Source organism: Oncorhynchus clarkii, chromosome 4 (genome assembly GCF_045791955.1).
Source record: "Oncorhynchus clarkii lewisi isolate Uvic-CL-2024 chromosome 4, UVic_Ocla_1.0, whole genome shotgun sequence".
NCBI classification, from domain to species: Eukaryota; Metazoa; Chordata; class Actinopteri; order Salmoniformes; family Salmonidae; genus Oncorhynchus; species Oncorhynchus clarkii.
This window is the reverse complement of record NC_092150.1, coordinates 64,196,987-64,341,165: the sequence shown is the minus strand read 5'-3', so window position 1 is coordinate 64,341,165 and position 144,179 is coordinate 64,196,987. Positions and strand designations below refer to the sequence as shown.

General features: G+C 42.0%; 6 protein-coding genes and 2 pseudogenes across 9 annotated transcripts; 6 read left to right on the top strand and 2 right to left on the bottom strand.

Annotated features, from left to right (window-relative positions):
• Window positions 1-36,527: 36,527 nt before the first annotated feature.
• LOC139407097 (TBC1 domain family, member 32) lies at window positions 36,528-76,868 on the bottom strand. Of its 4 annotated transcripts, XR_011634060.1 has the most exons (35): window positions 76,827-76,864; window positions 76,215-76,394; window positions 75,951-76,112; window positions 75,559-75,736; window positions 75,035-75,106; window positions 74,785-74,910; window positions 74,253-74,331; window positions 74,047-74,150; window positions 73,893-73,954; window positions 73,657-73,807; window positions 73,495-73,554; window positions 73,043-73,145; window positions 68,583-68,720; window positions 68,333-68,422; window positions 66,472-66,614; window positions 65,771-65,898; window positions 65,337-65,538; window positions 59,755-59,834; window positions 59,453-59,591; window positions 57,317-57,404; window positions 57,117-57,235; window positions 56,158-56,277; window positions 55,430-55,518; window positions 52,471-52,593; window positions 52,054-52,162; window positions 51,470-51,563; window positions 51,005-51,130; window positions 49,900-49,983; window positions 44,126-44,195; window positions 43,615-43,730; window positions 42,941-43,095; window positions 41,758-41,898; window positions 39,210-39,398; window positions 37,365-37,545; window positions 36,528-36,778 (listed from the first exon to the last, which is right to left on the bottom strand). XR_011634060.1 is itself a non-coding variant. In XM_071150493.1 (34 exons), the coding sequence occupies exons 2-34, from the start codon at window positions 76,367-76,369 to the stop codon at window positions 37,426-37,428; spliced, it is 3,915 nt and encodes a 1,304-aa protein (XP_071006594.1). In that variant the 5' UTR covers window positions 76,370-76,394; window positions 76,827-76,863; the 3' UTR covers window positions 36,528-37,425. The 4 variants fall into 4 exon arrangements, 1 of the variants encoding a protein (XP_071006594.1); XR_011634059.1 differs by having other exon boundaries at window positions 76,215-76,868; XM_071150493.1 differs by having other exon boundaries at window positions 36,528-37,545; window positions 76,827-76,863.
• Window positions 76,869-77,101: 233 nt separating this feature from the next.
• On the top strand, window positions 77,102-79,260 carry LOC139407780 (hydroxysteroid dehydrogenase like 1). The gene is made up of 4 exons (XM_071151640.1): window positions 77,102-77,598; window positions 77,702-78,147; window positions 78,313-78,522; window positions 78,630-79,260. The coding sequence occupies exons 1-4, from the start codon at window positions 77,379-77,381 to the stop codon at window positions 78,699-78,701; spliced, it is 948 nt and encodes a 315-aa protein (XP_071007741.1). The 5' UTR covers window positions 77,102-77,378; the 3' UTR covers window positions 78,702-79,260.
• Window positions 79,261-79,889: 629 nt separating this feature from the next.
• Window positions 79,890-81,667, top strand: LOC139407779 (gap junction protein, alpha 11). The gene is made up of 2 exons (XM_071151639.1): window positions 79,890-79,916; window positions 80,750-81,667. The coding sequence occupies exon 2, from the start codon at window positions 80,771-80,773 to the stop codon at window positions 81,665-81,667; it is 897 nt and encodes a 298-aa protein (XP_071007740.1). The 5' UTR covers window positions 79,890-79,916; window positions 80,750-80,770.
• A 1,350-nt stretch (window positions 81,668-83,017) lies between these two features.
• On the top strand, window positions 83,018-84,313 carry LOC139407778 (gap junction protein alpha 13.1). Its single transcript, XM_071151638.1, has one exon. It carries the CDS (start codon window positions 83,018-83,020, stop codon window positions 83,891-83,893), a length of 876 nt encoding a protein of 291 aa, XP_071007739.1. The 3' UTR covers window positions 83,894-84,313.
• Window positions 84,314-87,186: 2,873 nt separating this feature from the next.
• LOC139407777 (gap junction Cx32.2 protein-like) lies at window positions 87,187-88,388 on the top strand. Its single transcript, XM_071151637.1, has one exon. It carries the CDS (start codon window positions 87,187-87,189, stop codon window positions 87,928-87,930), a length of 744 nt encoding a protein of 247 aa, XP_071007738.1. The 3' UTR covers window positions 87,931-88,388.
• A 4,903-nt stretch (window positions 88,389-93,291) lies between these two features.
• On the bottom strand, window positions 93,292-93,984 carry LOC139408026 (gap junction Cx32.2 protein-like; annotated as a pseudogene).
• A 2,337-nt stretch (window positions 93,985-96,321) lies between these two features.
• LOC139408025 (gap junction Cx32.2 protein-like) lies at window positions 96,322-97,133 on the top strand (annotated as a pseudogene).
• A 1,009-nt stretch (window positions 97,134-98,142) lies between these two features.
• LOC139407096 (gap junction alpha-1 protein-like) lies at window positions 98,143-103,470 on the top strand. Its single transcript, XM_071150492.1, has 2 exons — window positions 98,143-98,295; window positions 100,652-103,470. The coding sequence occupies exon 2, from the start codon at window positions 100,665-100,667 to the stop codon at window positions 101,814-101,816; it is 1,152 nt and encodes a 383-aa protein (XP_071006593.1). The 5' UTR covers window positions 98,143-98,295; window positions 100,652-100,664; the 3' UTR covers window positions 101,817-103,470.
• The last annotated feature ends 40,709 nt before the right edge of the window (window positions 103,471-144,179 follow it).

Sequence of the window (144,179 nt, the reverse complement as noted above, 5' to 3'; positions counted from 1 at the left end):
ATCGATGTCCTCTACACCTTTGTGGTGAGCGGAGTGTATGAAATAGGCACCTGGCGTGTGCTATTTTTAATCTCACTTAAAAGTGTCCGTATCGGATATTTTATATGTAGCCCTATGTATGGTCAACTCGTTTATGATCAATTGCAATGCATGAAGGTATGAAACATCTCATGGTAGATGAATTTACTGCATGGCAAACGTGTGTATCTGTGTCTTCTGATTAAGGCATCCCATGTTGTACATGGGATGCCTTCGTTTTCCTCCCACATCCATGCTGCAGTATTCAGCCCTTCAGTACATAAAGCCACTTCAGTGTGATCATGTGTATTGTTTTGATTGGATCAAACTTTCAAAAGGTACCAATCAAGTGTTATAAACCGGGTGGTTCAATACCACCTGGTATATCATGGGTATGACAAAACATGTATTTTTATTCGCCTAATTACGTTGGAAAACCAGTTTATAACAGCAATAAGGCACCCCAGGGGGTTGTGGATATATGGCCAATTTTCCACAACCCCTCCCCCCGGGCCTTATTGCTTCAGTCATCCTTCATTCATCCCTGAAGTGCAACCTTTTCACATGATCTCTGTCAAGCCCCTACTTCAGCCCTGAGCACGGGCTGGAAATAAAATGTTTATTATGTCTTAATAGGGACATGCACCGGTGGCAGGAGAATGAGACTGGTGGAGTGTTCACATGCATATCATCAGCCTCATATTGATCGAAGCATTGCTAAGGATCTGAGCAGATTAAGTCAATTAATCACGGTGAGATACACGTTTATGTGATTTTAGCGCTCCGAAAACAGCTTACGGTGCCCATAACTTCAATAAAGGTAGAGTCCATCAAAGCAGTGCTGCAAAAATGATTTGCTCAATACGGTACAGTACTTCCTCAATATTCTACAGGGGAAAGCAGAAAAGAGTTGTCAGACAATTCTCTGACTTATTCATGTTAATGTTGATTCATTTGCTGACCACCGGGTCTACTTGACAAGATCTCTTAATCAAGGCTCGAGTATGAGACCAGTGAAAATACCAGTGGTGTAAAGTACTTAAGTAAAAAGACTTGAAAGTACTACTTAAATTGTTTTGTTTTTTGTATCTGTACTTCACTTTACTATTTATATTTTGGACCATTTTTACTTCACTACATTCCCCGAGAAAAGGATGTACTTTTTACTCCATACATTTTTCCTGACACCCAAAAGTACTCGTTAGATTTTGAATGCTTAGCAGGACAGGAAATGGTTAAATTCACACACTTATCAAGAGAGCATCTCTGGTCATCCCTACTGTCTCTGATCTGGCGGACTCACTAAACACACGTTTCATTAGTAAATTATGTCTGAGTGTTGAAGCATGCCCCTTGCTATCCGTAAATTTAAAAAACAGGAAAAATGGTGCTGTGTGGTTTGCTTAATATGAGGAATTTTAAATGATGTATACTTGAACTTCTACTTCGATACTTAAGTATATTTTAGCAATTACATTTACATTTGATACTTAAGCATATTCCAATCAATTTTTTTTTTTACAATTTACTCAAGTAGAATTGTACTGGGCTACTTCCACTTTTACTTGAGTCATTTTCTATTAAGGTATATTTACTTTTACTCAAGTATGACAATTGGGTACTTTTTCCACCACAGGAAAATACCTAATACTCAAAATGAATCAGGGGAGATAACAACACCTTTACAAACACCCCAGACCAATTATTCCTCTCTCTAATGAACATCAGACTTTCTGTGGCCAGTAGCTGTATTAGCCGTGAATTAATGGACTATGGATTGGACTGGAGAGGTTCTGGTGTGAGAGTGGGTTGAATTGTTCAGGAACGAATGGCACTTAGTTTGTGGTAGTGAGTGTGGTAGTGTTTTGTGAGATTGGGTTGGGAGGTGTCGTGCTAATGAGGAAGTGAGTGGGGTGTTGGGGACCTGTGGACCCTGTAGCGTTTCTCCTCAGTGTTGTGGCTGCCTGCAGTAATTACTTCTGACTGATCCATGTAGCGACTCCCATGACACCGCATCCCCCGCCCTACGCCCGGCGTTGGCTCATACGGTTGACAATTATTTCACCGCTCTGAGCACTGCCTGCCTTCCCTCGTCAGTCATCACCCAATGAAAGAAAATAAGTTATGAAGTAGAGAGAGTGAAAACAACTCTGATTTAACACGAGGCTCAATACATTTGGCTTATCTAAAAAACTAAAGGAGTCTATTTCAAGTTTGTAAAACTTGTGGCTCAAGGTCTAGCTAGAGTTGTGCCAAGCACCTGTTGAGAGTAACGCACATCACTGTGAAGGAGTCTGACTGTTTCACAGTGTCTGTACGATATAAAACGCTTGTTACACAGCCCTTGCCAGTAACAAAACAATAATCCTAGCCTGGTTCGAATTTCGATGTTGTAGCACGGAATTGCCCGTAAATGCCCCAAAGAAGCAGGCAAACATTCAATAAATATGCCTCCTTATCGCAGGCTGTAGGCTGTAAAGCTGGCAAGCAGCAGTAGCCAGAAGCACAGTCTGATTTACAGCACACAAAATCAGGAACCTTGAGGATAAATCACCAGGAGATGCATTCCTATTGTGATGATTACAAGCACGTGAAACACTTTTCCCGCCTAATTTTGCACACGGGCACATTGGGATTTTGCATTAAGTATGTTCACTGAGTGATTCGCAGGAGGTTGACCTCAATTTATGAGGACGACAGTGTCTGTTCTCACTTGGCTGGCTGCACTGAAGTTCTGCTTCTACTTCTTCTTCTCTCCTTGCTGAGTGTCTTTTCCCACGTTGCCTCAGCGTTGGTACTGAGCTGAAGTCTGACTCCCCGCGCCTTTTGAGCTTTTAGCTTTTTTGTAGCTGCAAGGAAAACCAGTGTTTCAGAGATTAGTGAGCATACTAATGACTTCTGCCTGGTGCATCAAACCGTTCCCTGTTTTGGTTTACTGCATGGAAAATATGCTCCTCCATCCCATTTATAATGAATCACTTTATGCAAGCTGGTTGGCTAGCGCCTCATACATCATATTAGATGTGCTAGGACTTGCTGTGGTCATGTGTGACTATGGAAACTCAGCGTTCTGATGTTGATTACCCTAGCTATTGAAGGGGATTAAGTAAAGTTTGTTTTGAGCTATACTCATGAATAAGTCAAACTTGTTCGGTACTTACTGTACATTTATCCTTCACAAACAGACGTAACACAGGGGTATGTACGGTTGAATGCTAGGAGGAGAGAGTAGAAATACAATGGTCAATGACAATGAATACAACTTAATGACAAGATTATGTAACGGCAATGGCTTGAATAAAGCCACTAAAGGTATCTCAGGAAAGCCTTTAAATATTTGTATCGACAGGCTTGCCAATCATTCTCTCTCCAACATCAACGATACTGTCATTAAATATGTAATCACTTCTCCTCAGGAGACAGCTTGTTTTCCCTCATTTTCATCACCTCTCACTTCTAATTAACAACAAATCGTAATGGCAAGTAAAGTCTGTGACTTCAGCATTCAGAGCTGGTACAAACAAACAAGTACAACCAACAGCAAAACTGCTACAATTTATCAGCAGTCTCCAATATAATTTTTGGAACATACTTATTATTTGTGGAGAATGAAAATAAATGTTGGCCTGTAATACTGAATGCAAGACATGATGACAGGACAACCTTTATACATTTTGTCTAAACTATGGATTTTAATTTGTCTATAATTTTGGACTATACAAAACTATGGATTTCAGATGTAAACATCGGTACATAATCAAACGTCTAGCCACGAGTGATGATTGCCAGTCTGTCGTTATTCTATCTCCAACATGTATACCGGGATGGGTTGCTGTGCAGGTTAACTTTCATGATGGGTTGCAGAGTGGCTAGCTAGCTAGCTGAACAACACATCCTGATTGACAAACCGGTCTTCTCTCTCTCTCTCTCTTTCATTGAGGGGTACTGTAACTAATCCACCCCCCACGACTGTGATTTCACGCAGCAGCTCCACGCAGATTTAGAGTATTAACGGCAATGGGATTTTATGGAGATGCACACTGCGACTCCTCCTTGAGTTCTCCCCAACTAATGAGAAAGGAAAATACAACTTGATGAAGTAGGAGAGGGTGTACGGGCTGATTTCTCCTTTGAATGTAGACGCATTAATACAATTAGTCACTACTTTCATCTTGAGAGCAAGAGATGCTGTCCCGTAGAGTACTAGACTAACTACTAGGGATACTAGACTAACTACTAGGGATACTAGACTAACTACTAGGGATACTAGACTAACTACTAGGGATACTAGACTGAATACTAGGTATACTGGACTGACTACTAGGGATACTAGACTAACTACTAGGGATACTAGACTGACTACTAGGGATACTAGACTAACTACTAGGGATACTAGACTAACTACTAGGGATATTAGACTGACTACTAGGGATACTAGACTAACTACTAGGGATACTAGACAGACTACTAGGGATACTAGACTGACTACTAGGGATACTAGACTACTAGGGATACTAGACTGACTACTGGGGATACTAGACTAACTACTATGGATACCAGACTAACTACTAGGGATATTAGACTAACTACTAGGGATACTAGACTAACTACAGTTGTCCTGGAAGTACCCTTTCAATAAATCAGAATTAAAATTGGCCTTTGATTGCATTACATATTCATTTTGTACATACACTGAGTGTTATGAACCACTACTCTTTCCATGACACAGACTGACCAGGTGAATCCAGGTGAAAGATATGATCCCTTATTGATGTCACCTGTTATATCCACTTCAATCAGTGTAGATGAAGGAGAGGAGACAGGTTGACGAAGGATTTGTAAACCTTGAGACAATTGAGACATGGATATGGTGTGTGTGTGCCATTCAGAGGGTGAATTGGCAAGACAACATATTTAAGTACCTTTTAACGGGGAATGGTAGTAGGTGCAAGGTGCAAGAACTGCAACGCTGCTCGGCTTTTCACGCTCAACAGTTTCCCGTGTGTATCAAGAATGGTCCACCAAAGGAGACACAGCCAACTTGACACAACTGTGGGAAGCATTGGAGTCAACATGGGCCAGCATCCCTGTGGGATACTTTCGAAACATGTAGAGTCCATGGCCTGATGAATTAAGGCTGTTCCGTGGGCAAAGGGGGGTGCATCTCAATATTAGGCAGGTGTTCTTAATGTTTTGTACATTCAGTGTATATTAGTATCTGAATATACTGCATATCAGGACACATTTGAAAAGTGTCACCAGTTTCAGTCACTGGCTGTTTTGGGGAATAGGCTAGCTACTTAAATACTTACTGAACAAAGGGAAAGGGCGAGTCAACCACTATAGCACATGGATTTGTCGGAGACATACAGTGTACAGCAACAGAAGTGAGCACACCCTGTTTGAAATTCTGAGTGCGGCACATACAGCTAGATTCTCCGTGACCTGTATTGTCAGTGTCAATGTTTATCCTGGTTAACTATGTAACCAGGGCAGACAGATCCACGCTGCTCCCACATAAGTAACCTCTTATGAGTCATGAACCTGAAAAATATTTATCTATGTGATGAGAGCGGAGGGGGGGGGGGGGGGGGGGGGGGCTGAGACATATATCAGCATGTGCTCTCCTTTCCCCAGGAGAATAAAAATGGATCCCCCCTCTCTACCGTTCAGCCCTTCTGGCAGCCATGTACTGATGAATAGCTACATGATGGGAATTCTCAGATCTGAAAGGGGCTTGCAAATGGAACAGTCGGAGTGTGACTTCCTCTACTGTCTCTGGACACCAGTGGTACCCTGAGGGATGCTGTAACACAGCCACCTTATAATCACTGGCACATGAGAGCTGTATAGAACTGGGGCTCTGATACCGGTCTTTCACCTGCTGATTTCAGAACTTAAAATGTCCTGATCATCATATCTGTAATGCACATGTCCTCACTCTGTCGTTTTACATTACTTCTACTATAACAGGCTACTCCACTGGGCACACACTGTATGAATCGACCTTGTTTTCACGTCATTTCAATTAAATTAAATTGAACCAACGTGGAATAGACATGGAATTGATGTCTGTGCCCGGTGGGACATATTTCACCACAGTCACATTTCAGAAGAGAGCAGAGAATTATGTTAGAAATTATGAAGCCTTTCAGCAGTTACCTTGGAGATGATGTTGCCTTACAGTTGCCTGGCTACCCAAACACCGGCCAAACTCTGGATCTGAGTACCTCTTAGACGATTTCTAGAACAGGAAAATATTCTAGCCTTTCTGATTGGTCCCAGAAATTGATGGGTTGAGCTAGATCCAGAACACACGTGGATAAAGCGCCGGTTAGAAAATGTGTCGTTGGCTTTGATACTCTGATTGGTTAGAGATGATCCAATCGCTGATGACTTTGTTTTGTACAACACCCCTCATTTTGACATTTACTCAAACGACTTCAATGATGGCAATCTCAGACTGAAGTATGTAGCGAACAATAAAGCAGCGGAAGAATTCCGTTTGAGTCGTCAGGCAAGCCTACGGTGGATATTCCTTTATTTGTCAACAGTAAACGGATGCAACAATGAAAATAACACAGTGGGCATATGACTGACAGCTTTTGGCCCTCAGATTCTTTCAGACACTGCACAGTGTGTATATCAAGCATGTCTGGGAACGCTAAGCAGATCCCGAATCCCTTGCAAATCTACCTGTGGCCATGCTGCTTTGCTGAGCCTTTCTCAAATGATGCAGCCTGGTGGGGAGAGAGATCTTAGACAGGCCCACCCGGATGAGAGGCTGCTCGGATATGGCCCATGGCTTACATCCGGCTCAGAGGAAGCGTGACAGATTCCCTGGACTTACTGATAGAAGGTAGGAGACACCAGTGCACACAGCGACATGGAGCCTAAATGAAAACCATTCAATCATAAAATTATTTCAGATAACTGCACATCCCCAGTGCATGGCTGATTATTGCAATGACTCCATCAGTGGGTTGAACTCATCAGTCTCACCACGTCAAACGCTGAATTATTAATTGATGATATAATGAGGAAAATGGAATACATAAACTCAAGAACTGAAAGATTTGCTTTCCCTCTCTGATTTATTTCTGTAGAATCGCTATAAATAATGTGCCTGAATGACAGAATCAGTGATTTTTTTCACACAGATCACTGAATATGCATTTCAATCCCAGAAGCTTTGGTATATGTTACATGTATCCAGAGATACACACATTTAATAAGATACATTTTGTGTCATTCAGATGCAGTACTACAAGGTCTGCCACATTTGAAATGTATCTCAGGGCTAATAGAGTAGGTTATACTTGTAACAATTATGTCACGACTTCTATCGAAGTCGAGGCCTCTCCTTGTTTGGGCGGTGCTCGGCAGTCAACGTCACCGGTCTTCTAGCCATCATTGATCCATTTTTCATTTTCCATTGGTTTTGTCTTGTCTTCCTACACACCTGGTTCCAATTCCATTCATTACCTGTTGTGCATTTAACCCTCTGTTTCCCCTCATGTCCTTGTCAGAGATTGTTCGTTCATGATCGTGTAGTTTGTATTGGTGCGCGACGGGTCCTCGTACCTACTTTGTTTTTGATTATGTATCATGGTTTTGGAGCTGTGTTTTTAAGTTATTAAACTACTCCATTATACCAAGTTCGATTCTCCTGCGCCGGACTTCCCTGCCACCTATACACACGTCGATGACAAATTACCATGTTTTTCTTACTATATTTTCAAATGTACAAGTCTTCAAATCCCTGCAGTAAACAATGTCTTTCACTCTGTTGCCTTTGAAATAAAATGTGACTCTTACAGTGATGTTAAATTTGTGCATTTACTTTTTACACAACTGTTGATTCAAATGTACTTTAATCAAGTAACGTGGAATGTCGTTCTTTAATCATCAGCACTATCCTGTTTGTACACGGCCATTACTATAGCTCTCCAGGAGTGTGTAGTGGTATTCTATAGTTCTGGTCAGCTTTTGTGATAAATATTATTTGAAAAAAAAACACACACCTCATTTGCTTTGAAAGGATACAGACTTGTAAAACCGTAATGCAGTGTCAAAAATGACCACCTCCCCCATGTATGCCAGTGTATTGACCCCCTCTCCCCCATGTATGCCAGGGTATTGACCCCCTCTCCCCCATGTATGCCAGGGTATTGACCCCCTCTCCCCCATGTATGCCAGGGTATTGACCCCCTATCCCCCATGTATGCCAGGGTATTGACCCCCTCTCCCCCATGTGTGCCAGGGTATTGACCCCCTCTCCCCCATATATGCCAGGGTATTGACCCCCTCTCCCCCATGTATGCCAGGGTATTGACCCCCTCTCCCCCATGTATGCCAGGGTATTGACCCCCTCTCCCCCATGCATGCCAGGATTGAGGCCCATGTTTACTGTAAGTAATTAGTGACCGGGGATGCAGGTTCAATGCACAAGAAGTGGGTCTGAGTTAAGTGGGAGCAGCAGACTGGACACGAATACCCAATGAGCTGGGTTATCTCTCTGGGGGCTAGCACCAGTAATGAAGGAGAACTATCTGGCTGACATGGACCTGTTCTTTCTCCTGACGACAGCAATGTGTATGCTCCTCACATAATTCTGCTGCAGGCAACAGACAGGTTTTGAAAGCATGCTGTGCCGTATGATTTGCTGAAGTTGATTTTAGCAAATTGAAGTATGAACACGTTTCATAGAGATTGCATCATTTATATGGATATTATGTTCAAAGTTTAAAAAAAATCATGATTGACCACTGCTGTGGAAGAGTTTTTCCCGGAGGTGCATGTAATTACCTTGAAAAATTGGTAATTAAATGAAGTGGAGCCCATTTAACAAGCAGCAGCTCAGAGCATTCAGATGCAGCCTGACACCACAATGACTCTGTGATCATGATGCACAACAGGGCTGTATGGCTACCTGTCAATCTCTTCAGCCACGTTAAAACACACATACTGGCTGTCCAATTAGCAGTAGACTCAGACAGAAAGAAATCAATCCCCATTTATAACAACTAAGACAAACCTAAAGTATCTTTCACATCAAAACAATATTGGGAAAATGTTAGTATTTAGTTGGGGATTTAATGTTTCTGAAGATGTGTTATTTGCTCCGTTTAGGAGGGGAGTGAGGGATCTCAAATACTGCATATAAACAAGGGACTTAACAAATAAGGGTTTATGTTTAAATATCACTATGTGGGGAGGTTGTTAAAAAAAATCTAAGACTAATTTAACACACCTGAATCAGAAATAAATGTATTCTACCCTAGTAGAGCTATTATAGGGGGAAATAAACAGAATAAATAATTTTAAAAAAAACACTACTGCCCCATCTCCTCCTTCTCCTATGCAAATAATGAGTTGCATCACTCACTTTTTGCTACCACCGCTTCCAATAGGCTAAACTACGCTTCCCCTAAAGTAAATTGAAATACATACATTTGCCAAAATTATATAATTACCCCAGTCTATACAGAAATAAATAAAATAGTATTCTAAATACTACACCAGAGAGCATGACTTAGCCACAGAGGATCATTTGCTTCTTTTAAAAATAGCTGTGGACTGTTTCAAATCTCAAGCACATGTAGTCTCCAGCTGGGAAGGCCACAACTTGGGCAGGGAGCACGCCAATAGGCCTAGCTGATTATTGAGTTGCGGCTGTCAGTGAAAAGCATCTGAAAAATGCCTGAAGATAATGTGTCTTGAGTATAATAAAACATGTTGAGACGAGAAGGAGAGAGGTGTGTGGCAAACATGTACAGTAGGTGTGTCTCTCCAGAACGCTCTCAGCTGTCTCCCACCAATTCTTGCACATTCCCTTACATATACAGCTGTGTCTGTCCCTAGTTCACTGGCATGGAAAACTCTGAGGGCCCAGAATAGAATTGATACAATGTTGCAAGTTCGCTAGCGACAGCTTCGGGACTGACTCACTTTATATTAAGTTGCAAGTTCACTAGCAACAGCTTCGGGCAGGACCTTGTTGATTGATTTGATACAATGTTGCGCATTCACCGGCGATAGCTCAAGTCAACACAGACAGAAAGGGAGGCAGACAGGCGGAATAGAGAGTTGAATGCGATTGGAAGAATCTGAACCAACTGCCTGCCATGCGTAGTCAATGTGATTTATAGAGGATGTTTTTTCATCAGGATATTTTCGAATGTTTTTATTTTTGTCGGCTTTATGTATTTTGACTTAGTTGACAATGGCATGCCTATTTCATAGGCATGCTGCATTGGACTATAGGCAATCTCTGAGTTCCATAAATTAATTTATTTCGCCGACAATGGCTCACGTTGTATCAATGTGTCCATATGGCACAGGCTGTTGCTCTCGCATGAGTTAATTTGAACTTTTAGATTTTTATCATTTTTACCATTTCAATTCTGATTTATATAATTAACCACCTGATAATGATTTTGAGAAACAAATGATTAAAATGAAACCGTTCCACAAAAATGTGCATATGAAAATCACTGATCGGTAAGCTTCCCAAAACGCACGCACCACACCACCTATGCCACCAGGTGAGAAGATATATGGTTGATAGTACTGCTTAGTGGGAGCTGTGAGTTGTTTCCTTCCCAACAAGGTTATTCAGTGGAGGCATGTTAAAGATGTACTTCAGCCTGCAGATAAAAGTGAATTCATGTGTTTTATTCCTACATGCATGTGAACTGCTTTTCCAAGTTGTGTGCCACAGCCTGGAGTTATAAATCCATCTACTACACCTTCATGTCCCATCAGCCCCCTGTTGTGTGATTCAGATGGAGATGCTATATAAACCCACTACAAGATCACTCCCATAGGGAGACACACAGAACTAATAATGAAGCTGGCTAGCACTTACTTACTGGAATGAGTAGATATCAAAGACAGTAGCTTCTCTGATATTTACATGATATCCCCACTTGTAAGACACACCAGAGAAGGTGTTTTCTACTTCACACAACCAGGGTGTTAAAAGAGACTCTCAGCACCAGTTCATGTTTCCCTGCCCACCTGCAGATACTGTCACTCAGCTCTCTCCTGCTCTCATTAAATTTGAAAAGGCTGATGCATCATATGGATGTTCAAGGATATTCTTCCAACCACTGCCTTAGGCTTAAATGGCTGGGGGTTATTGACACTGTAAAATTGGATGGGAAAGATGAAATCAGAAAGAAAAATACAGTGTTCCGCATTGAAAATGTAAAGCAGCTCGTCCAAATGAGTATGTCTGTAGTTAAAATAGAAAGGGTGACTAGAGGGGACGGCAGCATCTTAAACAGTAAAAAGTAAAGCTGTGAAAAGGAATAGTCCTCACCAAATTAGATTGGTGCATCTGTTGTGCGGATGCTCTTTACAGCAGCACATACAGAACTATCCCCACGTCAGGTACTGGAATGGGTGGGAACAAAGTGTACAGACTGCTTTGTGGATGTTTTTTAACCTAAATGTTTCAGAAATGAAATACAGTGAGTTCCACAAGTATTGGGACAGTGACACGTTTGGTGTTGTTCTGGCTCTGCACTCCAGCACTTTGTATTTGAAATGATACAATGACTATGAAGTTAAAGTGCAGACGGTCAGCTTTGAGGGTATTTTCATCCATATCGGGTGAACCGTTTAAAAATTATAGCACTTTTTGTACATAGTCTCCCTATTTTAGTGGAGTTAATTTATACGTGTATTAACGTAGTAAAAAGTTACATGAGTATTGTGACTTTACAAACTTATTGGATGCATTTGCTGTTTGTTTAGGTTGTGTTTCAGATTATTTTGTGTCCATTAGAAATGAATGGTAAATAATGGTGTCATTTTGGAGTCACTTTTATCTTAAATTAGAATAGAATATGTTTCTAAACACTTCTACATTCACGTGGATGCTACCATGATTACGGATAATCCTGAATGAATAATGAATAATGACTACTGAGAAAGTTAGATGCACAAATATCATACCCCCGAGACATGCTAACCTCTCACCATTAAAATAACAGGGGAGGTTAGGATTTTTGGGGTGGTATGATATTTATGCCTTTAAATTTCTCACTCATCATTATTCACGCTTCATTCAGTTTTATCCGTAATCATGGTAGCCTCCACATTAATGTAGAAGTGTTTAGAACCATACACTATATATACAAAAGTATGTGGACACCATTTCAAATTAGTGGATTCTGCTATTTCAGCCACACCCGTTGCTGACAGGTGTATAAAATTGAGCACAAAGCCATGCAATCTCCATAGACAACCATTGGCAGTGGAATGGCCCGTACTGAAGAGCTCAGTGACTTTCAACGTGGCACTGTCATGGAATACCACCTTTCTAACAAGTCAGTTCGTCAAATTTCTGCCCTGCTAGAGCTGCCCCGGTCAACTGTAAGTGTTGTTATTGTGAAGTGGAATCGTCTAAGAGCAACAACATCATAAATACCGTCTGTCCTTGGTTGCACCACTCACTATCGAGGCCCAAACTGCCTCTGGAAGCAACGTCAGCACAATAACTTTTCGTTGGGAGCTTCATGAAATAGATTTCCACAAGCCTAAGATCACCATGCACAATGCCAAGCATCAGCTGGAGCGGTGTAAAGCTCGCCACCATTGGACTCTGGAGCAGTGGAAAAACGGTCTCTGGAGTGATGAATCACGCTTCAATCAATCAATCAAATGTATTTTTAAAGCCCTTTTTACATCAGCCGATGTCACAAAGTGCTGGACAGAAACCCAGCCTAAATCCCCAAACAGCAAGCAATGCAGTTGTAGAAGCACGGTGGCTAGGAAAAATTCCCTAGAAAGGCCGGAACCTAGGAAGAAATCTAGACAGGTACCAGGCTCTGATGGGTGGCCAGTCCTCTTCTGGCTGTTCCGAGTGGAGATTATAACAGTACATGGCCAAGCTGTTCAAACATTCATAGATGACCAGCAGGGTCAGATAATAATAATCACAGTGGTTGTAGAGGGTGCAACAGGTCAGGAGTAAATGTCGGTTAGCTTTTCATAGCCGATCATTCAGAGTTAGAGACAGCAAGTGCGGTACAGAGAGAGTCCAAAACAACAGGTCCGGGACAAGGTAGCACGTCCAGTGAAATGGTCAGGGTTCCATAGGCAGAACAGTTGAAACTGGAGCAGCAGCATGACCAGGTGGACTGGGGACAGCAAGGAGTCATCAGGCCAGGTAGTCCTGAGGCATGGTCCTAGGGCTCAGGCCCTCCGAGAAAAGAGAGAGAGAGAGAAAGAGAGAGAGGAGAAAGAGAGATAAAGAGAGCGAGAGAATTAGAGGAAGCATACTTAAAATCACACAGGACTCCGGATAAGACAGGATAAACACTCCAGATATAACAGACTGTCCCTAGCCCCCCGACACATAAACGATTGCAGCAAAAATACTGGAGGCTGAGACAGGAGGAGTTGGGAGACACTGTGGCCCTGTCCGACAATACCCCTGGACAGGGACAAACAGGCAGGATATAACCCCACCCACTTTGCCAAAGCACAGCCCCCACACCACTAGAGGGATATCTTCAACCACCAACCTACTACCCTGAGACAAGGCCGAGTATACGTAGCCCATGAAGATCTCCCCCACAGCACGAACCCAAGGGGGGTGCCAACCCGGACAGGTAGATCACGTTAGTGACTCAACCCACTCAAGTGACGCACCCCTCCTAGGGACGGCATTGAAGAGCACCAGTAAGCCAGTGACTCAGCCCCCGTAATAGGGTTAGAGGCAGAGAATCCCAGTGGAGAGAGGGGAACCGGAGAGGCAGAGACAGCAAGGGCGGTTCGTCGCTCCAGTGCCTTTCCGTTCACCTTCACACCCCTGGGCCAGACTAGACTCAACCATAGGACCTACTGAAGAGATGAGTCTTCAATAAAGACTTAAAGGTCGAGATCGAGTCTGCGTCTCTGACATGGATAGGCAGGCCATTCCATAAAAATGTACCTCTATAGGAGACCTTAACAGAAAGCCAGTGTAGGGAGGCTAGCACTGGAGTAATATGATAAAATTTTTGGGTTATAGTCAAGATTCTAGCAGCCGTATTTAGCACTAACTGAAGTTTATTTAGTGCTTTATCTGGGTAACCGGAAAGTAGGGCATTGCATTAGTCTAACCTAGAAGTGACAAAAGCATGGATACATTTTTCTGCGTCATTTTTGGACAGAACGTTTTTGAATTTTGCAATGTTACGAAGATGGGAAAAAAGCTGTCCTTGAAGTATTCTTGATATGTTCGTCAAAAGAGAGGACCTATGGTTCAGAGTAACACAAGGACCTTCACAGTTTTATGATGACTGTACAACCATCAAGATTAATTGTCGTATCCAACAGCAGATCTCTTTGTTTCTTGTGACCTAGAACAAGCATCTCTGTTTGTCTGAGTTTAAATGTAAAACATTTGCCGCCATCCACTTCCTTATGTCTGAAACACAGGCTTCCAGGGAGGGCAATTTTGGGCGTCACCATGTTTCATCGAAATGTACAGCTGTGTATTGTCTGTATAGAAGTGAAAGTTAACATTATGTTTCCGAATGACATCACTTAGAGGTAAAATATATAGTGAAAACAATAGTGGTCCTAAAAGGGAACCTTGAGGAACACCAAAATTTACAGTTGATTTGTCAGAAGACAAAACATCCACAGAGACAAACTGATATCTTTCCGACAGATAAGACCTATACCAGGCCAGAACTTGTCCGTTTAGACCAATTTGGGTTTCCAATCTCTCCAAAAGAATGTGGCGATCGATGGTATCAAAAGCAGCACTAAGGTCTAGGAGCACAATGACAGATGCATCACCATCTAGCAGTCCGATGGACGAATCTGGGTTTGGCAGATGCCAGGAGTAAGCTACCTGCCCAAATGGATGGTGCCAACTGTAAATTTTAGTGGAGGAGGAATAATGGTCTGGTTGTTTTTTCATGGTTCGGGCAAGGCCCCTTAGTTCCAGTGAAGGGAAATCTTAACGCTACAGCATACAATGACTTTCTAGACAATTCTGTGCTTCCAACTTTGTGGCAACAGTTTGGGGAAAGCCCTTTCCAGTTTCAGCATGGCAATGCCCCTGTGCAATAAGCGAGGTCCATACAGAAATGGTTTGTCAAGATCGGTGTGGAAGAATTTGACTGGCCTGCACAGAGCCCTGACCTCAACCCCAACAAATAAATACCTTTGGTATTGGGATCGAATACTACACTTTTAATTACTTTACATATACAGTACCGGTCAAAAGCTTTGACACAACAACTCATTCAACGGTTTTTCTTTATTTTTCCAATTTTCTACATTGTAGAATAATAGTGAAGACATCAAAACTATGAAATAACACATATGGAATCATGTAGTAACCAAAAAAGTGTTTAAAAACATCTAAGTAGCCACCCATTGCCTTGATGACAGCTTTGCACACTCTTGGCATTCTCTCAACTAGCTTCACCTGGAATGCTTTTCCAACAGGCTTGAAGGACTTCCCACATGAGCACCTGTTGGCTGCTTTTCCTTCATTCTGTGGTCCAACTCATCCCAAACCATCTGAATTGGGTTGAGGTAGGGTGATTGTGGAGGCCAGGTTATCTGAAGCAGCACTCCATCACTCTCCTTCTTGGTCAAATAGCCCTTACACAGCCTGGAGGTGTGTTGGGTCATTGTCCTGTTGAAAAACAAATAATAGTCCCACTAAGCGCAAACCAGTTTGGATGGCGTATCGCTGCAGAATGCTGTGGTAGCCATGCTGGTTAAGTGTGCCTTAAATTCTAAATAAATCACAGATAGTGTCACCAGCAAATTACCCCCACACCATCACACCACTTCCTCCATAATTTACGGTGGGAACCACACATGCGGAGATCATCAGTTCACCTACTCTGCGCCTTACAAAGACACGGCGGTTGGAACCAAAAATCAAATTTGGACTCATCAGACCAAAGGACAGATTTCCACCGGTCTAACGTCCATTGCTCGTATTTCTTGGCCCAATTATTTTCTTCTTATTGGTGTCATTTAGTAGTGGTTTCTTTGCAGCAATTCAACCATGAAGTTCTGATTTACTCAGTCTCCTCTGAACAGTTGATGTTGAGATGTGTCTGTTACTTGAACTCTGTGAAGCATTTATTTGGGCTGCAATTTCTGAGGCTGGGAACTCGAACAAACTTATCCTCTGTAGCAGAGATAACTCTGCGTCTTCCTCTCTTGTGGCGGTCCTCATAAGAGCCAGTTTCATCAAAGCGCTTGATGGTCTTTGCGACTGCACTTGAAGAAACCTTCAAAGTTCTTGAAATTTTCCGCATTGACTGACTTTCATGTCTTAAAGTAATGATGGACTGGTATTTCTCTGCTTATTTGAGCTGTTCTTGCCCTAATGTAGACTTGGTATTTTACCAAATAGGGCTATCGTCTGTATACCACCACTACCTTGTCACAACACAACTGATTGGCTCAAACGCATTAAGAAGGAAATAAATTCCACAAATAAACTTTTAACAAGGCACACCTGTTAATTGAAATGCATTCCAGGTGACTACATCATGAAGCTAGTTGAGAGACTGTCAAGATTGTGTAAAGCTGTCATCAAGGCAAAGGGTGGCTACTTTGAAGAATGTAAAATATATTTTGATTTGTTTAACAGTTTTTTTGATTACTACATGATTCTAAATGTTTTATTTAATTGTTTTGATGTCTTCACTATTATTCTACAATGTAGAAAATAGTAAAAATTAAGAAAAACCCTTGAATGAGTAGGTGTGTCCAAACTTTTGACTGGTACTATAAGTGAATTTTCCCAATACTTTTGGTCCCCTAAAATGGGGGTACTATTTACAAAAAGTGTTGTAATTTCAAAACGGTTCCCCAGATACAGATTAAAATACCTTCAGGTTATAGCTAATAGTCTGCACTTTCACTTCATAGTCATTGTAACATTTCAAATCCAAAGTGCTGGAGTACAGAGCCAAAACAACAAAAAATGTGTCACTGTCCCAATACTTTTGGAGCTCACTGTAGATAGAGGGTTCCAATTTTTTCCTTGAGTGCATATATTTGAGAAACCTTTCAAACTCTGACCATTATTCTGTCTTTCGTAACTGTTTTGTCCCCTACTGACTATATAACACAGTTTCATTGTGGCATATATTTTCCAGAATGATTGACTGAAGTTGAGAGCCGCTCACTGTGCTGAGATGGAAATATAATAGAAATCATCACCATTTTCCATCTCAATAAAGATGAATAATCAAGAAGTTGACAGCTTATTTTGTATGCGTTTCCCTCGACAATCAGTTCATGTTTACAAGAAATATAAATACGCTGTTGCTCTTGGCAACAGATCACATCCGGTGTTGCACTTGAGAATATATTGAAATTACTTCAACCATCTTGGATTAATATTTCATTTGTGAGTAGATGCTTCAAAGGGTAAAAACAGATTAGACTGCGTACCCCTGGGAGGACTTTCAAAGGGATCACATAATGTATCTGCTCCAACAGGGCGCCCTTCTCCACTGATCTGGGATCAGAACCTCCCACTCTTAGGGTGCTGGTATAATCTCTGGGGATCACAGCAGGGTTACTCTGGATCAGTGTGGTAGAGATCATAGGTAGAAAGAACCCTGTTGCTGGGTGAAACTCCCTATCCATGTTTTATGCTATGTTCTTCATCTCTTTCGTATTTTCTCCAATGACCAAAGAAAAATTCCTATAGTCTGTACAGTATTTGTGTTCACTGCTTCCAAAAGTCCATAATCTACAAAGATCTTGGATCTGACGCTTGTAGGAGTGAGCAAACTGGGCAGACTGCAGTGGGTCTTGGGCCTTTTCATTCTTAGCTGTAGTCCATTTCGCTGTCACTGACAGTAAGGTCTCCATTGTCTCAGAGAGTTTTGAAACTGAGTAAGTGACTGGATGAGGGTGAGTAAGTGCACTCAGGAGTGTAGTGTTGGAGTGGATGAGGCTCTTCTTCTATGGCTGTGGTTTTGCCTTAATCTGGCCTGACGTTTGTCTCTTCCTACTCTTCCTGGGAGAGCTCTCCTTAAATCAGACACACCGTTGTGAAAATGATCCAAGGGAACGCAGGGAAGGGGAACAGACGGCCACATCTTCACTAATAGATACTGTGCCCTGCATCCTCTGACTGCAGAACAATACAGGACTGGATCTACGAGATGCACTATTTGACATTCCTTGCATGTTTTGTTGCAGGTGATGAGTGTCATGGTTATTTCACTTACTTGCTACCGGAATATGAATTCAAATGAGTTGGGAATCTTTTGATATATCATTTTTATTGACAAGCACAGTAACCCATTTTTTTACATTTTCAGATGAATTGATGGAGCTTGGAAAACATAAACTTGTCAATGAACCACAGCACAGAACATAAATATATTTTTTAAATCCACTGAGATGTGGGGGAATACACAGGGGATGCAAAAAAAATCAAATAGGCTGTAGAGCAATTAATACTGCGTTACATGAATTTACTGGACGTGAGGATTAATGACTCAAGGTCACACAAGGTACCTAGAATGAATACGCTTTGGCACTACCAGTGCATGACTATAAAATCAAAATCATTGCAGGACATCACAAACCCATTGTTATAAAGGCATTGGGATATTACATTCATTGACAATATAATATTGACAACAATCTTACCCATACACATCTGTATCATAAGGCATTCATAATCTATATTTTATTTCAACAATTCCCACAACTGCATATATAAATCTTGACATTAAAGCCTGTTGGGCTGCAATGATTATTATTATTATATATATATTTTTATCTATTTATTTATATACTTTTGTATACTTTTTAGCCAGTAGGTCTGAAAGTAGTGGCTCACGAGCCAAAAGTGATCCCTGAAAATTGTGTACTACGTCACATATATGCAGATATGGGCACCACTTCATTGCTCTCTCTCTCTCGCTCTGCTGTGTGTGCATCTTGCTAGCTGTCACTCAAATGGCGAGGGGCTCAAGCTCATTGCTTGAAATTGCTAGGGGGCTAGCAATGTGGGGAAAATGTAGGGAAAATGGCGCTGCACACCTTCCAGAAAACAGTCACTTTTAAACTAGGGGATTTCGTGGCTAATTCGTGGCTAATTGAGGTAAAAGCTCATAGATTATGCATGTATGAACTACACATTGACACATCCAGCCCAAAGCGGGAGGTTTAAAAACTACTTAGTCGTCGTTAAAGTTCCGGCGCATGTCTTTAATACAGTCCCTTTGATGCCTACATAAGCAGCTATTGGGAAAAATCCTCCTTTGAAGTTGTTTCCCAAGTATTGGTCGTCTTAGAGATCCCGGGAGAATTCTCTTACTTTCTAGAGAGTCTGTTACAAGAAATCCATTTCTGTATGCAGATAAAAAAAAATGTGGGTCGATGTCTTTGAGCAAGTTGGTTAGATTGGGGTCAGCATGAAGTATAGATAAAGATTGACATACCGTATGTAGCTAGCTATATGTATTTTACAGGATTTTTTATTGCATACCTGTTTTATACTATGCAGGGGTACTTTTACTATTACAGGGTCTGAGTCACTGGCTTACTGGTGCTCTTTCATGCCGTCCCTAGGAGGGGTGCGTCACTTGAGTGGGTTGAGTCACTGATGTGATCTCCCTGTCTGGGTTGGCGCCCCCCCCCCCCCCCCCCCCCCCCCCCCCTTGGGTTGTGCCATGGCGGAGATCTTTGTGGGCTGTACTCGGCCTTGTCTCAGGATGGTAAGTTGGTGGTTGAAGATATCCCTCTAGTGGTGTGGGGGCTGTGCTTTGGCAAAGTGGGTGGGGTTATATCCTTCCTGTTTGCCCTGTCTGGGGGTATCATCGGATGGGGCCACAGTGTCTCCTGACCCCTCCTGTCTCACCCTCCAGTATTTATGCTGCAGTAGTTTATGTGTCGGGGGTCTAGGGTCAGTTTGTTATATCTGGAGTACTTCTCCTGTCTTATCCGGTGTCCTGTGTGAATTTAAGTATGCTCTCTCTAATTCTCTCTTTCTCTCTTTCTTTCTCTCTCTCGGAGGACCTGAGCCCTAGGACCATGCCTCAGGACTACCTGGCATGATGACTCTTTGCTGTCCCCAGTCCACCTGGCCGTGCTGCTGCTCCAGTTTCAACTGTTCTGCCTGCGGCTATGGAATCCTGACCTGTTCACTGGAAGTGCTACCTTTCCCAGACCTGCTGTTTTCAACTCTCTAGAGACAGCAGGAGTGGTAGAGATACTGTTAATGTTTGGCTATGAAAAGCCAACTGACATTTACTCCTGACTTGCTGCACCCTCGACAACTACTGTGATTATTATTATTTGACCATGCTGGTCATTTATGAACATTTGAACATCTTGGCCATGTTTTGTTATAATCTCCACCCGGCACAGCCAGAAAAGGACTGGCCACCCCTCATAGCCTGGTTCCTCTCTAGGTTTCTTCCTAGGTTATGGCCTTTCTGGGGAGTTTTTCCTAGCCACCGTATTGCTACACCTGCATTGCTTGCTGTTTGGTGTTTTAGGCTGGGTTTCTGTACAGCACTTTCAGATATCAGCTGATGTACGAAGGGCTATATAAATACATTTGATTTGATTTGATGGGCTTTCCCCATGGAGAGCAAAGAGTCAGAGAGGCTGACTTCCGTGAAACTCTCTCCCTCTTTGCTCCCCCCTCTCTCCCTCTCTCTCTCCGTCCCTGGAGGATGTAGCTCACTGAGATTTACATGTTTGAGATGGAGGTCTCAGAGTGTGTATGCTTTGTGATGCGTTCAGGCCAAGAAGCTCCTCTGTCTCATCTCAATTCTGCTCTCAAACACTCCCTAGGCTTTGTGCTCACTGAGGTTTCTTTATGATAAGCATGTTGCTATGGCCTCACCACAAACTACTGCATTCCTTAGTAGTTACCCTCCAGTGTTTACTACTTTTGGATTGTGACGTCACACCAGACATGAGTATTGCAAAATATTGCAGTATTAGTGGTAATTCCCTGATTTATCTAGCATAGTCTTTTTAAAATACATTTTCATACTAGTTCAGTATAGACATACTGTAAAAGCTGTATGCTTCAAGAGGCAATTCAAGAGCCTACAAAAACTGTTGTAAGGACTTTCAGTAATGCTTGGATAAACTTGTCACACCACTCCACTGATAATCTAGAACTTTATTGTGAAAGTATTGACTAAGACGGTTCTCTACTGTGTGAGTAGAAAGATCTCTTTATTACAAAATAATGTTCTCCAAAAACTTAGCTTCTCAAAGTTTCTGAAGGTAGGATTTCTAAAAATGTCCTCCCCTCCTCCTTTATGAGCAGCATTATTTGACAGACTCTAGCACTTAATTGCAAGTCACAATCCTGCTGTTTAACCGCCGGTTATTAAACACGTCGTTATCACTTCAGTGATGCTGTCTGCTTCCTCTCCTCTAGTCCTAATCTTTGTCTTTTGAGTGAAAATGCTTTAAAAAAACAAACAATCACAGCGGTTCTAGCAAGCAGTGAAGGCAGCAACCCCTCTGGTGTCTGTTGTTGATATTTTCTATGGCATGGCGTTCGGAGGTGCCACAATTTCATCCTGTTGAGTGAGCAGTGGATATATGTTGCACGCGTTCCTGAGCTGAACGAGCAGCGGGCACCGGCCGATCGGACTGTTTGAAGGAATCCATTAAAACAGGACAGATATCCCCTCCTGGGAGTGTATTGTTTCAACAACCTTCCACCATCATTCTCCCCCTCTGACAGAGAAATGAAAGAGACAACAGCAAAAACAAAACTGAAATACGTTTTTCAAATGGCCTCTTGTCGCTGGAAAGTTCTGATTCATTTAGAACCGTTATCATTTATCAGTCAAATATGACCATTGTATAATAAATGGAGTGTCAGTTTTCATGCTGAATATGGTTGGCGGGAACACTGGCTATGTGTGAGTGACATGGGAATAGGAACACGAGGGGAGAGGAGAACTGAACAACAGTAACCGACAGCTAGTTTACTGTCACACTTCTCTGTTAATTCTTGATAGAGTGAATGAAATGTTAACCTTTTACATCGCTGATCAGTGAATTAAACCTATCACTCCCGAGACCACAGCAAAAAAAATCCGCTTTTCATTTATCTGACTTTCATTTATCTGCATGACCTGCCCTTATATTTAGCCTCACAATGAAGTGTTTTTACCATTTTATTTTCAAGACAACCAGGGCTACAAGAAGAACACAAATTAATTTGACATAAACAGTTGCATTCATGAGTTTTATTGACAAATGTCCAGAAATAAAGGTCAGCCAAAGCTGTAAAAATGTAGAGAAAAGTACAGAAATAGGTTGCTCAGTGAGAAATGAATATTCAACTAGTCAGTGACAACTGTGTGGAGTTTGGAGTTTGTGACAGCAACTATGTGAGGTTATTACAGTACTATAGACACGATGTCCTTGGATTTCCTATGATCTATGTAGAAGAGCCCCTTACCTTCTAACGACTCGTGTGGCTTGTGAGCATCATAGAGCAAAACATGTCTCAGTTTTTTTTTATGGTTTGTAGCTCAAACTATTCAGACTCCACAGGCGTTTTTGTAAAAAGACCCAGCCCCGGGGTCCTTTTGAAATCCTTCCTTGTTTCACAAGCACGCTCGAGCTCAGCCCCTGTTAATTCTGATTATTATTAGTCATTTTTTAAAATCATTTAGCAGACGTTCTTATCCAGAGCGATTTACAGGAGCAATTAAGGTTAAGTGCCTTGCTCAAGTGCACATCGACAGAGTTTTCATCTAGTCGGCTCAGGGATTCGAACCAGAAACCTTTTGGTTACTGGCCCAACGCTCTTAACCCCTAGGCAATATTTTTAAAGGGGTTAGAAGTCCACCACGGTGGGACTCATTAGGCAAATCCACTCACAGACTGAAGTATTTTGTGAAGGTGTTAGTCAGAAAATAATATTTATCTGAAAATAACGAGGCAGTGATTGCTTCCATCTGATAATTTGACATGACATTTCTATGAATGATGAATCCAATTGAGCCCACAAATCCCCTCCTTATGTTTTCTGCTTTACCTGGCGCGCAACAAGAGAACAGAAGAATACTTAACTGCTCAAGACAGGAAGGTTGAATAGCAAACACCCGGCCTCTCATTATTACATTTTTTTGTCTCCAATTCTGTTTAACAGCTAAAAAACAAAGCATAAGCCATGTCTAGACATGATGACTAATTGTTCTACTGGTACATTTTCAAAAATCCCCTTATTATCTATAATTTATGCCTTGCAATTTCAATCTGTGAGAATAGGCACCTTTTCATGCCACACCATACACAGTGCCTAATATGAAGGCCCTTTTGTGTTTGAGCAAAGCGGCATTTTGATGTCTACACTGCCATCCTTAGCTGACAAATCCACAACCTATTCATTTGAATACACAGATCACTGCTCTGAGCTTCCATTTTTGCATTTCAGAGAAGACTGAGCAAAATGTCTCGCACCGATGGAAATAATGGCATGTGTTATGCTTCCTGTGGATACTGAAATAGCTCTTGTGTTTGTGATTATTGCTCTGTATTTTAGAACGGTGAAGTGACAAGTTCAAGCGGGGCCGTCTGCATCGCAGAAAAGCTGTCGGAATTACGCCAGTGCAAGTGCCTCAAACGCACACACACACCTCCCCTCTCAAAGTACCAGACTCAAATCGTATTAGGCTACGTCAGAGGAGACAGAGTGGGGCTGCTAGGGGCCCGAGGTCCTCCACTGACTATTTTAGCCTGGGCTGGCTGGGACCTTGTCTTTTGCCTGTCACTGGACTCTGGTCTCAGGCACTTGTATTGGTCCATTACTGTCAACCAGAAATATGGCAGTAATGGAGGTATTCTACTCTGCTACAATAACCAGGAAATAGGGGACACTGTGCCCCCATAACTGTCACTAGGAATATACAGTATATTCTATTCCGCCCAGATACACCATCACTTGGAAAGGGCAAAACGTTCCAAACAGTGTCACTCGCAACAGCTATGTCGGAAACAAAATGTACTTGACTCCTGCTCTAACCCTATCAAATGACACCCTTTCAAATGAAAACCATTGTTCAGATATAAAAACAGGTGTTAAAGAACCCTTCCACCCAAGTCCAATACTGGGCCTGCTCATCAGATATGACTGTTTTACTGCTGAGCAGGAAGACCCTGGGCACAGTAGGCTAAATCAGAGCCTCCAAGGTGATATAAATGCGCCCGTCAGCCCCGTACAAACCACCCATTTAAACCGAATGGACAGGCATGACTACCCAAGCCCCCTCTTCATCTCTGAAGACAAGGACCACTGTCAGAGCAGGTGATGAGGTGATCTCTCTCCTACAGAACATCCAAAGGAGAAAGATAGAGAGACAGGAGAGAGAGAGAGAGAGAGAATATCATCTGAGGTGTTGATAATGACACCACGTGATGGAGCCAAGGCAGATCAATTTGTGGGTGTGTAAGAAAAACAATCACCTCCTTAACTGTCCCCATCAACCACAGACATAAACCACGGTCCCTTTCTCAGGACGATGATCATGTCATCATGAGCATTGCACTGTGTGCCCAGCCACCATGGAGACCATCTGTGCCTGTCCGCTTTTTATACATTTCAATTCACGGCTTTCTGAAGTGCCATTAGGAAGATTTCCATCCAACCTTTTCATGCGGATGAATTACCTGACACATAAAAAGAAAGTCACCACAGTGGTGATGGGAACCGGAAATGTCGGTTCATATTCATAGATGTCGACACGGTGTTTGTTCGACACGGCAAAATGTACTATGAGAGAAATTGCCGTGGAAACGCCTTTATTGGCAGATATTGCTAAAATGACCATAACATCAACAACAACAACAAATGTGGAGTCACGCAATGATGTGTTAAGTTGTAGGCCTACCTCCACGAGGAGGAAAGGCTAAATAGCGAGGGTAGGCAAATTTTCTTTGTAAATGCTGGTGACATGATGATCGGTGCTTGGCTGCCAGTTATCAAATCAAACATTCTTGCTCTTATCCATATCTCATCATATAAACGGTCCACTTTATCAACAAACAGTTGTCTAGCGAGCAGAGTGAGCACATTTATATCAAGCACAACAGCTTTTGTGACAACCGTCGGTAAAGTTGAACATGTTTTTATGCCGATTTGATGAGTATTTGCATTCAAATCTGTCCCCAAATGGATGGGAACCTAGCTAATGACAGTTCAAGAAGACGATTGGGTTAATGAAAAGGTCAATGAGATAAATAGACACGGTATCCTTGGCTACTGCTAACAACATGATTCATGTTTAACCATAAACAGACATCTACCACGACTCAGGGTAATTCACTAGCTAGGTGTGCTTGGGCATAACCTCTGCTCTTGTATATTCTAAAGAGCAACACTGTAGGTCTATGAATGTGCTGAAAGGAGCCTGGGATGGAAATGATAATTCCTCCCTCTCCGACTGTGAGTCTCATTCAGTGTGAGAAAGGCCGAAATGATTACCGACTTGCCTCGCTAGCTCTCTCTTTAATTACTGATATTGTGCAGATGCAAATTTTGGATGATGGAATGTGTAATTTAAATCAGATGAACTGCAAAGTTCTCGACAGGATGCTTGTTAAGGCACTCCCTTTGTCTGGGAGGCAAATGTGTTGCAATCAATCCATAGTTTGGTGACAAGCCCTCTTGAAAGCCTAGGCAACTTTTTATTATATCCGTCTCCAGTATCTATTTACTGTGATATAGTATGTCTGGAAAGTGGGAATCATATTCTAATTGTAGTGGCTATGGTTATGAAAATTCGTAATCTACAAAAAGCTCAGGTGGTAGGATCTGTAAAATAGTTGATACGTTTGTTTGATTTGCCCTCAGTAATGAGCACTCATCCAAATGTATATGAGGGTAATGAGGGCATACTGTGTGTGTGCATAGAGGGTGTGTGTGTGTGTGTGCGTGCTCTGTCGATTGATATGTGAGCTCATTGCCACTCTGATCACTGGTTGCCGAGGCTCCAGGGCCACATCATTAATTAGAGCTGGTATAATCTGTGCCCCATGCTGAACTTTGCAGGGATTTCAGGGCTAGTGCAGCTGCCATCAAATTAATGTCAATGTATTTGTATGTAAATGAGCGTCTCCTATTTTTGTACTGCCCTCACAGACATCAGTGGCTCTAATGCTCATTTCTCTGCCATTCAAGAAGTGAAGCTACACTGATTGCATAATCCCTGACACAACTATTTTTGGTAAATACATAAGTAGAAACTGTATACAAAACATTGATTTAGCATGATACGAATATGGTTAAGGTTATTAATTGGCACAAGGACAGACTTTGACCATGACAACAGATGGTTCACAAGTCTACCTACTGCTAATGAATCCATCCAGATAATGTAGCTTGACGGTAGCTCTCGATGTGAGGGCCACCCCTCCCCTTCTCCTCTCCTCTCCTCTGCTGGTCATGCCAGTGGGATCAATAGCAGCATGACGAATGTGAACTTTCCAGGGTTAATGAAACTGGAGGAATATTTCAAATGGTAATAGGAGGAAAGGGACAGGCTGCATTTACCATGCATGTCAGCGTCCCCACTGAATAATCAATCTCTCCATCTCCTCTTCTCTATTTCTTCCCTCACCTCACTCCATCCTGACTGGGACACCTCTGCACACAACAGCATTGGACTTTTTTCGTTATGTCATATTATTGTATTTAAATATTAGTTCAAATGCATTGCCTGCAGTATGGTGCTAGGGGGTGATTCCAGGACTTGCTTTTACAGGTGCAGTGTGATCTGATTTTGTTATCTCTTTTTTTGTAATCAGCAGATGAGATGCTGTTGGCCGTCCGTCGCTGGTGAAAAAAATATAGATGACAGAGGTCATGTTTATTGCATGGCTGAGCTCACCGGCCCATCCGATCTGATTACTCAGCCCATCTCGCTTACTGACCTTTCATCTCCTCTGTACAGGGAGAACTCCTGCACCTCACCAGGCCAAACTCATTTACTGTTGCACTTTTATCCCACTCTCTCTCAAACTGCCAAACTGATCCGCTGCTGATATCCAAAGGGGAATATCAAGACAGCCGACAAGACGCCATGGGAAAACGCCCTCGGTTAGTCATCGTAGCTATTCATATTAATACATTATTATTCGCTTTTGTTTAGCTTTATAGATTGCCTGGCTAAGAGCTAGATTCAGACTTTTAGTGAGTCTGCAAAGCCTTGTCATTATCAATCTAATCTCTTTGCATGACTTGCAGAGTGGACCACTTTTCCATGACTGGGAGCTTGCAGAGTGCACTCATACTCTGTGACATTATGATTCATATTTGACTGGAACTGTCCCTGGACTCTTGTCTCTCCTTCCCCTGGAGGGGCCTGTATTGATGCATGAAGAGCACTAAGTTCAGCTTGTTTGATCTGCCCAGTCAAGGCTATACAATAGAGAACAGTTGCATCCCAATTCACCGGTCTCATCTATCTTTCACCCAATGTTGTTTGTCACATCCCCAGCAAAGCAGGCCAGTGATTATTTTTATTGCCTTATGTCACTGTAATAAATCATGGTGAGCAGTAAGAAAAAGTGTCTCTGTAATCACATTGCTTTTGTATGGACACCTTTATAAGGGTATCACTATGCACAGTATACACAAACTGTATTCATGTCAATAAATAAAGCACCTTATCACTGGCATCGCCAACCCTGGATAAAATAGGTTTTAAGCACGTTAGAGTGGTACACTCAACAAATAATGCCACTTTCAGACCAACAGGTTTCTTTCTCTACGTACACTACTAAACCCCTGTAAAAAATGAGTGACATTCAGCTCTGACCTTTAAAGGGAGCCATTGTTACCGTAAAGTTTAGCATCAGCTGTTGACCGGGCGTGCTCCGCTCCAAACAATGTCTCTGGAGTTGTGACATTCAACAGTACAGAGCAGCTAACGCAGCTATGAACACTCTGACACTAGCATGACATTTCCTCACACCAATACAAGCAGTCAGAAATAGCCCTCGTCTGCACACTGATGCCCATGGACAGCATTTGAACTCAAAACGCTTGAGCCGCAGGTGCGTAATACTACGACAGAGAGTTAAACGCATGCATTGTGAAGAGTTAAAGATATTAACTACCTGTAAGGCCTACACTAATCCATCACGACTGGACTACCAATGTAATCTGCTCGAGGGTTCTTTTTCCAACAGGACCCTCCGTCGCAACGTCCCCTGAATCTGCTAGCCTGCTAGCCACGGCCCACTAGCTGTCTAGAGCATTTCGGACTGTTAGCTGAATAGGTCCATCGGCCAATTTCTTGGGCCACTATACCTATTTTGCCAATTGGACTGGGCAGCTTTACTACACGGAACCTTACTAATCCATTACGGCTGGTCTGCCGACGGAACCACACGAGGATGCTACAACAAACTTCTTCCGTCACGACGTCCTTCAAAGGTCCTACCGCTAGCTTGCTAGCCCCGGCCCGCTAGCTGTCTGAATTGCCGTTCTCCAGCCAGCTTAACTACTCACTGGACCCCTATGATCAGTCAGCTACGCATGCCTCTCCCTAATGTCAATATGCCTTGTCCATTGCTGTTCTGGTTTATTATTGTCTTATTTCACTGTAGAGCCTCTAGCCCTGCTCAATATGCCTTAGCTAACCCTTCAGTTCCACCTCCCACACATGCGGTTACATCACCTGGTTTAAATGATGTTTCTAGAGTCAATATCTCTCTCATCGTCACTATTTGCCTATGTTTACCTCCACTGTATTCACATCCTACCATAGCTTTGTCTGTACATTATGCCTTGAATCTATTCTATCGCGCCCAGAAACCTGCTCCTTTTACTCTCTGTTCTGAACGTACTAGACGACCAGTTCTTATAGCCTTTAGCCATACCCTTATCCTACTCCTCCTCTGTTCCTCTGGTGATGTAGAGGTTAATCCAGGTCCAGCAGTGACTAGCTCCACTCCCATTCCCCAGGCGCTCTCATTTGTTGACTTCTGTAATCGTAAAAGCCTTGGTTTCATGCATATTAACATTAGAAGCCTCCTCCCCAAGTTTGTTTTATTCACTGCCTTAGCACACTCTGCCAACCCGGATGTCCTAGCCAAGTCTGAATCCTAGCTTAGGAAGACCACCAAAAACCCTGAAATTTCCATCCCTAACTATAGCATTTTACGACAAGATATAACTGCCAAAGGGGGCTGAGTGGCAATCTACTGCAGAGATAGCCTGCAGAGTTCTGTCATACTATCCAGGTCTGTGCCCAAACATTTTGAGCTTCTACTTCTAAAAATCCACCCTTCCAGAAACAAGTCTCTCACCGTTGCCGCTTGCTATAGACCACCCTCTGCCCCCACCTGCGTCCTGGACACCATATGTTAATTGATTGCCCCCCATCTATCTTCAGAGCTCATGCTGCTAGGTGACCTAAACTGGAACATGATTAACACCCCGGCCATCCTACAATCTAAACTCGATGCCCTCAAACTCACACATATTATCAATGAACCTACCAGGTACAACCCCAAATCCGTAAACACGGTCACCCTCATAGATATCATCCTAACCAACTTGCCCTCAAAATACACCTCTGCTGTCTTCAACCAAGATCTCAGCGATCACTGCCTCATTGCCTGCATCCGTAATGGGTCTGCGGTCAAATGACTACCCCTCATCACTGTCAAACTGTCAAACGCTCCCTAAAACACTTCCTGGAAGGATATTGACCTCATTCCGTCAGTAGAGGATGCCTGGTTATTCTTTAAAAGTGCCTCCCTCACCATCTTAAATAAGCATGCCCCATTCAAAAAATGTAGAACCAGGAACAGATATAGCCCTTGGTTCACTCCAGACCTGTCTGCCCTTGACCAGCACAAAAATATCCTGTGGGGTACTGAATTAGCATCAAATAGCCCCAGTGTTATGCAAATTTTCAGGGAAGTTAAAAACCAATATGCACAAGCAGTTAGGAAAGCTAAGGCTAGCTTTTTCAAACAGAAATTTGCATCCTGTAGCACAAACTCCAAAACGTTCTGGGACACTGTAAAGTCCATGGAGAATAAGAGCACCTCCTCCCAGCTGCCCACTGCACTGAGGCTAGGAAACACTGTCACCACCAATAAATCCACGATAATTGAGAATTTCAATAAGTATTTTTCTACGGCTGGCCATGCTTTCCACCTGGCTAGCCCTACCCCGGTCAACTGCCCTGCACCCCCCACAGCAACTCGCCCAAGCCTCCCCATTTCTCCTTCACCCATATCCAGATAGCTGATGTTCTGAAAGAGCTGCAAAGTCTGGACCCCTACAAATCAGCCTGACCCTCTCTACAAATCAGCCGGACCCCCCAATCTGGACCCTCTCTTTCTAGAATGATCTGCTGAAATTGCTGCAACACCTATTACTAGCCTGTTCAACCTCTCTTTCATATCATCTAAGATCCCCAAAGATTGGAAAGCTGCCGCGGTCCCCTCTTCAAAGGGGGTGACACTCTAGACCCAAACTGCTACAGACCTATATCTATCCTACCCTGCCTTTCTAAGGTCTTCGAAAGCCAAGTTAACAAACAGATCACCGACCATTTCGAATCCCACCGTACCTTTTCCGCTAAGCAATCTGGCTTCCGAGCTGGTCATGGGTGCACCTCAGCCACGCTCAAGGTCCTAAATGATATCATAACTGCCATCGATAAGAGACAATACTTTGCAGCCGTATTCATTGACCTGGCCAAGGCTTTCGACTCTGTCAATCACCACATTCTTATCGGCAGACTCAGCAGCCTTGGCTTCTCAAATGACTAACTCGCCTGGTTCACCAACTACTTCTCTGATAGAGTTCAGTGTGTCAAATCGGAGGGCCTGTTGTCCGGACCTCTGGCAGTCTCTATGGGGGTGCCACAGGGTTCAATTCTCGGGCCGACTCTCTTATTTGTATACATCAATGATGTTGCTCTTGCTGCTGGTGATTCTCTGATCCACCTCTACGCAGACGACACCATTCTGTTTTCCCTGGCCTTTCTTTGGACACTGTGCTAACTAACCTCCAGACGAGCTTCAATGCCTACAACTCTCCTTCTGTGGCCTCCAACTGCTCTTAAATGCAAGCAAAACTAAATGCATGCTCTTCAACCGATCGCTGCCCGCACCTGCCCGCCCGTCCAGCATCACTACTCTGGACAGTTCTGACCTAGAATATGTGGACAATTACAAATACCTAGGCATCTGGTTAGACTGTAAACTCTCCTTCCAGACCCACATTAAGCATCTCCAATCCAAAATTAAATCTAGAATTGGCTTCCTATTTCGCAACAAAGCATCCTTCACTCATGCTACCAAACATACCCTCGTAAAACTGACTATTCTACCAATCCTCGACTTCGGTGATGTCATTTACAAAATAACACGCTACTCAACAAATTGGATGCAGTCTATCACAGTGCCATCCATTTTGTCACCAAAGCCCAATATACTACCCACCACTGCGACCTGTACGCTCTCGTTGGCTGGCCCTCGCTTCATACTCATCGCCAAACCCACTGGCTCCAGGTCATCTACAAGTCTTTGCTAGGTAAAGCCCCGCCTTATCTCAGTTCACTGGTCACCATAGCAGCACCCACCCGCAGCACGAGCTCCAGCAGGTATATTTCACTGGTCACCCCCAAAGCCAATTCCTCCTTTGGCCGCCTTTCCTTCCAGTTCTCTGCTGCCAATGACTGGAACGAACTGCAAAAATCGCTGAAACTGGAGACTCTTATCTCCCTCACTAACTTCAAGCACCAGCTGTCAGAGCAGCTCACAGATCATTGCACCTGTACATAGCCCATCTGTAAATAGCTCATCCAACTACCTCATCCCCATACTGTATTTATTTTGCTCCTTTGCACCCCAGTATCTCTACTTGCACATTAATCTCCGCACATCTTTCACTCCAGTGTTTAATTGCTATATCGTAATTACCTCGCCACTATGGCCTATTTGATTGCCTTATCTCCCTTATCTTACCTCATTTGCACACACTGTATAACCTTTTGTCTACTGTATTATTGACTGTACAGTGCCTTGCGAAAGTATTTGGCCCCCTTGAACTTTGCGACCTTTTGCCACATTTCAGGCTTCAAACATAAAGATATAAAACTGTATTTTTTTGTGAAGAATCAACAACAAGTGGGACACAATCATGAAGTGGAACAACATTTATTGGATATTTCAAACTTTTTTTAACAAATCAAAAACTGAAAAATTGGGCGTGCAAAATTATTCAGCCCCTTTACTTTCAGTGCAGCAAACTCTCTCCAGAAGTTCAGTGAGGATCTCTGAATGATCCAATGTTGACCTAAATGACTAATGATGATAAATACAATCCACCTGTGTGTAATCAAGTCTCCGTATAAATGCACCTGCACTGTGATAGTCTCAGAGGTCCGTTAAAAGCGCACAGAGCATCATGAAGAACAAGGAACACATCAGGCAGGTCCGAGATACTGTTGTGAAGAAGTTTAAAGCCGGATTTGGATACAAAAAGATTTCCCAAGCTTTAAACATCCCAAGGAGCACTGTGCAAGCGATAATATTGAAATGGAAGGAGTATCAGACCACTGCAAATCTACCAAGACCTGGCCGTCCCTCTAAACTTTCAGCTCATACAAGGAGAAGACTGATCAGAGATGCAGCCAAGAGGCCCATGATCACTCTGGATGAACTGCAGAGATCTACAGCTGAGGTGGGAGACTCTGTCCATAGGACAACAATCAGTCGTATATTACACAAATCTGGCCTTTATGGAAGAGTGGCAAGAAGAAAGCCATTTCTTAAAGATATCCATAAAAAGTGTTGTTTAAAGTTTGCCACAAGCCACCTGGGAGACACACCAAACATGTGGAAGAAGGTGCTCTGGTCAGATGAAACCAAAATTGAACTTTTTGGCAACAATGCAAAACGTTATGTTTGGCGTAAAAGCAACACAGCTGAACACACCATCCCCACTGTCAAACATGGTGCTGGCAGCAACATGGTTTGGGCCTGCTTTTCTTCAGCAGGGACAGGGAAGATGGTTAAAATTGATGGGAAGATGGATGGAGCCAAATACAGGACCATTCTGGAAGAAAACCTGATGGAGTCTGCAGAAGACCTGAGACTGGGACGGAGATTTGTCTTCCAACAAGACAATGATCCAAAACATAAAGCAAAATCTACAATGGAATGGTTCAAAAATAAACATTTCCAGGTGTTAGAATGGCCAAGTCAAAGTCCAGACCTGAATCCAATCGAGAATCTGTGGAAAGAACTGAAAACTGCTGTTCACAAATGCTCTCCATCCAACCTCACTGAGCTCGAGCTGTTTTGCAAGGAGGAATGGGAAAAAATGTCAGTCTCTCGATGTGCAAAACTGATAGAGACATACCCCAAGCGATTTACAGCTGTAATCGCAGCAAAAGGTGGCGCTACAAAGTATTAACTTAAGGGGGCTGAATAATTTTGCACGCCCAATTTTTCAGTTTTTGATTTGTTAAAAAAGTTTGAAATATCCAATAAATGTCGTTCCACTTCATGATTGTGTCCCACTTGTTGTTGATTCTTCACAAAATATACAGTTTTATATCTTTATGTTTGAAGCCTGAAATGTGGCAAAAGGTCGCAAAGTTCAAGGGGGCCGGATACTTTCGCAAGGCACTGTATGTTTGTTTATTCCATGTGTAACTCTGTGTTGTTGTATGTGTCGAACTGCTGTGCTTTATCTTGGCCAGGTCGCAGTTGTAAATGAGAACTTGTTCTCAACTAGCCTACCTGTTTAAATTAAGGTGAAATAAAAAAAATTAAAAACACTATGCTCGGTACTAGCTTTGTTGCTAGTACGGAGCATGGTCTAAAAACATGACTGTTATTGGTTAGCCATAATCATCTGTCATTCATTACAGCCTGCGCAACATGTGAATCCCAATGAAGCACAGCTGAGACGAACGCAACACAACACGACTAAATGATGTTTCAATGCTGACCATTACGAGGGCTGAGGTGATGAGAGCACTTGAGTCAGAATGAGAGGATCTATCCATTATTTGCGCAGCGGTCAGGCCCTTCTAATGATGTCTCCAGCTAGTGACCTTTCTCGGCGGGTGTCTGAGACGTGAGGAAGTGTCCCTGCTATCATGTTGCTGTGATGTATGGTGAGGAGCTGCTCTGACTTATTGCCCTTCACGCGCGTTACACAGTGCCTGTTAGTCAGGTACTGCTCCTTCATTTAACGGATGTATCCGAGTGACACTGGTACAATCCGGGCTCTCTAGCATCTCTTATTCTGCAAGTGCCAGGCTATTAATTATGACTGGTTTGCAGCTTGATTTCCTGTTTCATTGTTTTGGATGGATACTTGAGTGTTGGTTGGAAACCTAATGTTTGCGGGTGAGTGTGTGCGTGTTTATGTGTGCGTGCATGAGAGTGTGCGCGCTGTTATCAGTGTGTGTTCCTCTCTGTATTGCAGTTCAGGTCTGGGTTTCTTTGCCATTTCTCATTTATTTTTACTTTCAGGGCTCTTGTTCAGTATTCTAACAGGACACATGGACCAGTGCATGTTGTGTGTTCTTTGGAAAGATGTCCTTCAACTGCAAAAGCTAAAAAAAAGTTAAAAACCATATATTTTGTATAAATAGAAAGCAAAAGAGACCAGAGTTTTGACTAATTAAATGAGTGTTAAATGAGTGTTAACCTTTATCACTCACCTCAGTTGTACACCACCAAACATGTCTTGTTGGAAGCTCTTCATTACTACACTTCTGCCTGTGTCACCAAACCCTGACAGATGCAACAGACAGCCGAACAAGGAGGTGTGGAATCTGGAATCTTTTGTAAAGAGGTAAAGAATATGAGGGTGCTGTGGCAGAGTGTTATTTGTGTGAAAGGGGAGTAATAAGAGCAAGTTAACCAGGATGATTAATGCGCTATCGATCCACTCACCTCTCCTCTCTAAAGCGAGGAGTCTCCAAGCAATCTACAGGTCAATTTACAGTTCTCCTTCACAAGGTCTCCCAAAGGGTCAGAGTGCAACGGCTTGGATGACACAGAATGAAAACATGCAAAGCTGATTCCTTTGCCAGCCAGGTGCCACAGTTGTGCCTCTGCACCTTTGTAGTTCAGTCCTCCTCCACTGACCTGGGACCAGTGAGTGGAATAAACACTTTGGGAGTGTGGCCAATGCAGCGATTACAACTGATAGACACTTAGAGGGAGTTTGTTCGGCCGGGTTATCATTTACAGTTCACTCATTGCCTTTGGTTCTCATTCTACCATTCTACTCTCTCATGGGCTCTATACAAATCTCTGTTCAAACGCCTACAACTGCTTTTCAAACAGAAACAAACAATAATGCGGATCAACAGTGATGAAGTCAAAGTGTGACTGTGGACTAATACAATTATGAAATGTTAGATCATGGAGGCATTAGATTAGATGTGGAGAAATGGATAGGGCATATATAGCCAACCACTTAGCCACTATGTTGGGGACAGCAATGCCATTACAAGCTGTCATTACAATCTTAAAAGACCAAGCAAAATGTTGCCTCGTGAATATCTACCAATTCAGAACTTGTGCCCATGACAAAGAATCTTTCTTCAAGAGTTGTTTCAAGTTTCCTGATTGGTCTCCCTATTATCTTGTCCTCTTCATCCAATTCCTTCTTCCACCTCTATCCAACGAAGAGAACGGAATGTATTATTTTCTCTCCGTCGTTCTGTTCTCTCTCAGACGGGACAAACTGTCAATCTAGGGGTTGACGTAAGCAGGGTTTAGGCAGAGGGACTACGAGAGTCTACCTCTTGCATTTTAATAAACACCAGCCCATTTCAAATTAAAGGGGAGGCAGCAATGGAATGGAGACTCAAGTTATGGAGTTTCTACCGCTGTTTAATGCACTTTTGGATCAATAAACAATTGTAAATTGTTATAGTCAGCAAAGACGTGGTTGTAAAATACTAAGTTAAGATGGCATCCAATGACCTATACTATTCTGTGAGTTGGTTGCCCATCAATATGTCTGATGTAATGGTGTGCGGTATTGAGTTGTTATTCCCAAACCAACCGGCTCCACACGCATGCAAGGTGAACAGTATACCGCACCAACATAGGCATTAGCAACCATTGAAATAAAAGTACAAAATAAATAAATAAATAATTAAATCGTGAATCTGCTAAGAAAAGGCTTGGCATGGTAGTGTCGCACAGCAGCTGAGGGTGTGCCTTAATTACCACAATCAGTGTAATGATAACTAATTAGCCAATTCAAATGAGTTCCTGTAATTTAAAGTCTATCATTGAGATGAACTATTAAGAGTCATCATTACCGTAAAGGTTGCTGTTGTCATTTCTAAAAGGTAATCTAAGCGCCATCTCCAGCAGATGCAGCAGTGTTGGCCGATGAGATTTTTCACATCATTTAAATAAACAGCTCATTACACTGAAACTAATTGATTTAGCACAACGGAATTATGGGACGTACCAACAGGGGACAAAGGACACTGACAGACAATCAAACCTAGACTGAATGTTCAATTTTATTTAACACATGGAGATCAAAGATAAAGAAATAAAAGTCAAACTCATTTTAAAACCTCACTTCAAGTGCTTATCGGGTAAACATTTTGTGGCACTGATTTCTATCTCTTCTATCGACCTCTGCCCTACGTAGATGGTAAACAGTATATAATATTTAACAGTCGTGTTGGAGCAACCAAAGGCTTTAACGATCTCATTCATTATTCAGAGGCGTTCGTATCAGATGGTTCAGCTGAAAGAGAGAGAGATGGGCTGTTTACTAAGACTTGTGACAACAACACGCTGCCTCTCCACGGTCCCTATCAAGCCTCTCAATGAGGAGATTGGACCCACAACATAGATACACTTGGTAAGCGACACTTGTAGCACGTACACAGACCATACACCTCCCATTACGGTTAGGAGCTTATGATCTGTAATGCATTGACGAGTAGAAGTGGAATTAAAAGGTGTGAACAAACAGTCATCATATTGTCTAGTGGAGGTATTAGTAGGGGCTGTATCGGATAGGAGAGGTCAGTAGGTTTACAGGTAAATATCATTATGCCCTTAAGGTTGGATTAATATAGAGAATGATCAGAACATTTCAAGAAGATCCATGAAGATGTAAATAGACAAAGTACGTCAAGCAAGAAGTTAATTACCATGTATTTCATAACATTCTCAATCCGTTAAATAATATGGCATATATACATTATATGCCACTGTACATCTTTAAATACGGCGAGAAATATCAGATCTTAGAGGTTAAAAAAGAAAAACATTTACAGAGAGCATACACAATATCAAATGTTAAACCCGTCTTGAGAATCCTTTACCTTGTTATAACCAGTCCCAGTGCAGCCTGGTGAGTGGAGACTATTGTGTGTCTTAGCACTGCTAGCTGACTCTCTGGGAGATATTGTTCATGTCTGTCAGTACCATTGTTCTGTAACTGCGCTCCAGACCCTCCATGTACTCAAGGTAATTACTCACTCTGAAGCCTTGGATGGGTTCCTCCTGATGGGAATCAAGGGGAGAGAAGAGAACACAACAACTCTGGTTAGGCTCCTAGTCCAGAGCTTAATGGGCTGTGTGTGAGTATGTGTGTGTGGTAAGGAGGGTGGCATAGCAATATACAACCAACAACAACGTGGACTTAACAACCTGTAATAGTGCAGCCAGTATGTGGTATGACCTAACTTAACAACCCCAATTGGATCAAGGCCAAAATGCTAGGGACAAGAAGATAACATTTAATTTGGTCATTTGTACTGTTGGCAATTTACTTTAAGGTATTATAATTACTCTGAGTGACACATCCTTTATGGTGATTCTCAAGTTCACAGACAATGAAAATGAAAAACACTCGGTGTGCAGTGCAAGTGTATTCTGTTTGCTACCTACAGAACACAGCACCCAAAGGGCAAGTTGGCATTTATTGTCATGAATCTTGACCTGGAGGCAACTATGCAGAGTGGTCACTAGCTAGCACAGTCACAAAATCTTAAAATCTGATTTAAACCGAACCTTAACCATACTGCTAAGCCTAATCTGAACGCCTAACCCTAACCTTCAATCAAGATCAAAAAGCACATTTTATTTTCATTACTTTTTCATGAACAACCCTGATCAAACAAGTGCAAAGCTAATTTCACATTCTTAAATTCATGCTTTAAATGATGTAGAGAGGTACAGGTACGAACGAGGTCTTTGTGTCTGAGTACATTGCCAGACATAAGATAGACCTGTTATTTGCAGTATGTTCAGGAGTACATTTACTTAATCACCCTGTCAAAACATGAGAGTGCCGTCATGATAAATGTGAGATTAGCCTGAAGAACATCCTACATCCTGTTTCTTTCTCTGTAGACGCCAATCTTTGTATGAAAATCCATCAAAATGACCAATGCAATTTCCCTTTATCACTTGTCACCCAGAAAAGAGCTGTAAACACCGTCAAACATGTGGAAATAGTGAACAGATAAGAATTCATACAGCAAGAAGGTATACCAACTGTACCGCAGCCTTGATCTTATTGTTACCGTGAGAGAGAAGTAAGTAGGGGAAGAAGTGGACATGTTGGAAGGCACTTTAGAAAATGTTTCGGAGCAGTTCTTTGGGTGATAAAACCTATGGCAGCATTGTGTAATGACAGGCATCTTCTTTAGAATTTTCACAAAGAAAGGCTTTATTTTCAGTTTTTCCATGTAACATCTGAGTCACTGACGATGCTTTTTCACTTTGTGTCTTCCACCGCATCAAGCTGCAGACTGACATCAAGAACAATTGTAACAAGTCATTTCCATTTCAATGTTTTATTGACATGAAATATAGACTCAGAAGGTGTAGATACGTGAAAACCCAACAAACCCATCCGAAGTCCGGCTTAAACCCTTCTCCTATTACTCAAAGTGTGAACCTCAATGAGCATATACAAGATGGCATGTTTCAAACTTTCCAAGTTGAACCGAGGACAGTGAAGCGACTGCGTAAGTGTGTTTCTGTCAAGCTGTATTTGCTACAAAAATGCATGCTACAATTCACCTCAAGCATATCTCCAGATACAGCCATAACATTATCTTTTATTCAAACTACTGTCAGAGGCTGTTGATGGAGCGTGGACTCTGCTGTTATCTGCTGAAGACCCGATTCACTAACCCCAGGTAGACAAACAGACTCACCTTGAGGAAGACCTGCAGGTCCTGGGTCTGTGTGTGCTGCAGGATGTCCTGCTGCAGGTGTTTCAGCACAGCCACACACATGTACACCTGGTAGTCCGGCCCCATCACCACACAGGTGGACACGTAGTGGCAGATCTCAGACCAGTCCAGGTAGTTCCAGAAACACTGGCCTAGCCACTGCACACACATCTGGAAAAACATCCGCCCACACATTAAATCAATTATATAAATAATGTAAACCATGAAATTAGATGGTTGAAGTGATGAAAATAAAGGGCTATGCTTTTTAAAAAATCTAATGAAAAGAGTATTAAGGCTTTGAGGCAATAGCTTTGTGGAGCATGCAGAGTGGTTGTAAGTCTACCATGTGCTTTAATAACTGGGGTTACATGAAAAATAACTGGACAGTCTGACTGACCATAATAAACTGACTTAACACTCTACCTAGGATACTGCAGCACACAGAGGACAAGAGGTAAAAAAAAGTTTTTTAAAAGAAACCTCCCTTTTTCAGGACCCTGTCTTTCAAAGATAACTTGTAAAAATCCAAATAATATCACAGGTCTTCATTGTAAAGGGTTTAAACACTGTTTCCCATGCTTGTTCAATGAACCATAAACCATTAATGAACATGTACCTGTGGAACAGTCGTTAAGACACTAACAGCTTACAGACGGTAGGCAATTAAGGTCACAGTTATGAAAACTTGGGACACTAAAGAGGCTTTTCTACTGACTCTGAAAAACACCAAAAGAAAGATGCCCAGGGTCCCTGCTCATCTGTGTGAACGTGCCTTAGGCATGCTGAAAGGAGGCATGAGGAGTGCAGATGTGGCAAGGGCAATAAATTGCAATGTCCGTACTGGGAGACGCCTAAGACAGCGATGGAGGTTCCGTCATGGTCTGGGGCGGTGTGTCACAGCATCATCGGACTGAGCTTGTTGTCATTGCAGGCAATCTCAACACTGTGGGTTACAGGGAAGACATCCTCCTCCATCATGTGGTACTCTTCCTGCTGGCTCATCCTGACATGACCCTCCAGCATGACAATGCCACCAGCCATACTGCTCGTTCTGTGCGGGATTTCCTGCAAGACAGGAATGTCAGTGTTCTGCCATGGCCAGCGAAGAGCCCGGATCTCAATCCCATTGAGCACGTCTGGGACCTGTTGGATCGGAGGGTGAGGGATAGGGCCAATCCCCCCAGAAATGTCCAGGAACTTGCAGGTGCCTTGGTGGAAGACTGGGGTAACATCTCACAGCAAGAACTGGCAAATCTGGTGCAGCTGGTGGTCACACCAGATACTGGCTGTTACTTTGATTTTGACCCCCCCTTTGTTCAAGGACACATTATTCCATTTCTGTTAGTCACATGTCTGTGGAACTTGTTCAGTTTATGTCTTAGTTGTTGAATCGTGTTATGTTCATACAAATATTTACACATGTTAAGTTTGCTGAAAATAAACGCAATTGACAGTGAGAGGACGTTTTGTTTTTTGCTGAGTTTATTTTCAATGCATAATAATACTATCAAGCTCATATAATGCACCAATAAAAACAATGACAAATCCTAATTGGTTTTCCTGTCAGAATTACCAGTACACTGGACACCCTTTACAGTTCTTTCTAACTGGGCCTCTAAGAGCATGTTGAGAATGCATTGTCTTCTCAAGTTATTTTCAATGACAGTATTTTGAAGGGAAAGAAGTGAATTCAACTTGAACTATTCCGTCAGACAGAGCTAACTCAAGTCCCAGCCTGTTCTGCTAGGCCCTCCACCTCTGCCCACCAACTCCACACTGCAATTTACTCTGTATGTTTACATTCTCTGAATATCTTTCCGAGCAACTTCAAAGGATGTGGCGTAGCTGCAGCTGGAATTTTAACGAGGCACCCAGGAGCACAATAATATCTTGCCATTCCTGATGGAGGAATGAATCTGACCTTCATCCGATGGTCAGATTCATGACGTGATTCCTGATTTGTCATGTTTTCAAAACTCAACTTATTAGGGTATATTTTCATTTATGGCAAAGAATATACTGGATTTATATATAGAGCTGTGATTGGGAAACTGGGAGGAAGTGCATTCAATAGTTTGCACCCAATGACTTTGACTTAAAAGCTATATTATAAACTTTTTTTTTATTGTGAGAGACTCTTTGGCTTATAGTCCCTGTTGACACACATTACGTCTGAGATGACAGTCCGCCTGAAACACTGAGCCAAAAGGAGATGAGATCAAAAGGAAGATTTTTCAAGGTGAACTCTTTGTTTGAGGATGAAAGTTGACGTCAAGGGAATCAACTGTGGCAAGCCGAACAACAGAGGGATTCCGCAGCCTCAGTTCTGAACTTTTATATGGAGAATAAGTACTACTGTCACCTTGAGGAAAACGTATTATGCCGGTTCAAGAAAACTCATTTTCTATCCCATTTTAATGGTCATAAACATGGTCAAAATAGTCCCTTAGGGTGTCCATTTCATTATAATAGCACCCTGACGAGTGAAACATTTGGACGAGTGAAAGGACGGAGGGTGATATTATACCTGGGAGGGGGTAAAACCGGACATCCTGAAGGCAGAGAAAACTAGAGGCACTTCAGTCTTCAGCAGCATCTCGACATAGTGTGCTGTGCATGAGTAGACCGGATGGATGCTAGACTGAGCAATCTCCATGGGCAGGTGAACCTAAAAGGTTTAGAGAAGTTCAGATTTACAATGCATAGTAACTACCGTAACTACAAAAGCCAAGCTCTGTAGGTTAATAGCTAAACTTGCCAAATGTGAACGCCAAACGCCACACAAACAGCAGACAGCGGATTGGTCTGATTTTCACTCCTTAATTTCCTCCAAACAGAATTGTCAGAGCCCAATGCTTTCGGAGAACGCAGTGTGCGTGCGTGCGTGTATGTGTTTCACTGGGTACACTGTGTGAATTTGCTACTATCACTTAATCACTTGTCCCTCTGTTCTTCTAGGTATTGACAGCATCGGCCGCATAAAATTTACAGAGGATTGTGCCGCCACTGTTTAGTAATTCTCCCTCATCTGCGACATGGTGTGCTTACTCCCATCTGTCTGCATACATCCTGATTTGCATGCACTGCTGTTCGGATGGCAGAGCCATGAAGATTTGTAATCAGTTGTACAAACGCTTCCACCATTTCCGAGACATATTCTTACTGCTGAAGCACTATTAACAGCTGAGTATTCAACGTCATCAGCAGCCAGAGATGGCTGTTTCCAAATGTAAGTGGGGACATTGATAATGACTATTCCAGCATAATCTTATCATATCCACCATTTCCATCAAGAAAACACGCAGTATTAAGAATCCCTAGTCTACACAGATACAAACGATAACATAACTCAAACGCGTATGATTTGGCTTGTGGTGCATAAATTGGGTGAGAATATTTAGCATTAAAATGCAACTCTAAAATGCATCTTTCCAATGTATGGCCATACAAATGACAGTATTTCATAAGAATCCAATTTTGCAGCAGGATTCATTACACGCTCCCACCAAATGAAAGACGTGTTTATCTCCTTACATACTTTTAACCGTCCTCTTCCTTGACTACTTCCAGAGCTGCCTGAAAATAGAAGGCAGGGAGAAACAGAGGGAGAGAGCTGGGGGAGAAAAGAGCTACGCTCTATCTGTCAGACTGGAGGCAACTTAGTATTCAGTCCCTTCCTGGAAGAACGAGGGGTGGGCTGCTGGACTCACCGATCCGTGGAGCCTGGCGGGCCAGAGGAAGGCTGATGTGAGCAGGGTGGAGAGGTGGAGGAGGAGGCGGAGTGCTCTCTCCATGTCTCCAGCCATGATGAGGAACACGGTGGAGGCGAACCAGTCATGACCGGGGTAGGCTCCCTGCAGAGTGTCTGGTGGCAGGGAGTTATGGAGAGGCTCTGACAGAGTGCAACATCTGGGCCTGTCAGACTGGACATCACCAGGGCCACTATAAAAACCATACCTAGAGCACCACAGGTCAGTCTCAGCAGGCAGGAGAGGGGTTAAAGATTGAGGGGCCCGAGGCTGGAAGCAGTGGGCCTCCTCAATGTGATTGACAGACACATACTGTAGGGGACTGGACGATGATGATAAACATAGACGTATGAATCTGAATTTAAAATAGAGCATAGTCATATGAGAGGCTCTTATCAGGGAATAAAGAGAGGAATCTCAGCAGAACTTCAAGTATCATTCAATTGACAAAAATGTAAGTTTCTGAAAGCCTCGAGGGTTCATGTTGCGTCCTTGAAAAAAGCAGGTGTGAAATATATTTTCTTCCTTCTGAGAGAAAACAATAGATATCACTTTACTGACTCTGGAATAGTCAGCGGATGCTTAGTCAGTCCCATTGAGATTCGTATGGTTGTCAACATAGCTGATAAGGATACAAAGCTCCGACGTGAATTTGGCTCTCTGTTGAGATAGGAGCTCTTGGCAATGCTTCATCAAAAGACAGAGGTCCTGCTCAGAGTTATCCCTCAGTAAGTTCAGATGTCTCCCATACCTACAAACAAACAGACACAAATTCAAACATTCAGGATCCTACTGTAGATCACACTTTGACTCATCTATTTAACAAATTATGTGGTGTTCAATCAGAACAATTAGGGTTAATAGAAGGATATAATTAGCCTAAATTAGCCTTGTCTTAACGCTCATCTCTCATTAGCATATTGCCCAAAGAGTATGCAATATCTCATTTGAGTTCATAGAACGTTGACCTATTGTTCTAGAATGTCTGCAATAGTGCTGATCACCACATCATTCGGTAATAATCGTTTTTTTGTTATCTTTATTGGCCGTTGAGTACCTGCCCTCTCTGAGAAAATGGCTGGTGCTTACTGGGGAGATTGGAACAAAGCTGGGAGGTTCAGACTTTGAGGATGCAGATGGCGTTACCTGAGAGAGGCCCGAATCCCCAGCTGGTCCACAGACGACAGGCTGCCAGTCTTTATGCCGCTCCCCGACGCTATAAAACAGGCAATAAAGGAACTGGAAATTACCAGGGGTTTACTCACTTGCGCTCCCCAGCCATCAATAAAAATGTCAATTCAATGACTGTGGCAAAGCAAAGCGACTGTGCCTTTGACAATGCTCGCTCATTTGGCGAAATGACTCAAACACTAATCTCGCATCAAGTGATACATTGCAGAGATGATCAGACGAGCGTTCTGTATTCATCATAGAAACCAACGCATGCTTTAATTGAGAAAATGGCCTTGATGAGAGTGAAGTAAATCTGCAGCTCTGTGGAAACTACTCTTCCCTCTTTATTAATATCAGTGCCACTCCATGATTGAAATGACTATCTAATGGAGATGAATGGCTTCTCTCTCCCGTCTGCCATTGTTTCTTCTTGATAGATGAGCCCCTGAGAAAGGCCTGGGAGTGAGGTGAAGGAACTCCAGTAAATTATTCTCCACCAGATAATGGCAGCCCCTCGACATGAGCAAATCGAGCAAAGCATAGCCTGTTGTTAATGTCAATCACAAGCCATGACAGGAGAGGGGAAGAGAGCTAAACCGCACAGGCTATGACAACTGCTCCCCTGATGGACCATTTGGTGAAAGGAATAACTTCACGGAGGAAAGGACAAAAGGGGAAAACAGGGCATTGGAGTGTGTGTGTGTGCATGTGTGTCTGAGGGGGAGATGTAGAGTGTGAGAGAGAAATGGTTTTCTTGACTTTTCAAGTTTCTTTAGACTTTTTCTACGATTCACCCTCCTTTGTGAGCTACAGTACAGCCCAAGAGTTACAGCTCAGCTCTAATGAGCATGTCTCGCAGAAAGAGACTCCAGTGTGTGTTTGAGTTAAGCAAGCGAAGCGGAGAAAGAACACTTCAAATCAAAATCAAATGTAATTTGTCACATGCGCCAAATACAACAGGAGTAGACTTTACAGTGAAATGCTTACTTTACAGTGTAGAGTTAAAAAGTAAGACACATATTTGCTAAATAAAAAAGGAAATAGTAACGCAATAAAAACAATAACGAGGCTGTATACAAGGAGTACCAGTACCGAGTCAATGTGCAGGGGTACGGGGTAGTTAAGGTAATACAGTATGTACATGTGGGTAGGGGTAAAAGAGACAGGGCAATCAGGATATATCATAAACAGAGTAGCAGCAGAGTGTGTGAAAGTGTCTATCTGTGAGTGTGTGTGTATGGCATCAATATGCATGTGTGTATGTGTGTTTTGTGTGTGTGAGCGTATGTAGTGTGAGTGTGTGGGTAGAGTTTAGTGAGTGTGCATACAGCCAGTGCAATGGAGTCAGTGCAAAATAACTAAGATAAATAAATGATAATAAAGGGTCAATGTAAATAGTCCTGGTAGCCATTTGATTAACTGTTCATCAGTCTTATGGCTAGGAGCTGTTCAGGTGCCTTTTGGTCACAGACTTGGAGCTCTGGTACCGCTTGCCATGTGGTAGCAGAGAGAAGAGTCTATGACTTGGGTGGCTTGAGTATTTTTAGGGCCTTCCTATGACACTGCCTGGTATAAATTTCCTGAATAGCAGGGAGTTTGGCCCCAGTGATGTACTGGGCCGTACTCACTACCCTCTGTAGCCCCTTGCGGTCAGATGCCGAGCAGTTGCCATACCAAGCGGTAATGCAGCCAGTCAAGATGCTCTCAGTGGTGCAGCTGTAGAACTTTCTGAGGATCTGTGGGCCCATGCCAAATCTTTTCAGGGGGAGGGGTGATGTTGTGCCCTCTTCACGATTGTGTTGGTGAGTTTGGACCATAATAGGTCCTTAGTGAAGTGGACACTGAGGAACTTCTCGACCCACTCTACTACAGCCCCGTCGACGTGAATGGGGGCGTATCGGCACTCCGTTTCCTGTAGTCCACGATAAGCTCCTTTATCTTGCTGACGTTGAGGGAGAGGTTGTTGTCCTGGCACTACACTGTCAAGTCTCTGACCTCCTCCCTATAGGCTGTCTCATTGTCATCGGTGATCAAGCCTACCACCGTCGCGTTGTCGGCAAACTTAATGATGGTGTTGGAGTCGTGTGCGGCCATGCAGTCCTGGGTGAACAGGGATTACAGGAGGGAACTGAGCATGCACCCATTGGGGACCCCTGTGTTGAGGGTCAGCGTGGCAGATATGTTGTTGCCTACCCTAACCATCTGGTGGCGGCCCGTCAGGAAGTCCAGGATCCAGTTGCAGAGGGAGGTGTTCAGTCCTAGGTTCCTGAGCTTAGTGATGAGCTTGGAGGGCACTATGTTGTTGAACACTGAGCTGTAGTCAATGAACAGCATTCTCACATAGGTGTTCCTTTAAAACAGGTGGGAAAGGGCAGTGTGGAGTGCAATAGAGATTGTGTCATCTGTGGATCTGTTGGAGTGGTATGCAAATTGGAGCGGGTCTGCAATGATGGTGTTGATGTGAGCCATGACCAGCCTTTAAAAGCGTTTCATGGCTACAGATGTGAGTGCTATGAGGTGGTAGTCATTTAGACAGGTTACCTTGGCATTCTTAGGCACAGGGACTATGGTGGTTTGCTTGAAACATGTAGGTCAGGGCTGCCCAACCCTCTTCCTGGAGATCTACTGTCCTGTAGGTTTTCAGTCCAACCCTCTTCCTGGAGATCTACTGTCCTGTAGGTTTTCAGTCCAACCCTCTTCCTGGAGATCTACTGTCCTGTAGGTTTTCAGTCCAAACCTCTTCCTGGAGATCAACTGTCCTGTAGGTTTTCAGTCCAACCCTCTTCCTGGAGATCTACTGTCCTGTAGGTTTTCAGTCCAACCCTCTTCCTGGAGATCTACTGTCCTGTAGGTTTTCAGTCCAACCCTAATTTAGCATATCTGATTCAGCTAGTTAAGGTCATGTTGAGCAGCTAATTAGAATCCGGTGTGTTAATTTAGGGTTGGACTGAAAACCCACAGGATGGTAGATCTCCAGGAAGGGGGTTGGGCAGTCCTGATGTAGATATTACAGACGGGGTCAGAGAGATGTTGAAAATGTCAGTGAAGACAGAGGTGCGCATGCTTTGAGTACTCGCCCTGGTAATCCCTCTGGGCCTGCGGTCTTGTGAATGTTAACCTGTTGAAAGCACTTAAAATTCTCTCACATCGGCTACAGAGAGTGTGATCATACAGTCGTCAGGGGACAGCATGGTTCAGTGTTTCTTGCCTTGAAGCGAGCATAGAAGGAATTTAGCTTATCTGGTAGGCTCACATCACTGGGTAACTCTCAGCTGGGTTTCCCTTTGTAATCTGTGATAGTTTGCAAGCCCTGCCACATTCATGGTATTGATCAGGACTAAAACCCAGAGGGCTCAATGAGAAACACTGACGCACTTCTGCATGTTACCAAGTCAACCATATACTATTAGACATTTATTAACAGAATTCTACAGGAACACATAACGGAACATATATAAGGGAAGGGGTCTCAAACAGTGATAAAGGCATGTTAGCCTAGGTTTGAGGAAACACTAAAACTAAGCTCCAAGAAAACATGAAAATAAAGATTTCAAATCAGCACCAAAGCTTTAGAAATGACAGACCATCATTGGCTGGTCTAAAGTTATTAGCTAGCTCCCATTAATAGATAATGGGCAGTGAGGTCTCATTGGACCCTGAAAATGTTGATGTGTGTTGATAGCATAATGAGGCTAAAAGAACACCAAAGCACTGAGGATCCTTTGAGCTTCAAGGGAAAGTTAGTTAAATAACTAGTAATGAGATGGAGAGAATGTGCTCACTGAACAGTAAATAACCTGCCTTTGGATTTCTGGACAAAGAGCCAGATGTCATGATGGAGCACATTGCATGAGATAAATAATACATGGGAAATGATTATATCACTAGGGAAAAAAACTATATTTGAGTTGGATTGTAAATGTTCCATTCTATATGAGTGGCGGATGGATACTGATTTGTCCTGACATTAGATATCCACATACATTTGAAGTCGGAAGTTTACAAACACCTTAGCCAACTACATTTAAATTCAGTTTTTCACAATTCCTGACATTTAATCCTAGTAAGAATTCCCTGTTTTAGGTCAGTTAGGATCACCACTTTATTTTAAGAATGTGAAATGTCAGAATAATAGTAGAGAGTGATTAATTTCAGCTTTTATTTCTTTCATCACATTCCCAGTGGGTCAGAAGTGTACATACACTCAATTGATTAACTTTTTTTTTTTTTTACATACACTTTAAATTGATTAACTTGGGTCAAACATATCGGATAGTCTTCCAAAAGCTTCCCACAATAAGTTTGGTGAATTTTGGCCCATTCCTCCTGAAAGAGCTGGTGTAACTGAGTCAGGTTTGTAGGCCTCCTTGCTCGCACACACCTTTCCAGTTCTTCCCACAAATGTTCTATGGGATTGAGGTCAGGACTTTGTGATGGCCACTCCAATACCTTGACTTTGTTGTCCTTAAGCCATATTTGCCAGAACTTTGGAAGTATGCTTGGGGTCATTGTCCCTTTGGAAGACCCATTGGCGATCAAGCTTTAACTTCCTGACTAATGTCTTGAGATGTTGCTTCAATATATCCACATAATTTTCCTACCTCATTATGCCATCTATTTTGTGAAGTGCACCAGTCCCTCCTGCAGCAAAGCACCCCCACAACATGATGCTGCCACCCCCGTGCTTCACGGTTGGGATGGTGTTCTTCGGCTTGCAAGCCTCCCCCTTTTTCCTCCAAACATATTATGGCCAAACAGTTCTATTTTTGTTTCATCAGACCAGAGGACATTTCTCCAAAAAGTACGATCTTTGTCCCCATGTGCAGTTGCAAACCGTAGTCTGGCTTTTTTTATGGCAGTTTTGGAGCAGTGACCTCTTCCTTGCTGAGAGGCCTTTCAGGTTATGTCGATATAGGACTCGTTTTACTGTGGATATAGATACATTTGTACCTGTTTCTTCCCACATCTTCACAAGGTCCTTTGCTGTTGTTCTGGGATTGATTTGCACTTTTTGCATCAAAGTACATTCATCTCTAGGAGACAGAACGCGTCTCCTTCCTGAGCGGTATGACGGCTGCGTGGTCCCATGGTGTTTATACTTGCGTACTATTGTTTGTACAGATGAACGTGGCACCTTCAGGCATTTGGAAATTGCTCCCAAGGATGAACCAGAATTGTGGAGGTCTACATTTGTTTTTCTGAGGTCTTGGCTGATTTCTTTTGATTTTCCCATGATGTCAAGCAAAGAAGCACTGAGTTTGAAGGTAGGCCTTGAAATACATCCACAGGTACACCTCCAATTGACTCAAATTATGTCAATTAGCCTATCAATTAGCCTATCATCCTTCTAACCCACTGGAATACAGTGAATTAGTGAAAAGTGAAATAATCTGTCTGTAAACAATTGTTGTAAAAATGATGTCCTAGATGTAGATGTCCTAACCGACTTGGCAAAACCATAGTTTGTTAACATGACATTTGTGGAGTGGTTGAAAAACAAGTTTTAATGACTCCAACCTAAGTGTATGTAAACTTCCGACTACAACTGTAGATGAGGGACTCATCACTAATCATCACTAATTAAAACAGTTAATTATAGATAACAAAACTGCGAATGTGACACCGATAGCAGCATTTTATCATTTGCTCTTTACTTTTGATTGATAAATGTGTCACCACTGGGAAAGCTTCAAGGCAAATTCCACAAAAATGCAAGATGAATCACTCCCTCACAATGCCACACTGACCTATGTAGTCCGCAGGTGGGAAGAAACATTCTGATGGCAAAGCAGAAAGGTACGACACAGCCTTCTCCAGTAGATCAGCCAGGACTGGGGGCGGATACAGGAAACACATCGTGGGATTTAGGAACATCACAGATGCCTTTGAAAAAGCCATCTCTCTTCAATGATAATTCATGCAAGTACAAATTGAGCTGCTTTTACTGTACACACAGCCGGGAAAATAGGAAGGTAATCAAGCATCTTGTTTATCTAATATATGAAGAGAGGAAGCTCTATGTAGACAATTTTTATAATTTAAGCTACATCAAAGGCCCTCGTCCTGGGCGCTTCTTTGTCTCTGAATTAAATAAGAAATCATGAAGTCTCTTACTCTGCACTCCGTGATCCCTTCACAAGAAATAATTCAAAATGTAACTACTTTAGATTGACATTCAGAGGAAGCAATTGAACACACAATGAATCATGACGGTTTCGATGATTAGCAACCAATGAATGACACGAACACCCTCAGAGACCGCAACAGTTGACACATGACAAGTATGGTCAATTACAAGTACAGTAAATGAAAATCTTATATGGGAAAGATAGTAATCTTAACAAATTGGTCATTGATACACAAATTGGTCATTGATACACTTTACGCAGTTATATGCAGAGAGCTATTGGTTCTTCATTATCTAGTTGTCAGGACACTCAATATGGGTCTATCATTTCATCCACTGACAAATTGATCATCCACTGACAAACTGATCGTCCATTTATTCATGGGAACTTAACGGACTATCAAATGTTAACATACTGTGTCCTCCATCTGTGGTTTGAATATAAAACAGATGAGTTATAACCCAACTGAACTATCGTTCTCAAATACAGTGTGTAACGTATTGATTGTAGCATTTCATGTAATGGCAAGAAATATTGATTCAGGGTTTTTATTGATAAACTATTCAGGGTCAGAAGTCTAGGTCTGGGTTTTTTCCCTTCTGACCATGTGACCTGACCAGGAATATCTCTGTATCGTATCTCGGGCCCAGAGGTGTTCCTGGTTAGACCATGTTGTCTAGAAAAACGTATTGCCCTACACATAACATCATTGTATATCACCCACCGTTCCCTGAGACAATGTTGGACTTGGTGGTCATGACTTTGCAGTACTGTCTCCTACAGGTATCCATCCAGCTCCCATCCCTCTCCGTGTTCTTGGTGGAGGCCAGGAAGGCACTTATCTCACAGTCTACAGACAAAACAAAAAGACATTGCTCACTCCGACTACCAAATGCATTTATTCACATTCTTATTAACTTCCAGGAGAGACTTTTGCCTCCATTATGCAATCAGAGATATCTTTTCTTTCTTGACCCTGACCTTTTAAACAACACTGACATACAGTTGAAGTCGGAAGTTTACATACACCTTAGCCAAATACATTTAAACTCAGTTTTTCACAATCCCTGACAATGTATAATGTAATATTTACCCTGTTTACCCCAGGTTATCTTTGGAAGATTCAGTATGTAATGCTTATCCTGTTTACCCCGGGTTGTCTTTGGAAGATGCAGTATGTAATTCTTACCCTGTTTACACCGGGTTGTCTTTGGAAGATTCAGTATATAATACTTGGGCAGAGGGTATGATGAAAACATCGGCCATGGATAAGGGTCAGTGCCCTAAAAAAAGATAAATAATCATTATGTTAAAATGTATGTGATCTCTCTGTTTACAAACTCCTACAAGCTTACGTATCTCATATTATTGACACGCCTAATACAAATATGGTGTATTACTGATTGTCTGTAGATGCTATGTAATAAGTGAAATCTGAGCTATTCCACATGTAAAGATTTTGAATATAAATCACATATGAACCATGGTTTACTTTTCAGATTCAGTGTACTGTGTTAATGGAGTTTTGTTTGCTAATCCTTATTATCTTGTCTGTGCTATTTACATTCATTGAAGACATGGTGCTATTGAAAGCATGTCTTTCCAGGTCACGGAAGATCACAGCATCCCTGGAACAGGTTACCATGATGAACCTTTTGTATGCAGATGATAGCACTTAAGTGTAACACACAGTTCTGGAAAACCATTCCTTCAGTCATCAGGACTTCCTCGACTTGATGTAAGGCCAAGGGGTGTGAGTAGAAGGGCACTGACCTTCTGGAGGACCCTAAGGGGAAGTCTCCTCTCCGATGGTCCTCCAATCACACTCATACGCACCAGGATGTGGTTCCTCTCCACAGATAGACCATCAATGATGAAATCTCTGAGAGAGGAGAGGGGAGAAGGAAAGATGGGAGGAGAAATCTCCACTTCACAAATATAACTAGCGTGCATGCAGATATATTTATTTTGTGACAGGACAATATGGAGTATTTCAATTCATGAACAGTTGCAATATCCATTAAGGAGGTATTCAAAACACCCTTTTGGAAATTGCCTTTTGTTTACGCTTTATTTCCATGACAAGGCAAATGATCCATTTCTTATTTTGTTGTGATTAACCTCTAACGGTGGAACCAAAGCCTGCCATACCACTATGAGGCACAGGAAAACAAAACCCTTTTCAAATACCCTTCACCGGACGATGGATCGGTGATGTTGTCCTTCTGACATTGCAGCAACATGTCGGAAATGTTGTACTGTGACTCCAGAAGAAGGAGGGAGTCTAGGTTGCAGCACATCACACTAAGTAATCTGAAAGTACACCAAAATAAATAGATAAACACATTTTTACTTATCAAGGACATAGAATTACAGATCGTACAGACGTAATAGTTTTAAAATGACTCAGCCACAACCAAATGTTGCTCTGACAACCCATTGGGTGCTTGCTCTGACAACTCATTGGGTCTAGCTGCCTACTGCTTACACACCTACAATGGACAGCATGTTGTCTTTTTCCCAGGTCTTATGAAATCTATCATTTGTTTCTGCTAGCCTGCATTATTGCCTTGTATATTAACAGACTCCGCAGAGGACCAAGCCAGAGGGCTTTGCATAATAGGGAGAAAGAATCCCTAACTGAGTTGTGGAAATAGATTTCAACATTAATGCAGCAGTTGTGAGAGTAATAAATCATGAAAGCGGATGCAGGAGCGATGTGACGGAGACATTGTGTATTTTTGGAGAACATAGCTGGGAAATAAAACAGGCAGGTGGAAGTGAGCAGTAAAATATGACAACCTTGGGTTATATTGTTAAGTGACAGAGATGTCCCTCTCTAATGGCTATAATGAAGGGATTTCCTACCTAGCAGTCAGTTCATATCAGCCTGGTCCTTTTACAGTGACAGTGACACAATCCTACTGAACAGAATTTGGGCAGCAAACACAACATACTGTACTGAAGCTGTACTCAACCAAAATGGTTCTTCCACTGCAGCCTGCTCTTTAACTCAAGACCAAAACCATATTGGGACCCTCAGAGCAATTCTAGATATAATTCTTTCAACACAGACACCAAACTGCAGGAATGCAAGTTCTTGTAAACAGGAAAAAATATCCAGTCCTTGAGCAGAAATAATCCCACCAGTCAAATCATTAGCTACAAGTGAAAGATTGTGTAGAAGCCAGCCAGGAGGCAGTAAACATTATAAATGCTTGTTCTGCATTCAGGGAGTAAGGAGCTCCATCTTTGTTCATATCATTACAGGCTCTGATAAGGAGTGCAGCGTGAGGGCAATTCATGATCATTATTTTAAGCATGAAAAATGGGAGCCAACGTGTTACTGAGACACTTGTGAAATGAACACTGAATAAAACCGTTCAAGCAAATTACACAGCCACAGCGTTTTGTCAACAGGAAGCCATCCTCTTCAAAAACAAGAGTCTCCTAATTGATCCATTTTGCATATTTGGTGGAGCTGAGTGGGGCCCTCCTAAGAGAATGTAGCTCAGGCTCTTTCATCTGCAGTTTCCGCCACGCTCCCTGAAACACCAACACTGACTTGCCCTCCTTCTGACTGGGGCGGCCATCGCTAAGGATTCACTTTGACTTCAAAACCAGTGTGTGTCCCTCCGGCAGAAAAATACAGAACATTCAAAACAGCAGAGAGAAAATAAGTCTAAAGTAGTGAAAAATTCAGGGGCAATGTGTTAAAAAACAATAAGGTGTTTGTAAGAGAACAATCTAGAGACAGCCCTTTGAGATGAGGTACACAGGGATGTGATCTGGTTAAGCAAGGAGAGGTGTGAGTTGTGGCTGTGATAGAGCATTCTGTCAAAGCAAGATGATTCGTTTCTGTGCTGCTGTCAACTGTCATCATGCCCTCAGTGTGATGGGCACCTTCAGTCATTCAGTTGGACGTCCATTGGAAGACAGAATGGCTTTGGTGAGTTCTGAAGGCTGTCCGTTTCCAAGTCATCCTTCATTGTTTAGCATGCAGGTCAACATCTAACCTATATCTACAGTTCTTTTCAAGGTGAGGATGTTGTGTTCAGTTCCAAGGACAATTAGCGTGGAGAAACCCTAAAAAACAGTGGGTGAGCTAACACCCAGTCAAGCCTGAGTAAGGCAGCTTGGAAGTGGAACAAAAAATACTTTCCTCATTTCCAAGAGCTACTTCCATGCCAGAGAATAAATACAGCCCCTCAGCATTGAGAAATGGTTATCAGGTGCTCTGTACTCACAGTGCTGTGCATTATTTATCCACTCTTCCTCCACTAGAAAACTGGTTTACTCACCCATAAACACATAGCAGCTGCTACATCTACACTGTGCTGTGCTGTCAGAGACTAGACATGTCTAGACTGTCCTATGGACACCGTACACGTCGCTCTGACAGGTCCTCCCTGTGATATCCCGCCAGCCAGTCCAGTGACACACAGGCGGCTGTGACAGTTGTTGGGTGAAATGAGGACGTGAGGAGGGACAGTGGCTCAGTAATGATGACCTCTCCTCAGAGAGACAGAGAGTGAGGCAGAGGTCATCCAGTGACAAGTCTATAACCACTAGAAGTGTGTAAAAGTGAAAGAACCAGCCAGCCGTGTTAACACTGAGGCAGCCTGGTGTTTGTTTGAAGTCAACGTGGAATACATTGCCCTTTCCAATCCATATACATCACTAGGTTGATGGAAGATTATTTTCCCAAGAGTTCACAAAAGATGTGAGCGATATAAACAAAACAAAACACTCACATCAAATCATGTTTAGAATGAAAAAAATGACTTATCAAAAATAGGAATATCCTTTGTGGTAGCTTTAACAGTCGTGGGGTCTAATCTGTAGCAAATGATTTAGTGTTATATTAATTTGCTTTCTCTGTGTCTAAAATAGTGACTCAGTAACACAGCCTTAATTCAACTAAGAAAACATACGAGTCAATTCTGAGAAAAGCTCTTTTTATACAGTGGAATTATTCAGACAGTCGATGTCGCATGAAAATAGCATAAAGAAAAGAGTCAATCTCATATTGATCAGGCTAATCAGGCCAATCAGATGATAAACCACACAATGCATGCACTGCTGTGCCTTTGTGCTCCCACCACCCATTCATTCTGAAAGAAAGATCGGAGAACAGTATTGATCTTACCTCAGGCCAAACGTGTGAGATTGCTCGTAGTTGAACAGTGAATGAATTTTCACATCTGAGTTCACAGCAATCAGCCTATCAATCAAATCCTGTGGCAAAGAGGTACAACACAGAGTGAAAATGCTGAAAAGATTGTGATGATGTGAAAGGTTGATAATTACATTTCTACCTACATCCTGGTCGTGTGCAGTAGTTATTGATTGGGCTATGTCTGTAGAAGTACACATGTAGGACTATGTTACAATATCTGCGTTTGCACACAACCTATGTAAGTGTGGCCTCCTATGGCAAAACCTGGAACTGCAACCACATTAAAAAATTATACCAGAGACAGAAGAGGAAGCGACACACCCCACTCCCTCATTTTTTTCTGGTTACATTACATTCAATAAACTAAGCAAACCAGACCCAGCTGCTACTGCATTGGTGTCTATGAGAGAACCACCCCGTTAAGCAGACCGGAACTGACCATTGTTTTCCAATGGTAAATGGCCCGAGTGAACAATCTTCATTTATTCACCTTTTGGTACTACCTTATCTTTGACATTGTCTGCATAATCTTATATTTCACATTTTCAAATATCTGAAGCAATACATTTTATTTATGGCATAATAGCATAGCATAATCCGAACAAACTGATGTTAAAACCATATCCAACATAGGAAACAGATACAAGTGTATGTCAAGTCCAGCATTCTCCTGGTAGGGTGTGAGGGTCGGGACTGACTGTAATGGATGTGGGCATCTCCCTTAGGTTGTACTCAGCCTTGTTGGGCAGAGGCTGCTGTCCCAGGAGCTCCCACATGGCATGGGGGGAGGACAGCAGGTTGACCAAGGACAGGAACGACTGGGGAGAAGGGAAGGGGTGGGGTCAAAACAGTCATACATCATACATCAAACAGTCATACAGTCATGTGGTTGTTCTGAAAAGCTAAGGTCAAGATGAAATGAGTTTGGGTTTATGACAAGGTTGGGGTGCAGCAATTTTTGTTGTTTCTTTCCTACATTCTATTTATTCAAAGAGCTTTTTTTTTGCTGAAAATGGAACTTGGAACGTTATAAGTCTAAAGATCTATACTGCATTTCAATAAAAAAGGATCAAAGGGATGACAATTACATTCACATGTGCTCCAGACAGTGTGTATTGCGGAGGTGTATCAGAGGACTGACATATTGCTAGATCATCTCAAACTGATGAACACCAACTGTGAATACCTGAGAAGATTACTTCCTGTAGATTGGTGAATATAAAAGACCGTATTGAAATGAAACATCCCAAAACAAGAGCTAGGCTATTATCTGTTGGATCCCGTTATTTCATTTAGGGGATAAATGGCAGCAAAACAAAAACATAATTGTATTTCTTGTCATTCTGGTTCCTATCCTGTCTGAATATGGTATAGACCTACCACTCAACCTTTGACCCACCCACCATGAATAGCTAACAGAACAGGGCCCACAGTCATAACACCAATGTCAATCAGAGCACTGCTCACTAAAATAAACCATCCATCCTGTTCATGAGCACTCTCTGTAGTAAGTCCTCTCTCTGACCTGATGGCCAAGAAAGGCTGACTGTGAATACCAAGGCTGAGTTGTCCTGCTGATTATCCTCAGGAGGCTGCATGAGGAAACCATGGACGTTGAAGCACACGGCACTGTAAAGATCTGAGCAAAATAATTTACCTTCAGACAGCTCCTGTCAATGGGGTCCATGGGGGTGGACTTGGGGTGAACGACCCTCACATCCTCTCTCCCACACTCCAGGACCGACCATATCTCCACCACTAAGGCCTGCACAAAACCTGCCAGGACATACTGAGGGGTAACTCATGTGCTAACACTGTATAACAATATGCTCTGTTTTACTAGTAGTATTACTGTACCAGAACTGTGTAAAGCCACCACACCGGGGGCTGTTGCTGCTACCTGTGTTACCATCACACCATAGCCAAACTTCTCACATCGGCTGACCTGGAGGAAAGCGTTTTCACAGATTTGAGAATAGACCATGATTGCTATTAGCCAAAAGCTATTTACTATCTTGCATAATCAAAAAAGTGTTTGTGTGTGCATGTCTTTGTGTGAAGAATATTACTTTATTCTGAAAATGGGAACACATTAGTTAGGCCAGAGGCATGGTTCTATCCTCTGGGTTATCGAAATGGCACTCAGATGTATAAATACACCGTATTTCTGTTAATTGATTTGATGTAAATCATTAGCTCAAACAATTGATCGAAAAAAAAAGATGAAAGTAAAACAACAAGTGGAAAACGCAAGAAAGACCTACAGAATTTAAGCCTCAGATACCAAGCACATTTTCACCAATATTGTGGAAGAATCAAAGTAATGAGCATTAACTACAGATAGGACTAAAATCTGAAATGCAAGATTTAAAACATGTATAAATGTAAATACAAAGTGATTTCATGTGTAAAGATTCTTAACTAATTACAAAACAATGGCGCAAATTAAAAATAGATTAGCTTAATTACAATCTGGAGCAAAATGTACGCAAAACAAGGAAGGTAATTAAGAAGTGCATGTTAACAATTCTAGTCAATTAAATCAGCAGGGAATTGTGCCCACGTTTGCAGTACATGATGTATACATTGGGCAGTAAGGCTACATAAAAAGACATTAATACTTCAAATTCAGTGTAGCGGTACCAGCATTATGTACAGTTGAAATCAGAAGTTTACATACACTTAGGTTGGAGTCATTAAAACTAGTTTTTTTTTTTCTTGTTAACAAACCAGTTTTGGCAAGTCGGTTAGGACATCTACTTTGTGCATGACACAAGTCATTTTTCCAACAACTGTTTATAATTCACTGTATCATAATTCCAGTGGGTCAGAACACACTAAGTTGACTGTGCCTTTAAACAGCTTGGAAAATTCCAGAAAATTATGTCATGGCTCTAGAAGCTTATGATAGGCTAATTGACATCATTTGAGTCAATTGGAGGAGTACCAGTGGATGTATTTCAAGGCCTACCTTCAAACTTAGAGCCTCTTTGCTTGACATGGAAAAATCTAAAGAAATCATCCTTGGGAGTAATTTCCAAACGCCTGAAGGTACCACGTTCATCTGTACAAACAATAGTACGCAAGTATAAACTCCATGGGACCACGCAGCCGTCATACCGCTCAGGAAGGAGACGCGTTCTGTCTCCTAGAGATGAACGTAATTTGGTGCGAAAAGTGCAAATCAATCCCAGAACAACAGCAAAGGACCTTGTGAAGATGTGGGAGGAAACAGGTACAAAAGTATCTATATCCACAGTAAAACGAGTCCTATATCGACATAACCTGAAAGGTCACTCAGCAAGGAAGAAGCCACTGCTCCAAAACTGCCATAAAAAAAGCCAAACTACGGTTTGCAACTGCACATGAGGACAAAGATCGTACTTTTTGGAGAAATGTCCTCTGGTTTGATGAAACAAAATAGAACTGTTTGGCCATAATGACCATCGTTATGTTTGGAGGAAAAAGGGGGAGGCTTGCAAGCCGAAGAACACCATCCCAACCGTGAAGCACGGGGGTGGCAGCATCATGTTGTGGGGGTGCATTGCTGCAGGAGGGACTGGTTCACTTCACAAAATATAGCATCATGAGGCAGGAGAATTACCCAACTTATTGTGGGAAGTTTGTGGAAGGCTACCTGAAATGTTTGACCCAAGTTAAACAATTTAAAGGCAATACTACCAAATACTAATTGAGTGTATTTATACTTCTGACCCACTGTGAATGTGGAAATAAAAGCTGAAATAAATAATTCTCCCTACTCTTATTCTGACATTTCACAATCTTAAAATAAAGTGGTGATCATAACTGACCTAACACAGGGATTTTTTACTAGGATTAAATGTCAGGAATTGTGTAAAACTGAGTTTAAATATATTTGGCTAAGGTGTATGTAAACTTCCGACTTCAACTGTATACTGTATATAAATACTAAGTAGGGTAGTGGACTCGATTTAGCCTATTCATCCCTACCATGGTGTTTTCTCTCCATACCTGTAGTTTCTTGGTAAACCTGGAGAACATGTAGGTGACACACTCATTGATGGCTCCAGTCTGCTGGAGGAGCAGCAGGCCTTTCGGTGTGGCAGCGAAGTTCAGCAGGTTGTCCAGCAAAGTCTCCTCCCAAACCACTCTGTGTGGACAGACAGCAGAAGGAATGATTGATGGGAAGACTCATTATTTTCCATCTTATTTATCCTTCCTAACAACATGCTAGAGGGGTGACTGAAAATAAAATCACAACATAATTATAATAGATGCTGTTTGCCTGCAGGGGGAGACACAAAGAAACTTACACATTCTGCAGCTCCTGAGAGGACGTGCCAGGGATGGCTCCGGGAACCGGGGTGGGAACTCTTTCTGACAGGGAGCTTGTCTGTGAGAGAGAAAAGAAACCTTCAGCTTGAGCCTTTGTTTTTCTCCCCTGAACCCGTACACTGAACTTCAACAATGAGGAGTTCAGCAGTCATGTTAGAGGCTCTGCATCTCATTCCTCCAGTCTTTATACCTTCCTCCATAGAGGCACAGGGCTCACAGGGATCCATTATTAGCAGTGTAGAAAGTTCTCTGTCTCCTGTAGCTGCCTGCCTGATACGCAACACCCATCACAAAACAATGGCCTTAGACAATATGGTTTTGTTTAAACTTTCATGAAATTTGGTTTGTGGAGGTGCTATTGTGAAGGCAAAGTTTTGTTCTGGGGTTTGTGAGGGTAGTTGACAAGCTCTAATTGAGAATTGTTTAACACTCGCAAGGCCGCCAGACGGAACACCAGGACGCGTTCTCAAAGCATGCACAGACCAGCTGGCAAGTGTGTAATCCCAACATGTTTCAAGCTGACCACCATTGTCTCTGTTCCCAATAATTCCAAGGAAACCTGCCAGCTGTCATTATGAAGTGCTTTGAAAGGCTGGTCATGAGACACATCACACCATCATCCCAGACACCCTGGACCCACTCCAATTAGCATACCGCCCAGCAGATCCACAGATGACACAATCTCAGTTGCACTTCACACTGCCCTCTCCCAACCTGGACAAAAGGGGAAATAACTATTTGAAAATGCTGTTCATAAACTACAGCTCAGCGTTCAACATCATTGTCCATCACCAAGCTGTGGACCCTGGGACTGAACACCACCCTCTGTAACTGTTCGGTGGTGAGGGTAGGCAACAACACCTCCGCCACACTGACCCTCAACACGGGGGACCCTCAAGGGTGTTTGCTTAGTCCCCTCCTGTACTCCATGTTCACCCTCGACTGTGTAGCCACCCACGACTCCAACACCATCATCAAGTATGCTGACGACACTCCGGTGGTAGGCCTGATCACCGACGACGATGAGACAGCCTACAGGGAGGGGTCAGATATGTCATGGGCCCAAAGATCCTCAACAAGTCGCACCATGGAGAGCATCTTGACTGGTTGCATCACCGCTTGGTGTGGCAAATGCACCACCCTCGACTGCAAAGCGCTACAGAGGGTGGTGCGGACAGCTGCCATTCAGGACGTGTCAGAGGAAGGCCATAAAAATTGCTGAAGTCTCCAGCCACAGACTGTTCACTCAGCTAACGTCCGGCAAACGGTACTGGAGTATCAGCTCTCGGACCAACAGGCTCCGAGACCATTTCTACCCCCAAGCCATAAGACAACTAAATAGTTACCTAATGGTTACCTGGACTATATGCACTGACCCTCTCTTGCACTGACTCTATGCGCACTCACAAGACCACACACACACACAACACACACACAACACACACACACACACACACACACACACACACACACACACACACACACACACACACACACACACACACACACACACACACACACACACACACACACACTCACTGACACACACACAGATACACAGAAAACCCACACACATACACTACATACGCACACACACACGCTTACCTTCGACACACATACACACACGCATATGAACACAACATATACACACATTCACACACACTTTTACTCTCATCATATACTGACGCTACTCTGTTCTTTAGTTTACTCTTATTATTATCTATCCTGATGCCTAGTCTCTTTACCCTGCCTTCATGTAGATAAAGTACAGTATCTACCTCATACATCTCTCTGCACATTGATCTGGTAATTGCACTCCCTGTATATTGCTCCATTCTTGTGTATTTTATTCCTCTTGTATTACTATTTTTCTTTTTATTATAAATTTCTGCATCATTGGAAGGGCTCGTAAGAAAGCATTTCATGGTCAAGCCTACACCTGTTGTATTCGGGGCATGTGACAAATACAATTTTGTTAGATTTTTAAGACACCACGGATGCTGGAGGTTTACAGATCAACAAAATACAGCTTGTCCATCGTAAAGTATGGTCTTCGGTAACCTCCAGCATCCTTGGTCATTTAATGACTCCAAACATTTTATAGGGCTGCAGGAACTTTAACTTTCTGACATTTGACTAAACAGGTAAAATAGTATTTTTCTAATGTCTTCCCCCCCCACCAAGTACAATAGTTACAGTTTTTTTCGATTGCTAAACGACAGTGGACACAACTGGAGTCACATGTGCAAAACTCTAACTACAGTCTGCACAGCAGCAGTTCATGTGGACCAAACTCTAGTTCGTTTTTCATTGCTTGAACACAGTTTTCAAAACTCTACACACTTATCCCATGACTTTAACCACAACCTGCACAACACTGTGGATTTACAGCACTTTGTTCAAATGCTAACACACTGCTGTCAAAACTGTGAACCACACATTCAAAACGGAATAGATTTCAGCCTTGTGCCTTTCAAACACTGCTGATTGCAATTTCAGCTGAAAGGCTAAGCAGGTGTCTTGTTTTAGACTTGTTTGTGAACACACACGCATATTACAGTATATATAGGTAGAGCTCAGAAAGACTCATTTTGGAAATGGAACAAGGAAGATGTGTTCGTGGAGGGAGAAGGGTGGCAGGGAGAGGGCGGATGCGTGGAGGAAGACAAAGAAATAAGGGCTACACTTATAGACCATGTCGTGAACCATGGTCTCTCATTGAGAGAGGCAGGGTTGAGGGTGCAACCCAATCTGCAAAGATCCCCAGTGGCATCTGTAATGCGAATTCTCCATCATGCAAACAGGTGAGAGTTACATCCTTACAGTAAATGAAAACATTACAGGAATCTATTTTGTATTGCAATTATAGAATATTTACACAGATATATATTACAGTAAAATATATTTTTACAACAGGACCCAAAGGCTGCCCCCAACAGGGGGAAGAGGAAAAATATTTTCAGATGCGTAGGCAAATGCTATTGTTGACATGCTTGTTGTCAGCAATGCAATAAAACTGCGGGAGATTCAAGATAGAGTGCTGGCTGATAATGATATATTTGAAAATGTTAATTCTGTCAGCACAACAACTATTGCTTGAGTCCTAAAGAAACACCAAGTTACAATGAAACAGTTATACACTGTACCGTTCGAGAGAAACAGTGAACGGGTAAAATAGCAAAGATACCAATATGTCCAGGTAAGACGTCTGAGGTTACGTACACAGCTATACAAAATATTTAGTTTTTGTCATAGTTTGCGATAACGTTGCTTTTCACCACTCTGCAGCTGTCACAGATTGGTTTGCAGCACATCACAGATTTATGGTTTTGTACCTGCCTGCATATTCACCCTTCCTCAACCCAATAGAGGAGTTTTTCTCTGCCTGGAGGTGGAAAGTGTTTGGTCACCACCCACATGACCAAATGTCTCTTTTGGAAGCCATGCGTGCCGGATGTGAGGACACGAGTCCAGAGGACTGCCAGGGATGGATAAGGCACTCCAGAAGGTTCTTCCCCAGGTGCATGGCAAGAGAAAACATTAGATGTGATGTTGAAGAAAACCTGTGGCCTGATGCTAGAGAGAGACAGGATTAGCCCCTCAATTATTTGTTCGAATTACAGTATGTACTTTTAGTTTCTACCTTTTTTTTCTCATTACTGTAATTCCGTAAATTACTACAGACTGTTGAAGCAAACTGCTAATTTTCATTTACCTTAAAGAATTGTTATGTTCTAAAAATTTTAATAAATCATGTGAAAGAATGTCACTCTTTTCTTTGAAGAAAATATTACTTTGTATGAAGTCACTGAAATTGTTCAAACTGTAAAGATGAAAAGTTTGTATTTTCTGTATTGGTGTTTGATGCTAGTGTTTTTACTCTCAGTGTGTTCTGAGTGACAGTGTGTGTTATCTCAGTGAGGGTTGTGCATAGTGTTTGGCTGCACTGAGCATGTTTTGAGCCATGTGTTAAGAGTTGTGTTGCTTGGAATGAGTTTTGCAGGTGATGTGAACTGTTTAGCTCAGGTGACTGTTGGTAGTGCAGACTGTAGTTAGAGTTTTGCACATGTGACTCCAGTTGTGCCCACTGTCGTTTAGCAATCGAAAAAAACTGTAATACTGTATTTCACATGTTATGTTTATGAGAACATTTTAGGAGGGTGGAGTTTGTTGGTATCTGAATGTGGGATAAGGATTACTTAGAATTCCTATTGATAAAGGCGTAGACAATGGCTCATAAAAGCAAACAGCATATCAAACCTGCTTGCTGGCAAATGAGTAATCAAACTAGTAAAACTGCTGATACACTGGGAGTGTCTTAGGATAAGTTAAAGATCTTGCTTATAAAATCTTATATATATATATATATATAGTATACACTGAGTGTACAAAACATTAGGAACAACTTCCTAATATTGAGTTGCACTCAAAACAGCCTCAATTCGTCGGGGTCATGGACTCTACAAGCTGTCGAAAGCGTTCCACAGGGATGCTGGCCCATGTTGACTACAATGCTTCCCACTGTTGTGTCAAGTTGGCTGGATGTCTTTCGGGTGGTGGACCATTCGTGAAACACACGGGACACTTTTGAGTGTGAAAAACCCAGCAGCGTGGCAGTTCTTGACTAACTCAAATGTGTGCGCCAGGCACCTAGGCACCTACTACCATAACCCATTCTAAGGCACTTAAATATTTAGTCTTGACAATTCACCCTCTGAATGACACATATACACAATCCATGTCTCAATTGTCTCAAGGCTTAAAAATCCTTCTTTAACCTGCCTTCTCCCCTTCATCTACACTGATTTAACAGGTGACATCAATAAGTGATCATATCTTTCACCTGAATTCACCTGGTCAGTCTATGGCATGGAAAGAGCAGGTGTCCTTAATGTTTTGTACACTCAGTGTTTAATGGCTCAACACAAGTTGAGTCTCAGTGATGTTACATCTCAGTGGAAGTACTTTTGTCCCAATACTTTTGGTCCCCTAAAACGGTGGGACTACTACAGTGGTTCTCCCTTTAAAAGTTTTGAGCTTATGCCGTGACCATTTGTGGTAGATGGTGGCAGATTGTGGTAAATTGCATCATTCTGGCAACAACGGCTGACATTTAAATAATGTGCCATAGAATTCTGCGACACCCCGCAAGCTGTGCTGCAGTACGCAGCAACTTTTAAAAGAAGAACCACTGTATGTACAAAAAGTGCAGTAACTAAAGCTGACAGTCTGCACTTTAACCTCATAGTCATTGTATCATTTCAAATCCAAAGTGCTGGAGTACAGATAGATACGTATAGATTGCATCAGGATTACTGTTAAAGTGCTATTTGGGTTGTTAATTGGATTTGTTCCATTATTTCTTGATTTCTTGTTCTTTCTATTTTTAATTGATTATTTGTGTACCTGTTTTACATTTTACTGCGTTGTTAGGAGCTAGTAACATAAGCATTTCGCTGCACCAACTATAACATCTGCTAAACTGTGTACGCGACCAATACATTTAGAATTGATTAGTATGATGGAAAATTGCTTCCTTTTCGGTAGAGTAAAAACATACCTTTTTCCAAGCTGCAGCGATGCACTCATGCAGGCCATAGGGCCTGAGCACCTGCAGTCCTTCACATGTGTTGTACATCTGCCGACACACAAAGATAAAGGCCCCGCTCACGCCATAGGATGTCTCTGCATTGCGTAACAATGGCAGCTCTTTAGCCAGGAGCCTCTGGGTGAACTGAACGATTACATGGGCAGCTGAAATACTAGACCACAAATAAAACACCCTGATCGATTACATGAGCCGTCACTCATACTGGTATACCATTCAAATGTTTGATGTATAAGGATTAACAATCCAACATAAATTGTTGTGCTCTGTAAGTACACAAGAAAAAACGTCATACTTTTTTAGTACACTTAAGATGCTGAAAGTGCAATATTCATAATAATAAACAATGAATAAGTACCCTGTGTATAAAATAAGTTTTTACTTACCCTTCCCCCTCACCAGAAACTAGATTTCTTTCATATAAGAAAAGTGATAATCCTCGCTCAGTGGTGGCAATTCTTGCGAGAGTGTCTGCTATATGAATCAATGAAGTTTCTGGGGAGTTTAATTTAGCCTGTGACACAAAACACTTAATTGAAATGGCTTTGGGCACATTGCAGAATTAATGCAAAATAACACAGACAACTCATACAGTGCAAATGTAACTAACTTACCACATACCATCAACACATTTCTACAATACTAATAAACATCATGCTGGGGTTGTTGGTTCATTCATTTGTATATAGAACTGAAATATTGTATAAATAAACACTTGGATTTACCCCAGCTTACACTGCATTACATATATTGAATAAATACAGGTTTATAACCATTAGAGCTGAGAGATTGTATTATTTTAGTGTAGTTATTTAGTGATACTGTACCAAGTAACCTAAAATGTAACAGATGCTTTATGGTGACCTGCTTTATGCTGACCTGCTTTACGCTGACCTGTTTTATACTGACCTGTTTATACTGACCTGCTTTATGCTTATCTGTTTTATACTGACCTTCTTTATGCTGATCTGTTTTATACTGACCTGCTTTATGCTGATCTGCTTTTGCTGACCTGTTTTATACTGACCTGCTTTATGCTGACCTGCTTTATACTGACCTGTTTTATGCTGACCTGCTTTATACTGACCTGTTCTCCTTTGAGCAGGGTGATGATGGGTGCCAGAAGTGTCTCTATGACAGGGGTTTGGTAAAGGCACTCCACTGCACACTCTGTGCGGTCACCCAGGGTCCTCAGCAACTCCATTACAAGAGTGGTGGGAGAGAGAGTGTCTAGAAACACAATTGCAACGACACACATGCAGACATGCACATACACCCACCCACACAAACACACGGGACAGCTCAGTTTAAGATTTTACGACACAGCAACGAAAATTCCTAAGTATCAGTAATCATTATTTGAACAAAGACCATGAAAGATATGTTCATTTTAAGCTATAGTTTGTGGCTTTAGCTGTGGAGCACTGGCAAAGGACATGCTGTTAGACAGGGAAGGTACATTACTATTGAACATTTAACTGGGGTAAAGGTATTGTAGTGTTGCTCATGAAAGTGAAGGGGAAATAAAATGGGTGTTGGTGTCACCAACAGATAATATACAATGAGTATACAAAACATTAAGGACACCTTCCTAATATTGAGTTGTGCCTGTCACCTACTACCCTGTTCAAAGGCACTTAAATATTTTGTCTTGCCCATTCACCCTCTGAATGGCACTCATACACAATCCATGTCTCAATTGTCTCAATGCTTAAAAATGATTCTATATCCCGTCTCCTCCACTTCATCTACACTGATTGTAGTGGGTTTAACAGGTGACATCAATAAGGGATCGTAGTTTTCACCTGGATTCACCCGGTCAGTCTGTATCATAGAAAAAGATGTAGTACACTCAGCGTATAACGGCTCAACACAAGTTGAGTCTCAGTGATGTAATGTCTTGTCTCAGTGAGTATCACAGTGTCCTCTTGACAAAGGTCTGACAGACACAAAGTGGGTGTACTCTAGAATACATATATCAAGATAAAGGGCTGTCATAAAAACTAAGCCACATACTGGAGTATCTGAGTTGTTCCACCAAATTGGATGCCTTTGAGTAGTGTAACTTGGGCAAAAACAAACTTAGATTTCACGTCATCTTTACATTCTGTCACAAATAACTAAATCTTAAAAAACACCGTTTCCCATCTCTCGAGGTGAGAACAGCCATAAATCCCCTTATGACAGGGGAATTGGAAGTTTGCTGTGGGCAACAGGGAGGGGCAATTGAAAGAAAGCTTCACAAAAATGGCTTCATTGTTAAAACATTCCTAGCTTGTCTATCTATGGTTAGCAAGGGTTGACAAGTTATGTTTGACCCTCTCACTTTTCAACCACAAAATACCAGAATACAGACACACAAAAAAACATAGAACCAGCTCAGCTGCTTTTACACTGTGGTGTCAGGATTATATGTTCAATGTTATTTTAAAATATATATTTAACAATAAATACTTTCACCACATTAAAACAAGAGTTCAGTTCACGTAACAGGGTTGCCCTTAAAATGAGGGACAGACAGACGTGAACGACAAAATAAATAATACTACTGGGAAATGACTTTGTCAAAGCAGCAAAAGAACTAGGGCCGATGAAGGTGGGGGAAAAAAAGTATTCCTAGAAGTCACAAAGGGTGCATCGGGGGACATATCAAAATGCTGCATTTTGGGACTTTAGCCAGACTTCAGTCATTATAAAAATCTGATGTATTGAATTCTCCATGTGGTCTATATTAAAGGGCACGTCCATTAATATAACTTGCTTTTAAATGCAATATTTCTACTTAAAATATCAAAGGGATGCAAAAGGCACTCATTTCATGGAACAACTCATCTGTTGTTACACCTTCTTGCATAGTTGAGTCATCATCTTAATGAGAGGGTGGGAAGCATGTGTAAAAGAAGGCTGGATAGTGAGCCAAGGGATGGGAGAGGCAACGTGAACCACACCTGCATGTGATGAGTCACTGTGAGGAGGCTTGGGGTGTTGGTACATGATGCTAATCAGAATGACAAGCAAGTCTGTCAGACTGACTGGATCTGTAAGAAAATGACACATGTATCAGACAGTTAGGGTGGCAACCGAGAGTAATGCAACAGCTCTTCCTCCAGGATGGGGGTCAAAGCAACTTCTGTTAAAAAACTGTCAAACTACGCTTTTTTTTCCAGTTTAAAAAAAAGTATTCACTTATGTTCATACCTTTGCGTTTCCACACTGTGACGGGAAAGAGCTTTCTCCCATTAGTGTACATGAGAAGCCTTCCAAGCACACATAATGAGTGAACGAAATACATATATTCCAGCTCCTTGGTAGTGTAGAGAGTCCTTTGAGCAGTGCCTGGACAGAAACAAGATTATGCTTCAACAGTGGGAACAAAAGAGATAACATGCTGTCTAAACTCCTTTAACATTTATTCAGGTGAAACTCCATTCACGACATGTAACAAATAGCATGCTGATGTAATTTGATATGAAACATAATACAATTTCTTCACCAACCTATCTTTTAGCATATGCTGAAACAAAAAAACGGTACTGATAATACAGGTTCAAACAAGGGACAAAAAAAGCCTTTTGCACAATCACTGACAACGGGGTCAGTTTATCTGTGTTCATCCAATGCAAGGTCAAGAACGCAGCCTCACTCTACGGCAGAGCTGCCCCACAGAAGACAACACGAGGCACGCTCTGTTTTAAGGAGAACTATAAGGGAGAGAGACATTAGGCATCTTTTTTATTAGGCCTTCCATTCTATATATGAGGCTGTAGGAAATATCAACGGCACTGTATTCAGGAGAAACAGCGTATGGGAGAGAAATAGTGGGCCATTCTTAGGTCTCAGTGGATATAGCATTGGGAGAGGAGAGAGAAGCTAGTCTGAAATAGAGTACAGGCTTAGGAAATGTTTTTTTCAAAAAGCCTAAGAGATGCTTAAATCGTTTCTGCACTTCTATAACCCCAGTCTCCCTTACCCAATTACCTCCTACATAGCTTACAATTAGTTGTTTAGCACAATCATGGTGTTGTCCCGCCTACACCCGCTCCCCATGTCCAGGGCTTGACGTCGCCAGTCTACTAATCACCGGTCCTGGCAACCATATTACCCACACCCGCTCCCCATCATTACCCACACCCGCTCTCCATCATTACCCACACCCGCTCTCCATCATTACCCACATCCGCTCTCCATCATTACCCACACCCGCTCCCCATCATTACCCACACCCACTCTCCATCATTACCCACACCCGCCCCCCATCATTACCCACACCCGCTCCCCACCATTACCCACACCCGCTCCCCATCATTACCCACACCCGCTCTCCATCATTACCCACACCCGCTCTCCATCATTACACACACCCGCTCTCTATCATTACCCACACCCGCTCTCCATCATTACCCACACCCGCTCCCCATCATTACCCACACCCGCTCCCCTTCATTACCCACACCTGCTCCCCATCATTACCCACACCCGCTCCCCATCATTACCCACACCCGCTCTCCATCATTACCCACACTCGCTCCCCATCATTATCCACACCCGCTCTCCATCATTATCCACACCCGCTCCCCATCATTACCCACACCCACTCCCCATCATTACCCACACCCGCTCACCACCATTACCCACACCCGCTTCCCATCATTACCCACACCCGCTCTCCATCATTAACCCACACCCGCTCTCTATCATTACCCACACCCGCTCTTCATCATTACCCACACCCGCTCTGCATCATTACCCACACCCGCTCCCCAATATTACCCACACCCGCTCCCCATCATTACCCACACCCGCTCCCAATCATTACCCACACCGGTTCCCCATCATTACCCACACCCGCTCCCCATCATTACCCACACCCGCTCCCCATCATTACCCACACCCGTTCCCCATCATTACCCACACCCGCTCCCCACCATTACCCACATCCGCTCCCCACCATTACCCACACCCGCTCCCCATCTTTACCCACACCTGCTCCCAATCATTACCCCCACCTGCTCCCCATCATTACCCACACCCGCTCCCCACCATTACCCACACCCGCTCCCCACCATTACCCACACCCGCTCCCCATCTTTACCCACACCTGCTTCCGATCATTACCCCCACCTGCTACCCATCATTACCCACACCTGGACTTCATCATCACCTTGATTACCTTCCCTTTATTTAGCTTTCAGTAGCACCAGTCATCAGGCAGAATTGGTTTGTTTTCACGTTCAGTACACTACTCCTGGTTTGTTCACCTGCCTTGTCTTATTATTAAACTCTCTTTCTACACCTGCTTCCTGACTCCCTACATATTCATTACAGGTGAGCTCCAGTTCACACAAGTCATTCTTTGTGTCATGGACCAAATGATGAATACATATCACATGGTCATACATAATCTGGGCTTCTCAAGACTCAAAAGACCAGACTTGAATATACTCTGGCTGCTGTTATAGACATTTTGCTATTCTACTCCCTGAGCTTGGCCAGTCAGTGATTTCCTCCATCCCCACCATCCTTAACAGTATTTCACTATGCAGCTCCTCTGCTCTTCCCCAGACTACACAGTATACACAGTGGTAATCTCTTTCAAAGCATGGGAGCCCTCCTCGGCCCTGGCGATAGATAGATAGCAGCAGAGCCATCGGGCCTGGAGAGGAGGAGGACAGACTGTAAGACCACAGACAGAGGAAAACAAACCACCGGGTGTCTGATAACTGCAGATACGGGCCGCCTCAACAAGACTTGACTTATTCAGTATCTAAACACCCCACACTCAGTGGGATAAGGAGGCGTGTGAACCAGGTGAATAGGGAGAGGTGGAGGCGAGCTGGGAGGAAGGGCCTGGCGCCTGCATTGAGTTCTCAAGGGATGTACAGCAGGTGAAAAGCCAAAGAAAAAGCTATTAGCCTCTAATGATTAAAATGTCCTGTGTAATAATTAGAAATGTTCTCCAACAACCAAATACACTGCTCAAAAAAATAAAGGGAACACTTAAACAACACAATGTAACTCCAAGTCAATCACACTTCTGTGAAATCAAACTGTCCACTTAGGAAGCAACACTGATTGACAATACATTTCACATGCTGTTGTGCAAATGGAATAGACAACAGGTGGAAATTATAGGCAATTAGCAAGACACCCCCAATAAAGGAGTGGTTCTGCAGGTGGGGACCACAGACCACTTCTCAGTTCCTATGCTTCCTGGCTGATGTTTTGGTCACTTTTGAATGCTGGCGGTGCTTTCACTCTAGCGGTAGCATGAGATGGAGTCTACAACCCACACAAGTGACTCAGGTAGTGCAGGTCATCCAGGATGGCACATCAATGCGAGCTATGGCAAGAAGTTTTGCTGTGTCTGTCAGCGTAGTGTCCAGAGCATGGAGGCGCTACCAGGAGACAGGCCAGTACATCAGGAGACGTGGAGGAGGCCGTAGGAGCGCAACAACCCAGCAGCAGGACCGCTACCTCCGCCTTTGTGCAAGGAGGAGCAGGAGGAGCACTGCCAGAGCCCTGCAAAATGACCTCCAGCAGGCCACAAATGTGCATGTGTCTGCTCAAACGGTCAGAAACAGACTGAGGGTGGTATGAGGGCCCGACGTCCACAGGTGGGGGTTGTGCTTACAGCCCAACACCGTGCAGGACGTTTGGCATTTGCCAGAGAACACCAAGATTGGCAAATTCGCCACTGGCGCCCTGTGCTCTTCACAGATGAAAGCAGGTTCACACTGAGCACATGTGGCAGACGTGACAGTCTGGAGACACCATGGAGAACGTTCTGCTGCCTGCAACATCCTCCAACATGACCGGTTTGACAGTGGGTCAGTCATGGTGTGGGGTGACATTTCTTTGGGGAGCCGCACAGCCCTCCATGTGCTCGCCAGAGGTAGACTGACTGCCATTAGGTACCGAGATGAGATCCTCAGACCCCTTGTGAGACCATATGCTGGTGCGGTTGGCCCTGGGTTCCTCCTAATGCAAGACAATGCTAGACCTCATGTGGCTGGAGTGTGTCAGCAGTTCCTGCAAGAGGAAGGTATTGATGCTATGGACTGGCCCGCCCGTTCCCCAAACCTGAATCCAATTGAGCACATCTGGAACATCATGTCTCGCTCCATCCACCAACGCCACGTTGCACCACAGACTGTCCAGGAGTTGGCGGATGCTTTAGTCCAGGTCTGGGAGGAGATCCCTCAGGAGACCATCCGTCACCTCATCAGTAGCATGCTCAGGCGTTGTAGGGAGGTCATACAGTCACGTGGAGGCCACACACACTACTGAGCCTCATTTTGACTTGTTTTAAGGACATTACATCAAAGTTGGATCAGCCTGTAGTGTGGTTTTCCACTTTAATTTTGAGTGTGACTCCAAATCCAGACCTCCATGGGTTGATAAATTTGATTTCCATTGATCGTTTTTGTGTGATTTTGTTGTCAGCACATTCAACTATGTAAAGAAAAAAAGTATTTAATAAGAATATTTCATTCATTCAGATCTAGGATGTGTTATTTTAGTGTTCCCTTCATTTGTTTTGAGCAGTGTACAAAATAGGTCTACATGTTGGTTATTGGTGTTGTGCTACAGTAGATCTTGGTTACAATATAATTTGAATAGAATGGAGAAATACCAGTGTAGATGAAAGTTTAATTTACCGATGTGCTGGTGCTCCATAGAGTGGATGACCTCAGCCGTCTCATCTCTGACTGGGTCACAGGAGTCATAATAATGAATGCACTGCTGAAGAGCTGCCACAATCTGGGATAGAACAGCGCTCATTACAATCATCAAAGGAATGTTGAAAACACTGAAAAAATACAACTGAAGACCTGTAAAGTAAATCATTTGTTTGAGGGTAATACATTTTCCAGCACTCTACCTGCGAATAGAATATAACTAGATAAATATAAATAAAGTTTAATGTCTTCAACATTCATCAACTGTATACTGCAAGACAATAGCTATAAAGGTAATCTAGACTTTAATCTTAATAAAACTGGAAACAAATGTATCATCACGAAGGAGGACAATCATCAGCTCGTCATCAATCGCCTTACCACCACCCTCACTGTCACAGAACCATAAAGATGAGTCATCACTCACTCACCAGAGACTTGTACTTCCTCTCCAGGAGCCTAAAGACCACGGTCCTGCTGTAGTAACCATGCTGGAAGAGACAGGAATGACATCATATTCACTCAGCACTGACAATTGGTTTGACTACTTATACTTTTTTGTGGTGTTTAGAGAAGGTTAATATTGTGCTCACCATCCACTTCTTAAACCAGGTGGCTTTGATATCCAGTAAGGCAATGAGGTGCATGGGCTTCAAGGTTTTCTCTGACCCTTGTGGCTCTAACCCGTGTTCAGGGTTTATGGACAGGAGGGAGAAAGTACTCTCTATTATCTCCTCCATGTACCTAGTGACAGAAAGAAGATACTAAATCTAATTCTAGATTAAACTATTAATTTGGATCACTTCATAAAATAGAACAAACATCTCACTTCTCTGGGTGCCGAATCCAAAAGGTTGTTACTTCCTTCTGAAAATCATTCATTAATCGCATCTGGCAAAAAAAACAAAAAAAAGTGTAATAATTACATCATTTTCATATAGGTATAACTGCCATGAAAGTATCCCATTAGAGAGGGTGCATACTTGTTTTAGGAGACGGGTAATGTCCTGTCTGTTTACATCAATCCCCGCTGATCCAGTAGGGAGGCTCAATTTATGGTACAGGAAGTCAGACTCCAGACTTTTGGCTATTTATCAGAAGGCAAAATATGTATTATCCACATCAGACTTTGATTTTTTTTTTAAACATTACATTTCAGAAACATATACGGGAAAAACAAATGAATTACCTAAACTGGTGTAGATCTCCCTTGTTACATTCAGTGGCGAACAGGAGAATGTTTTTGCAAAAAAGCGCAGGACCTTATCCTGAGTAGAGAGTAAACAAAATAATACTGAGTAATCTGAGGAGAGAAACAGACAACCTTCGGGAAATAGGACTCATACAAATGTGAATTGTTGCAATTTCACTGTGACAAATGTTCATCAGACTGAAAACAACTAAAGTTGACCACAAGTTCCCTAGGGGGTGAATTCCCATATCAGAGTATCCTTTTCTATTTATGGACCTTGTATTCATTTGAGGTTTCAAATGTCTACTCTAAGTATGCCTACAAGAAATACCGACAATGTGTACCTATATACTATAGGCTTACTTTACTTTGAGTTAATATATTAGAAATCATCAGTTGCCAAACTAAGCTGGCCAGCTCTTTTCCTTGTTTTGATTTTCAAAATGTCACAAGAAAGGCATCTCTCTGAGAACATGTTATCTCCACTCATAGGAGCCAACCTTTCTGTGAGCATTATTCAGTGACTTACACTGAGGTCAGGGTCTGGGTCAGCCAAGGCAGCAGAGAGGTTCCTGCGCAGGCCACTCCAACTCTCACAGCTTAGCACATCCGAGGGCGGGGCACAGCACAGAGCCTGCAGGGCCTCCCAGCGCACCTGCACAACACATCACTTTCACTCTCAGGGACCACACAACATTGGCTCCAATCAATTAAATCTCTGCCGCTAGTAATAACCTAGCAAATTATACAGGATAGAAATCATATTGAAATCCTTTTACCTCTTTAGGCCTACTAGGGTCAAGCTTTTCAGCAAGAACTTGCAGCTGTTCTTGTTTGATAAATGCATAACTCTGTATGGAAACATGGAAGCATTTGCAACTGTAGTTAATGTGTAATTACTGTACATTCCCTTTTTTGAGCTTGGTAAACTAAAATTAGACAGCATAAATTACACTGATTACAAACGCAACTCAGAGGCAACACAAACAAATGTAGCCTATAACGTAATGATTTACACATTTAATAGTATTACATATCCAAACCAAAATAAATATGTTAATAAGGTATAATGATACTGTTCTGATAGTGTATAAAAAGCCATTCAGTGGATAGTTGGGTGGATCCTCACTTTGTCCAGGCCTAGATTAAACCCCCTATAAATCAATATGAACTCTGCCAGCACAAACGAAAACACATCATGCGTTTATATAGCAATGCTGAGTAGCAGACCACAAAGTTGCAGACCAAATTCAATTAGGGCATCAAAAGTGACTTGTAGGCTATTTATTTTACATGCTATTACCTGATTGAAGGATGAATCACTGTCGGAACAGTTGTCTGTGTAATGGCTGTTTGACTGCTGATGTTGGCTCTCCCTGTGCATCTCCTCCTTTCTCAGTTGGTCCTCTTCAAATTTATTAATCAAGGATTCAACGACTACCATCATCGTGTTCTTCAATGTCTGCATCATTTGCTTGTATCTACACATGAGAAAGTAAATGTGATGGGTGAATGCAATGCCATATCTAGTCTACACTCCTGCTTCAAGATTGTATTCGTTGTGAAGCATACAAGCACATACAGACTTCCCCTGTAAGCAGTGGAATATTCGGTGAAATAAGTGGCGAGTCATGTTAGTCATCTCCGATTCAATGGGAATGCTTAATGGACACTGGAAAGAGACACCATACATACTCTCCAGATTCTCTAGTCTTCCTTGTAACAGCATGGACCAAGGTGTCCTGAACAGACCCAACAGCATATCCCTCTCCTCGGGCACAGCTCTCTGTCTCCTCCTCGATGACTGCTCCCAGAGAGCTTTCCACATACTGCCGCAGGTACTTAACAAATTCATAACTAAAAAAAGAGACCAATAATAAACAAGAATGATATGAAAATGGACACAAATTACTACAGATTTGATGGGAACAATCGAGAAAGCAATTTATTTCTGAATACTTATGGAAGTTCTTGTCTGTCTCCTCCAGATGAAGCAAGATTTCCTCTGCACATTCAATGGATGGTGCACCAGAGATTCTGTCTTTGATGCTTTTTAGAAGTTGCCTCAACAGAGACTGAAGTTCAGCCTCAGCCTCAGCTGAGAACTGAGACATGGTCTTGATGTGGATTCACTCTTCTCTGCAGAAATACTGTAACGTTATCTGCAGAATTCAGATTAGAATGTGCCAACTTTGTTATCTAGCTAGCTACTATAGCGCTTCTTCAATGCGATAACTAGCTAGTTAGACAAGCGATGTAATTGTATTAAAAACCTGTACACGCATTGTATTGCTATGTAGCTAGTTGATGGTGTGTTTGTTGACATTTCTGCAATTAGGGCGCTAACATAGTTTGCTAACGACGGTAGCTAACGTTAGCTTGCTAGCTACGAAGGAAATGAGATAAAGTCCTTTGCATGACCTAACTTCGTTCAACATTTCCCCAAACCATTGCAAATGTATCACATTGTAATAAACGGTGTAAGACTTACTAGCTACATATGGTACAGCGTATTTAGTCATTATAGCTAGCTAACGTTAGCTAGTTGAATAGTTTGTAAACATTTCGAACCTGCTGCAGCTTGGCTCGACCACTGTTTCTATGGAAACAGGTAGCTAGCTCACACTCGTGCATTGTGGGATATTCAAAGCAGATGAAGGTCACAGGCAAAGATGATGCTGAGAAAAGGGTTGCAAACAAACACCAATGGTGGAGGATGTTTAAGGATGTTTGAATTTTTATGAAGTTAATATTGACAATGATGATATGCAAATTACAGCTACTACTTGTAAAAGGGTTTCAGACGTTATGCGTGTTACTGTGCCTTTAAATCCCGTTCCTGTGTTAGGTGTCACATGGTCCCCATGTTTACAATCCCTTCCGGGAAAGGAGCGTCTGTCAAAAGCCAAACTAGCTCAAGATTGCACCTGTCAGAACTGCTATTTACCTAGATGGCATAATACGAGACAAAATTGTCCTAAGTATCAAGTCAAGTATATAATCAGAAAAACGTTAGCTGGCTTATTGACGTACATAAGTAGTACAGATTGGCTAGGATTGGAAACCATTGTCTGTAGTTTTAAAAAAAAAGTTTAGCTAGCTAAATACCAACCCGTGACTGCTATGGCTGCTGTTGACAGTTTTGAGCTTTTGTACAAAGAAATTGCTCGGTCATGCAATTCATGTGTGGAAACCCTAGCCGTTGTGGGTGCTCTGTATACAGCCAGCAAAGCTGTCATCCTCGTGCGGGACTGCTACAGCTTTGTCAGGGTGCATTTCCTTCCTCGACTGATGCCAAGCACGCGCCTTGGTCGCCGTTTTGGTGAATGGGCTGTCATTTATGGTAAGGTAAATGCAATAGAATAGACAGAGAATAATTCCACAGTTCACATAAAGGGTTTTTATGTTGTGGTTCTCATCATGTCTTCTATGCCCATGTATTGCAGGTGCTTCAGAGGCCATAGGGAAAGCCTATGCAGAGGAGCTTGCCAGGCAGGGCATCTGCATCATCCTGATAAGCCAAGAGGGTGCCAGTGTCAGTGACACAGCCAAGGCCATATCTGAGACTCACCGAGTGGATACAATGGTGCTTGTGGCAGACTTCAGTCAGGGCCATGCAGCTTGCAAGCCTGTCAAAGATGCATTGCAGGACAAAGACATAGGCTTTCTAGTTAACTGTGTGGATGACTCCCTTCGCAACTCGCCAAACTTTACTGGCCTGTCTGAAGACCTGTTATGGGACGTAATCAACAGAAATATTGCTGCCACCACACTGATGACGCGCCTGGTTCTACCTGGCATGGTAGAGAGGAGACGTGGAGCAGTAGTGAACATCTCTTCTGGGGCATGTTATAGACCCTCTCCAAGCAAAGCTGCTCTCTCTGCGTCTACGGTCAGATTCTACACACACACATACACCCTATTAGGGGTGTGTGTGTGTGTGTGTGTGTGTGTGTGTGTGTGTGTGATCCTAATGACGTTCATGTTTTTAAATGCGTTGTGGCCTACTGTTTTGTTGTACTGAAATGGCTGTGATTCTTCTCTTTTTTTTTCTCAGGCTTACCTTGACAACTTTTCCCGTGCTCTGCACCATGAATATGGTCGTCAGGGAGTCTTTGTGCAAAGTCTGGTACCTTTCCAAGTGGCGCCCCATGGAGCATCAGCAGGCGGGTGGCTAATACCGCAGTCAGACGTGTATGCCCGTCATGCCATCTCCACCCTGGGCATCTCACACAGGACCACAGGCTATTGGCCTCATACACTGCAGGTACACAGATCAGTGCTGATTTAAAATGGGTCTTGGTAGAGTTGAGGGATAGACATTTAGTAGCCATAGACTAACCATGACTCTCTTGTTGGTGTTCTCTTTTCCAGTTTCGACTTGTGCAGTCAATGCCCGAATGGATTTGGGTCTTGGGGTCACGTATGCTCACAAGCTCATGCTGAAAGTTCTCCAGAAACGGAACTCCAGCCACTGAACTCATGACAACAAAGTTATGCCTTGCTGGTAGTCATACAGTCATCATACAGATGATATTACACTAGTGAGTGAATTAGTTTGTGTAATGGTTGTATCTTGAATTGCTTAACAAAATGATATTTATTCATAGTTTATAATAATACTAAAATATCTCCAGGAGTGTAGTGCCCAAATTATGTTGATGACGTCCGTGAAATGCACAGATATGGGAGGTGATGGAGATATTTTTTTGCAGTGATTTGAGGTTTATTTGACCAACTGTGATCACTGAGGTGTTTAACTGGCATTCCTATGTAAAGAGTTGTTTTGGTACAACTGACAGTATACTTGAGAATAGATTTTGAAATGGGTTCTTTTTTGTTTAGTGATGTGCTGTGATTATAATTATTGGTGATATGATTGCAGAAACAACTTGTGTGCTCGTGAATGACTTTTCATGTAGTCGATGCTTGGTGAATATGCATATGTATTATGCATAGCATAATAAAAAAAAATATCTCAATAAAGATGGTCCTTACTAGATAACTATTTGTTGATGTACTTGATCAGGGTTTCATTTTTGAACATAACATATCTACGTTTTTAACAACAAAGATAAGATAGTTTTGTAAATCATTTCTATTTAGAAAGATCAACCATCTTGACATATGTAATATTATTTAGAAAAAATGTGATCAGTCATTGTCTGTAATCCTCACAAGGACATGTGAAGCAAAGTCTGCTGTTAAAAACAAAACAATTGATGGAAGAATTAGAAAGTAACAACTGACAAAGAAATGGCAAAATCTAATTATTAGACACACAAAATACATATTGTGTATGAAAATCAATATTTGATATGTAGTCAATTCAATCTTGTTGCAGGTTGGCACTGTCTCACTTTAGTTTTTTTTTAAAGCTTAATTTCTCGGATATTGGCATACCCTGCCTCTATGTTTGGTATAGCCATACAGTAGATATCATATGAACCTAAATGATCATTTTATGGTTTCACCTTGGGCAACAACACTACCACAGGTCATTGAATGGTGTCATGACTAAGAGGTGGGATATGTAGTCTTTGTTGTGGTTTGGATGGTGCCTCCATAAGAGGGGAAGGTTGAGAGGATTCTCGGCTTCACTCTGACATCACCCTCCTGAGAGACTGAGAGCTCCAAACTTTCTGCAAGTCTTGTCCGTTGGTAAGTTGAAAAAGCAAGCAATTGACTTACGATTATTACACAATCAAATACCAGGTTTGTGCAAATCGCATTCATGACATTAGAAAGTGAGATGTAATGGTCTCTTCTTTTATTACGAAAATGCAAAGGTCTCTTAAAATAGTTAAGTGCATTGCCTCTGATAGGTAATACTATACTAGACACTCATAATGCATAGACAGTGAGGTTAATCAATTGAAATTTACATTAAAGGCATATTTTGTAAGGGTTGATGAGATTTGCTGACCATGACTAAAAAGTAATGACATAGCCTATAATTATAGTATTTATAACATGTGAACATGCCTGTTTAACAATACTTAGACTACGCGTACATTATTGATGAAAAACTATCTGCAGTGAGAGGTTTTTCCTCAGAAAATGTTGATCGGCAAAGATTCAATTTTGAGTATGCGTTCAGTAAATGACCCTGAATTAAATTGTGGCACAGGAAACTGTAATGGAAAGGCAGGAAATAATTGTAATGTCTTGTGCCTCCTGAATAAAGCAATCAATGTTTGGGGGTTTAACAAGGTCAGGTCCTTGGTTCCCACCAGATTGCAAAGGTCTGTTATTGTAATGGCTCCTGATATCTGGGCCTCATGGGCCTTCACTTATCAATGTACTCAATGGTTCAAATTAACCGATAAAGAAGGTCCTTGATTGACAAATCATTGATACATTTTAATTAGTACAGTTTACTTCATGCTGTTATGAGATCTATTCATTCTCTAAAACATTGCTTAAAACATTTGACAGTTGTAGTCATAACAGTAATCCACCATGTGATAAATCAATTATATGTTTTTCCACAGCAAACTGTCTAACTGATCGAAATGGGTGAATGGGACTTGCTGGGCCGGCTGCTGGACAAAGTGCAGTCCCACTCCACGGTCATAGGGAAGATCTGGCTAACGGTCCTGTTTGTCTTCAGGATCCTGGTCCTTGGGTCCGGGGCAGAGAAGGTGTGGGGGGACGAGCAGTCAGACTTCGTCTGTAACACAGACCAGCCGGGATGTGAGAATGTCTGTTATGACCACGCCTTCCCTATCTCACACGTCCGTTTCTGGGTGCTTCAGATCATCTCCGTTTCCACCCCAACCCTGGTGTACCTGGGCCATGTCCTCCACATCATCCACGTAGAGAAGAAAGTCCGGGAGAAGATGAAGAAGCAAGCACAGGATGAGCAGGCCAATAACTTCCTGAAGAAGGGCTACAAAGTCCCCAAGTACAGCAACGACAATGGAAAGATTAACCTGCGTGGCCGTCTGTTACGCAGTTACGTACTGCACGTACTGGTGAAGATCCTTCTAGAAGTGGGGTTCATCGTGGGACAGTACTACCTGTATGGCTTCACCCTCCAGGCCCGCTTTATCTGTGCTCGCTTCCCCTGCCCTCACAAGGTGGACTGCTTCCTGTCCAGACCCACAGAGAAAACCGTCTTCATCTGGTTTATGCTGGTGGTAGCCTGTGTGTCTCTACTCCTCAACCTCATTGAGCTCTTTTACCTGTTTGTCAAATCGGTCAAAGAGTGTCTGGACAGGCGGCAGGACTACACGGTGACCCCGGTCACCCCTGTCCTGGAGAGGAAGGCCTTTGAGAACAAAGACCAGATGATCCAGAACTGGGTCAATCTGGAGTTGGAGCTGCAGGGGAGGAAGCTGGGCAGTGGGGTGACGAAAAGTGTGGCTTCTGAGGAAAACACTGCTAACATGGGGGAAGTCCACATCTAAGGTGTCAGCTTTTGTACACATTCTTTTTCACAAAACCTGCTTGTAATGTTGACTCAATGATTCGCATGCCAGTCTATAGCCATATATATTTCTCCTAAACATTAAGTAACATATTCATCGTGTTTTTATGTGATAAAGGATTCATGTTTGAGCTTGTACCACGGGAAATATATTGTCTAATATAAATATGTTTCTTTATATTAGATGCATTTCTTAATTTTCTAAATATTTCTTTGGGATTTGTATTATTGGTTGTGACATTGCATGTATATGTAGATGTCATTCATATAACACTATAATCTTGATTCAATAAATTATTATTTTGTAAGGAAATTATTCTGGCTCGTATTGTGTTTGGTTTGAATGTTTCGGACACCATGATGCCTATTTTAGGAACAACTCCGGGCTCTGTGTTATCAATTCATTACAATACAATATTATTTCTTTAGATGTGTTCCTGTTAAGTCTGTTGAGTGCTTGCTTCTTATTGTTGTGGGTGTGTATCTTTCTGTCAGTCATCATATATGGCTCTTCCTGTTAGTCCTTTACAGGTTAACTTTTAAAATTGAATTAGATGATTGTGACAACGTGACAGGGAACCTGACGCAATCCTTACCACCATCCTCCAAAACTCAAGGTTCAACTCATGTTAGTGATCAGTTGGTCTAAGAGGTATATTCTCCATAGAGTCAGGACCAGGTAGGAGGCAACTTTTTTCACTTCACATTTTCCTATCCTTTGAGTCATTTTTAAGAAAAACAAGTAGTAGTTTGTTCTGTAATTCTTTTGGATCTAATTCATTTTTATTTAAGTTATTATAGTGGTAGACTGTTCAGTACGTAAGGTGTTTGGGGTGTACTGATTACCATGCAATATCATAAAATCTGAACATATTATTAATAGTAAATAAGGCATACATCAACTTTTCCTCATAATCAATACATACTAGACATGAACTATGATCTAGCCTGTCATGTGCGTTTTTGTTGCTTTTCATTATGTGACTAACTGCTTACATTTTAAGTTTGTTTTTGAACGAGGGTTATCTTTCAATACAGAAGGGTTATTACACACAATGTTGTAATATATATATATATATATATATATATATATACATATATATATATATATATATTGTATTGTCTTAATGATAGAGGGATATCAGTTTTAGGAACTTGGTCTTGATGCCATTGTGTGCATGCCCCAAAAATCAAATGAATGATTAAGGATAACAAGAGAAGTGGAAAACATTGACAACCTGACTCATTAATAAGATGGGCCTTCTCCTGTCAAATTAATTAACTGGTTATTTTCTTCTCCTCTTCAGAAAGCCATTGAACATCAGCAAACATGGGAGACTGGGGTTTTCTTTCCACGTTACTGGACAAGGTGCAGTCCCACTCAACGGTCATTGGAAAGATATGGATGAGTGTCCTGTTCCTGTTCAGAATCATGGTTCTGGGTGCTGGAGCGGAGAGCGTGTGGGGCGATGAACAATCTGGTTTCATATGCAATACGCAACAACCTGGTTGTGAAAATGTCTGCTACGACTGGATCTTCCCCATATCACACATCCGTTTCTGGGTCATGCAGATCATCTTCATCTCCACTCCAACTCTTCTGTACCTGGGCCATGCCATGCATGTCATCAGCCAGGAGAACAAGCTGAGAGTCATACTGCACAGCCAAGAAGATAATGGCACGTTGAAGAAGCCCAAATACACAGATGAAGCAGGGAAGGTCAGAATTAGGGGAGATTTGTTGGGCAGTTACATGACCCAGCTATTCTTTAAGATCATTCTAGAGATCGCTTTTATTGTTGGCCAGTACTACCTGTATGGGTTTGTCATGGTTCCCATGTTCCCTTGCTCCAAATCTCCCTGTCCCTATACTGTAGAATGCTACATGTCTCGTCCCACAGAGAAGACCATCTTCATCATCTTCATGCTGGTGGTGGCCTGTGTGTCTCTGGCTCTGAATGTGATTGAGGTGTTCTATCTGCTTTACACAAGAGTGAGATGTGGCGGCTCCAAGGGGCGCACTCATCACACTACGTCAGCAGCGAACCCCGCCACCCTCCACTCCTCTGGGTGGTCTGGTCGCGTGGATACTGAGATGGACCCACTGAGACAGAACAAGATGAACCTGGGGTTTGAGAGTGGGCAGAGTTTAGGGGGTAGTCTGGACGGAGCCACACAAGAGAAAAGGTTGCTAGGTGACCACTAAGACACTTGAAAGTTAATTAGCCATGATTGTATCTTTTGTATTGTTGAAAATCTGAATGAATACACTACCTGTTTTGCTTTCTTATGTTTATTGATTTAAACACAGTGCACTAGTAGTTAGTGTATTTTATGTATTGATGTTGAATGTTTACTGTTCAATTGTGAATGTTTACTGTTCAATGCCAATACACCTTGAATAGAAATGCAATTCAGTTATTATATACCAATGGTATGTTCTATGTAACATTTTCTGTTGTAGGAAGCTTTGGGATTTTGTAAATCTATTTCCCCAGACAGATGAATTCGTGGATACTATTTCTATGTCTCCATGTCCAGTATGAAGGAAGTCAGAGGTTTAGTGAGCCCATGCTAACTAGCGTTAGCACAATGACTGGAAGTCTATGGGTATCTGCTAGCATGGAGAAGTTGATAAAGGGCCTCATTGCCAAAATCCCTACCACCTGGGGTCTTGAAATTATTTGTATATTGCCTGATGAATGTTAACAACTGAGATATTGTCTATCCTACAATACAATCTAGATATGCAGTGTTTATTTTTTTTGAAGGAATAAATAAAATATATTGTAAAAAAAATAATGTTTTAAATGTTTGTATTAATGGTGGTTGCATGAACCTTAGAGACTGAAAACTCATCAAACAATCACTGAAACATGTTACAATAATACACACGAATAGTTGAGTCTCTTAGGACAGCATTTATGGAAATATTGCTTTTAAATGAACATCACTGAAGAACAAGATTTAATTTGATCACTATTTTCTTGCTGTAGTGTATTTAAGGTTTATCAACCCCTACAAAAAATCCATTAATTATAATCCACCTAATAATTCACATTTCCTGTTGCTGCAGGATTATTTTCCTGCTGTAGTAAACTGGCTCAAATTAAGATCCTACATCTGTATGTCTCCCAACCCTCAAAATAAAGTGGCTTATTATTATACCAGAACTTTGCCAAAATACCAATCCAGATAAATGTTCTAGGAGTGCAAGACTGCATATGAAAATATTGCTATAGGCACAACTTGAAAATGAAGAATGGCACATCCTCCAACCCTCACAATAAAGGGGCTTATAGCTATAGTATAATAAAATAAGTATCCTTATTTTTGCCAGAACTCTATTAATGTCAATCATGGCACATATTCTGAGAGAGCATTGTCAACAACACAAATACAATTTCATACGGTATACTCTGAAAACTATCCAAAGAAACCCCCCCCTCCTCCCCCAAAATATTGATTTAAGATTTCATGAACTTATATTACCCTTTGCCTACCTAGACCTGGACCACCCACATTGTCAATGAGAATCATTAGCAAAGGCTTTGGCTTAGATTACAATGCAATTTCATGGTTATTACTGGCTCATTTGGAAATACAAAATGACTCAACATTAAAATGTACCTTATCATTGTTTTGCCAATTATTAACTTGTACAATCATTCCCAGGAACACATAATTCTAAACAGAAGATGCATCATTTCCAAGCACAACGTGTCAGCTCGCACGACAAGACAATTGTGTAATTCGACAAAACTGAAGTTCAAGGTAAACTAGTAGCAGTACGTAGCGTTTGAACATTTGCCACTTACAACTGGTGGATATTGTGTTCTGCCCAGAAGGTGTCTGTATAAAGGTAAGACATATTTTATGAACTATTTTGTTGTTTTCCCTTTACATGAAAACACATAAGAATGCTAATCTAATATCACCGAAAGCAAAATGATTTCTGGATACGCTTGAACCATTGTAAGAGGGACAACCTAGGCTTAAACATATCTTTAATTAACCTAGAAACAAAAGTTTGAGTTTTTATTGAAATAATGATTTTGTGGTATTTGGGACATTTTACACTTACATACTTTGGGCATATCATACAAATAAATCGAAATAATTTGTAAAAAAAAAAATGATACTCAAAACAGAATGTACAGTCGGGCCCATCATTATTGGCACCCTTGATAAAGATGAGCAAGAAAAGGGAGTATGAAATACTGAGCTATATTGTAATTCTCAAACAAATATAGAAATGATTTTATTCTATGACAATTGCTCAGAGAAAGAGATATACAGTAGTTTAGAGATTTAGATTAGAGATCACATTGGGAGGTATCTTAGACCATTCCTCCATACAGAATCCAGATCCTTGATATCCTTCGTCTGTGCTTTTGGGATCCCCTCTTCAATTCAAACCACAGGTTTTCAACGGGGTTCAAGTCCGGAGGCTGAGATGATTTTGTTGTCAAGGAACCATTTCTTTGTGGATTTTGATGTTTGCTTGGGGTTATTGTCTTGCTGGAAGATGCACTTTTTGTCCCTTTTAGCCTCCTTGCAGAGGCAACCAGGTCTAAAATGTCCTGGTACTGGGTAAAGTTCATGTTTATTAACAATGGCCCCAGGACCAGTGGAAGTGAAATAGCCCCATAACATCAAATATGTTGGTGTATGTTGGTGGATCTTTGATGTTATGGGGCTATTTTGCCTCCCCACTGGTCCTTGGGCCCTTTACCAAGTGCCAGGACATGTTTAGTGCCATTATCCTCGCAAGGTGAGGTATTGAAAGCTATTGAAAACAGGGTTGCCAGTCATTTTGACCAGTATCTTTTATTCGATTTTTTAAAGGACTTGTTTAACAAAATCTCTGAGCAATTCTATTAGTATAAAATAATATTACAATATACTGTATCTTAGCATTTGTATTATCTATTTTATAGAGTGTGCATTTATCAAGGACACCAATAATGTTGGGTCTGACTGTAATGTACTGCACATATATAAAATAATATTACAATATACTGTATCTTAGCATTTGTATTATTTATTTTATAGAGTGTGCATTTATCAAGGACACCAATAATGTTGGGTCTGACTGTAATGCACTGCACATATATAAAATAAAAAAAGTTAGATATTTTCCTATTGAAAAACTGAATTATAATGTCTGATGCTAAAATATTATACATCAGATTTTGACTGATATACTTAATCTCCTGATAACAGACAGTGGAATCTCTCCATTTAGGCCATGTGTTTTATAGCTTACTTTACTCAAAGAAATAGCCTTACCATCCCATAAAGCGCTGGTGTTCTTCTCTCCGTAACACGGACTGCTCTCTGTTCATCTTCTCTGGTATTTTTTTTCATTCATTCTCATCATAGATTTCCAATCATTTGTCAGAATGTCGCCAATAGTGTAACTGAACCTTTCGCTTTGTTTTCCCAAACGTATACATTTATGTTTTTTTCCTACGTCTTTCTTGCCAGAGCAAAAAAATGGGAGAGTGGGGATTCCTGTCGTCGCTGCTGGACAAGGTGCAGTCGCACTTCACGGTCATTGGAAAGGTTTGGATGACCGTCCTGTTTATCTTCAGGATCATGGTCCTCGGAGCAGGGGCGGAGAAGGTGTGGGGCGATGAGCAGTCCAATATGATTTGCAATACCAAACAGCCTGGTTGTAAGAACGTGTGCTACGACCATGCCTTCCCCATCTCCCACATCCGCTTCTGGGTCCTTCAGATCATCTTCGTCTCCACCCCAACGTTGGTGTACCTGGGACATGTCATGCACGTCATCCACAAGGAGAACAAACTGAGGCAATGGCTGAGTCAGGCAGGCAATGAGATGGGGAAAATGCCTAAGTATTCTGATGAGAAGGGTCATGTCAAAATCAAAGGTGAATTGCTGGCTAGTTACACAGTCAATATATTCTTCAGGATTCTGCTTGAGATAGCGTTTATAGTGGGTCAGTATTACTTGTATGGGTTTATTCTGGACCCCAAAATTGAATGCAGCAGAGCTCCCTGTCCGTTCACTGTAGAATGCTTCATGTCACGACCAACAGAGAAGACCATCTTCATCATCTTCATGCTGGTGGTGGCTTGTGTATCTCTGCTGTTGAATGTGGTGGAGATATTTTATCTGATATGCTCTAAGTGTGGCTCTGGCTCAAGAAGACGAGCCCAAGAAGTCCCAGCCATCGCAATGCACAGCTGTCTGGATGGGGGCAGTACTGCCTGAAATCATTGATCACCACTCAGCTACTCAGCGGCAGAGAAAGGATGACACTGAAACTGTTCCGTCCTAAAATAATGCAGTGTCTAAAAAATATTGTTAGGCTTGGCTTGATTCTATAAGTATGGGTTAATACGATGCAGTAGGTGTAACAGGACTGAAACTTTGAGCTTGATTTATTGTCCTCTGGTAAACCAAGCCAACATGTTGTATTTGTTCATGGTGTGCACTAGAAGGAAATCAAATGCAACGCAACCTAATTTTCAGCAGTCTTGTCACTCCTCAGTGAGATGGTCCTGAATTGGCTTTTTGTGATCATGTGATCATCTTAATATAATGTGATTCATCATACATTGTTTGGGTTATTGAAACCACACTGACCGAAGTGACCAAAACAAAATCCAGAAAATATTTGTGACTTTCAATATTTGTAAATATGTCAGTTTGATTTTTGTATTTATTTTATGTGGTTGTAAATAAAATGTAAAAAATGTGAGCTTTGCCTAGAGTGTATTTTATGTTATAAGGTGAGGAAAACATTTAAATAACTATAAACAGGTGACTGGTGTGATGTTTTATACCATCATATTTTCTCCTGTCAATATACTGTATGTACAGCATATAAAAAAGTAAATTGTGCAGCAAAACTAGACTATGATGTGTATACTGTATCACTGATTTGATTGACTCAGACCAAAATATAAGCTGTAAATATAGCATAGTCTTCTTCGGTCAAGAGGTGCAACAAAATCTTCATGGTGATAATAGACTATAGCAAATGTGTGTGCAATGAGGCTGTAGACTACACGCTGTATGTATATCTGCAGGAATGTACAGTATATTACAAGTCAATTATGGTTTAATTTTATAAGACGCCAGTATAAGTACCTCATTTGTTAGATTTTAAATACAAGTGAATCATCTACTGTCTGTACTATTCAGTGAAAGTTTGCTTGAGAGTCGGGAGATGAAGTGGAAACCGGCCACTAGGGGCAACAGTGAGCGCTGTTACCTTCAAGTAGATTTCGGATTTGCAAGGGCATTGGGGATGGTGGATCGGTGTACACATCTGCCTCTGATTCCAAAGGTTGCAAGTTGAAAGCCAGCGATAGAAAGATGTTTTTGAGATTTTTGTTTTAAGCCTATCCCAAACCTTAACACTTACCTTAACCATTCGGCGTTAATGCCTAACCTTAACATTAAACACTTAGAAATGTTACATTTTCAACAACTTAAATATTTTACATTTGAGAAACATGGACGAACGTTTAATTCTAACGTGAGACTGTGAGAGCTAGTTGCATAAAGCACAATGAACTCCAGATGAATCTTTTACACCTGACATGCTGCATGGGTAAATCTACTCAAACTCTGAATTACACAATAATTCATAATTGTTAACAAAAAGAACGAGCGATACAAAGACAGGGCACATAGTGTTGAACTTGAGGGTGCTACTAGGATATAAGACTATGATGCAAATAAGCTACTGGGTCATACCATGATACAGGAATAGATCTCAATAAATACTGGGAATAAATTAAAACCGTGATAGGATCTGAGGCTCTGAATGCACACTTTAAATAAACCCGCCGGCCTGTACATGAGGCTGCCTCTCAACAAACCTCCCGCTCAAGCTCAGTAGCTTAATGTGACGCACACAAATATGTATGGTCATATTGTTGATGTTTTTTTAAGTTTGTTATTTTATTTTTTGCTCCTCTCTATCGTGTACCTGGGCCCCTAGTCTCGTGTCGCAGGCATCCGGGGAAAAAAGCAGTTTTGTGTTTGTCTTTCTCTGCCACCTCCACCTGGTTGAAGCCACTCACCAGCTCCAGCGTGGGGAACCAGCAGGTGCCACTCAGTGCATCCAGGATTGTTCAATTCTTGGGAGTGGGTAAGCATCTCATCTCGTTGTAGCATTCATTCTGCTGTAATCCATCCACATCTTTATTGAGCCACCCTTCCTCATAACAATGATTATAGTTGAGGAATACGGACTGCAAGTCTCCCTGATAATCTATGAATACAGTAGACCTACTCTCATCAGGAATATCTGTAAACATAACCTCTGTTTCTGAACTGCTAAACACCACCTCTGCTGACTGGGTGGAAGCTAAATGCATACCTGGTTCCAGATACACATTCTCTACCCCCACATTCATAACTGGCATTATTAACTGGCCTGTTTCTTGAGCTATAAAGGCACTGGTGATTAAGATACCCGCTGGTAAGTCACCTTCCTCTAGTGTCAAAGGTTCTAATAGTACTGGTGCCCCTGGGCTCAGCCCAACCTGGCAGCCAGTGGCTGAGACCAACTTCATAGTGGGATTAAAAGGTGTGCAGGGGAGAGAAGATTTACAAACTTGTTGTCCTGTTTGTCCTAGGCTCAACATACCTCTAAGGCCTGCCTAAATGTGGCTTCACACTGGTATCTGGCAGTACTTTGGACCATGATGCTGCTTGAGAATGCTGATAATATAATAATTTTGAATTACATTCATTCCCACTAGTCCTGGAACCTCCCCTTTTCTCTCCCTGGTATCTGGGTCCATGGAGTCCTTGACCACTAGAATTCTATAAGGACCAACGCTGGAGTCGAGAAGCAGGTACGGGGAGTCAACATTTAATTAGGAGCAGACATGGATCAAGACAGGAACAGCATCAGCACACGGATATACAAAGACAGACGGCAATCAATGCAGCAGAGGGGAACAGAGCTGGGGAACTGACAAATATAGGGGAGGTAATAAACAGGGGATTGAGTCCAGGTGAATCCAATAAATCGCTGATGCTCGTGAAGAGGGAAGCAGGTGTGCGTAATGATGGTGGCAGGAGTGCGTAATACCGGGGAGCCCGGCGCCCTCGTGCGTCCGGGGGGGGGGGGGGGGGGGGGGAAGAGTGGGAGCAGGCATTACAGAATTCCCTGTTTCAGCCTCCCGAAATGGGTAGCAGTCTAAGGCATTGTATTGCAGTGTTTGAGGCGTCACTACAGACCCGGGTTCGATGTTGCAGCCGGCCGCGACCGGGAGACCCATAATGCGGAGTACAATTGGCCCAGGTTTGTCCGGTTTAGGGGAGGGGTTGGCCGCCTGGGATTTCCTTGTCCCATTGCGCTCTAGCAACTCCTTGTGGCGGGCCAGGCACATGTATGCTGACACGGTCTCCAGTTGTATAGTGTTTCTTCCGACACGTTGGTGCGGCTGGTTTCCGGGTTAAGTGAGCAGTGTGTCAAGAAGCAGTGCGGCTACACTACATCCAACTCTAGGTTGACTACATAAGGGATGTCTAGACCCTTTTCTGCCTCAGCACAAGCCAACTACAATCTGACAGCAGACCTACACCATCAGCTTCAAGGTGTAGGTTTCTTTAAATAAACTTTCTGTGATCATGAACCCCGTGGAACCTGTATCAATCAAACAGTTTGTATCTTAAACCGTGTCGGTTTTCCACAACCGACACATGGCCCTCGGCCGAGCTGGCATGGTTTGGCTCCTGCCCCCTTGCTAGGTTGGGGTTCACATTCTGGTTACAACACCTGGCTATGTGGCTAGAACATTAACATTTTAAACAAATTGGTTGGTTAGCCACGTCATCCACAAGTGTTTTATGATGAGTTTGAACAGCTTCAAGTAGCTGTACTAGTATTGGGTCTGTCTGATTCATAACCAATGTGGTTTCACAATCAACTGGATCCTGCACCTCATGATGTGATTTAGATTTTCCCTGAGAAGTTCCCTTATCAACCCAGTGAAGGGCTGTACATCTAGGGAAGATGGGTTAGGACTTGGTCTAATCATTTTCTTTAAGTCTCTACATAATGCTTTATCTTTGACATTTTCAGGAAATACATTTCTGAGTGTCTTATACTCATCTTCAAAGGTCTTGAGATCACAGCCAGCTAACCTCCAACCTCCTCTCTGGGTTAGAACAAACACTAGAAGGTCTGTATTTTATCTCTTGTTTATTTAACTAGGCAAGCCAGTTAAGAACAAATTCTTATTTCACAAAGACGACCTACCGGGGAACAGTGGGTTAACAGCCTTGTTCAGGGGCAGAACGACATATTTTTACCTTGTCAGCTCAGGGATTTAATCCAGCAACCTTTCAGTTACTGGCCCAATACTCTAACCACTAGGCTACCTGTCACCCTTCCAAATAAAAAAAATCAAAAGAAATCCCCCGACTGGGTAGTTGTGATATAACGCGAACACCATTTACATCCTCGACCCACTCATGAGTTATTACATTGCTAGAGGGTCGCCCACTAAAGATCTTCCAACATTTGATTTTGTACGATAGATCACTTTTACCTTTGCTGTGGCCTCAGTTGCTGCCGTAGCTACATATGAGGACACCAATTTCTGGATCTCTGCAATCCCCCTCCAGCAAAAATCAATCGCGGTCTCAACTTGATGTTGAGAGTTGAAACAGTAGAACACCGGTGCAATGTCTAAACTTGGTAGTGCATCAACAGTTTTCCCATTGTTATATGTCACTCCCTGAGAGTCAGTCAATTAGCCCATGTTAACATTTACTTGATCGGTAGATTGGGCTCTGAATGCACACTTTCAATAGCCCCGCTGCCCTGGATATCCCGACCTCCTCTCAACAAACCTGCTGCTCACTCCCTCCGAGAACCATACCTCTCTGTTGCATGCAGGCTCAAGTTTGGCATGCTGCATCATGCGCAGCCATCTTAGTACCCGCGAGGGTACCTGTAACCCCTCCCCTTGCGCACTGCCACACATGGGTCCAGAGAAATTGGCAGATGTATTTGTTGAAAAGGCACATTTTTTTAGCAAATTCACAGCACTATTTCATGATTCACAGAACAATCAAGAAACGCACAACAACAAAAAATGAATTCAGTCACATTTTAATAATTTAGCAGACGGTCTTATCCAAAGCGAATTAAAGGAGCATTTAGGGTTAAGTGCCTTGCTCAAATGCACATAGGCAGATTTTTCACCTAGTTGACTAAGGGATTCAAACCAGCGACCTTTCAGTTACTTGCCCAACGCTATTAACCACTAGGCTACCTGCCGCTGTTAACCCAGATGTCGGTAGCCTATGCATCTAATCTCCTCTAACATTCCTAGACATATGAGATATTTAAGTCACAACTCAGCAATTTCTCATTATTCATTACAACATCCCAGTGTTGCCTGCATACGCATAAAAGGGTGTAACACAAATGTAACACAAAAATCTATGCAATACATTCAATCAGTGTTACACAACAGAGTCAGAGATCACTGTTATAGTTGTGAGGTCTACACTGCATGGCTTTCATCAGCATGGATATCTATACAAATTACGAAGACAGACAGTGATTCAACCGGACATTTGCAAAATGCATCTTTATCAAACTGTGTTTGTCATACGCCCCTGCCTAACCTTTGACCCAATCAGCTGGAACATCTCGACCACTTTGAGGAGCAAAGAGACACAAGCCATCACCTGCAGGAAGATGATAAAGACAGCGTTCTCAGTGGGCCGTGACATGAAGCACTGGTCTCCCTTACATGGGTATCCACTGTATTTAATCTTACTGGGCAACACGAAGCCATACAGGGAACACTGACCCACTATGAATCCAACCTCAAATAGAATCTTAAAAAAAAACATTGGACATGTTACTGACAGGCAAGGTCCCCTTTATGTGAACTTTCCCCTTGTCGTTAGTGTAATTCGTGGTGACTTCACACTTCATTTATTTCCTTTTGATTGTTGGTATCTTAGTTTGTTCTCCATGCGGATGACGTGTCTGACATGAGCCAGGTAAACCCGAGTGGTGGTGGAGATGAAGACGATCTGAAGGACCCAGAAGCAGATGTGGGAGATGGGGAAAGCCCGGTCTTAGCACAAACTCTTACAGCCCGATGAAAGTGTTTTGCAGACAATATAGGATTGTTCATTTCCCCATACTTTGTCGATCCCTGCCACCCATACCAGCAGTCTAAACACAAACAGGACAGTCAGTCAAACCTTCCCGAGAACCGTAGAGTGGGATTGTACTTTGTCCAACAGGGAGGCAAGAAAGGACCAGTCCTCCATGAATGAAGTTTGGCTAAATGGTCAAAGGGAAGATAAAAAAAACACATGAAAACGTGATAATAATTGTGTTATTACAAATGTAGATAAAGTAGTCAGCCGAAGTTCTATGTAAACTAAAGGATACAGTACCCGCTGAATACAACTGCTAAACCAAAGCAGCTTTCTCACCTCAGAGGTGAGCACCGTCTCCTCACACCAGTTATTTTCTACTGAACTCTCTAGATGAATTGGATTCTCTCCTCTTACAGTTTGACATCTGTTTGTATCATTATGATGTCAACACCATCCACCCCCATACTCACTGACACCCTGCACGACTTTCATTCCTCTTTACAAATGTTTAAACCAAGGAAGGCGGAACTCATGCTCTTCCTCAGAACTGTCTTTTCAACTAAATATGTCATCATTGGTCAGTCAACACCCAATGTCTCATCCCTGTGAAGTAATCAAATGTCTGTAAATCCAAAAGGCCAGGGCGGATTCATGGTTTTCACAAGATCCATGGTATTTGGTTCTTACCTACTGTAGAGAGTAGGCAACTGTACTTTTCAAAGATGCCTAATATCAACAGATGTGTTTGCTCATGGAGGATCTCAGCTGTGTACAATCATTTCAAGTACTGACACAAACATTCAGATAAGACAAACATCCGGTAAGAATCATTAACTTTCTGCAGACAGCACAGTCAGAGAGGGTTGAATGACTCCACAGAGTGTGTTTGGATCTCACATGTTTAGATCTTCTTTGTGCTGAAGTTAACATGAGGTGAGGGTGGAGCATCATCCACTTTTCAAGGTGGTCATTGTTGCATGGGTCAAATCCGTAAGTGAAGTCTGATTGGTGTAAAAGTGTGTCAAGGTGTGGGTGTAGCTGGTGCGTTGGAAGTCAGGCGCAGGAGAGCAGAGATGAGTGGACAAGACACTTTACTGAGGCAATATATTAATAGAACGCAACCGCGTCACGTTCAGTCTCCTCAGGACTTTAAATGGCCCCACAAACCACGGACCCAGCTTCCAGCAGGGCAGGCGGAGGGGCAGGTTTCAGGTCGAGAGCCAGATCCAGTCCCCCAGTGCAAAACCGGGGCCTCACTTCGGTGATGGTCTGTGCTGTCACTGAAGGATCGTGGTGTTACCCTGTGAGGGAGGAAGACCAGGTTCCTCAGGAAACAGGAAACCCTGGCAGCGTGCAGCCGTTCCGTCCATATTCCCTGGGAAGTGCGAGACGAATCCCACTGGACCGGGGTGTGGAGGGGGTGAGTAGTGGAGACCCCGGTGATGCTGGGGAGGGCGCTGGAGGGACTCTCTGTCTCTCCCAGTGGTCCATCGTCTGGACGACGCGGTCCATGGCGGCGCCGAGGCGGTGAATAATCGCTGTGTGCTCAGGACGTGCTCCTCGACCCCTATACCAGAGGCACCTGCTCCTGCTGACTCCATCTTAAGGGTGTGTAATTCTGTCACAGTGTGGGTGTAGCTGATGCATTGGAAGTCAGGCACAGCAGAGCAGAGATGAGTGTACAAGACACTTTACTGAGGCAATACATTAATAGAACGCAACCGCGTCACAAAAACAAATGCCCTCAGAACTGGTGAGGCAGCACTAAGTACAAAAATAACAAGGTACAAAGTACAGGCTGTCAAAAGCACGGGTTTAAAATAGAACCTGGCGCAAACCAGCTGGAAGAGTGCCAACCTGACAATAAACAATTACACACACATACATGGCGGGAACAGGGGTTAAATACACCACATGTACTGAGGGAATGAATACCAGGTGTGTGGGAAAACAAGACAAAACAAAAGGAAAATGAAAGGTGGATCGGCGATGGCTAGAAGACCGGTGACGTCGACAAGGAGAGGGACCGACTTCGGCGGAAGTCGTGACAAAGTGTGACAACAAGCATGCAGTGTGACTGTGAGTCAGGCTGACCAAACCCATCAGGTTTATAAGAATGGCCTACCCTTTCAGTCTTTCAATATCCTAATCCATGGCCACAAACATTATTCCTCGCCTCTGGCTTGTTGATGAAAATGTATGTAAAAAAAATGTAAATCAGTTTTGTACAAACTGAGGATAATACAGTATCTCATGTAAATTGAGATATCAATAGAAATATACAGTAAACTATCATAGATTTTGATTAGAAATTATTTTAACCTAATTTTAAAATAGTCCTATGAAACTAATGTACTTCTCCAGTCGGGTTGACAGCTCACTAGTCTACTATCAAAGTCGAAGTATAATCTTAGTAGGATTTCACTATTTCTCTATGAAGGGATTCCTGAATAAAATGTAATTAGACTACTCCTTTTCTTATTCCATAGATACTAATAAGCCACAATGGGGGACTGGTCATATCTTTTAAATTACTGGACAAGGTGCAGTCCCACTCAACAGTGATTGGGAAGATATGGATAAGTGTCCTGTTTAGCTTCAGGATCCTGGTTCTGGGTGCTGGAGCTGACAGTGTGTGGGGCGACGAACAGTCTGATTTCTACTGCAACAACGAAGAACCTGGTTGTAAAAATGTCTGCTGCGACTGGATCTTCCCCATATCACACATCCGTTTCTGGGTCATGCAGATAATCTTCATCTCCACTCCAACTCTTCTGTACCTGGGCCATGCCATGCATGTCATCAGCCAGGAGAACAAGCTGAGAGCCATACTGCACAGCCAAGAAGATAATGGCACATTGAAGAAGCCCAAATACACAGATGACAGGGGGAAAATCAAAATCAAGGGAATACTGCTGCGTAGCTACATGACCCAATTGCTCTTTAAGATAGCGTTAGAGCTCGCTTTTATTGTGGGACAGTACTACTTATACGGGTTTGAAATGAAATCCTTCTTCCAATGTCAACAAGAGCCCTGTTCCAAACTGGGTGCTGAATGCTTCATGTCCCGTCCTACAGAGAAGACCATTTTCATAATATTAATGCTTGTTGTGGCCAGTGTGTCTCTGGTTTTGAATGTGGTCGAGGTGTTTTATTTGATTTTCACCAGAGTAAAATGTGGAGCCAAGAAACAGTGCCCACTGCATATCAACTCATCTGAGAACACAGCCACCCTCTACAATCCAGAATCAGCATGGCACGGTAACATGGATGGACATAAAGAGCACTCACTCATTACTACACAGAGTCTAGAGTGAAGCTGAACTGTTGGAGGAAGAGAAAAACAGTTGTTAGGCTTCCAATAGATTTCACTTGATGGTATTCTGCTCTGTGAAGTGGCATACTGTAATGAGTGGCCTACAAGAAATATGAAAAGTGTAAAGTTACATTCCAGTGAATTGAGTATGTGTTTGTTCATATTGCAGTTCATTTCTATGCTGACAGTGTGATGACAAATGTTTGGCAAGCTATGTATGCTGTAAACGGAAATGAGAAAAACACCACACAGCCACTCATTCCCAGAGCATACACTAGATGGCAGCATAAACTTGGTGATTGAGATGACGTGAACAGCACTGCTGATCTGCAGTATAGGCTATATGTTATAGTCTTATCTATAGGTCTAGATCTTTGTACATAAGCACACGCAACACAAATTACCTTTCATGACACTTTCGGTCCGTCATTTTTTATTGAACCTTTATTTAACAAGGCAAGTCAGTTAAGAACAAATTATTATTTACAATTAAGGCCTACCAAAAGGCAAAAGGCCTCCTGCCAGAATGGGGGGGCTGGGATTAGAAATACATTAAATATAAATATAGGACAAAACGTAAGAGAGACAACACAACACTACATAAAGGGAGACCTAGGACAACAACATAGCATGGCATAAGAAATTATGAAAAACAAGATTATCAAACATGTTTTGATCTACATGCGATTAATGTGAATTATTTTAACCCATTAAAACATAGCCTATTCCACAACTAGGCTACTCGTTTACAGGTTTGCCCACAGGACCTAATGTAGAACGCTTTAGTATAGGCTGTAGACTTGATCTTGGTAAACTCATACTGGTCTGAAAAAGGTGCTATTAATCTTTGTTAAAAAAAAGGTTCATTTTTCTATTGCACAATTACATTTCAGTAGAAGAAAAGTACAGAAACCGAGCGTAGGGATGTCTAAGTCTTGACGTAGGGGTCAGGTGACTGACTCCAAACTTTTCTCTCCATCGTTTATTTTTTTTCTCTCTCCCCCAGCCCGTATGTGGACTGTTATAAGCAAGGAAAGTTTGACAAGTCAGTCTCAGATTCTCCGTGGTCCCAAACTTGGATTTCAAGATAGCGGTGACTGTTTTCAAGAAGTGACGGAGAAAGTCCCTAAGGGCTCTCTTCTGACTTCTCAGTAACTTTCCAGGTAAGCTTTGCGCTATATCAACTGCTATTATTGACATGAAGAGGTAAAAATTCGTATCTATATATATTTTTGTCACTGTCAGAAGTTATGCGGAGAAACTCATTTGCGCTCAGAATCCAGACACACTGTGCCAATTCAGACGCATTGTATTTCTATAGGCTATCTGCTATAGTATGGTCCATAATATATCCTTTATAAAACATTTAATTGTTTCTGTGTTTAACAATGAAAAGTTTAAATGATCCATCTGTTTCTTTTGCTGTTTTATTTTTTACCAATTTCGTCTGTTTAGTGCTTTTAAGATAAACGAGTAACCCGAGGCAAATTACTCAAAGCAGCATGGAATGATTTTTTTTTTTTACAAGCTTTATAGAGGACTTTAACTGAACAGCTTATAAACTGTAAACTGGGGAATGATTTGTTTTAAAACCAGCTACATCGTAACCAAGCATATTGACATGCTTCATTGATATTTTCCCCTTGGCCTTATAGAATATCCTCGTGAAGTGTGATCAAGTTGGGCAACTCAGATCTTTAAAGGTCTTCCTTGCATCTCGAGAGCACAGTTCCAATCTAAGGGAATCTTGAAGTTGAGCTGATGTGCTTACAACCTTACACATTTCTTTATGCGCCCAACTTCTCGTTACATTGCCGTAATAACATAAATTCAAGATCAGAGATCTCAGGGGGATGATGGCATCAGTGGGGTTCTTACTGTAGACCAGCAATGTCTACATGGACCTGTTTTTTATTATTATTCAAGTTTCCAAATGGTATTGTGATATGAAATAGGCCTATAAACGACTCAGTGAAACATTTTTTTAATGTTTATTTTTATTTTTATCATGGTACCATCATTGTTGAGTAAGAAGCAGTCCTTGGTTATTTTCCACTATACTGTAGGCATCCTGCACAGTATGCAGTACAGTATTAGCTAAGTGAAGCCATGCTGTTGGTACACCCTTCAACAGATGGCTTCTCCTCATCCATGGTTGTTTATTGTGCAGTCATTCCAGGGACTTCATTTGTTTACTGACATCTTTCAGAATCTTTATTCGGATGGTACTCACGTTTACGAACTTGATTCCCATCTGACGTGCAGTGTCATTAGTATCATTAAGAATTGGGTCTTTATAGCCGAGCTAGGCAGGTCACTAATATGCATACAATGAACTGGGGCCTTGTGCTCTAGACTCCGAGGCTCAGAGAGAGCGTGTTCCAGACACTCTCCAGCAGGAGAGCTGTTGGTCCCCAGTCTTAGGCTTGCACTGAGAGCAGAGAGCTACAGTATCATGCCTTAGTACACTGTCCACTTCCTTCATAGGCTGCACAGGTAGAGTTTCTACCAGATTTTGGGAATGATATCTACTGAGGATGATAGTTAATGAGGATAAAAATGACACATCTATTATGAAGATCGTGTAGTTCTTTTCTCCGCTGACTAGTAAATGCATGTGTTATGTGCGGAACATGTGCCATACATTTCTTTGAGACTGGGGGGTATTTGCATAGCAATCCTTAGATTACACAGTACGGCACAATTTAACATGGACAAATGCTGACATACACGCTATTTGACATATTTTCATTTGGTCGGCGTCTCTTATTTCTACGTTGTTTCATGTTTATTACAGTTGTTAACAAACGATGGTTTGCTGAGAAACAGGTCCCCGGCGCATGTTTTCATACCCTGCGGATGAAGGGGAAACAAATGTATGCGCTTGTGTTTCACCAATCTGGGCCCTATCATCTACGATTACACTGTTCACTTACTCAGTATTTTAAGAAGTTCCATCAACACTGGCAGGACCACACAATGTGATTCTCCTCTCATTACTTGCAATAGGAAGACCTTTAAATTGGCTTTCTGGATTGATGATTCATTAAGCATAGTGAAAGGGGGTCGTTGACATTGGTCTTGTTCAGGTCTTTTCCGGCAATTGGATTTGTTCTGTGCGTCACTACAGCCATCACAAGACTCCTAGTTGTTACACATTTTCCTCAAACATTGAGATTTATTTGACACATTGACTCTGTACCGGTACCCCCTGTATATAGCCCCGCTGTTGTTATTTACTGCTGCTTTTTAATTATTTGTTTTTCTTATCTCATCTTACTTATCTTACTTATCTTACTTTTTTTAAAACTTTTTAAAAATGTTTAGGTATTTTCTTAAAACTGGTTAAGGGCTTGTAAGTAAGCATTTCACTGTATTCGGAGCATGTGACAAACACAATTTGATTTGATCCGATTCACAAATGTAACTTGAGATATAGCGCTATATAACCATGTTTACTGTATATAGGAATATGTTTGAACACTTACAGTATATTCATTATTTTCTGTCTAATTGCAGCTAAAACTCCATCATGGGTGACTGGAGTGCTTTGGGGAGGCTACTGGACAAGGTTCAGGCTTACTCCACGGCTGGAGGGAAGGTGTGGCTCTCTGTCCTCTTCATCTTCAGGATCCTGGTGCTGGGAACCGCTGTGGAGTCTGCCTGGGGGGACGAGCAGTCCGCCTTCAAGTGCAACACCCAGCAACCTGGTTGTGAGAATGTGTGTTACGACAAATCCTTTCCTATATCACATGTACGGTTCTGGGTGCTACAGATTATCTTTGTCTCGACGCCGACTCTTCTCTACCTTGCCCATGTGTTCTACCTGTTGCGAATAGAGCAGAAGATTAACCGCAAAGAGGAAGGGCTAAAAACCATCCAGAATGACGGAGGCGATGTGGACGTACCTCTGAAGAAGATTGAGTTAAAAAAGCTCAAGCATGGGCTGGAGGAGCATGGGAAGGTTAAGATGAAGGGAGCCCTCTTGAGAACCTACATCGTCAGCATTTTCTTTAAGTCCATCTTTGAGGTGGGCTTCCTGGTCATACAGTGGTACATTTACGGCTTCAGCTTGGCCGCTGTCTACACCTGTGAGAGGTCCCCCTGCCCCCACAGAGTAGACTGTTTCCTCTCCAGACCCACTGAGAAAACCGTCTTCATCATCTTCATGCTGGTGGTCTCTCTGGTCTCCCTGGTTCTGAATGTCATTGAGCTCTTCTACGTGACGTTCAAGAGGATCAAAGACCGCGTGAAGGGGAAACAACCGCCCGTCCACTACCCTGGCACTGGGACATTAAGCCCCACTCCCAAGGATCTGTCCACCACTAAGTATGCCTACTATAATGGCTGTTCCTCTCCCACTGCCCCCTTGTCACCCATGTCACCCCCGGGGTACAAGCTGGCCACTGGGGAGAGAACCAACTCTGTTCGCAACTACAACAAGCAAGCCAACGAGCAAAACTGGGCCAACTACAGCACGGAGCAGAACCGCCTGGGCCATAATGGCAGCACCATCTCCAACTCCCATGCACAGGCCTTTGACTTCCCTGACGACACCCAGGAGAGTAAGAAACTGACCCCAGGGCACGAGCTGCAGCCGTTGGCCCTGATGGACCCCAGGCCCTGCAGTCGAGCCAGCAGTCGCATGAGCAGTCGGCCAAGGCCAGACGATCTAGATGTCTAGCCCCTCCCCAGCCCCCCCTGTCGGTGGCCTTGGTGCCAGAGAACAGAGAGTACAAGGGGGGCGGGGCGGGGCGGGGCAGGGCAGGGCGGGGCATAGCCCATTCACTGTCCTAACTAGAGAGTCAATAAAGAGACATTAAAATACTTACACTGTTGGAGGTACTATACATTTATTGATGACTTTGAAACTAGTGGAGCTAACAAGCTTTAACAACAAAAACATCTAGTGGGCATGTGACCCTGTTCCGATAACTGTGCCCACGTTTCACTCTAGAAGAATATGCCTTGGCGATGTATTAGTTATCACGTTTTTACCTGTAGGTTTCATTATATGGCCTCACACAGTTACATTCCATTTAGAAAGATTGCACTTCAGTATAATAGCAATGTGTCTTTTTCCATGCTTTGCAAGTAGTTTGAAAACATTTGGCTTGTATGTCTCCGTCACACTCGTCTTCTGTATGACTTCCAAGTCGGTCTTGTGAAACAGGATTGTAAGAAGGATGCTCAGTTTCATGAATTAATATTTATTTATTAGTAACAGTACATCCACCACTAGATAAAAATGTACTACTATCCAAGGTCATATCCATATAAATGATTTAAAGTCACTACACCCACCTGCATATTTATTGATAATAATAAAAAATGATTAATAGAATACAATTTTCTCAACAAATAAGAGGTTGCTTTTATTATCGTGGACTGTCATTTCCTGATAAACTTTGAATTTATGTGGTGTCGGTTGTTTTATTTGATACTTGTTGTTTTGGGTTTTGTGGGTAAGAGGTTGCTTTCAGACTGTGGACTCAAGTTGTTGTAAGAGAAATACAGAGCAACAGTTTCGTATTGCTACATTTGGGTCTCGAAGCATCTTTGAAAGAAAGCCTTTATTTTTGTTCTCATTTTAAAGTGTACGTCTGCTTTTTCTTTTCTTTCCTGTAGGATGGTAGAGGAGGGCAGTAGAATGATTATTTGTCTTTTACCTTTTTTTTAACTCAATGTAATCATTGCTGCTTGAGAGATAGATTTTTAGTACTGTAATTCAAGCTAACTGTTTCACCAATGTGAGTTTTTAGAAGACTGCTTATAGAGCTAGACTAATATTTAGTCAAATATATTAAAAGGTATATGCCAATGTAGCTCCACAACTACCAAACACTTGTAGATGGGATTTCAATTGGACATTTTCATGTTTTCTGTGTTTTTTTCTTCTCTCCCAATTCTGCATCATGGTATTTCGGTACGTCAACAGAGAGTTTCATGGGTTATTCAGCTACGATGGTGTTTGCACTGAGATATTGACTACAGTGTAATATGAGGCAAAAAAAAGGGGCAAGTGTTTTCTGATATGTAAGTTACTAATTCATGTTACTACACCAGGCAGAAATCACTACAGTACATACATTCAGACAGGGCTTGTTTTTGTGACCGCTGGTTTCAATGATCTCAAAAGGCTAAAGCAAAGGGCCTCCATTCAGAATACAAGACACACTTCGGTGTACAATTGTTTAATAATGGGGTCAGATAATGTCATTCCATGGAAATCCACTGTTGTACAGTGTGTAAGTGCATGAGAGCAAGAAACAAAAAACTCATTAATTATATCTGTGGAAGGCAATTTTAACCAATAAAGATTTTTTCTTTCTTTACAAGTCTGTCATCATATGCACCTCATTCTGCCTTTCCTCTTCTTGATTCAGTCTATGTCTATAGTCCAGACTCATTGGGCCACCAGAACCTAAGTGCCTTAAAAATAGGTATTAAATAGATATCATGGTTAAAAGATACATTTGTCATGTGTTGAGACAACAGTAGCCTTTCTTCTATCATAGGTAACAACCCCCCCCCCCCCCCAAATAATCATATATGATCCCCTGCTCGATATTAAGAGAATGATAAGTACTATATAGTATATGTAGTGAAAATGCCTTAGAGACTTTGAAAACTTCATAATATGCAAAGACTCAGCACTTTTTTCTGTTATCCAAGTTTCCTATTTAACCTTTCCACAAAGCTAAATAAAACCACATGTTTGGATCCAGTCTGTAGACCACATGTGGCTGGAGCCGAATAGAAAAGCTTGACTTTGATCCAATGCTAATTAATCTACATTTTTAATTTAACAATGACTTGTTATCAGGACTTTTAAACAAGATGTCACTGTAAGACACAAAAACAGTTGAAACACACCATTTAAAAGAAAAAGATTTATTACATAACGTATTTACATAACAGTAGATACCAATTAAGAACTGTTGCCAGAGTTTGAAAAGTAACAGAGCAGCAGTTTACTCAATTAAGATAAAGTTATCTTAAATGTGTTTCAACCATCTGTATTCTCTGTTTAAAAGCAGATACATTACTGTTGAGTACTAAATGGCAGAAATAGTTCAAACGTAAAACAAAATGAGCAAAACTAAATCACAGCATTTTCACATTTCAAACAGTAGTCCTAGCACATTTTCACATTTCAAACAGTAGTCCTAGCACATTTTCACATTTCAAACAGTAGTCCTAGCACATTTTCACATTTCAAACAGTAGTCCTAGCACATTTTCACATTTCAAACAGTAGTCCTAGCACATTTTCACATTTCAAACAGTAGTCCTAGCACATTTTCACATTTCAAACAGTAGTCCTAGCACATTTTCACATTTCAAACAGTAGTCCTAGCACATTTTCACATTTCAAACAGTAGTCCTAGCACATTTTCACATTTCAAACAGTAGTCCTAGCACATTTGAAAGCATTCAGAAGGTGATGGAACACTATAGTACTACAACTTCTGACTCTCTGGTGCAGATGCTAACCACATGCACACTTGATAAATGTCAAATAAAGTCCTGGGATTGTAACTGCACAACATTTGACTGTGTTTCTGTATGTTTCATTGCTTCTTTTTAGACAACAATGATTCAAATGAGAACAGCTTTACAGCGCTTTAAGCTTTATTTTCTTCACAGACTACTGTAAACCTCAATGTCTGAGTTACATTTCCACCGCCTGTTCAACCGTTCAGACCACAAGGCCAGGGCGGTGCTACCAATACATACTTGTAGTAAAGCTAGCAGAAACAGCTGGTGCCTGGTGTAGACCTCACGTGATATTTCACGTCACAAAGTAAGCTTTTAAAAGTTATTTGTTCCTTTTATCATGTCAGTAGGGTGGAAATGAGTTTTATTAGGCATCTTTGACAGATTAGCCATTCCCTTGTCCTCTAAAAGAAAGACAGCTTGCAAAACTACAGATGAATGGGTAGCACAACACATCAAAAGTGAGATAAACTATCTACTGTACTGTATATGGTAGATATAGCCAGGTCTATAATTATTGGCAACCTGTATGAAATATATAATACAAGTACTGAGCTATGTTGCATATTGCAAGCAAAATATTCCCATAACATCAAAGATCCACCACCATTTTTTACCCTGGGTATGAGGTACTTTTCTGCATATGCTTCTGTTTTTCTACACCAAACCCACCACTTAGATCGGAACCTGTGCTATGATCAGACGACATGAAAATAGAGCTCTTTGTCCACGCACACCAGTGGCGATAAAAACCAGAAGCATATGTAGAAAAGTACCCCATACCTACGGTAAAATACGGTGATGAATGTTTGACGTTATGGGGATATTTTGCTTTCACTGGTCCTGGGGCCCTTATTAAGGTCAAGGGCATCATGAACTCTATCCAGTGCTAGAATTTTTTTGGTGTGCCAAAAACCTGGTTGCCTGTGCATTAGTCTGTGTGATTAATGGGGGCATAACTAAAGCGGTGTTTGCGAGATAAGGACGTATCCAAAGGGGCCTGTGGCAGGGTCTTTTTACAAAATCATCTGTAGAGTTTGAATGGTTTGAGCTACAAACTATTACAAGCTATCTATGAAAAGCTGAGAATCCCACAAATACACGCACTGTATGTTTCCCCCTGTTTCCAAGCTACACAAGAGTCGTTAGAAGATAAATGATTCTTCTACATCGAAGATCGTCATGGGAAATCCCTATAATACTGTATTAATCTCACATAGTTATTGTCACAAACTCCAAACTCCACACAGTTGTCATTGACTAGTTGTATGTTAATTTACCCACTGATCAAACCATTTCTGTACTTACAGCATACATAGAAACTCCTTTTTTTTATCAGGTTTTTGCTTTGGCAGACATTATTTTATTGTTTATGTCAAGTTGTTTTATATTCTACTTGTAGCCCTGGTTGTCCTGAAAATAAAACACTTCATTGTGAGGCTAAAGAGAAGAGCTGGACATGCAGATAAATGAAAGTCAGATAAATGAAAATACCATATTTGCTGGGGTCTCGGGACTGATACTGTAGGGTTATGGTTTTAAGACCCCTTGCAACGCGTTATCCAATCTCATAAAACATTTTCGAAAAAGGCAAAGGAGAGGGTTCTGGAGTAGAGAAAACGGGGTGCCAATAATTGTGACCCCTTTCTTTTTTAAGATGTTGCATTATTTGTTCAACAAAATCTCTTTCTCTGAGCAATTGTATTAGTATAAAATAATTGTAAAAATTGTTGCATACAATACAGCTCATTATTTGTATAAATATTTTTGCTCATCTTTATCAATGGTGCCAATAATTATGGACCTGACTAGACAGTATAGCATTCATTTTTTAACTGACCTATGTTTGTATTTTGTTTTTTTACATGCCTTCAGTTTCCCATCTCTTGTTAGGACAAAGCTGTGGACACAACACAGACTTGACCCTATTTACTTTACAGTCACCATTATTGGGTCAGCTAACAAACTTCGACATGCAGCTCTTTCAAAATCACAGCGTGGAAACATCCCACCTGCTGCTGGCTGGCAGTTGCAGGGATTATAGGTGAAACAGAACATCATGTTTCATCCCTTCAAGCAGGTCTTTCATCAGACTCAAACCGAGCACGGAGAGCATAAACCCAGGCTGGATAAAACCCAACCAATCCACATGTATGTGAGAAAATGTGGGAGATATCATAGTCACTGTATGTGCTACCTGTGTACTGTAATCGCAGATCTTCTTTAATTGGTAGATCCACCGTGAGTGATGTTTCCTGAGCTGTCTACAAACTCCTAACTGTTTATATAAGCATAAGGAAAGGAAAACAATAGGATGCTTCCAATTTTAAATGGCAAGAGTAGCAGATCTCAAATGGTCTCAGCTTTCTTTGTGGTTACAAATTGGATTTATACCCAATACATTTTCTTCAAATCTTTCCTCTGCCGGACGGAGGCCCCCAAACAGAGCACTGTGGTTTTATTAAACACGGGAAAGCTGCTCCAAACATGTCTAATGAACACGAGGAAATGCACTGAGTCAAAGTAGGTTTGTGCTAATGCACTTTTACTGTCAGTTAGACAAGCACACAACACCATGCCCATTCTATTGGGGATCTGCCCTGGAAGTGTCCACCATAAGCGGAGCCATAGCAGGATGTATGTGCTGAAATGTGGTGTCCCAGAGCATAGGAGCATGTGCCCCCAGGGTTTCCTCCCACGGAAAAGGACACAAAAAGTTAAACAGTTCTGTATCTGAACTATGTGTTTTTATTAGTTCATTTTTTAATGAACTGACTTAAATAGAAGAGTTGAATAATTGTTGAAAAGTTACCAGACACTGAAAGCTAAAAGCATTCTTAGGGGTTCTTACCACAATATCAGCCATAAGACATCACTTCATTAAACTTAATGCATTCTTTTTTTATTAACATTTCACCTGCACACACACACACACGCACACACACACACACACACACACACACACACACACACACACACACACACACACACACACAGAAAGAACAACACATTCATATTTTTATTATGCCTTTATTTCAAGGCACCTAAACCACAGATTGCAGAAAGCTAAGCTGTGTCCCAGACATTTTTGCTTTTGAAGTCTGTGAGCAGCATATGAGGTATATGGTTAATGAGCTTCCTTGTCCCACACAACTTGAGCCTAAGACAGAGAGAGATGCAGAGAAGAAGCACTGAGCACAAAAACAGGGTCTCTCAGGTAGCTGGAATCAAATCAAAATCAAATCTAATCTAATTGTATTTGTCACATGCTTGGTAAACAAGAAGTGTGGACTATCCGTGAAATGCTTACAGGCCCTTCCAAACAATGCATAGAGAAGAAAATAAAAGTAATAACATGAGAAATAAATACACAATGAGTAACGATAACTTAGTTATATACACAGGGTACCAGTACCAAGTCGATGTGCAGGGGTACAAGGTAATTGAGATAGACATGTACATATAAGTAGGGGTAAAATTACTAGACAACAGGATAGATAATAAACAGTAACAGCAGCTTATGTGATAAGTCAAAAGTGTCACGCCTGCTCCCGCTCCCCCTCCCTGGCGCTCGAGGGCGCCAGGAGGCCCATCATTACGCATACTTGTCACCATCGCATCAGCGCTTCATGGGACTCACCTGGACTCTATTACTTTATTGATTGCCTCCCCTATATCTGTCACTTCCTCAGTTTCTTCCCGTGTCTGCATCAATGTTGTTTTGTTTCCCCTGTCCAGACACTGTCCGTGTTCTGTTTCATGTCCTTTGTTTATGAAATGTTCAGTCCCTGTACTTGCTTCTCATCTCCTAGCGTCTGTCCTTACACAAAAGTGTGCAAAAAGGATCAATGCAGATGGTCCAGGTAGCTATTTGGTTAACTGTTTAGCAGTCTTATGGCTTGGGTGTAGAAGCTGGTCAGGGTCCTGTTGGTTACAGACTTAGTGCATCGGTACCGCTCGCAGTGCGGTAGCTGAGAGAACAGTCTATAACTTGGGTGGCTTGTTGTCTTTGACAGTTTTTAAGGCCTTCCTCTGACACCGCCTGGTATAGAGGTCCAGGATGGCAAGAAGCTCGGCTCCAGTGATGTACTGGGCCGTTCGCACTACCCTCTGTAGCGCCTTGCGGTCGGAGGCCAAGCAGTTGCCATACCAAGTGGTGATGCAGCCAGCCAGGATGCTCTCAATGGTGCAGCTGTAGAACATTTTGAGGATCTGAGGGCCCATGCCAAATCTGTTCAGCCTCCTGAGGGGGAAGCAACATTGTTGTGCCTTCACAACTGTGTTGGTGTGTGTGGACCATGTTCATTCCTTAGTGATGTAGAACCCGAGGAACTTAAAGCTCTGTACCCATTCCACTGCAGCCCTGTTGATGTGGATGGGGCATGCTCCGCCATCCTGTTCCTGTAGTCCACGATCAGCTTTCTCTTGCTGATGTGAGGGAGAGGGTGTTGTCCTGGCACCACGCTGCCTGGTCACTGACATCTTGTCTTTAGTCTGTCACATCGTCGTCGGTGATCAGGTCTACCACCGTTGTGTTATCGGCAAACTTAACGATGGTGTTGGAGTCGTGCACGGCCACGCAGTCGTGGGTGAACAGGGAGTACAGGAGGGGACAAAGTGTTGAGGGTCAGTGTGGCAGATGTGTTGTTGCCCACCCTTACCACCTGGGGGTGGCCCGGCAGGAAGGGTGAGAGCAAGCCTTGTATGAATTATTGATCACGAAAAGCGCCGCCTCTGGACGTGCTTGTTCCTGTTTGCTTATGGCCCTATGCAGCTAGCTTAGTGCCAACATCAGTTTGTGATAGACAGCTATGGAAAACATAGAGGAAAACTCTCTTGGTAAATAGTATGGTCTGCATCGTATCATGAGGTATTCTAACTCAGGCAAGCAAAAACTTGAGACTTAACATTATAGATCGCGCACCAGCTTTTTTTTTAACAGAGAGACCCACCTCTCCCCACTCCATCTTACCAAAGGCTACCGACCTGTAATGTTCACCGAAAAACTTTCGGGCACTGAGAACATATCAGGTCTGCTGAGCGCAAACTTCTGTGCATTTTTTATTTTGTGTTTTAACTGTGGCCAAGAAGGCTACTGTGGCTATTTGATCATAATGTAGGCCTACCATATGTGGTGTTCAATGTAAGTCTAATTACTTGAGATTTTTTTTTTTAAACATGCAGGTCTTGACATGAACTTGTTTATCCACTTGTCCTTCCGACAATGAGGTGACTGAACATTTTGTTGTGTTGTTTGATGCAAGAAACCACTTTACAAAATACAATTCATTATTATTCCAATACCATTATTACAGAAAATCTGAAAAATGATGCTACCCTCTGCCTATTTGCTACTTAGCTTATTCAAACCTGTCTCAAAATACACCACTGCCCTTTTAAGAAAAAAATCATCTTTACCTGACTCGCTTTAAAAAGATGGCTAGAAATGTACGTTTTGTGGTTTTGTAGAGCAATCACTCCCACATTGCTGACTACAAATTCGCTATAACTGGGCTAATAACTCACTAACTAGCAAAGGATATGAACAAATGTGCACATGTGGCTACATGTAGCTCTCCCTTTGATCTCAAAACAAATGCATCTAATCACAACAGGTCGTGCTGTAAAACAGTCCAGTTCAAAGTGAATGGCACAAATCCATATATGGCAATGGTCTATTTGCATATCCGGCTCTGATTGCTTCTAGGGCACCGGTCTGTGTAGACTAAAGGCCTGAGTCGTGCATGTCAATGCAATAGAATCCTATTCCGATGCGCTCGGCCTTCTACAAATTCTCTTGCATAGTTAGTTTGCATACTAAGTGTTGCAGAGTTCGTTTTGTTTCAGTATGATCCATTGAAAGTGGCTAATATTGTGTTGATTTGATCACAATTCCCACAGTAAAGGGAAATGTTGACAGTGTTAGCTAAAGAGGAAAACTATACGTTTGAGTGAAGTTCTATCTCGTGCTTCCCTGCGCTGGCTTATATTTCTTCTGCATGGCAGTCCCGGGGGAGCTGTGCACCCGTGTGCAGTTTAGAGGGAACATTGCCGACCGGTCTCGACGATGCATGGAAAAACCAGCGAGATGTATATTATCCAAGTCCGCCACGACTCTGAGAAACATAGAATATTACAGTTCTTCAGGTTCCGTTGATAGGATAGTCTTGAACGGAGCGCGTCCAGTTTGTTCTCTAGTGACTGTACGTTTGCCAATAGAACGGAGGATAGAAGCGTCTTCTTTGCTCACCAGCGTAGTCAAGTCAGGATGCCGACTCGTCTGCCTCTCTTCCGCTGTCGCTTTCTCTTTCGAGTCCCGGGGATTAGGGCCTGGTCCAGAGTAGGCAGATCGTCCAGAGCTGACGACTTGTTGAAGTAGAAATTGTAATCCAAATTTAGGTTAGAGATCGCTGTTCTGATGTCCAGAAGCTGTTTTCGGTCGTAGGAATTTATGGCGGAGACATTATGTACAAAAAAAGTTAAGGTCAGCGTAAAAAAACACATGTAAAACAACTGCTATCCACCGCGGCGCCAGTACAGTGGCTAAGGGTAACATGAAAGGTGTCCAAGTTAACCTAAGTATTAGAAGCCAGTTCAAGCCACTGCCCATGAATCAAGATACTGTATTTGGATTTAGATGGATGGGATATCGTAAAATTTTTACCATTTGACAGCTTTTTGTTCTTTGAAAGGTCATGATAAAGTACAGTATGTAGCATGCATAAAAAGACCGTAGCTAATTTTCCTGGCACACACAAAGTATTTCCACATCTCACTAAATACTGTTCTGCACATTTTCTTAACACTTCCACATCAGCAGTCGCTAACAATGTAGCCTGGTTGGTACATAGGCAATGCTGGTTAGTCTATATTTAGCCAGTTGGGTCCTGGTTTTCCATGGAAAGATCCAAATCTCCAAAATCAAGCCAGGAATGGCGAGTTCTACATTATATTTCACATACCTAATATGCTTGAGATTGAATCACTTTCACATTCAAGCACAAGATTCTTTTGGCAATGCTGTACATATTCGCCACAGCAATAATTTCACCGGGAGAGGTCTGTAAGCAGTTATACGCTTGCTCTCACTGAGGGAACAGAGTGAAATAACCAGAGGTAATGTGTGATTAATGGCTTGGAGAGTCACTGGGTCAGGCCCAAAGTCAACCTCTCACTTGCGTAACAAAATAAAGACCCTACAGTACATACTGTATACCACCTGGCCGCTCATGCAAATGGAACGAAACAAGACCAGTTGGTAGTAACATATAATTCTTAATCCCAAAGCAAGTGAGATGGCTTTAGACAGTAGGAGGAGTACAGAGCAGAACAGACTGCCCAGTGGAAACTGTTACTCACTGTAAACTGATCCAAATCTCCTTTAGGAAAAAAAAACTTTCTGATTATCATTCTGTTATGATTGATAATCAGAACCAGTTAAATCCGGTGTTTAAGCTAAATCTGGATTTGCACTAGCGCTTAGCAATAGCTAAAGCTTACCTTCACCCAAATGACTACAGTCCTTAGTTTGCCCAAGTATTCATCGCCACAGTAGCCTATATCACAAGATACAATTCATAAACACGTTGCAATCACACCAAGAATGCAAACCCTTAAACCCTCTGACATGTATATTTGTTTTCATATTACTCTTTGGAGTTTTCCATAACATGGTAGATCAACCTGGTCTCAGGGCAAATTTGTAGGATTTGGTTTGTAAATTTGCTACCTCCAGTTAGTATGTAATACTGTATTATGTTACGTTAAGTTACATTATGAAGGTAATAGTGGTCCTATAATATCACAAGAATTATATCATCATACGTCTTACCCGTTCGAGAATAGCATATGAATTGGATGAAGCGATTTATCATACGTCTTGGAGGACGTATAGTATTATACATATTTCTCTGAGACCAGGTTGCTTGTTGCATCAAAACAACAAAGAAGAAAAATTGGGACAATTTAGGTTGGTGGTTGGGAGAACTAACAACAAAGGTTAGGATAAATTACATAAAAGGTTAGGAGAACTAAAATGAAAAAGGAGAATTAGGTAAAATCTACTTTGAAATAAAAGTATACACCACGCACACATGGTTATGGGCTTTAAAAAAAGAAGACACCTACCTGTACAATGTCAGATATAGACTTGAAATGTATTACATTTTGAGTTTGCATCCCAATATTACACTTTATATACATCACTGAAGACTGAAATATAACAAAACCGTTTGACATAGAAACACTGGATTTTTGTCGAACATTTTTAAAAATTATGTATTAACTATGAAATTATTAAAAATATGAATAACATTCCATCCATGAGGACAAATATAGCGCTTTTGGTCATTGACTGCAGGAAAGGGCTAACTAGAATCAGTAGATTAGTGAGGACTGTGGGCTACAAATGACTTTCAGAGGCCAATACAACATGCTGAGTATAACATAGCACCACTTTAAAGCTGTGGATGCAATCAACAAACAAGTTGAAGAACACATCCACCAAGGTCAAAACTGAACTTGTTTTCATTGGCAAGCTATTACGCAATATAAGGCTATGTACATGAGGCGTTGGTTATGTTGAAGATGTAATGAAGATGAAATGTAAAGATGAGAGGCTACTGTCTTGCCTCTCAAGCGATTGTAGTTGTAGTAGATTTACCGGGGCAATATCTTTGCTACTGATAATGAGTCACGCAGAGCATACTTCTTTTCTATTAGCATACAAGCCTGCACACTGGGGACGTGGGTATTTAGCTGGATGAAGCAGAATGAAAAGAGAGGGAAAGAGCGTAAGCAACTCATGTAGAAAAGGAGGAGACAGGAGACTGTGGAAATTGAACAGGAAGTGGAGGGTACGTGTGCTTTCCAACAATGGGGACTGGACAGGTTTTGCAAAGCAACATGAAAGACTGAGGATGTTGATCCTGCAAGTTCCTGCATACCATCCAGACAGTTTTTTGGGAACCCTCAACATCCTTTGTTCAATAAAAAAAGAGACTCTCAAAATGTTCACGCTCTGATAGAAAGGAGCCAATCCCAAGTGTTTTTGGACAGAACACAAAAGGCCCAAATGTGGAACAAACTATTATGTTCAAGAGGGAAGGAAGGAGGACGCAGCACAAATGAACAGGATTAAATGGCATTGAAAACAGAGGACCAAAAAATGTAAGATGCTAGTGCCACTACCTTGGGGCAGTTTTAGTGATGAGATCTCCAAACATCAGAGATACTGACATATTCCCTCTCCATCATCCTAGACAAATGGTAATTGTACTCAGGACTAATGTGATAATCAGTTTGGTTTATGTTCTTAAATTGTACTAAAACATCAACAAACACCAAATGTTTCATGAAGGATTGTTAGACAATAACTTGTCATGTTTTCCACAGCATCTTGCAGTGGAATTACTAAATGGAAGTACAACAAAAAAACTTCCCACATGGTACACGCTGGTTGAATTGACGTCTGTGCCAAGTGGGTTGGGTTGAGAGATATGGAAAGAGAGTTCTAGAAATGTATGAAGGTACTGTATGAACAAGAGCTAAACACATACTGCACGATGAGAAGGCCAAGCAAGGCAAATGCCTTCAGCAACCGAGCCAGGCACAAACAACAACAAAAACAACAAACATGTTAAACCGGGAACTAACAAGACGCTAATTAGTAATCAACTCACAGAGAACTCTTTGAAGAGGCTTGCAAATGGAACAACCTCTTGCAGAATGGACTTTGCCACCCTATTACTACCCATGGTAGTCTGGTAGCCATATCCAAGACATTGCTTTCTCTTGGCCAGCTATCTTCCCAAATCTAATCTCAATCAGGTCAATCACACAATGAAAATAATATATTTAAAAAAAAAATAATAATAGTATTTGTGTCCTGCCATAACAATAAAAGAAGTGTCGATACATTACCGGTCAAAAGTTTTAGAACACCTAGTCCTTCAAGGGTTTTTCTTTATTTTTACTATTTTCGACATCGTAGAATAATAATGAAGACATCAAAACTATGAAATAACACATATGGAATCATGTAGTAACCAAAAAAGTGTTAAACAAATCAAAATATATTTTATATTTGAGATTCTTCAAAGTAGCCACCCTTTGCCTTGATGACAGCTTTGTACACGCTTGGCATTCTCTCAACCAGCTTCATGAGGTAGTCACCTGGAATGCATTTCAATTAACAGGTGTACCTTCTTAAAAGTTAATTTGTGGAATTTTTTTCCATCTTAATGCGTTTGAGCCAATCAGTTGTGTTGTGACAAGGTAGGGGGGTATACAGAAGATAGCACCATTTTGGTTAAAGGCCATGTCCATATTATGGCAAGAACAGCTCAAATAAGCAAAGAAAAACAACAGTCCATCATTACTTTAAGACATGAAGGTCAGTCAATACGGAAAATGTCAAGAACTTTGAAGGTTTCTTCAAGTGCAGTCGCAAAAACCATCGCTATGATGAAACTGGCTCTCATGAGGACTGCCACAGGAATGAAAGACCTAGAATTACCTCTTCTGCAGAGGATAAGTTCATTAGAGTTACCAGCCTCAGAATTTGCAGCCCAAATAAATGCTTTACAGAGTTCAAGTAATAGACACATCTCAACAACAACTGTTCAGAGGAGACTGTGTGAACCAGGCCTTCATGGTCAAATTACTTTTTTGGTTACTACATTATTCCATCTGTGTTATTTCATAGTTTTCCTGTCTTCACTATTATTCTCCAATGTAGAAAATAGTAAAAATAAACAAAAACAATTGAATGAGGAGGTGTTCTAAAACTTTTGACCGGTAGTGTAGGTCTAATCTGTTAATGATTCTGTTATTTTGAAGTGAAGCTAATGAGGTGTTACCTTGGCGACCCCCATTATCTCCAAGCATATGCACTGGATTAGACCTGGATGTAATGGCTAATATGCACAGGGATTGGGGACAGAGGAGTAGGTACCACTGCAAGCAATGCACCTAACTCCGGGATTCAGCAGAGACTTCAAATCCTTCACTTTGACTGAGTACAGCCAGAGAGAGAGAGAGATCCTTCCTCACCCAAAGTATATTGGCAAATGTCGAACGTTCCAACCCAATCCCACTGCCAGAACTAATCAGCTGAAAATGCTGATTCAAAATGATGCTGACAAATAAAACCAAGCCCTTACTCAAGGGAAGGCCCATTCAAAGTATATTTACTAACAAGGGAGCTGTGTACCCAGGCACACATTCAGGATTTATACTTCACGGACATGAGCTCTCATTGCCCTTGACAGTAGCATGTAAAGTGACAGACCTAAGGAATGCAAGTATTTAGTCTCAATGTGTTTGATGGAAAGACAAAATGGCGCACAACTGCAGAGACACCCTCCCACATGCGCAACTAAACGTGTTTTGCTTTTTCAAATTTTCCCCGCATGAGCCCAAATCAGGATTTTTTTTCCTACGCAACCCCACCTCTGCTTCGCACGCCTCCGAATGCCTTGCTGTCAGTCTTTGGGATGTTGGCAACAAAGAGTTGGACACATACTTAAATGCACTGCCAAGCTCTGTATGCTTTTATGAAGGTTTTAAAAGAAACACCTTTGAGTCCAAAAGTACCGTATGTATTTATACAGCAATTATCATTTCTATGGGTTGATTTAAAAAATGCACAGCAGAAGCAGTGAGCTCATCTCATCTAGAGAAGTGGATATAAATTAGGGCATGACCACATCTTCAGTCATTGTTATGGTCAACAATTACTTCAGCTGTAGTACATACATGCCTGTATACTTTGAAATAGTTTCTCAGATGGAAAATGATTTATGGTAGTAATGTGAGAGTAAGATTAAGTACCATTTAACTAAGCAAATGGACAGAAAGTGCACTCCAGGAGACTGAGTTCATCCCTTCACGTACTAGAGGTGAGTGCACTAAGTTCTTGATGTCTGCACCCCTTTGTCCCAATATAGTCCACAGGCAATAGAAAAGTATGAAGAACGGTAACCATAGCAAATCAGACAAGTGTTTAATTTGGCTCGCTGTCCCTTTCATCAAATGTTATATCCTTCCTTCCTGTATGTGCAAACACTCTTCTCACAATGTTCTGATAGCCTTTAGGTCTAGTCTAGAGGAAAGACCTGCACATCTTTTCATGATTTACTTCAGATCATAAAAATAGTGTTTTCTCACTACGTGTGAAGAAAAATGTGCGCAGAAGAGGAAAATTTGATATAGAATATACTTGTCAAATATAATACCATTAGAAGCACTGTTCTTGGAGAGAGTGGTGAGAGCAGCAGCGAGAATCTCCACCGACCTGACACACCCCCTCAACCAGGAGTACCAGCTCTTATCATCATGGCGCCGATACAGAGTCCATCTTTGCAAAACCGCCAGAGCCCAGAAATCATTAATTCCCAACAGCATAAGTCATCTGAATAAATAACTGCTCAACACCCCCCCCCCCTAACTGAATTACGTCGTCTGTGTTGTCTGTTGCAGATATTACTTGTGATGTATGTCTGTATTTATGACCCTGTTGGTGATGCTGTGCTGTTGTTTGTTGAGATGCAAGACAACTTTCCTGAAAGTGACACACAATAAATAATAATAATTATTATTAGAAGAGAGCATTATGATAATTAATTACCATAGCAATACAGCAAAAATGAGTACATAGACTGATCTGGACTTAATCAGAACAGAAACACTGTGTCTGTGGAAAATAGGATGACACTACCAACCACGTACACTTCTCTTAAAGACCTGAAATTCAAATCTCACATGAAACCTTGAAATGTGGCGTTCTTTTGATTTTCAAGAAGACTAAAGCCCATTCTTTGCCCACAACATTAGTTTTCAATAAAATGATGTTATGTTCATGAACTTGAACCCAGACACAGCTTACTCCATGATTATGAAATCGTATGTTATGCTGCCAACTCATCATGTCATTCTATGTATTGGGTTTGTTTTGCCTAAACATAATTATTGAGGAAATTATTATTTTCACCTTTTCAGTTTGAACGTTCCCACCATTATGTTCCCACGGTATTTCAGAGGAAGTCAGTCAGGTGGGCTTGGCCAAGTCTCTTCCAAACAAATTCTTTCATGTTTTTTTGGGGGGCAACAGTGTCACCCAGTCACAGTATCCTGGTTCAGTACCTCTAGCAATCTCCCACATTGGAACTGTATCAGACAGTCAGTTGAGTCAATATAGATGGAGGACAGCCATTCAGTAATTTACATACTAGGTATGTTTGTCCAACAATATTTATTTTTTTGCTGGGCTCAGCAATAAGTAATGAAAATGAAAGCAGTTGAATATTTATATGCTGTAATTACTGAACCGTTTGGCCTGGGTCTCTCAGACATAGACAGGGCTTAATAACCCTCTTCTTGGGTTTTACTGCCCACAAAACAGCTTCATAAACAGTAGCTACCAGTATCACCTGCTGGGTGTGCTTGGCCCGTGGACAGTGGGCCAGCCAGGGACAGTGTGGCTATGCCACAAGAGGATACCCTCCAAACCCCCTGTCTCCCTCACCACAGGCCCTGGCTGAGTTTCACATTTCAAGGCAGAGTAAGGTAGAGCATACACCAATCCCTAACCTTTTCGCTCAGGTAAGTCAACATTTTAGGAGGGTGGAGTGGACATTTTATCTGGGTGTAATGTGTAAAGACATTTTCACCATACCAAAAAGGGCTCGGGCCCATCCAAAACATGACTGTATGATATACACTGTGTGTACAAAACACTAAGGACACCATGCCTAATATTTAGTTGCAGCCCGTTTTGCGTTCAGAACAGTCTAAATTCGCCATGGAAAGAGCAGGTGCTCCTAATGTTTTGTACCCTCCGTATAGACCCATCTGCTGTAGGAATGGTGACATAGTGCTGTGTCGGACTGGTTCACCTCCCGTCTGCTACTGAGGAGTGTGTAAGTGAGCTCAGTTTATTAAGTCTGGTGGAAAATTTATGTGGCTTTAAATTAGTGGCCAGCCTATGTGAAGGCATGTCGGCTCCTCGTCAATTGAGTTACCAAGTCTCCGTGAGAGGAAGAAAACCCAGTAAGAGTGTCTGAGATTGCATCATCCATCACCAGAAGAATAGAGCTCTAAAGGAGTCTTAAAAGGGCCCCTGCATAGCACTGCCCACTGTAAGTAACAGCTCTTGCGCTGTTTGTATTCTTCATCGTGGGTATATTTTAGACATTTTATATTGGAAAGAAACACAAAGTTGGTTCTCTGAAGGCATCCTTTTCTATCGGTAGGTCTTTCTCTGAGACAGAAGAACGGGGCCTGTAAACACAAAGCATCTCAGAAAATGTCCTCGGTATCCTGAAAAAAAACTGTTTAGGAACAAAAATACTCCTTGCTCAGAGTAGGTTTTAGGAAGATGTAAAAGGAAAATTTCTGAATGTTTCATCTTCATATTTATCATCTCCAGCACCCCCACAACATCAACATACACTATATATACAAAAGTATGTGGACAACTGTTCAAATTAGTGGATTCGGCTATTTTAGCCACACCCGTTGCTGACAGGTGTATAAAATGAAGAACACATCCATGAAATCTCCATAGACAAACATTGGCAGTAGAATGGCCTCACAGAAGAGCTCAATGACTTTCAACGTGGTACTGTCATAGGATGTCCCCTTTCCAACAAGTCAGTTCATCAAATTTCTGCCCTGCTAGAGCTCAACTGCAAGTGCTCTTATTGTGAAGCGGAAATATCTAGGAGCAACAACGGCTCAGCCGTGAAGTGGTAGGCCACACAAGCTCCCAGAATGAGACTGCCGAGTGCTGAAGCGCGTAAAAATCAATGGTCCTCGGTTGCAACACTCACTACCAAGTTCCAAAATGCCTCTGGAACCAAACCGCCTCTTATACAACCCTAAGTAGTGATAGACTGCCTCTTTTACCTCAGCTGGCAGCTCTTTCATGACACAAAGGGCATCCAAAGTTGTGAACTTGTCTTGGCCCAGGTCGAGGTGCATCTGGATGCAGATTTCTGTCCTCTCCGCCTCCCTGTCCTCTCTTCTCCCCCTGAAGCCTCAGCTGAGGGCCTGGGCCTGCAGGCTGGCTGGTGTTAAGTTCTTAGTGGGTCACATGGATCCAAGCCCAGGCTCAATGTGAAGGCTGGGGGATTGGGGCTCCAGAGGACAGCTGTTGTGTTTAGCAGGGCTGAAGCTGAAGAGCAGCTAGGACTGTTGCAGCATCACAGCAGAAAAAAAGGTCTCTTCATTTCACTGTGATGAAGGCTGTCAAACTGATGTGTCCTTTTCAGAAGATTACAATGGGAAAATAAAAGCTTAATGGAGTTTAGTAAAGGGCAATTGTCTGGCTTTTACCAAACTGCAGTCGTGACAGCATTTGGTATCCATTTGATTTGATCTCCCACAGTATGGTGGAGATAGATGGTTGGTGATTAACTTGGAAAAAATATAATACAATGGATCCCCATTAGGAAAGGAAAGGGATTGGAGATTCATTAGCCAAAGCCAATGGCAACAGCAAGTCTTATCGGAGTCTGACACAACGAAAAAGGCATTACAGGCCAAAGACTTTACAATTTACATACATTTAAGAACATGAACATGTAGTGTGTGTGTGTGTGTGTATCTATCAGTTACACATACATGTCAGTACATACGCACAACAAGTAGGTCACATGGGGAAAGGCATTGTGAGGTGTTGCTTTATTAGATTTTTTAACCAGGTTTGCTGTTCACTAGTGCTATATGAGATGGAAGGGAGCTACATGCAATCACAGCTCTGTATAATACTGTACGTTTCCTTGAATTTGTTCTGGACCTGGGGACTGTGAAAAGACGTCTGGTGGCGTGTGTGTCAGTGCTGTGTGTAAGTTGACTATGCAAATAAAACACATGATTGTGTCTTATTAAAAAAAGAAGCGATGCAGTCTTTCCTCAACTCTCAGCCAAGAGAGCCTGGATTGTGAGCTTTGTTTGATTGAAATCCCTTTTTTTAGGAGCAGTTGTGACGGTAATCTGTTGAGAATAACTACTTTATGTCATTTACAGGACAATTTTCCCTGACTGAAAATATTTCAGCTATCAAGCAGCTGTTTCTATCATCAAATTATTTTTTATCATGTAATTCCAACAGGAGGGTATTTGTTTCCACCTGTTCAAAAGTCTGGAGTGTTGTGTTTGTGGCTGTGTGCCGGTGAATGTCATTTTCTAGTCAAATTCATTTCTTCCGAGCCAATGCCCCCGTGCACAAAGTAAGGTCGATACAGAAATGCTTTGTCAAGATTGGTGCGGAAGAACTTGACTGGCCTGCACAGAGCCCTGACCTCAACACCATCCAATACCTTTGGGATTAATTGGAACGCCGACTGCGAGCCAGGCCTAATCGGCCAACATACAGACAAGCACAGGAACTGAAACAGAATCAATTACGCCTGAGGAAAGAACCAAAGGGAGTGACAGATTTAGGAGAGGTAATCAGGAAGGTGATGGAGTCCAGGTGAGTCTCATGAGGAGCAGGTGCGCATAACGATGGTGATAGGTGTGCGTAATAATGAGAAAACTGGCGACAATGAGCGCCAGAGAGGGGGAGCGGGAGTAGGCGTGAAAGCACCCCCTCCCTGACATGCTGCTCAAGCCGCAGGACGCCGACCAGAGGGATGGTCCTGGGGACCAGGAGCGGGCCGGTTGCTCTGCTGAGGCACGGGAACCTGTCGAGCTGGCTGAGGCACGGGAGCCTGACGAGCCGACTGAGGCTTGAGAACCTGACTAATCGGCTAAAACATCCCTAGGAGCTTCACCAATGGAAGCCTAATGAGCCAACCGAGGCTTGAGAACCTGACTAATCGGCTGAGACATCCCTAGGAGCTTCACCAATGGAAGCCTGATGAGCCAACCGAGGCTTGAGAACCTGTCGAGCCAGCTGAGTCTTGAAAGCCTGACGAGCTAGCTGAAGCATCTCCGGTAGCTTTGGCAATGGAAGCCTGACGAGGCAGCTGAGGCATCCCCGGTTGCTTCGGCAGTGGCCCATGGACCCAACAACACCATTAAAAACATCCTGGGTTGCTTCCCTTTGGTGAGGCGTTATTCCATAACATGTACGCTTGGAGTCGAGAAGCAAGTACAGGGAGTGAATTTAATAAATAACGGAACAGAGAAATGTCCTTGTTTTTGAATGAAAAGCACATTTTTTGATCATTAAAGTAACATCAAATTGATCAGAAATACAGTGTAGGCATTGATAATGTTGTAAATGACTATTGTAGCTGGAAACGGCTGATTTTTTATGGAATATCTACGTAGGTGTACAGAGGCCCATTATCAGCAACCATTACTCCTGTGTTCCAATTGCAAGTTGTGTTAGCTAATCCAAGTTTATCATTTTAAAAAGGCTAATTGATCATTAGAAAACCCTTTTGCAATTATGTTAGGAAAGCTGAAAACTGTTGTCCTGATTAAAGAAGCACTAAAACTGGCCTTCTGAAGACTAGTTGAGTGTCTAGAGCATCAGCACTTGTGGGTTCGATTACAGGCTCAAAATGGCCAGAAACAAAGCCCTTTCTTCTGAAACTCGTCAGTCTATTCTTGTTCTGAGAAATGAAGGCTATTTCATGCGAAAAATTGCCAAGAAACTGAAGGTCTCGTTCAGCGCTGTGTGCTACTCCCTTCACAGAACAGCGCAAACTGGCTCTAACCAGAATAGAAAGAGGAGTGGGATTCCCCGGTGCACAACTGAGCAAGAGGACAAGTACATTGGAGTGTCTAGTTTGAGAAACAGATGCCTCACAAGTCCTCAACTAGCAGCTTTATTAAATAGTACCCGCAAAACACCAGTCTCAATGTCAACAGTGAAGAGACGACTCCGGGATGCTGGGAGAGTATTCAGACCCCTTCACATTTTCCATATTTTGTTACTTTAAAGCCTTATTCTAAAATTGCTTAAGTTTTTTTTGCAACTGTATAAAAAACAAAAAATGGAAATATCACATTTACATAAGTATTCAGACCCTTTACTCAGTACTTTGTTGAAGCCCCTTTTGGCAGCGATTACAGCCTGGTCTGGTCTTCTTGGGGATGACGCTACAAGTTTGTCACACCTGTATTTGGGGAGTTTCTTCCATTATTCTCTGCAGATACTCAATAACTCTGTCAGGTTGGATGGGGAACGTCGCTGCACAGCTTCTTTCAGGTCTCTCCAGAGACCCCTCCTTTCAGGTCTCCTGACCCCTCTTGTCTCAGCCTCCAGTATTTATGCTGCAGTAGTTTATGTGTCGGGGGGCTAGGGTCAGTTTGTTATATCTGGAGTACTTCTCCTGTCCTATTCGGTGTCCTGTGTGAATTTAAGTGTGCTCTCTCTAATTCTCTCTTTCTCTCTTTCTTTCTCTCTCTCGGAGGACCTGAGCCCTAGGACCATGCCCCAGGACTACCTGACATGATGACTCCTTGCTGTCCCCAGTCCACCTGGCCGTGCTGCTGCTCCAGTTTCAACTGTTCTGCCTTATTATTATTCGACCATGCTGGTCATTTATGAACATTTGAACATCTTGGCCATGTTCTGTTATAATCTCCACCCGGCACAGCCAGAAGAGGACTGGCCACCCCACATAGCCTGGTTCCTCTCTAGGTTTCTTCCTAGGTTTTGGCCTTTCTAGGGAGTTTTTCCTAGCCACCGTGCTTCTACACCTGCATTGCTTGCTGTTTAGGGTTTTAGGCTGGGTTTCTGTACAGCACTTTGAGATATCAGCTGATGTACAAAGGGCTATATAAATACATTTGATTTGATTTGATTTGATGTTCGATCGGGTTCAAGTCCGGGCTCTGGCTGGGCCATTCAAGGACATTCAGAGACTTGTCCCGAAGCCACTCCTGCGTTGTCAAGGCTGTGTTCTTAGGGTTGTTGACCTGTTGGGAAATGAACCTTCACCCCAGTCTGAGGTCCTGAGCACTTTGGAGCAGGTTTTCATCATGGATCTTGCTGTACTTTGCTCTGTTCATCTTTCCCTCAATCCTGACAAGTCTCCCAGTTCCTGTCACTGAAAAACATCCACATAGCATGATGCTGCCAACACCATGCTTTACCGTAGGGATGGTGCCAGGTTTCTTCAGGCCGTGACGCTTAGCATTCAGGCTAAAGCGTTTAATCTTGGTTTCATCAGACCAGAGAATCAGGCCGTAACGTAACAAAATGTGAAAAAAGTGAAGAGGTCTGAATACTTTCTGAATGCACTGTATATACGTATACATGTAATATATATATATATATATATACAGTACCAGTCTCAAGTTTCGACACACCTACTCATTCCAGGGTTTTTCTTTATTTTTTAAATATTTTCTACATTGTAGAATAATAGTGAAGACATTAATACTGTGAAATAACACATATGGAATCATGTAGTAACCAAAAAAGTGTTAAACAAATCTAAATATATTTTATATTTGCGATTCTTCAAATAGACACCCTTGAATGAGTAGGTGAGTAAAACATTTAACTGGTACTGTATTTTTATTTGTTATTTTTTTTACATGTATGTAACACCTTATTTTTGTTTGTCACAAAATGACCTCCATACTTCCATTGGTTTGTATGGGCCAGCATATGTGAGCAGAGAGGAGCGAGGAGCTTATCGTGCCCAATTTGACTGGAGCGTGGAGCTAGATTCCCAAAGGCTGGCGCGTCTGCCTTCTTGCCCGCTCCAGTTTGGCTCCAGTAGTGCTCACTTCACGAGCTCAGGGCATGCCCGGCCCAGCATGAATTTGAAGTCTATTTGTGTGCTGCTAATAGTCCCTTGCTTTAGCTACTGTCATGGAGTTCGCTAAATATTTTCATTAAGAAACTGATAATACACACAGGTGCAAAATCACACACAATGCCACAGACTGCAATAATGTCCACCAGAGCTGTTACCAGAGCATTGAATGTTAATTTATCAAAATTAACATTCAATTTATTTACCAAAACATTGTTTTAGAGAACTTGGCAGTAGGTACAACGGGGCTCACAATCTCAGACCACATGTAACCACGCCAGCCCAGGACCTCCACATCCAACTTCTTCACCTGCTGGATCGTCTGAAACCAACCACCTGGACAGCTGATGAAACTCTGTGTTTGCTCAACCAAATATTTTCTGCGCAAGCTGTCAGAAACCATCTCCGGGAGGTTCATCTGCACGCTCATCGTTCTCACCAGGGTCTTGACCTGACTCCAGTTCGGCGTCGTAACCGATTTCAGTGGGTAAATGCTCACCTTCCATGGCCAACTGGCACGCTGAAGAAGTGTGTTCTTCACGGATGAATCCCGCTTTCAACTGTACAGGGCAGGTAGCAGACAACGTGTATGTCGTTGTGTGAGTGACATGTCTGCTGTATGACAGTGTGTTGCAGTTCCTGCCAATATCCAGCAACTTTTTTAAGGTATCGATGACCAACAGATGCATATCTGTATTCCCAGTTATGTGAAATCCATAGATTAGGGCCGAATGAATATATTCAATTGACTGATTTCCTTATATGAACTGTAACTCAGTAAAATCTTTGAAATTGTTGCATGTTGCATTTATATTTTTGTTCAGTGTACGTGCACATGCTAAAAGAAAGGATAAGAGGTTGGTAGCTAATTAAGTGTGTCATTGTTGCAAGGTATTTATAAACAAAAAATCTGATCTCTTAAAAGTTTACTTCATTTATGTTATATTATCTATATAATGATTGATTTTGCCCCAATAGTCATGGCATATTCCAACATTCAAGGAGCTTTCCGTTTTGATTGGGTTATTTTGTCTAAAAACCTTTAGGCCTCCCTACATATATAAAACCAAATGCAACTCTGCATCCCTGCCCAGCCTGGCAAGAGTGGCCAAAAGGGTGCTCTCCAGGCACCATCTCATGAGCCTTCAGCCACAGACTGGCCAAACTTGTGTTTCTAAAAATGAATTCAAAGGCACTATAGACTGAGCCTAGAAAGCAGTTTTTGTTTAATTTTAATTTAATTCTAAGTAAGTCACAGCCTATATGCACAATTGATATACTACAATAATTTAATACAACGAAATGTTGTTTAAATGCTGAGCGTTTAATGCTCCTGATTCCCTACCAGCCTTGTGTGTCACACTTGCAAATGCTTCACAATGTCTTTCTTTGTAGACTATAGCCTTGAAATAATTTAAATAATACAGCCTAAATAATTAATTTGAGTTTCTTCTTAAGCTCCCTGTTTGGTTCCTGACCTATTTAGTGTCACGTCCTGACCATAGAAATACTTTATTTTCTATGGTAGAGTAGGTCAGGATGTGACTAGGGGTTAGTCTAGTTTATTATTTCTATGTGGGGTTCTAGGTTTGTTTTTCTATGTTGCTGTTTGTGTATGATTCTCAATTAGAGGCAGCTGGTAATCGTTGTCTCTAATTGGGGATCATATTTAAGTAGCTGTTTTTCTCACCTGTGTTTATGGGATATTGTTTTGAGTTAGTGCACGTAGCATCTCTGTTGGCACGGGTTGGTGTTTGTGTCTTTATTTGTTTTGTTCTAAGTTTTCACTTTAACAAATTATGTGCAAACCATATCGTGCTGCAGCTTGGTCTGATATTTATTCTAAGAACGTGACATTTAGAGTGTTTATATGCTGTTTAATATGACATGTAGCCTATTTGAAATGATGAGCACTTATGCTCACCTTTTCATGTTCGGGTCAGATGCTAGAAACAGAAGTTGGCACATCTGCGTTACTGACTTCAGGCGAGTCCCGTGACACTTTTGGGGGTTGTGGAGCAGAACGGAGAACACCGTTGTGTTTGTGATTCTCCCCTTTCCATAGAGTGGTCATAGTTTGGATGCTACAGACATTTTTGTGAGAAGACCTATTTTTGGGATGTCACATGTTCTAACCAACACCGTAGCTTGGCCACCTTCCACTGCAGATGCAAAAGACCAACATAGACATATGTGATGGATTGAGACTCAGCCCATGCAAAAAAAAACAGATTATATCTAGCTTAAATTGACAGATTTTGATGGGGATTTTTTTATTATGTTACTTAGATTGACTTATGGGTGCATCAATAGACTCTAAAAGATTTTAGCCAGGGGCAGTATCGAAAATTGGCCATAAATCCTGAGAATAGGGACATTTTACACCTACTCTTATGTGAAAAATTAAAAGCTATGCATGAAGCCTCTTTATTCATAAGAGTCACACCTAGTCACCAGATATTTTGGACACCTCATGTCTCGCTAATAGAAAAATGCAGCGAGTCAGAGGTTCCCTCATAATAGACAGGCAATTGCTTTTGAATTGTTGAAAAAATATTTCGATATTTCTGTATGATTCATAAATAATTTAGACCCACATGCAACAGTATCTTTTGTACTTTTGACAATTATTTTACGTGAAGGCTACTTCACATGATATGCCTAATTAAGTGATAATGCCCGAGAAGCCAGTGGAGAATATATTGGTGCGGGTGTTGTTAGGCCCGAGACGAAGTCTCACTGTGCCAATATATCCGCCAAACACCGGCTCCGAGGGCATTATCACTTTTATACAACGGGTTACCAACATATTGACATATTTTCATTAAAAACTTTATTTTGATGAATTTATTCATACTATTTCATCCTTCCACAAGATATAGTTCCAACACAAATCTAGGGTAGTTACCCAAACCGGTTGGTCGTTCGTTCTGTCGGTTCGGTTGCCAGAGACGCTCAGTCTTTTTGTTCTGTATCGATGGACGCTCTTATCCCTTGCTTGCTAGCTAGCCAACTGTGGCTAACTTACAATCACGTCAAATAGTGCAGCCAGAATAACAACAGTAGCTGCGTTTGTTTAAGCTGTTTTCTAGTGAGATTTATTTGGGCACATCCATAACAATGAGCTAATGAGGTGCGATTTTGCTTGGATAGAACATGTGCTCTCTTCGGGACACTGTTGTTCAGAGTTGCTAGCCAACAGCACAGCTAACACAATCACCTCAAACTGAAGCTGGAAAGACTGCAAACGATCTGCACTTAGTTTCCTTTTAATTTACATTTTTTTGTATATATCCATAAAAATGATGCCAGCTGATTCATGATTTAGACTGACTGAGAAACGCTGCCTGCCTGTCTGTCTTGTCCTGACTCCCAACACACTTATTACTATGGGACAGCTGGAGATAGAATTTGAATATTGAAAAATATTGCAAATGTTGGAGAGACAGACAGCAATATGGTACCTCAAACTGCCGTGATTACCAGCTGAGATAAACATTTAGGAGTTGATTTTACTCCTGGTTCAGAGTTTGTCAGAGCAGTGACATCCTGAAACTTCTCTGAGCTGTTTTTTGGTGGTGTTGTTGTCTTAAAACAAGTTTTATCAGGATTTCTAGGACCTTTTCTGAGACACTTTGTGGATACGGGCCCAGATGTCTGTTTCCAGTCACATTGTCTTTATTGAATCCATAGCACTTTGTGTGGCAGTGCGTTTTGGCTGTGTTCCTCTGGTGTTTTTCTGTTGCGGACAGAAACCCACAGCTTTATAATGTGACACTTTTAATTAGCTGGTTAGAGTTGAGAAACTGCATATCTCATACATTACTTCCACAAGCGATGGCTTAAACATTCTAAACTATTTGCTGACTGAATTCTGTAAAAAAAAATAAAAAAATTAAAAAAAAGGTGTTCGGGCCACATCACAAAAAGACTACAGAGGTCTTAAATAACTCTGTAATTCAACCTGTATGCCTTGTGAGATACTTATCTTTTGTTCTTACATATAATTTGTCCGAGCCACTTATGCATCAGCTGATTTTGGGACTACTGCATCAGTTGAACATTGTTTAACACCACTATCATGAGAAGGCAGGCTTTTTGGTCAGCACATCAAACAGCACAGTAACTCTCATGAATGGTCAAAGCAATCAGGCCCTGATTGCCTAAGCCATCCAAGCTCTTATTATGTGTAATCTTCGGTAATGTTGCAGACAACCAATAGATCTGACGTCCTCATTTTGTCCTTGCCAACCTGGTATTAAAGAAGGGTGAGGTAAAGACCCATTAATGCAAACTAGAATACTGCCTCGCCAAGTAAAAAGTGGTCATACCGTTTCCACACTAAACATATTCTTGTTATAAGGCGTCTGTTGTATTTGAGCTCATTTGAATACTTGAGCGTGGTGCTGGGACTCCAGCCTGCCAACTGCACGGCTGTGAGAGAATAACACTTACCGTGGCAGTTTGTTCCTTTCACTGGGGTGATGCCTATCTCTGTCCCACAATACCTCATGCTCGCTGGTTATGTGAGGTACACATCTTCAGTCTCTCTTAAGAGTTCAGAATCATGTTTAAAATAGTTGTTTTTTGTTTCCACTGGGTGCAGTCAGCATGAAGCAGAAACAAAGAAATGATCCATTTAACACTAATTGCTCTTGGCTATTGTGTCCATGAAGCTCTCTCCCAATGTTGCTGGTTTTCAAAGAGCTTCCTCTAAAGACATACAAGCTATCCATCAGTCTGTCAGATGGGTTTATTTCCACACGTAAAAAAGGAGACCCAACTGAAGAGTGCTACATTAGCAACGTTGCATTGCTCAGAATAGAGGGACATACAACTTTTTGGATGGGAAAACAAGTTTTGAAGACACTGTAAATGGATGCTCATTGCAATTTCTGATCAAGTTTGGCCAAGACAGATCTGTCTGATTTCAGATTCATGCGAATGATTAGCTAACAGATGTAACCCTTCATTGTCATTCATGATGACTCAAATGAACATGCTGGAACGCCAGACTGTAATAGCAGCCTGGGAAAAAAAGTGTTCTAAAGAGGACAAAACTGAAATATCTCCTGCATGGAACTAACGTGTTCACCTTAGCCTGGAGGCTGGCCAAGTATGGAACTTCCATCTCCCTTACTTGGTAGGTGCATACTGTACTGTGGAGCTCTACCACACCACCTGCATTCCTACTGAAAGAGGTCTCTAATCTACCATTAAATCCAAAAGTTTATTTTCAAGGATGACCTTGAGTGTTTTCCATTTTTAATAGTAATATTTAGACTGGCATCACACTTGCCAGTGCAAAGAGATATTTTATAATTAGTTAAAAGGTAATTTGGAAACAGACCACAGGCATTATGGAACCTTTCGTAATTGATGCTGGAAAGATTTTGAAAGCTAAAATACACAGGGAGCTCTTCTATGTGCAACGACACAACAGGTCCCATTTGGATAGTGTTCACTGAGAAGCATTATGGATTAACATGCAAATTAAGATTTGAGGAGAGTATATGACTTAACTTTGCCAAACATCGTGAGTTGAGGAATGGACACAGTGTTTTACACAAGTTTTTAAAAAAGCAGAAAAGAGGATTAAGGTCATTTTTTTCAAGTCAGGAGCAGAGAGCCCACTTGACATAATTATGTCCCTGTATGGCTCCAAGAGAGCCCCACCTAGTACACTCTATCGCCCTTTGCCTCACACAGACCTTAAACAAGTCGTCTCAGGGTCTTGTAAAATGTTATGTCGCAACCATTAAAAGAGCTTGAACCAGAAGGTGTTATCCTAATTATGTCAAATCTTCCTTGTGGAGGAAAAAAAGAGTCTGAGGTTGAAGAAGAGGTCAATCAGGGAAGATAACTCATCCCTCCATCCCGCAAACTTGTAATTATAGCATGGAACTAGGCTTTCTCCACAGCTGACCACCTGACCACACTCCCATGCAATTTTAGCTAAGATAACATCAGACCTCTGTGACCTCTCTGAGAGAGAGTGGATGGTTTACGTTCAAAATATGTTATTATCACCTACCTTTCGCACTTACTGAGGATTTGTGTAGAATACGTTAACAGTAAACTAGATAATGCAATGGATTCATCTCAGAAAACATTTGTATATTTCTAAAAATGATCTTATCTGCGGAAGTTGAAGGGAAACCCACATTGAAACGTGTAGCCAGCGGTTTAAAGTACTTAAGTAAAAATACTTTAAAGTACTACTCAAGCAGTTTTTTTTTGGTATCTGTACTTTACCTCACTATTTATATTTTTGCCAACTATTACTTTTATTTCACTACATTCCCAAAGAAAATAATGTACTTTTTACTCCATACATTTTCCCTGACACCCAAAAGTACTCGTTACATATTGACAGGAAAATGGTCAAAATCACACACTTATCAAGAGAGCATCCCTGGTCATTTCTACTGCCTCTGATCTGGCAGACTCACTAAACACAAATGCTTCCTTTGTAAATGCCTGAGTGTTGGACTGTGCCCCTGGCTCTCCGTCAATAAAAAAAACAAGAAAATTGTCCCGTCTGGTTTGCTTTATATAAGGAATTTGAAATGGTTAATACTTTTACTTTTACTTTTGATACTTATTAAGTACACTTTAGAAGTTTCATTTACTTTTGATACTTAAGTACATTTAAAACCAAATACTTTTAGACTTTTCCTCAAGTAGTATTTTACTGGGTGACTTTCACTTTTACTAAAGTATGACAATTGAGTACTTTTTCCACCACTGCATGTAGCCTAGGTTATCATTCTGAAATTATATCGTCATTATTACTGACAATACCCCTTTAAGACTTTTATTGTGAAGCACTTAATTATTCCCAGAAGGCACCTGCGCCTGTCCAGGGGGAAAGAGAAAAGCTTTGATGTTGATGGGATTCCAACTTGGCTGCGTTCTTGTGATTCTGAGAATTAATACAAGATAAAGTACTTTACCCGTTGTAACCTTAAGTTATTTTATTCTAAGGCCCACAAGTCCTCTGGAGGAGATTGAATGTAATATCCACAATCAAGAAATTAAGGTTACATGTAGTATTAAGTTTGGCTCTTTCTGGCTTCATTTTATATCAGGGCATTGTTTGGCCTAAAAAAAACCAGGAAAAACAAAGTTATTGATGCTGGTTTAAAAGCCTTAAACAGAGGAAAGAAAAGGCAGAGACCACATCAGACAAAATAAACTATTCCTGCAACTTGTAATTATGTTTGAAATGTGGTAACTAGAAATTGAGATTTCCAATTACTTGCAAGGTCTTTTGAGATATAAGTCTGCTTCACATGGTTCCACTTTACAAGCTTGAAGAGTAACAAACAAATTGCACCTCATTTGGTTCACTGGGGTATTTTTAACTACCTTCGGCTAGCGTGGCTGCAGGACAATCAATAACGTGCTGAGACAAAAACGGACACTGCAGAAAGCTTGATAGGGCGTACACAATGCAGTTTGTTTTACGTGAGAAATATAGAGGCACAGCTTATGTAGGGCCTGGCTAAGCATCATAAACGTCATGCAGCTAATCACTCCGGGAGAATGGAGGGACAACACAGGCTTACGCTGACATGCCAAATGAAGGTGTTGTCACCCATGACATAGAGAAAGGAAGGATTTGTCTTTGAGATGATAAGAACAGCTATAGTTTAATCCCTCCGAGAGAACAAGTATGGCTCAAGCGGGTACTGTTAATTGTTTTACTTCATAAGTGTCCTGCTGCAGCAGCTAAGGTGTTTTTCAACTCCACATGACGCTGTTCTCGTTTTGGCATGGACTTCAGAAGATGTGTAGGATTTCAGAAAGCAAAGCACCTTGTTCTTTTTATTGCTTAGAAACGCCGTCCAATAGTGCAGCTTTTATAACGCTACATAGTGGGGTGTTTGTTCGATTGCTCCTCACAAGCAGGGCCAAGCTGGCGGCCTGAAGAGAGGAACCCATAAAAGGTTGCTAGCCTGAGTATAGACAGCATGGTGTTAGCTCTCCTCTGTAATTGGTCACTTTAATAGGAGGCTCCGGTTCAAACCCGAGAGATTCAGAGAGCTGCAGAGACCACCACGCTCACCACCCCCCTTCTCTCTCTCTGCTGCGAGCTGAGAGGTGGATAGCACACACATGCACGCACCTGCTCTCATTGACTCACACAAACACACACAAACACACTGGAGAAAGAGACACACTGGAGAACAAGAGGTTCTCGATAAGAATACATTTACCACATGAATTAACAATAAATGATTTGTCATCAGGATGTAAAAAGTGTCATCCTTGAAGATATCATTTGTCATACTTCTATGAGAGGCTAGCTAGCAGACACTATGTTATATAAAACAGGCAGCGTCTCAGGACAAGCCACTGATTCAGTTATGTATCAGAAACTATACAGCATTCCGAACAGATACCAGGAGTCAAAAAATTAGCAACAGAACACAATAGAGCTCAGTGACTGCATTATTAACCAGAGGATATAACTCACAACACTGAGATTACACATTATTATTTCACTCCCATAAAACTTTATTAGTTTAACACAATAAATGGCCCAGTCATGCTGAAGTTTTTCATAAAAACAAAAGAGGCCTCTGCCGCTCTTTTAAAAGAAACAGCTTGGTAGACACTAAGCAATTCTGAAAGCGAGTGGTGGGAGGAAGAGGGGGGATATGGGTAGTGAGGGTGAAGGAGCTTCATCCCTCTTTAAAACAAACTGGCATAACTCTCCCGTGTGATAATAGAGGCTTCCTGAGCTGCTGACTGTATTAATGTATTTTTAAAAGCTCCTTTGTAAAGAGGAGAAATGGTTGACTTCACACCGAAAAGTGTCACATCCATTTTAATTGGAGAAAAAAGTCCCTCGTCCGACAGGCAATTCTAAGGAGTCAAATGTCCTTTGGGAAAATATTTGATAGTAGAAAGAAGACAGAAAGTTAAACATAGACCTGTGCTGCATGTAAATAAGTTAAGATGTTTGTCTGTTGAGTTGTAATCCTATTCAGGACTGTTGAAGTGATGTACTACTGTTTGTGGCTATTCATCAATCTAATACATGTAGGAATGATTACGGAAACTCAGAGTAAACTATACAGTGATAGGAAGTTGAAAACTAGGACAAATTCAAACCAACTGAGCTCCATCTCTACAAGCATACTATCCTAGAACGCTTGAATTGGGATTCTTCTTGACAAAGTTGGCTCTGTTGACATTGTGTGGTCACCACATGCAGCAGCAGCAACAGCTGACTGATCTGATAAAGAAGAGAGGGAGAAGAGAGAGAGAAGAGAGTCGGAAGAGAGGGTAGATCAGCGGGAACAGCTGTTTTTTCCACAGGGGTCTCAGGGCTAAGCCCTCTCATAACCACGCTTCTTGCTGGGTCGGGGCCTTCAACAGTTATTCCCACAAAGGCCTTTCTGCTGATGGCTCGGGCACATTGTTCCCATACTGGTGGCGTCCTGTCTAATTTGAAAGGGAATGTATGGTTACAGATGCTGAGTGCTGACCCAGTGCAGTGAAGGAGGAACAGGGCCGGCAGCAGACAGTAGCTGTACAGTCCCCCTGCTTGACCAGTCAGAGGAAATTAGGTACAGTACCCAATCCCCCTCCAACTCCCCACCACACCTATCCATGTTCCTTTGACTGTGACCTTAATTAGAAAAACAACACACTGTCAACAAACAAGATGCTGAATGGGACGCAGCGTGTCAGTCCAAAGTGAGTTCCTAGCAAGCGTTTAATGGCATTTGAAAATGGAAATAGTTGAAGAAAAGATCTTCTGCAAACGTGCTGAGCCTTGACCAATAAGCACAAGTCTGCTGTTTGCTTGTCTTTTTGCTTGTCTTTTTGTGGAAGGTAACATTCTTTTGGGAGGAACAAATAGTTACGTTGGAGGTGACTACAACTATTTGAGTACAGATCTCAGAAAGTATTTGAATACCAATCTCAGGAAGTGACTACTTTTCTGAAACTATTGGATTGGCTGCCTTCAACTAATGGCAGGGCTGTATCTGGAACTGCATTTTGAAGATAGAAATATAATGAATAGAGCACACACAATCTCTTATAATATTCCAATCTATCTGACAGCCACATTGGATCTCCAGAATACATTTCTATCTGAACATTTTTTAAATGTCCATTCTCCTGAATATCCATTGTGCAGGGGTACATAATCAAGTCAAACCAATTAACCAACACTTACCATTAAACTGTTCTTGTTCCTGTGTAATAAAACTGTAATTACTTTTGGAGCAACATTTTATTAGCATGTTGTTACATAATACCTTGACAATTTCATTTTAATTGCATAGCAATGAGCTGTGTTTTTTTGTAACTACTATACACAAGAGGAATAGTGACTGTTCCTATTCCACTTATGTAATAACTCCATTATTATGCAATTCGATTAAAAAAAATACAAAATCCTATGTAACAACAATGTTGCTGTCGTAATAATGTTGTAATAATCAAAGTTACTACACATGATGCCACCTGTTACTGGATTACCTTATGTCTCACTCATTATGAAAATATATTTGTTAGTAATTTAGAAGCTGGAACAGTGGTCTATTGGAATTTTTTACAGACTTTTTCTCCCCAATTGGTAGTTACAGTCTTGTCTCATCGCTTCAACTCCCGTATGGATTCGGGAGAGGCGAAGGTCGAGAGCCGTGCGTCCTCCAAAACATAACCCAACCCAACCCAGCCCAGCCAAGCCAAGCCAAGCCGCACTGCTTCTTGACACAATGCCCACTTAACCCAGAAGCACCAATGTGTCAGAGGAAACACCGTACACATGGCGACCGTCTCAGTGTGCACTGCGCCCGGCACGCCACAGCAGTTGCTAGTGCGCGATGTGTTAAGGACATCCCTGCCGGCCAAACCCTCCCCTAAGCCGGACCAGTTGTGCACCACCCCATGGGTCTCCCAGTTGCGGCCGACTGCGACAGAGCTTGGACTCGAACCCAGAATCTCTAGTGGCATAGCTAGCAATGTGATGCAGTATCAAATCAAATCAAATGTATTTATATACAGTGCCTTGCGAAAGTATTCGGCCCCCTTGAACTTTGCGACCTTTTGCCACATTTCAGACTTCAAACATAAAGATATAAAACTGTATTTTTTTGTGAAGAATCAACAACAAGTGGGACACAATCATGAAGTGGAACGACATTTATTGGATATTTCAAACTTTTTTAACAAATCTCTGTCGCACAATTGGCCTAGCGTCGTCCGGGTTAGGGAGGGATTGGTCGGTAGGGATCTCCTTGTCTCATCGCGCACCAGCGACTCCTGTGGCGGGCTGGGCGCAGTGCGCGCTAGCCAAGGTTGCCAGGTGCACGGTGTAGCCTCCGACACATTGGTGCGTCTGGCTTCCGGGTTGGATGCGCGCTGTGTTAAGAAGCAGTACGGCTGGTTGGGTTGTGTATCGGAGGACGCATGACATTCAGCCTTCGTCTCTCCCGAGCCCGTACGGGAGTTGTAGCAATGAGACAAGATAGTAGCTACTACAACAATTGGATACCATGAAATTGGGGAGAAAAAAGGGGTGAAATTAAAATAAAAAAAATATAAAAAAATAAAAAAATAATTAAACCGGCACTTTTACTGAAACGTTGATTAATGTGCACTGTCCCTGTAAAAAATAAAATAAACTTAAGAGCCCTCCAAACCATTTGCTTATGATCATATATTTAGACTAATTCAACTAACTGTTGTAGTTTCTGGTTCTTCATTAAATGTTTGGCAGCAATCAAATAAAACATTTTTTTCAAGAAAGCATATATTCAAATACCGTCAAACAGTATTTGGTTTTCTGAGGTATTCAAATTAGTTGCCTTTTAGTTGAAATAGTTGCCTTTTAGTTAAAACTATATAAACTATATTCGACTACCTCAAGTATTTTGAAAAATGTGTATTTTCAAAGAAACAACTATTTCGTTCCCAGGTCTGATCAGTTCCTGTCTTGAGATCATCATCCGCACCATTAAGAGTTTTATACGTACTGCCGAGACACTACATCTGCAGAGCTGAGAGAGAAAAAAGTCAGCCACCATAAACTAATGAAGTACAAGCCTGTTAATCTTGGCAAGTCTGGGAGAAATATTTAATTGCTTCGGAGAAAGTCTAATGCCTGCCGAACCATAACTGTTCAGGTTCCAACACTGTTATTTCAAACACTGTTGGATGATTGTGCAATGTGGTAACTGTGAAGCTTTGAGGGGGTTTGTGATTACCAGGATGTAGCCTGTTTTCCAAACACTGTTAGATCATCTATTCCATGATGCATTTCATGGAGGTATGAAAATAGCTCCAATGGTGCCATGTATTGCATAGGATTCTCAAATATGGCATACATGCAATACTATTCAATGAGTCATTCAATTTTGTCATAGTGAATCAACTGCTTTACAATTCAGGTACTGGAAGCCATGTGTATTTTTATGAGTTGAAGTTATGTGATTATACACATCCAGATTCCACACCCCAGTCTGCAATAACGCTACAAATAATGCATAGAGCTACAGTACTAGAGAGTAAACCTGGTCAGCAATGTCAGAAGTGTTATTGGAATCAGTTCCCGTCTTTTTTTGTGACCACGTCACAGACAGGCAATAATATTCAAAAAGTACATGTATATAAAGTAAAGAAAAACAGTTTAAAAAAAAGGAAATTAAATTTAAAAAACATATTTCTCCCCTCTGTCCCATCTCCCCTCCCCCCACTCCCCCTTCTCAGTAGGTGAAACCCATTCCTATTCCCCCCTCTGTCAGCCTGCATACATCGATGTTCAATACAGATATTTAAAATACAATTGATTAATTCAAACATGATTACATTAGAATAACTCACAATAAGCGTTCAATCTTTTCGACTGCTCTATGCATCTAATGTTGTTACCTTGGCTCTGTTCACATGAGCTATGGGCTCTAGTGAAAGAACAACAAGGACGTTTTGTAGCCATTGAGTAATGCTAAGCTATGTGGAGGCTTCCATCTGGTCACTGACATTTGTTTTACCGAAGTCAGTCCAGGAAACTACACTAATTTCGGAGGTACTGTGAGTCAGTGAAGAGTCATCGTTCATAATAATATTGGGGCGGTAGGAAATGGCAGCACCAACTGTGCTCGACACAGACCTGGCAACCTGTGACAAAAAGGTCTTCACACTGGGGCAGTCCCACATCATGTGACCAGGAGGTCTTCACACTTGGGGCAGTCCCACATCATGTGACCAGGAGGTCTTCACACTGGGGCAGTCCCACATCATGTGACCAGGAGGTCTTCACACTGGGGGCAGTCCCACATCATGTGACCAGGATGTCTTCACACTGGGGCAGTCCCACATCATGTGACCAGGAGGTCTTCACACTGGGGGCAGTCCCACATCATGTGACCAGGAGGTCTTCACACTGGGGGCAGTCCCACATCATGTGACCAGGAGGTCTTCACACTGGGGCAGTCCCATATCATGTGACCAGGAGGTCTTCACACTGGGGCAGTCCCACATCATGTGACCAGGAGGTCTTCACACTGGGAGCAGTCCCACATCATGTGACCAGGAGGTCTTCACACTGGGGCAGTCCCACATCATGTGCATGAAGCTTCCAATATTTCCTTGAGAACACAACAGACCATTTGGAATAGAAGCTAGTTTAAATTGGAAGCGTTTCCACACATTTGTAGTGTATTAATTGATGATTCAGATTTTGGAGGACATTGGGACAGTGTTTCAGACTCTTTTCCAATCAGTATTTTGTTTGTAGTCTTTAAGATGGGCTTCTAGTAGTTTTTGACATAGATTGGATACAAAGCCTCCACTTGTGTTCTGGCTCCTTAAAAACTCAATGACTGAATGGAATGGGAGTGGTTGGCTCCATGGGACTCCATTACTGGACAGAGTGGTTCTTAACTTAATTTAAAAAATAAATGACGAACCAGGTGAATTATACATTTTGTTTAAGGTCATAAAAGGATAATAAACCTTCATCATTCATTACGTCAGAAAGTTGATGAATTCCTTGTTCATTGTTTAAAATAATTTTATTTGGGTTTCCAAATGTCTGACTCCAATCTCTGTTGGACAAAGCCTGTTTGATGAGGATGAACTAGTTTGGGTAAAATGGTTTCAAGACGTTCGGCTTGCACCTTGGCGTACAATTTCATGTCACTGATAATGAGGGACAGAGGCCTATGACTTGATGTAAGTGTCCATTGTTGTTCGGCGCTTCCACACAGGATGTCATGTGGGCCTTGTGTATTTGTGTCAACGTGGGAAGCAGAGGGTTCGGCGAGCGTAGCAGCGCATCAACAGGAAGAGGAGCAGGGACCGGGGCTCACCCTGATGTGTGGCTGTGACCCCGTACTGTAGCAGCATGTACTGTATGTCCCCATTCTCACTGGTGGAGATGGGGTCGGGCTCACCAATATGTGGCTGTGACTGTAAGTCATTGTTCGTTCCCATCGGACACTAAAGTAGCTGTTGCTACACAACAAGACCTAGCCATGTTGCATGCATAGTGAGTGACTCTGCAACTCTATTGCTCAGTCTGCTTAGCTGCCGCCTCCGGCAGTAATGGGTGGCAGTTTAATAAAACCGCTGTCACAGAACTTAAGTGGAATGTTAATAAAGCCACAGTCACACTGAGACAGAGTTTGAGTCCGACTGGACCTGGAAAGGGGGAATGATTTCAGTTTACAGCTTGTCAACACATACTGTACGTAAGAGCCCATTTCACAACCAGTATAAAAGTCAGCCAGGCACTGGAAGGGAGACTACTACACACATCCCTTCAATGCACTAACACTTGACTGTTGGCTGAGGGTACTGGCCTCTCCCCTGCCTGGCCCTGCTTGGCTTCAGCTTGTGACATTCCCGCTGTGACGTCTTTGAGCATAGCAGCGGCCACCTCTAGCGAGATCATAGGGGTAACACATGATTTACATTAAGGTGTTGACAACAGTTACTAAGGGGTACGATTGTGAATGGATGCAGCAATAAGTTGGTAGAACTAACGTATTTAGTTTTATTTAATAAGAGAGACTGTGAGGAATAGAAAAGCAATGGGTGCCTGTTGTCGTTGTGTCTGAAAAGAGATGTTCCCCTCTCCCTAGCGTGTTTTCATTTCTTCTGGCCCCATTCAGTGTGGTTTCCATGTACTTACGTTGCAGAAAACCAGTCATTAAATATTTTGTGCTGAACTGCCCATTCACCCACACAGTTAAATGTAGTTGTTTATAAACTGACTCACCCTAACCAAATGTTGTGCGATCCTACAGTATGACTGGGTTGTTGTGGGACGTACAAACGTCACGAAACAAAAGATTTAAGTGCCTTTGGACTCAATATTAGGAAGGTGTTCTTAATGTTTTGTACGCTCAGTATATATTATTATTAGTATTAGTATTCTTACGCTTTCTTCAGTTAATCAAATCACTAACATGTATGATACTTGGTAACTGATCTGTGTGACATAGAAGGAAACAGACTACTGAGGACATGTACAGTAGGCCTGTATTTTTGTTTTCAAGAACTCAACAAGTAATTAGTCATGACTCCCAAACTTTATGGTGAGAAAAAGTTGTCATAAAAAACACTGGTCGCTTTCATTTAAATCTGGAGCGGCCAAACAAATATTTTAATTACATTTCCACGTCTTATTAAAAGAAGCCAAAAACAGAAACGTTTTCGGGTGGGGAAACAGAATGTGTAAAAAGTGCTTCGCTTGGCCCTGATGGCTTTAAAACAGTAAACAAACATTTTTTTCCCCCCAGAAAAAGCTGTCCTGACATCTCCAATTACTCAATGACAGGGAGCTTATCACATGGCCTTAGCTAGGCCCACAGTTATTTTTCTTCCCACAGCCATGTCACTGGCGGAAGTGAGGCTACTTGAATAAAACCCTGAATGCTGAGGCACATTGGGGACAAAGGAGCAACGTGCAGAGATTCAGGGAGTTACACACACACGCAGACATGCAGAAGCGCTCACACACACAGACACACACACACCAAAGCTCTGTCTTAGTACTCAAGGCTCTGTGAGGGAGACAGATCATTCCGATTCCAAACGTCCACTTGGAATTTAAACTTGCAAAGGGAAGAAGACGGTGCTGAAGCGCACAGCCGTAAGGCTGCTGACGGACTCTGCACACTCCCTAGAGGCTTTCACAGACATATGTCACGTACGTCACCACTCAGTCACGACCAGAGCTGCAGGAAATAGACAAATGACTGTCATGTCTAGTATGTTTACAGGCTGCGGAGCTACCACCTCACTTTGCTCTTTTCATAGCTACCACCTCACTTTGCTCTTTTCAGAGCTACTGCTTCACTTTGCTCTTTTCAGAGCTACTGCCTCACTTTGCTCTTTTCATAGCTACCACCTCACTTTGCTCTTTTCATAGCTACCACCTCACTTTGCTCTTTTCAGAGCTACTGCCTCACTTTGCTCTTTTCAGAGCTACTGCCTCACTTTGCTATTTTCAGAGCTACTGCCTCACTTTGCTCTTTTCAGAGCTACTGCCTCACTTTGCTCTTTTCATAGCTACCACCTCACTTTGCTCTTTTCATAGCTACCACCTCACTTTGCTCTTTTCATACCTACCACCTCACTTTGCTCTTTTCAGAGCTACTGCCTCACTTTGCTCTTTTCAGAGCTACTGCCTCACTTTGCTCTTTTCAGAGCTACCAACTCACTTTGCTCTTTTCAGAGCTACTGCTTCACTTTGCTCTTTTCAGAGCTACTGCTTCACTTTGCTCTTTTCAGAGCTACTGCCTCACTTTGCTCTTTTCAGAGCTACTGCTTCACTTTGCTCTTTTCAGAGCTACTGCTTCACTTTGCTCTTTTCAGAGCTACTGCTTCACTTTGCTCTTTTCAGAGCTACTGCTTCACTTTGCTCTTTTCAGAGCTACTGCTTCACTTTGCTCTTTTCAGAGCTACTGCTTCACTTTGCTCTTTTCAGAGCTACTGCCTCACTTTGCTCTTTTCAGAGCTACTGCCTCACTTTGCTCTTTTCAGAGCTACTGCCTCACTTTGCTATTTTCAGAGCTACTGCCTCACTTTGCTCTTTTCAGAGCTACTGCCTCACTTTGCTCTTTTCAGAGCTACTGCCTCACTTTGCTCTTTTCAGAGCTACTGCCTCACTTTGCTCTTTTCAGAGCTACTGCCTCACTTTGCTCTTTTCAGAGCTACTGCCCCACTTCGCTCTTTTCAGAGCTACTGCCCCACTTCGCTCTTTTCAGAGCTACTGCCTCACTTTGCTCTTTTCAGAGCTACTGCCTCACTTTGCTCTTCTCAGAGCTACTGCCCCACTTCGCTCTTTTCAGAGCTACTGCCTCACTTTGCTCTTTTCAGAACTACCACCCCACTTTGCTCTTTTCATAGCTACCACTCTTCTCTTTCTTTTCTTGGACAGAAAAAATATGAAATCTGGCAAAGGATTTCATGAGATGATATATTGTATAAGTTCATCCACAGTCTGTGTATCAGACAGGAATAGTCTCTGTGCGCTACTGTAACCACTTCAGAGTCCTAAGCATCAGCTCTGGACTATGTTGACCCACAGTGGAACCATGAAACATCCCAAATCCCATTAATATTTCATTTGTTTTAAATAAACATCCGTATGCTGTAACAGTGGTCATATTCCATAGAGGTATCCTTGTGAATGGCCTCCCAGGGATGTATGTAATAGCCAGGAATGTTGGGAGAGTTGTGACCCAGAGAGAGCAACATTGCTCTTCCCTCCTGATAATATCTAAAGGAAATTAGTTACTATTAGTGTTCACTTTCAACAGAAATATGACATTGTCCAATTTAGTAATGGACAGAATGTCTCAGCCCTCATAGAGTTACTGCAATGGTGGTGACATGTATTGTGCTAGATAGTAATGCAATTACCTAAAAGCACAATGTTGTCACCAGTCCACAAAATTACGCATAAAGTCCAATTGTTTTCGCAATCATAAGATGACATTAAGTGAGAAAATTGCTACAAAACACATCGCTGGCTGCCAAAAGTGGTTTTACAGGCCTAGTAAACACATCTGAAGTGATTTTATCTGGTTATGCTACATTGTTAGGTTGGATAACCGGTTGATTTACAGCCCAAATAAGCTATTAGTGCATTTCATCTCATCGTGAGCTGCTTTGGACTGATAGAGACTGATGGAGAGACGTAACACTCAAAGTAAAAGGGTGCAATATCCGTCTATGTTTATTAAACAGACCGCACAGCGGTAGGATACCTGTTTTCACAGTGATAAAACAGCAGACGGGCGGATCCCACCCTATCAGGTCATATCAGAATGACTGAGGTCAGTGTTAATCGTGTTGATTCACCTTTCTCCCTGTTATCTCACATCCTTGATGCCTGTTGGCCACATCACCGGGGGGGACAGGGATACCGAGGAACAGATCTGCCATTCCCAGTAATATGAAACGACATTACGCAACCACATACTTATTTTGAACACCATCTATTGTTCTATCATGAGTAGGGACAGGAGTTTGGCCTGTCCACAAAACATGTAACCTGAGCACATAGCCAATAGCTTAGGCCCATCCTGGTCAGCTCATATAGTCAGGAAGAACTCCAGAATGTCTGTCCCTAATCATGAGAGATCATTTTTGACCTCTTTGAAAGTGCCCTTCACTTCTTGATGCTATAAAGTGACAATTAGTGGCATTGGCTGAACGTGTTCTTTTCTGGTTGTCGTTGATCTTCTGTGAGGTTTTTGGTTTGCTATGTCCACTTCTGCATTCAAATGAGAATACGGCACCTTATAATCTGTCCCCCCCCCCCCTTCTCTTAATGTCTCCTGGTCTATTATTTGTGGCATTTATATCTTCTGCAGCATAATTGTATCTTATGATAGGCAACTTTGCAACGCATTATTATTTTAAGGTCCTAGATTGTCCATATGCTTTAGATTGGCTATTTATACGATTTGTGAACTGGGTTTTGTCTCAGTGATTTGGTAAATACCATACACTTTGCCTTCCTGACTCTCAGACCGTACTTAGAGGGCCAGAGAATAATGATCCTTATCATGACAGTAATAAGTGTTTTGTACTAACATTTCAAATGACGTGTCATGTGCAGGTATTGTGGTAATTGTCAGTTTGAGTCTGAGGAGGGTGATTCACATCAAACTAGTTCTCTGGAGAGTATCATGGCCACCCACAGCTGATTTCGCTGTGTTATTACTGACAGCTAGCAGACACAAACAGAGTCACAGAGCTCAGCTTAAACATACCCTGAGGATGGGAGATGTCAACAAGTGCTCTCAACATCCTTCTGAATGGCAATTTTCAGTGACTTGTGTTGTGACAATTTACAGGAAAAGGTCGGCGTTATCAAATCAAATGGTCACATACATATATTTAGCAGACGTTGTTGCGGGTGTAGCGAAATGCTTGTGTTCCTAGCTCCAACAGTGCAGTAATATCTAACAATTCATCTAAAGTAAAAGAAGGGAGTTAAGAAATATATAAATATTAGGACGAGTAATGTCGGAGTGGCATTGACTAAAATACAGTAGAATAGAACCCAGTATATACATATGAAATTAGTAAAGCACTATGTAAACATTATTAAAGTGACTAGTGTTCCATTGTTAAAGTGACCAGTGATTCCATGTCTATGTACATAGGGCAGCAGCCTCTAAGGTGCAGGGATGTGTAACCGGGTGGTAGCTGGCTAGTGATGGCTATTTAACAGTCTGGCCTTGAGACAGAAGCTGTTTTTCAGTCTCTCGGTCCCAACTTCGATGCACCTGTACTGACCTCGCCTTCTGGATGGTAACGGGGTGAACAGGCAGT

What these genes read in the sequence shown, in the direction of transcription:
- LOC139407096 (XM_071150492.1), top strand. Translation starts at nt 100,665, where the DNA reads ATGGGTGACTGGAGTGCTTTGGGGAGGCTACTGGACAAGGTTCAGGCT.
- LOC139407097 (XM_071150493.1), bottom strand. Translation starts at nt 76,369, where the DNA reads ATGTCTCAGTTCTCAGCTGAGGCTGAGGCTGAACTTCAGTCTCTGTTG. An exon ending in AAGACTAGAGAATCTGGAGA is followed by an intron (nt 75,737 to 75,950) that starts GTATGTATGGTG and finishes TCTCATGTGTAG; the next exon opens with ATACAAGCAAATGATGCAGA. An exon ending in CCGGTTTTACCCCCTCCCAG is followed by an intron (nt 39,399 to 41,757) that starts GTATAATATCAC and finishes ATGTTTTTCCAG; the next exon opens with ATGTGTGTGCAGTGGCTAGG.
- LOC139407780 (XM_071151640.1), top strand. Translation starts at nt 77,379, where the DNA reads ATGGCTGCTGTTGACAGTTTTGAGCTTTTGTACAAAGAAATTGCTCGG. An exon ending in TGAATGGGCTGTCATTTATG is followed by an intron (nt 77,599 to 77,701) that starts GTAAGGTAAATG and finishes CATGTATTGCAG; the next exon opens with GTGCTTCAGAGGCCATAGGG. An exon ending in CTGCTCTCTCTGCGTCTACG is followed by an intron (nt 78,148 to 78,312) that starts GTCAGATTCTAC and finishes TTTTTTTCTCAG; the next exon opens with GCTTACCTTGACAACTTTTC.
- LOC139407778 (XM_071151638.1), top strand. Translation starts at nt 83,018, where the DNA reads ATGGGAGACTGGGGTTTTCTTTCCACGTTACTGGACAAGGTGCAGTCC.
- LOC139407779 (XM_071151639.1), top strand. Translation starts at nt 80,771, where the DNA reads ATGGGTGAATGGGACTTGCTGGGCCGGCTGCTGGACAAAGTGCAGTCC.
- LOC139407777 (XM_071151637.1), top strand. Translation starts at nt 87,187, where the DNA reads ATGGGAGAGTGGGGATTCCTGTCGTCGCTGCTGGACAAGGTGCAGTCG.